General features: G+C 40.7%; 1 protein-coding gene across 1 annotated transcript; it reads left to right on the top strand.

The window, feature by feature from the left end:
- Nucleotides 1-15,177: 15,177 nt before the first annotated feature.
- On the top strand, nt 15,178-118,757 carry Usp13 (ubiquitin specific peptidase 13). Its single transcript, XM_026382922.2, has 21 exons — nt 15,178-15,438; nt 34,926-35,051; nt 42,950-43,010; nt 49,861-49,982; nt 56,187-56,329; nt 58,182-58,366; nt 65,107-65,201; nt 66,867-67,054; nt 73,380-73,451; nt 73,792-73,885; nt 83,317-83,442; nt 84,460-84,613; nt 87,377-87,551; nt 93,205-93,293; nt 96,114-96,236; nt 97,841-97,867; nt 98,426-98,569; nt 100,090-100,256; nt 101,721-101,874; nt 112,313-112,397; nt 113,932-118,757. Exons 1-21 carry the CDS (start codon nt 15,271-15,273, stop codon nt 114,023-114,025), a joined length of 2,592 nt encoding a protein of 863 aa, XP_026238707.1. The 5' UTR covers nt 15,178-15,270; the 3' UTR covers nt 114,026-118,757.
- Nucleotides 118,758-121,501: the final 2,744 nt, after the last annotated feature.

Below are 121,501 nucleotides of genomic sequence, written 5' to 3' on the forward strand. Positions count from 1 at the left end.
GTAGTTGGACACAATACCTTTATTATGTTTATTTATTTTTATATGGTGCTAAGGATCGAACCTAGTGCCTCACATGCTAGGCAAGCACTCTACCACTGAGCCACAACCCCAGCCCTAAACACTCAATATTTATAAAGGTAAATATTTGGCTATTTAGCTTCAAGATTTCATTATTTTAATTTTAAACCTGTAACAGCCTATCAGTATATCATTTACTTTTAGAACTATGTTTTTACATTCTGCAGGATAAGTAAAAATGAACTCAGCTTTTATAAGATTGAAGCCAGACCACTCATTCAGCATACTTTTAAGTGTCCACTATATGCAAATGACAATACATCAAGATCCTTTGGAATGGTTGCCTGTCTGCCTCCTTCCCTGTCTGCCCCGCTCCATCCCTCCTTTCCCTTTCCTGTGCTGGGGACTGAACCCAAGGTATTTTACATGCTAAAAACAGTTCTGGACCACAGAACTACACCCCTGGCCTTGGTTGCATTTTCTTATGTCCCCAGAAGAGGGCTGCCATACCCAGCTACTTTAGATTTTGTTCTGAGGATTCCCTATGCAGTCTACCACCTCATAACTCTGACCGCCCAAGGATTTGAGAAAAAGCATAGTATCCTAAGGTTCCTGCTTATGTGAACTATTTTTGTAGAAGGATAGTGGAAGCAGATAGGCTTTGTATGTGGTAATAGTAAATGATATTAGACTATAGAGCAGTGATAGCATTTTTTCTTTTAGACTTTCCAGGATTTTTTACAATAGTAGGTTTTGTCTTTTTGGTACAGGGGATGGAACTCAGGGGCACTCAACCACTAAGCCACATCCCCAGCTATTGTTTGTATTTTATTTAGAGACAGGATCTCACTGAATTGCTTATGCCTCTCTTTTGCTGAGGCTGTCTTTGAACTCACAATCCTCCTGCCTCAGCCTCCCGAGCCACTGAACCCTGCTAACAATAGTAGATTTAACTTTATTTTTTCCTTTCTGCTATTATAAATATAAGAAAAACGTAATATAGAAAAATAGCTGCCATATATTAATTGAATATGTAGCAAACATGAACTAATCACTTTGTATATTTTATCCCATTTATTCTCGGAACAATGCTTCAGTGTAGATATCATTTTCACTTAAATAAGAAAATGGAGGTTTCTAAAGGTTAAATTAAGTAGCCTAAAGTTATACATTTAATAAATTTATATCTGAATTTTAAAAGAAATTAATAAATAAAAGCCAAGCTGGAGATGTAGCTTAGTGGTAGAGAATGTGCTAGATTCTGGGTTCAGTCCCCTATATCAGGAAAAATTTTAAAAGTACACCAGTCTTACCTTTCCCTTGGATGTGCATCATTACTTTAATAATCCTCTTTTTAAAAATAATATTTATTCTGCTTCTGATTTCATAGCCAAATATTGGCATGCCTTCTTAGTGGATTCATTAGAATACATTCCTATAAGAGAACTATTTGGTCAGAGAGTTTGTTTTTTCAGCTTTCGATTTTTCAGAGTGGCCCTCGTGGAAAGTTGTACCAATTCATACTCCCACAGGCAGCACAAGAGGGCATCAATTTTCTCAAGCCCTAACGTCTTAAGGCCTTCAAGTCTTGTCAGCCCAATGGTAGGATTTTGTGATGGACAGGTTCTTTCAACACCCACCAAGATCTTATAAACAGAGTAATCGCAATACAGTATTTCACTCAGCACAGACTGCATACCTTTCCTCTGCATTCCAGCTCTCAGCAGTTGTTTATCACATTACTTGATGTACTCATTGAATTGCAATGAAAGATGATTAGTGCCAACAAAACAGATTTCTCCTGAAAGCAGCCTTCAGTTTGGTTTCTTTAACATGGGAATCATGGTTATTTGTATTTTATTTAAGAATTTAAGTGTCTGAACTCTTGCAAATCTCTTCTTGTGTTGGTTGTTCTGCTTCTTCACTTATGGTGCCTTATTTCTTGTATTCTTACTTTGTTTCATTATGAGCTCTCAGTTTTCCTTGCATTTGCTTTTGCTTTCGACCAATTCTAGAGCATTTTAGAAATGAAGTCAACCTCAATGGACAGGCCCCACTTCTACTTATTGATCATTGGGTGGAATACTGATGCAACATCGGGATTAGTAAATCCATGAACAGACAGAGGCAGCATTATGGATTCCCTAGAGCAAGCAAGAATGTCAAGCATTTTAGGGAAAGAAATACTGCTTTTGTCAAAAACACCTGTCAGGAGATCTGAAGGAAAGGATAGGGATATTCAACATGTTCAACGGTATGACTTTGCTGAATTATTCTCTCTCTCCAGTTTAAATAGTGGCATCCCCCTCATGTTCCAGAGATACCCCCAGAGACCCTGGAGCTGAAAGAAGGGTGTCTTCACCAGCATAGACCAGTGCTGTGGGCTGACTGTGTGACTTTGGAGCTATGGCATCTACACAGTCACTGGCATTTGTTCGACAAGCAGCACTTCTCTAATCTAAGTGAATCCTTGGAAAACCTTAAGTCCACTTTACTCTGACTATGAGGCCACATTTTCTGTAGAACCAATCTGTTGGTGGATTTCTATGATTCTGCAAATTGTATTCTTGCCTATTGGCACCAAAGTCATCCCTAAGGCCTGGAGGGAATGGTGGGTCTGCTGCATTTGCCTGTAAAACATTTTGGATAATCTTCTATAAACTGGATGACTTTCTTAATTTGTTCTCTTTAGATATATATGACAGTAGAATGTATTTTGACATATTATACATACATGGAGTATAACTTATTCTAACTAGGACCCCATTTTGGTAGTTGAACATCATGTGGAGTTACACTGGGCAATTATTCATATATGAACAAAGGAGAGTTATGTTTGATTCGTTCTACTGTCTTTCCTATTCCCATCTCTCGTTCCCTTTCCTTCATTACCCTTTGTCTAATCCAATGAATTTCTATTCTTCCTGCTCCCTTATTGAGAGCTGGTAACCAGAGGAAACCTGACTGCCTGTAGCAGCATTGCACATTGCAGTCTACATAGTCGGGTTTTGCTGCAGTAACAATCATTAATTCATTACTCATCTCCTTCCTATTTCTCCCTTCTCTTTCCCCTATTTTTTTTCTGCTCCTCCTCATTCTTTCATTCTTATCTCTCTAGTCAGTTTTACAAGACAAACTTTTCTTGTAAAACATTCAAGTATTTAACCTCCTTTTGCAGACCACTTACTTTAGCTGGGATGGTGGAAATGACCTTTGAAATGATATAACATAATTTATAATGAGCGACACCATATGTATCTGTTAGAAGTTTCATTAGCACATCTTGACTTCCTCAAATACTTTGATGTTTTCTACCAGCATGATCTTTGGTCATGTTGTCATCTCAGGAGAGTTTGGGAGATGTCTGAATTAAAAAACAAAAAACAGGAGGCAATGAGAATAATAAAAGAGAGGGAAAGTATAATTCTTAGGTGATAATTTTCATACACAGAAAATATTTTTCATCTACATTTTGTTGATAAAACAACTGTGTGGAGCAGTTATTTAGTCATCTCAGGTCATGTTACTAGGAAGTAGAACTGGATAACCATGGCTGGGTGAACAAAGTCCTGTTGATTTTTCTATTAAAGTTCCTTTGCAAACCATAATCTCCACTGGCTCCTTCCTGATTTGGTCATTTTTTGTTACCTTCACTGCTGCAATATCCTCCTTTGGGCTCTTTGTGCCAGCAGCCATCCCCTGCAGCCTATGCCGCACATTTCCATTAGCCTCATCTTCCTCAAAAGTCATGTATGTCACTTTACTGCTCAACAACATTCCAAGGCTCCAAAGAGCCTGAAGGAGAAAGCCCAATATCTTTGCTCTGTATTTTTCAGTATTATGCTTTCTAGCCTCTCCATTCTTATCAAACTAGCCTGTCCTTTAAATTTATTTTGTATCTTTCCCCACTGTGCTATTTTTTTTTTCTGTCATGCGGTTTTTAATCATGAACATATTGTTTATGAAAGAATGTTTCTTTGGTAGGCTCGGGAAATGTGAGGACTCACACTTACCCAATTGATTTTGAGCATCACTGATAGGTCAGTTTTGAGGTAGTGGGAGGTAGGAACTGGGAAAATAACAGGTGGTTTGTAGAAGAGAGCAGAATTCCTAATTGAAGAGAAGGAGAAAGGTAATTTCCCATTAGTTTTCTGTGGCTCCTGTAACAAGTATCCACAAATGTAGCCATGTAGAACAACAGAAATGTATTCTGTCAGTTGTGGAGGCCAAATCTGAAAACAGTATCAATAAGCCAAAATCAAGGTGTTGGCAAGGTCTGCTCCTTCTAAGGCCCCAGGGAGAATGTGTTCCTGTCTCCCTCAGTTATGTGATTGCTAGGATTCCTTGGCTTGTGATCACATCACACATCTCTGCCTCCGTGGTCACACTTGAGTTTCCTTGTCTGTGTCAACTCTCTCTGCTTCTCTTTATATTGGCACTTGTGATAACATTTAGGGATCCTCAGATAATCTGAGAAAATGTCCCTATCTCAAGATTGTTAGTCAAGCATGCTAAACCCAGACCTTTTTTGTCATGTAAAGTAGTGTTCACAGGTTCTAGGCATTAGGACTTAGATCACTTTTGGTGATTAATTAATTCTCTCTCTAGGGGACCAATTGCAGGTTATTTGGGGGGAACTGCTTTCTTGTGTTTACTTCTTACCAAATAGTTGTAGTTGATATTCATTGATCACCTTAGGAGTATTCTTGCTTCTGTACTTAGTTTCTTGATGAATCCAAGTTGAACACACCCCCCTCATTGGTTCAACTTTTCCAAATTCTATTTCCCACACATTTTTCATGAAGTCTACCTCACATACTTTTAGACACTAAAACATATTTTGAAAATATTTTATTTATGTTCCCTGTCCTTCAAACTAGATTGTAAGTTGCTTGAGGGCAGAGACTCTCTTACTACATCTTTATATCCCCAAACCTGAGCCATGCTTTTAAATATAGCAATTGCTTAAAAAACAAACAAACAAACAAACAAACAAAAAAAACCCTCAAAGTCTCAAAGTACTTAATGTGACCATGTTAAAAGAATTACTTCCTGCTTATAACAATAGAGTGAGACCCCTAGAAATCAAATCCTACTGCTAGAAATTTGTTTTTATGGGTTTTATTCAGAATATGCTGTTATTATTTCTAGCATAGTCCAAATAAGCTGCTAAGTGCTTTACAAACATTTTCTATCCTTGTCACAATTCTGTGAGGTGGGTGTAGTATTTACTTATTTATTGACTTATTATTTATGGTCTCATCAGCACTTCTTTGCAGAATGGCCTCTTCCCAGTCACAGGCATGGACATATTCTGAGGCTCAGACAAATAGATTGTTTTCCAGAAATTTGGATATTAAGTAAAGCTATATATGAATGGAAGGAAGTTATTTTTGCATCCACATATTTTTGCAGTGTGTGGAAGGGAATCTGTAGGTGGACACCACTGGGATCCTTTGTTTCTGATAGCACAATCTATTCTCAGCACTGGGAATCATCCATTACTCTTCCCATGACACCCCTTCCTATTGGTTATCTTAGAGCTACTTTCTATTTTTTACAATAGTAGAACTCTTATTTTTTCAGGTTCAGAGAATGAGTTACTGTGGGAAGCCGTTCTCACATGTGATTGGGTACCTCCCTGACTGGGTATGAGGCGTTCTGGGGAAGCTGTGTCAGAACTAATCCCCACCCTTTTTAGGTGCCAGAGCCCCTCCGTGTGGGGGTGTGACTGACCATTGACCCTGAGACCAATCACTGACCCTGACCTTGGAATGCTGCCCCCCTCGACCTTCATTGAATGGAATTTTCCCCTGAATTTCTTGTTCCCCAATAAAAGGCCACTCTCTGGTGTGCCCTCTCTCTCTCCTGCTAGTCTCTTGTGTAAACCTCGATATCCCACCAGGCGGCTGGAGGCAGGAGCCAGAGGGGGCTGTCTCTGACCTGGTCAAAGAAAAAGGTAAATTGAGTTTATTTGTGTTTATTTTGATCTCACTAGTTAACTTCCATGCTTAGAACCTCTAGTATGAAGCTAGTGTGCTGGTTGCGTGGCAGAAGTTACAAGTAGTCAATCCTCAGTGATATGAGAGTAATTGGAATTACTTACCTGTTCAAAATGGAATAGAAGGTTGTAAGACTTTCATTCAGATTTCAAGATAGAATGCAGCAGATATGAACTCGGTCAATCAAATTAGCACCTGTGTTGTCTGGGACCATATGCCCAGAGTCATTTCCCTCTGGAAAATTGTGTCCACCACTCTAGACCTTGGAGGTGAAAGGGTAAGGATGGGGAATATCAGGACTCTTTTTTTTTTTTTTAAAGGACATTAGGTAATTTGATGCAAGGGATGGACATGTTCAAATTTTTTAATTCTTCAAAGAATAGAATGAAACTCAAAGTCTTAAAGTACTTATGTGACCATGTTAAAAGAATTACTTCCTGCTTATAACAATAGAGTGAGACACCTGGAAATCAAATCCTACTGCTGGAAATTCTAGTTCACTTCAAAACTCCAGGAGCAAGTTAGCATTTTCTTCCATTGTCCAACCTTTCATGTTTTCTCCTGATAACCATTTTCTTTCGTAACTCGAATTGTGGTCTCCCAGAGTAAACTGCAGAATCAGAGTGAACAAAATCCACTGATACTCAAAGGAACCATGGAACTCAACAAACTCTACAAAATGGAGCCATGCTTTTGGGGCTATGCTGTGAGGTTATTTGACCAAGAAGTGAAAAACATGAATATGGATCAAGCCAACTTGGTTGATATGGCTCATGCCGCAGGGAGTATGCACAGACTGTTTTAGCATGCACTATGATCCTAATGCAAACCCTCGTGGCCTAATACACTCTTGGGTCAGTGATGGTTCATACTAGATGATGACAAAGGACTAGAAGTCTCTTGGCATAACAAGAGCCTATGAAAAAAGGACTTGAGGGGCTGGGGATATGGCTCAATTGGTAGCGCGCTTGCCTCAGTACCACATACAAACAAAAGATGTTGTGTCCGCCGAGAACTAAAAAAATAAATAAATTCTCTCTCTCTCTCTCTCTCTCTCTCTCTCTTCTCTCTTAAAAAATTATAAAAAAAAAAGAAAAAAGGACTTGAGAGAAATGCTGAATTTAATCTATCAAGTATGTTTCCAATTGAGTCCAGATCTTCCAAAGGCAATGTACTCATTGTTCCAACTGGCTCAAAATGCTGATGACAGGAGTAGCTGTGAAGAGGACTCTGATTCCTGTGGGGGTGAAAGGAGTCCTATGTGGACATCCTGGGTGGCAATGATTTACTGCCAGAAGCAAAGCCAGCATGATTATGATACTAGGCAGCAATCCAAATGATTAATAGATCCCAGGATGTCTAATTCACAGATAACTCTGGCTGTGGTTCATTATCGGGGTTTCCAGAAAGTCCACTTAGTTCCACTAAGATATCATGTTCCACTCCGAGCATCTTCTCGGTTAGCAAGCAGAGATCTATATCAAGCAGCCAGTCAGGAGCTGTGGAACACATCTGCAATCACAGCAGCTTGGGAGGTTGAGGCAGGAGGATAGAGTTCAAAACCAGCCTCAGGAACTTAGCGAAGCTCTAAGCAACTTAGTGAGACCCTGAATAAAATATAAAAAAGACTGGGATGTGTCTCAGTGGTTAAGTAACCCTGGGTTCAATTGCCAAAACAAACAAACAAACAAACAAACAAAAAAAAAACACAAGAAAAGAAACAAAATCTAAATCAAGCAACCACACTAGATAGTTGTAATCACAGACAGGAGCTGGTTGGCACACCCAGAGCTCCTTGTTTGAAAGATAATATCAACCAATATGGCCGTTGTGAACTTTCTTCCTAGTCTTCTCTGCTATCACTTTCCCATAACTGCTCTCCAGCTCTTCAGAGACTGTCAGAAACCGGGATTTGAACAAAACTGGAGTCTGGCAAGACTGACTCTTCTATCTGCAGAAAGAAGGCTCATTGAGGACTGGACAATATATGAGGTTCTGACCCTTGTTCATTTCATCTATTGGTAAGTCCAGTGGGACCCTAAGCTCATCTTGTGAATAGTACCCCAGTTCCCGAAAGTATGTTTGCAGTACATATCCTTGGAAACTCCAGAATCTTCACACTAGTTCCCTGAGCTGTGGGGTAACAATGACTACAGTGGGAAGGATCCATAGGATGAATGGGTATTCCCCTCCCTCATAAAGTAGAAATATGAAACAAGACGGCAATTCTAATGAAGCCACAGGAATCTATGCTGTTTTATCAAAGAACAAAGAGAAATAAACTTGAAGCTTCTTATCATACTCCCATTTTGTCTCCGGGCTTCAAGGAGAAGGGAAAGTAATGGTGCACCATGGTAAAGTTCACAGGCTGGTGATTTCAGTTTGGTTGATATTCCAGAAATGATCTTCTTATGGAAACAAATTAATATACCTTGTGACATTTCATTTGCAGCTACTGGTAGGGTGAAAGCCTTTTCTTCCATTAGTTTAAAAGGTTTGCCATCACTTGAGGATAAGGAACACATGACTCTCACTCAAAGTTATGCTAGGTCTCTTGTTCTGTGTCACCACATGGAGCATGTAGGGACTTTTTTTTTTTTTTAAGATATTGATGGACCTTTCTTTCTTTCTTTGCAGTGCTGAGAATTGAACCCAGTGCCTCACACATGTCAGACAAGTGCACTACCACTGAGCCACAACCCCAGCCCACATGTAGGGATCTTGATCAGGGTTTGGAGACTTTTTCTGTAAAAGGTCAAATAGTAAATGTTTTGTTCTTTGGTTTATATGATTTCTGTTGCAACTACTTAGCTTTGCTATTATAGCACAAAAGTATCCATAGATAATATGTAGATGGGGGACTGTGGCTTTGTTCTAACCAAACTTAATTTACAAAGGTAAGCTGCAGGCTGGGACTGGCCCACTGACTGCAATTTTCCCACTCCTAACTTGACTATCAACATTTATGGGACATGATCCTTGCTAATCCTACCAGTGGTGACAATGTGTAGATAGGACCACATGACAGGAGCCTTGTGATAAAGGGTGGGAGATATGGTCTGAGGAAATACAGGACTTGCCATACCAGTGAAATTTTAGGGGGAAGAGTTTAAGAACCTAGAAAAGTGAGCTCCCACTAGAATAAGACACAATCCTTGATAAGCTTCTTTGGATTTTGGAGGCATTATATTTCATATTTAAATAACCTGCTCTGATCCATTTGTTGGGAAATCTGAAAAGCAGCCTTTGGTCTCTGGTTAACATTTTACTAATGTGGTCACACTGAACGTCTCTATACCTGAGTGGAGGATGTGTTTTCTCCTATGTGCACATGGGTGGTGGTGGGCATGGGGAGGGAAGATGTTGGCAGATTGGCCTGAAACGCAATCTGCCTACCTCTGTATCTTAGGAGTCAGACTCCTGGAAGGACTGTGGGGAGTGTTATGCATCATGAAATCGGAAAAGGTGACCGGGCCTCTCAGATTTCTTCCTAAGCTGAATAACAGTTTACCTCATCCTGGTGTTAAAGCTGCTCATGGAGTTTGCTTATTCCATTGTGAACCTACCTTGTAGCTAGATAAATTATGGGTGAATCTAACAGCAGAATACAGCTTACTTTTAAATTGTGGTAAAGGGGGCAAGTAAGAAAGCAAGCAGGTGGAAGAGAAAATTAAGAACATCAGGAAATGTTAACATTTCCCTTTTATTCACACACACACACATACTACATACACACAGACATATACAAATGTTTAATATAAAAGATTAACACAGAAAATCACAAAGAAATTTTTTATCAAAGATAACAACTTTAACATATAGTTTATCCAAATGTAGTCTTTTTTCTATCCTATGAATACATATGTATATATGTATGTATAGACTCATTTATAGTCTGCTTTTTGAAGTTTGCATTATATTGATCATCCTTCCATCTCAATGAATACTCTTATACTATATGATTTTTATAGCTACAAAGAATTGTCTCAAAGGGAAAATGCTGTAATTTCTTAACCAGAGCCCTATTGTTCTACACTTAGTAATCAGTGCTTCTTGCAAAGGTTATTGGCCGTGACCAGAAAGTTGTATGGATATGTCTCCCCAACAAGTCTCATCATATATGGCTTTATAGGATCACTGCACTTTATTGGAAGACACCTGAGGCCAGGAGTTATTACACTAATTGAAATAATTAAGATATCTCTTTTCTCTGTAGATTTGTCCAATTCCCCTTTGGGGCATTAGTCACTGTAACTAATATTCACATCACATTTTAATGTAACCTCTGTCAGTTCTTAGAATAACATTTGTGCAGCAATGAATTTTACTAAAAAGACACAAAGTAGACTGCAAAACCTATTTATTACAATGTCATTAATGTGAGTCATTCACTTGGTAGGTACTTAGTGGGTGCCTAAAATAAAACCATTCCAGGAGAGTAATATCTTTCAGTGTTTCACAAACACTGAGATTCCACAATATGTAAGGCATTAAGAGATACAAATTCCTTCAGAGGCTTTACTCCCTATATAGAGGCATGACATTAAACCAAGACTAATTAAATAATAATACAAGAGATGTCACAAAGAAGTTTCTAGTGATGAGAATGATGATAAGGGCTGTAATTTTTAAAGATCAATCTTTGAAGCAATCACAAAGGATTTCATGGAAAAAATAGCAAGTCTTTTTTTTTTTTTCCCCCTGGTGCTGGGGATTGAACCCAGGACTTGGTGCATACTTGGCAAACATTCTACCACTGAGCTACCAAGCCCAGCCCCAACTGACAGGTCTGGAAAAAACTGAGAAGATAGAAATTAGAGAGGAGAGCTCTCACAAAGGGTCAGAGACAAGTAAGTGAAGATCTCCAGACGTACTGGAGTGAGAGGTGAAGTCTGAAGAGTGATGTCCTAGAACACCAGGCCACCGGAGTTGGCTTCGCCCTGAACATCATGAGAGGAAGCTACCTAGAGTAGAGTGATGTGGTCTTAAATCCTTGATTTGGAAAGTCAGTTCTTCATCTTAACATCTTCTGAAATCTCTTGTTACAGACTTTCAATTTACATTGGAAGCTCAAACTGTTTTGCCATCCTTACTTACGTCTTTCTTGCTCACTGAATGACATCCCTGTGCAGAAATTGGACTAGTAGTAATATAATTGTGTTATAAATTCAGATACAGAAATTGCAAAATTAAAGGTTCCAGTAATGGAGCCAGAATTTTTTCCTCAAATGTCTCGGTTGCTGTTTTGAAATGGTCTCACTATGTTGCCCAGGCAGGTCTCACACTCCTGGGCTCAAGTGATCCTCCTGTCTCAGCTCTCAAGCAGCTGGGGTGATGTGTTGGGCTCTAGAATGACTTGATTAAGACCATTCAGTGAAGTTTCTTTTGCTAATATTTTTGTCTCAATGACTTTTCATATTACAAAACAAACAAAATTGGAGACATTTTGAAAGTATAAATAAAATCCTATAACCAAATTATAAATATAACAATTTAAATTTTACCATGTCTTCCCAGTCATGTAAAATGCAGGTCTATTTTTACCCGGTTGCAATAATATTGTATAAGCATTCTATGTTAAGCAATATACTACAAAAAATTAAGATGATTATTTTCATAGTGACTATTTTAAAATTTGTATAAATACCTTGGAATAGATTTACCAAATTTAATCATACCTCTGTTAAGATGTTTTCTATTTTCCCCTGATTTGATTAGTGTTTTCCATCTGATACGTCAGTGGTATTCTGATAGGCAGCTGGATTTAGGTGTAACATCATGTCAGTCTTTTTGGGAGATAATGGGTGTGGGCAGGGGTAAGTTAAAACCCCCAGACTTGTAGCCTCTTCTTAGCTGATTACTTCAGTGGACTGTATGAATATCATTTTCTATAATTCGACCCATTTCATTTTATGAAAACAACTGGTATGCTGTTTTGAAATGGTCTCACATTGATGTACTAATTTGTCTTCAACTTGTATTACTATTACTTGCTATTGAACTTGGGGTATATTTACAATTGTGTTTTAATTAATTTTAACATAGTACTTGCACATAATTAAATTTGAATGGTATAGAAAGGAAAGGAGTAGTAGTAAATCCCTCTCGAACTTCAGGTTTTCTCTTCCTTTCTACAGAACCCAACAATCATTAGTTTCTTATGCATTCTTCTAGAGATATCTGAAGGAATGTGTACACACATATGCACGTATGTCTTGAAGAACAACATTAAAAATATTTACTACTGGCACAAACAACAAGAAGGAAAGTCATGGTATATGGGATGTGTCTGAGTGCACACTGCATGTTATCAGGCTTGCATGAGGTCCTTACTTTTATACATTAATATGTCCTTGGCTTGTTTCATCTAGCAATGTGATCTGGAGATGGTTCCACATCAGCACATATAAAGTGACTTCATTCTTTTCAGTGGGTGTGTATTTTAGCCACTTCCTATAGATGAACCTTTAGGTTGTTCCTAGGTTTTTGTTACTAAAATGGTTTTCCAACAAATATTTTTACACAGTATGAATTTATCTGTGGCTTCAATGTCTACACAAAGAATTACTGGGTAAATAGTATATGCATATAAAATTATGATCAACTTTGTTAAATTTCCTTCCAAAGGTTTACTGTTTTGTTTTCACCATCAATATATATGAAGGCCTATTTCCCAAACCCAGGCTAACTCAATATATCTGTATCAACCTAGAAGATGGAAAAATGGTGTCTTGCTGATTTTTTTTTTTTTTTTGAAATACTGAGGATTGAACTCAGGGGTACTTGATCACTGAGCTACATCCCTAGCCCTATTTTTGTATTTTATTTAAAGGGTCTTCTAAGTTGCTTAGCACCTTGCTTTTGCGGAGCCTGCCTTTGAACTATCAATCCTCCTGCTTCAACCTGTTGAGCCACTGGGAATACAGATGTGTGCCACGGCACCTGGCTGTTGTCTTGTTGATTTAATTTATATTTAAGATTAAATTGTAAGTTTTGAATCAAAATCTTCTCTGCAATTGGAACACATGTCATCAATGAACTTAAGGCAGAATGCCATGGTTTAAAAATTAGGTGTCCCCCAACCTCTCATGTGAAACAATGCAAGAAGGTTTAGCGGTGAAATAGTTGGGTTATGAGACCCTTAACCCAATCAGTGAATTAATCTCTGATTAATTGGGATTAACTGGGTGGTAGCAGTAGGCAGGTAGGGTATGGCTGGAGGAGGTAGGTCATTGGGGATGTGCCTTTGGGGTTTATATTTGTCCCTAGCCAGTGAAGTCTCTCTGCTTCTTAGTGCCATATTCTCAGCTGCTTTCCTCTGCCACACCCTTCCACCATGTTCTTCTGCCTATCCTCCAGCCCAGAGCAAGGAGCGGGCCATCTATGGACTGAGATTTCTGAAACCTTAAGCCTCAAAATAAATGTTTCCTCCTCTAAAATTGTTTTCAGGTCTTTTGGTCACAGCAGTGAAAAAGCTGACTAAAACACATAGATACTAGAGGTGAAACACTGGTGAGAATAAATCCCAAACAAAAGCTGGTTGAGAGTATTTGCTCAATGATGAGGATAGAGATAATGTTTAATTCCTTGCTCTATGCCAGTTCCCTTCCATCTCCACTGGGTAACATTTGGAATTTTGAGTTAGGAGAATGTATGGCAAGCTTGAGTCTTGTTCGAAGGGTACGGAAATCTAGTGACAGTTCGGTAGAATCAGAGAGACCTGGGAAAGTAACAGAGAAAAAAAAAATATAACAAGGCTTTAAGGACTATTTGATCTAGAAGAGGCTTAAAGAAATCCGTTGCTCCATTAACCATTTTTTGGTATTCTGCATTTCATTCCTTAGCAGGTTTTACTGAATGTCCATGCCTTAAAAGGGTATTGGATGGGCTGGGGTTGTGGCTTGGTGGTAGAAAGCTTGCCTAGCACATGTGAGGCACTGGGTTCCATCCTCAGTCCAGGACACAATGCCTTTATTTTATTTATTTATTTTAAGTGGTGCTGAGGATCCAACCCAGTGCCTCACACGTGCTAGGTAAGCTTCCTTCCACTAAGCCACAACCCCAGCCCACCCAACACACTTTTATGTGTGTATACATACTTGTATATGTAGAAAGGCAACCTCAATGGAATTGAACCAGTGTTGTAAGAGTTTTTTTTTTTTTTTTTTTTTTTTTTTTTTTTTTTTTAAAGAAAATGATAGTTCCTCAGAGGCGTGATCTGTTCACAAATAATTAGCTCCCCAACCCAACTCCACTCATCATTTATTTTTTGAAGAAATGGTTGAGCAAGCCAGGAATATGTATGTCTACTCATAAGATCCTCAAATCAGGCCACTGGATATTCGACTTGTAGACCTTGAATCACACAGAAGATATTCGAAAGGTAGAGAAAAATATAAAACCTGCTCCACCCTGAAATCCTGACCTCCCCTAGCAATAGTAAGAAAAACCTGTATTATTGCAAACCATTCCGCTCTATACTTACTGAGTTTCATTCTATTCTAATTTTTTTTTTTTTTTTGAGCTTTGGGTGTTAAAAAGTGAGGAGTAAGCCTTATTGAGGTAACACCCAAGAACCGGGCACAAACATGGATTTGATCCATTAGGTTCCAGGTTTGCACATCGAGTCCCACCAAGACCAAGTCACCTCTTTTCTCTCTCTCTCTCTCTCTCTCTCTCTCTCTCTCTCTCTCTCTCTCTCTCTCTCTCTCTCTCTCTCCTCTCTCTTTTGTAAGCTTCAGTCCTGCTCTTTGTGTTGGCCTCCTTGGAGCTGTCCCCTGGCAAGCTAGGGATTCAGGATCGAAAACACCGCGGTGGTGGCCGGCCGCAGCCGCTGGCGTGGGCGAGAAGCCCGCTGTATTCCCGCGGGGCGTTCTGGCTCCCCGCCGGCTCGGGGATCCCGCTCCGCCGTCCCGGGGAGCCCTCCGGCCCCCGCCGCTAAGCCGGGCCGGGCGCAGAGCCCCCTCCAGCGCCCCCTCCCCGGCGCGCTGCGGCTGGCGCTCCCCAGCGCCCCGCCTGACGCTGCAGCTGGGCCGGCGACTCGCCATTGGATTAAAAATAGCAGCGTCCCCCTAGCCCGGGGCCCCGGTGCCAGCTCCCGCCCCGCGGCCGGTTCAACCCGCTCTGCCCGCCCGCCCCGGCTCGCCTCGCGTCTCCCGCGCAGCCCGCCCGCCCGCTGGCGCCGCGGCGGCCGGCAGACCCCGCGCTCCGGCCCGGCTCTGCTCGGCTCTGCTCGGTGCGCGCCGCGGCCATGCAGCGCCGGGGCGCCCTGTTCAGCATGCCGGGCGGCAGCGGCAGCAGGAAGATGGCTGCAGGAGACATCGGCGAGCTTCTGGTGCCCCACATGCCCACCATCCGCGTGCCCAGGTCCGGGGACAGGGTCTACAAGAACGAGTGCGCCTTCTCCTACGACTCCCCTGTAAGTGAGGCGCCTCCGGGAGGGTCGCGGTGCCGGCGGCCTGGGGCGGCCGCGAGCCGCGGACCTCGGCGGCAAGTGAGGCAGGGGAGAAGATGCGCAGCGGCGGCTGGGGACCTCCTCCTCCTCCCGGAGCGGAGTTGGCTCGGGGGGCACTGCAGTTCGGCAGCCACTTAACGAGCGCCCCAAGGCTGCTGCCGCCGAAGACGGGGCCGCCAGAGTGGTCTGCTGCGCTGGGTTGCTAGGCTGCAAGGGCCCCGATCCCCAGCTGCCTTCCCACAGCCCCGCCACTGTTTGAAAGATAGATGGAATCAAAGAGTGAGTTCCCTGCTCTGAGCTGCACGTTGCAGATCGTTTGCGCCCTCCCTGGGGTGAGAGTCGGGGGCGAGTAGGTGGTAGGGATCGATCCCGTACCCCCTAAAACACAGCATTTCTCTTCCTGGGACCCTTTGCTTTGCCCCGGGATTCCCACTCCTGGACAATTCTTATGTCCTCTCTGAGCTTTTCTCCTTCCACTTTCCATTTCTCTCCACTGTTTCTTGGCATTAGAATGTCAGAGAAAATCTTCGGGTGTCTCCACTTGGGCAGCAGAAATGGGGGTCTACTGGATGGTTTTCTTAAGCCTTTCTTCTTTTCCCTTCTAAATGAGTCACTTGGCTGACGTGCGCTAGTATAAATTATTAAAAGTTCAATCCCGAGTCGTGACCTCAGAGACTGGAGGGGAAGTTAACGACGACGCATCACCGCCCTCCACCCAGGACGGCTGTTGGTAGTTTTCACCTGGTTGTAAGTGGATGTGTGAGAACTAGAAGGAGGGTGAATTGTCCCTTTTGGGAGTCAAGATGGGCTTCAAAGTGACTCAGCTGTCTGGCGTTTATCATGTCTTTTTGAGGACCGGGTTATTTTTATCCACCCACTTTAGATCTCATGTGTCACCCAGCAGATCTCAATGCATGAGGAGGTGCATGGATTGGAGGGAGAGGCAGTCTCACAACAATCCAACGCATTTTATTCATAGTATGTAGAGTATCCTTGAAGGAAAAAAATAACACACACACACAAAACAAATGAGTGCAAAATTTCCAAAGTTTCCTTTATTACTTTGTGGGTTGATATGGTTGGTTTCAAAGCATTATTGTTTGGTATGCATTGGACTCCCAGAATTATTATCCTTTCCTCTGACGTTTAGTTTTTCTTTTGTTATTCCAGGTCATTTGGGGATAAAATCTAACTTACTTTTTTTTTTCCTTTTAAAAAGATCCATGCAGAGAGGACTGGAGTGGTTGTGTTTAAAACAGGATATCATGATCCCAGTACTCAGAGTGACCATCAGCAGTACCAGTGCTTCCTGTTATCCACAAAATATTTGAGAATGTCTTGTGCAGACTGGCCAGTCCAGTGTTGGGCAGATACACTAATAGCCCCTGAGAGTGGAGAACGATGAGGGTCCATTGCTAACTAACTTAAGCAATTGACAAGCCTTGAACTCTAGGAAGAAGAAAGTCTTGTAGGATTGTAGACGACTTTCTCCATGTTTGATTTGGATTGCTCTTCAAGATCAGACTTTTTTATTGGAGAAACTTGTTATATAGAATATGGCAGGTGTGAGAAAGAGCTGATTGTTTTAATTAACTTCTACAAATGGTACTGGGAATTTACTGTGTGCCAAATGCTGTTCTAGAAACATCTTGTCCAGTATAAAATGATGATTTCATTTGTATCACAGTAGTTCCTTGGGGGAGAGTAGGATTACTTACAAGTCTGATGAATCATTATATTTCATTATCTGTGTTCCAGGGGAGGAAGAGAAGGAAGGTTTTATACTAGGTATCTTAAAGCACAGTGCCTGATAATGTGAGGTATTTCCTTGTGGCATTTTCTTAATATTTGGTTGTGAATCCATTACACATTTCTTGAGCACCTACTGTGTGCGAGCTCATACATGCATGGCTAAGAACCATTCAGAGTGAAGTTCATTGGTGCCATGCACATCAAAATATTTTTAATTTACAAGAACTGTGGGACTATGGTAGAGAAAGGCAAAAACAAGTGAAAAAAAAAAGTCATCCTTGTATTGGATACTGGTGAGATAGTTCATAGATAAAGATGGATAGAAAATCAAGGAGACCAGCATTCTAGGGAAGGAAAATTACATGTGCAAACATATCAAGTATGAGTATCTTCTTATTATTTGCCTATATTGTTTTTAAAAGAAAAAGAATGATTTGACAAGTAAGAAGAAGTAAGCTCAGAATCAAGAAGAGAGTAGATGGGGAAAGAGAGATGATGGGGAAATGTTTGATCTTGACTTTTTTGTATGTGTGTGCTGGAACATGCACTTGCTAAGTGCATTGAACCTAGAACAGTACCTGATATTGTTTTTATATAGTCAGTTACAGAAAGCCACTCTAACTAATGAGGTTTAGAGTGGTGTTGGAAGAAGACTGAAGCAACAAATTTTTATTATGTTTTGGGTACAGTGTGAAGACCTCTGCTATTCTTCACAAGGTGGGATGAATTGAATGGAACAGCATGTAACTATTTTCAGTATTCTTCTGCTTGCTTCCCACTCACCTTCTAGGGCTTGGTATATAGCAGGTGCTCCAAAACAGCTACTTTGGAATGAGGAAGAATTTGATTTTTCACCTACCTTTGTTCACCTCTCTGATTTGGTTTTCTCTTGAGCTCTGTAATCCACTTCCCATCTGAGCATCTTTTTACATTCAATTCAAGTGGTTCTTCCTCTCGGAGTCATTTCCATAATGCCCCCCACTAGACCCCATAAGCATCTCTATTGAACCACATGCTTATGTCTGCCTTTGAGTGTGACCATTCCCAAGGCTAGGTCTTTTTCTTATTCCCACGAGCATGCATCTATACCAGGATCTCAGATGTTTAGGAAACATACAAATTACGTGGGTGACATATTCTGTAAATGGTGAGGGTACAACACATGGGAAATGCTGGGAAAGGAATCATGTGAGATGATCACATAGAATGTGGCGACTTGACTGATTATTGGGGGGACAACTGTGAAAGAGACAGCCAAACTACCAGGGATCCAATTCTGATTCTGTCACCCAGATGGGTTACTTCTCTGGGTCCCAGTTTCTTCATGGATAAAACGGGGACCATACAGAACTTAACTCAAGGAGGTTGTTCTGTGGATTAAATAATTTAATATGTAAAGTGTGCCTGGCTGATAAGTAGTCACTATATATATTTGATTTAAAAAAGGAAAAAAGTGGAGGGGGGTGAGAGAGAAGGAGGAATGAAGGGAGGGAGGGTGGGAAGAAGAAAGGAAGGAAGAAAAGGAGTCAATTGTAAGTTGTGAGCCCAAGAATTTGATTGTCATATGTTATGTAGAAAGTTTCATGTGGTTCATTGAAAGTGGTTCACCCTTGTACTAACAGACCACCATGAAAATCTACTCTCATTTCTTGGCTGCACCACTTTCGTGTCGAGGTTGCCAGCTCTGGTGAGACCCATCTATGACTCTTCCACACTTGAGACTCCTTTCCTTTTCTAAGGCCCTTCCTCTCATCATTATTTTTCAAGGCTCTGTTTCCTCCTCCCCCCCCATCCCACCCCTTTAGACTTCATCCTTTCCTCTCAGTGCTTGTATTGCTTAGAGTCTGTGTCATGTAATACAGACAATTATAGTCTATCTTCCCTAGTTGGCTCTTATCTTATTTGCTTTCCCCCATTTAATTCTTATTTTTAAAGCATTTCCTAGGTGTGAGTCTCCGTAGCAAGCATCTCAGGCTGCTCAGGAGCCTGCCACTCTGGTGCTGGTCACACCCCCTTGCTGTCTGTGTTCTGTGGACTGCTAACTATCTCAGCTGGGTCAGCTGGAAACGTGGATGTTGAAATAGTGCTTTAGAGCAGGCAGTTTATTTTGGAAAGATGTCCTCAGAAATGGAATAGTGACCAAGGGAATAGTGACCAAGAGAAGGAAGGAAAGCCACTCCAAGAGTAAGCTACAGAGTTGGTTTCCGCAGTATGCAACTGGTGCTTAATCCCTCAGGGAACTGTGGAATGTTTCTCAGAGTCCTCCACTTGAGATATGGAAGAGGGAGATATTTATCTACTGGCTCCCATCCCCCACTGGGCAAGTGTTGCTCCAGGAGTGCAAAGGCCCTCACTCTTCCAGGTTTGAGGTTGTGCCCAGAAGGCTGAGTAGGATCTGCAGGCTTCGGATGACCACCAGCAGCTGAGCAGCAAGAGCTCCTGGGTGCAGCTGAGGCTAGGGATGTCGGGCCACACCTGTTGTGACAATCATCTGCACATAGTGGCTATACCAAAATGGTGGTCCAAAGAGATGTGAAACTCAGTGTACAGTACCCCCAATACCTCTTTCTCCCTTCCAGCATCTGGGCTATTTTCTAAGGGAAGCACCCGGAATCCCAGTTCTCTGAAGTTCTGAGATGGATTGCTGACGTTGAAATGTCACGGTTGGTTCTCATCTTTCTTGGGGTTCTTTGCAAAACTAGTGGTCAGAGTCCTGGTGGTCATGACTGGTTTAGGTACACACGAGGAAAGGCTTTGAGATCTCCATCTGCTTATGGGAAAACTTTATGTTAGGAGTTCAGTAAGTCCTTCTTTCTGTCTTTTCCTCCACAAATATGTATACTTTTTATATGCCTGGTATTATCTCAGGCATTGCTAGCAAAAATGGCAGCTCAATAGTTCCTCATTTCCCTTCTTCCTTGCTCCTTGTAAACACTTTCCATTTTCTCTCTATATGGCTTTACTTATTCTAGGTACCTCATCTAAGTGGAATCACACAGTGTTTTACCTTTAGCGTTTGGATTATTCCACCCAGCATGATGTTTTCCAGGTTCATCCATGTTATAACCTGTATCAGAACTTTATTCCTTTTTAAGGCTGAATAATATTCCTCTGTGTATGTGTCGCATTTTGCTTATCCATTCATCTGTTGTAGAATATTGAGATATTATCAACTTTTGGCTATTGTGAATAAAGCTGCTTTGATCATTGGTACAAAAATCTAGGTCACTGTAGATTTTGTGCTTTTTATCATTGTGCTATGCACATTGCCTAGAAGTGCCTAGAAGGTGCTTACTTATAGGGAGCACAAAAATGTTTTATGTGGAAGACTCTTCCTTTTTTAAAAAATATTTTATTTTAGTTGTAGTTGGACACAATACCTTTTTTCTTTTATTTTTTTTGTGGTGCTTAGGATCCAACCCAGGGCCCTGCTTGTGCTAGACGAGAGCTCTACTGCTGAGCCACAACTCAAGCCCCAAGACTCTTCTAATGGATAAACTAATAAGTGATGGTAAAGCAAAATTTAGGAACTTACAGACTCTATTCTTTTTTGAAGAAGCAAACTTAAACTGAATCTAATTTACTTAGTTTCACTTGTCAAAAGCAAGCTTTATGACCTCTTTATATTCCGAAATATTTTTAGGGTTCCCGCAGAATTTTTTGCAGGGTTTCCATCTACTGATTTAAACACCCACTGTATTACAAATTAAAACAGGAAAACTTTTTAAACAATTTAAATAATTGCATTTCATTAATTGCTGGGGTGGCAATGTCATGTAGCCTCTGAAAAATGCCACTGTAAACTGTTAACAACTTTTTTTTTTTTTTTTACTCCTTTGATGATATGGGTGGAACCCAGGGCCTCAAGCATGCCAGGACAGAGCTCTACATGAAGCCATGTCCCTAGCCCCATTGTATGCTATGAAAGAATGAGAGTGAAAAAGACATAATCTCATCTTATGAAAATGTTTTTGACCTTCCAAAGTGCTTGGAGTGTCTCTGAGGTGTTACAGGGTTCCCAGGCCATACCTAGAAAACCAAAGTACTAGAGTTTAGTTCAGAGAAGTACAGTTGCTTTCTCTGATCACATACTTTGCCTGAAACTTGTTTTTGGGGGTTAGTACTAGTGTATTAGTCTTAGTTCAACTATAGGTGTCATGTGTCACAGCAAGCACATTCTTTTTAAAGCCAATTAAAATTTATAGAATTTAATTGGCTCTTTTTGAAAAAAATTGGAACCACTTGGGTTGTGAATTTTTGGCTGCTTCAGGGGATACCAGGGATCGAACCCAGGGTTGTTTAACCACCGAATCACACATCCCCAGTCCTTTTTTGTATTGTATTTAGAGAGAAGGTCTCTCTCTAAGTTGCTTTAGGGCCTTGCTAAGTTGCTGAGGCCGGCTTTGAACTTGTGATCTTCCTGCCTCAGCCTCCTGAGCTGCTGGGAAAAGTAAGAATTCTTTATTCTGTTGATTGACTGTGAACTTCACTGTAGGGTGGTGTGGGTAACTTAAATGTTACAATCTTGATTTTTTTTTCCCTTTTGTACAGTGGTGAGGTGACTTTTCTTATCTCTTTCCTGGGAAGTGAAGCCCTGTCTGCTGGTTTCAGGGAGCAGAGTGGGAGAAGAGGACTGGAATGGTCTCAGTATCTGGATATTGGATCCAGGCTGGATGTTGACTGTCGGTTCTATCCCTGTCCCTGTTTTGCTGGACTTTCTTCTCTATCGTAGGACTTTGAACCTGGGCACTGTATTTCCAGAGTACTTTGACAGCAGGATTCTGGTTTTGATTCTGCTAGTAAGAGATTTGGAAGGTAAAAGAAAGTGAAAAGCTACTATTACTCTTGCAGCTATGATCCATGGCAAATGTGACATTTTTCTGGCAGCTTCTGGGTTGCCCCCATGGGACTTGGAGCCATCTCAATGATGGGGCACTTGAATCCCCTGTGCAGTTTCTTGTGATTTCTTAGACATTCTGATTTCCTGAACAACAGTGGTGGTTTTCCTGATCTTTCTTCTCATCACCCTTCCAAGGATTTTGTAAACTTCGAATTTCCTGAATTAAATCTCTTCCTGTCTGAAATATCTAGAATAGTGTTTATATTTCTCATTCCAAATCTGGTTCACACACATTTTCTTAGTCACTGTATTTTCAGATGGTACCTCTATTTTTAACAGAGCTCATTCTTGTACAGTCCTGAGACCTTTGCTGCTGTTGTTTCTGAGGTACTAGTGATTTAACCTACTAAGCTTCATTCCCAGCCCTTTTTAATTTTGAGGCAAGGTCTTGTTACATTCCCAGGTTGGCCTTGAATTTAGGATTCTCCTGTCTCAGCCTCCAGAGTAGCTGGGATTACAGGCATGTGCCACTGTGCCTGGCTGAAACCTGGCACAGGTGAGACTTTTGCTTTTACCTGCTTTAGAAGGGGGGGTGTGGTGTGGTGTGGGGGAGGGGCTGCTTGCAGTGGAGAGGGATCTGGGTCTCTGACCACTCTCTGGACAGATATTCAACCCTTCTTCCTTATTTTAGTCTCTGTTTCACCCCAACCAGGAGTTACCTGGAGTTGCCAGTGCCGGAGTCTTTTGGAAATTCTGGGATGTAATCAGGTTGGATCCCGGTCTTCCTTGCTATTAGTCTAGGACTCAGCTGTCAGTCCCTCTCAGACCTTATCTAGTCACAGTCCAGCTTTATGGCTATAGTTTGTGTGTTTTTATTGGGGCTTCAGAAAGGAGAGAAATTAATGTCTGGGTGCCATCTGTCCTGTGTACCATAAAGTCCTACTTTTCCAAAGTAATTATCAAGAAGTCACTTGTGTCTGTTTTTAGCAGGGGCTAATTACCTTTTAAGTAGAGTTCTGGGGTATAAGAGATGAAGCTGATCCTTCCAGGAAGGCTTTTTTTGGGGGGAAATTTGTTTCCTTTTCTGGTCTGAATCTAGACTTTTGTTCAGTCTGAATTCTCATTTCCCTCCCGTGCATTCCTGCTCCCAGCCTATGGCTCAGTTAAATATACTGTCATCCCTTATAGTGTTCCAGGTCAGGAGATGTATAAGATAATTCACTCTGCTTTCCTTTCCCTCTCTTTGTAATTTTTAAAATTGTAAAATACACATAACAAAAAAAATTTACTGTCTTAACTGTGTGTGTGTTTGTGTATGTGCGCACGCATGAGGGTATGCTTGCACATGCTGGAGATTGAGCCAGGGCCTTGTGCATGCAGAGCTTGAGCTCTACCACTAAGTTCTCCCTTTATTTTTTTAAAAATAATATTATGCTGTTTATTTAGTTTTTTTTTTTTTTTTTTTTTTTGTAAATGTGGTGCTGGGGATTGAACCCAGTGCCTTAGGTATGCCAGGTAAGCCTTAGACCAGGGAGCCACAACTCCAGCCCCATCTTAACCATTTTTAAGTGTACACTTCAGTGGTACCAAGCACCTCTGCATTGTCCTGAATTATCACCTCCATCACCTCCCAAAGCCTTTAGTCTTGCAAAACTGAAACTCCACCCATTAAACACTAACTCCTTCTTGGCCCCTTTCTTCATCCCTGATGGCCACCATCCTTTCTGCTTTTGGGTGGCTTGTGTAAATGCAGATGAAGAGAGGCATGGTCTCTGTGGATGAAGAGGCCAGGACTCCATGCTGCCACTCAACATTCAGTATTGTGGTGACCTGTGGAGGACACCCTTTGTCCCCATGCACCTCAGAGATGTGAACAAGGCTTCTATTTTTAGGGCTAGAACATCAGGACAATGCAACAATGACAAGAATTTAACGAATCCCAACGTGCCTCCAGCCTGAGAGGTTGCTTGAGGTGCAGAAGAACATGTGCTTTCCATGATAAGATTAAAAATGAGACATTTTGTTTGGGGTTAATTAGCAAGTATTACTGCTTATTTCGAGCCTATGTCATATGCTTATTATGAACCAAACACAGAACTAGGCACTTTTATGTACATCATCTCATTTAATTATGGTAGTTGTTGACTTGTAAGATACAGTTGTTACTGTTGCTGCTGTGTTAACAGCAGAGAGGTTAGGCAGTGTGTTAAAGGACTTGGTCAAGACTGGTGCCTGACAGAGACAGGAATGGAATCCTGATGTGTCTTGAAAGGGTAGACCCTGAAGCACTGACAGGATATTTACAGGGTGGCCCTTAAAATGTGTGCATGGAGGTTTCAGGTCTGTGAATAGTCAATAAATAAATTTGGAAGAGTTCCTGGATTGGACAATTGCATGGGATCTGAATAGGTGTCATTTTGGAGGAGGAAAGGACACAGGTATGGAGGTAGAGCCAAGCTTAGCGTGTGTGTGTGTGTGTGTGTGTGTGTGTGTGTGTGTGAGAGAGAGAGAGAGAGAGAGCGAGAGTGAGCTGTTTTATGGAAACTAGGGTCACTGGGGAGACAGAAGTGCAAGGCCGACTCCTCCATGAATCACAGAGGAGATCAGTCTTGATAAGATTATGGGCCAGCCAGTTAGGAGCCAGAACAACGTGAGAATGCTCGTCATTTAGTGCTGCTGTTCTGGAAGTGGAGTGGATAGATGGGGAGGCTGGGACCTTGAATAAGAGTGCAGATAGCAGGCTGCTGTAGACTGGCAGGGAGTACTTGCCCCAGGGTGATGATGATGGGGACGGAGATTTGGGGTGTTGGGGGGCGGTATACCCAATACAGAGTTTGATGAAAGATAAAGGCTCAACTTAGGGACAGAATATACAGTATTGAAGGAGTGGGAGGAACTAAGGCCGACTTCCTCCACTTCCTCGCTGTGGCTTGGGAGATGGAATGTGTCGAGGACCTAAAGAGGGAAGGTGAGCGAGTCAGTGCAAGCAGTGAAGGACTGAGTGGCCCCTGGGAAGTTGGCAACTGGAATGGAGCCCAGAGGTCAGGGTTTGGATTTCAGAGTCTGGAGATTCCTGGTTTAGAGACTGGATTTGTGAGTTCCAGGAGGCAATTGCATTGCAGGAGCCGTCGTACATGCGGTACATGGGGGCTTCCTGGTTCATGACAGACAGTCTGGAGTCAGCGTGCTGTGCATACACCACGCAGGCAGTTGGCCAAGAGGCAGAAGGTTCTTTAAGTGAATTGCAATTATGAAAACTTTCTCTTGCATGAACCAAGTGTTGCTAATTCTTTGGGTGTGGCTGTACATGTGGTGACCAGGACATAGATGTCTCTGTCCCCAGTAGTCCTTAGAAATAGTCTTGGTGGCTTGGCAGTGGGATTAGAGGATTGGTTGGCCAGGAGGAAAGAGAACATACGGAGCAGAATGGGGGGCGGGGGTGGATATAGGAAGCAAGGGTGAACAGGTTGCATTTTTGGGGTAAAACTTCTGAATTGATCCTTTGAATGTCACATTTGGTGGGTTCTGTCATTGACTGTTCTTCTTCTGGAAGAAGCCTTGGTTGTTGTGGGTTATCTCTCCAGGGCCCCAGTTTAATTGCTGGACAACGGTTGATGAGGTTAGGTGTCCTGCGGGGACTGTAACCCTTGGGTTATTTCACTAGCATCTCAGAGCCCTATCCTTTGGGTCTTGACACTGTTTTTATCAGGGAGCTGTCAGCCAGGAGTGGCCACCTCCCAGGGCCCCCACTGTCCACTGGAGTTGGAGGAGTGGAGACCTCTCTTCCTCCCAGGAAAGCCTGGCAGAGCACCTGGCACAGGCCACTCACTTGAGTGGGGTGGCTCTCCTTGGCCTGCCCCTCCTGCTTTCCTTGAACGAAACAGCCTTGGAAAAAAAGGAGAAACTGCTCTTTTCTTCAGGCCCTCGAAACGATGTCTGTGCTTGCTGACAGCCACCCACCTGTCTCCTGCCACCAAAATGACATCTGCTTCTCAGAGGCACGAGGCAGCCTGTGGGGGCCAGGCTGGCCTGGGTCCAGACTCTCTCACCTTACTATTTGGTAGCCACATGACTTCAGCAAGGGCTTGGCGTTTACTGAATTTTTCCAAGTCTGGGCTTTCCTCTCACTAGGACCTACCTGCAAGGTTGTTGTCACCGTGCTGCTTGTGAAATGCTGGTATTGCTGTCCCTCACTCTCTAGCCAGAGGGTCTGTGGTGGAAGGAGATCACCCTTTTCTGGAGGTAGGGTGGGGAAGAAGGTAGCATGGTGATCAAAGGGTCTTGAAGTTGCCAAAGAGAGAGATCCTGTGTGTGACAATTTTGCATGAAGGTTTGTTCTGTAGTGAAAACCACAGCCATGAGTAGTTGTTGGCCTCTTTGAGGAGAGTTTAGCTCAGGGCTATTATCCATACTTAAATCAGCTCAGAGTGATGGGCTTTATGAGTTAGCCTGGAAACCCAGTCTTCATGGCTAGCATAACAGGGGAAATTGCATCCTGAAGAAAGCCATTAGTTGTTTTTTTTTTTAATGTTTTTATTAGTGAGTGCATTATAATTATACATAGTAGTGGGATTCATTGTGACAATCATGCATGCACATAATGTAACGTGGTTCATTTCATTCCCAAGCACTTCTCCCTCAGTCCCCTTCCTCTACTGGTATCCCTTCTATTTATTTATTTTAATTGATGCATTATAATTATGCATAAGAGTGGGATTCATTGTGATATATTCGTACATGCACTTAGTATAATTTGGCCAGCTTAATTCCCTAATACCTAACCTTTCCCACCCTTCCTCTCTCTGCATTGATCTCTTCTTTTACTCTGCACTTCTCCCTTTTATTTTCATGAGATGCCTTTTTCATTCCTTTTCTTCTCTGGAGTTTCTGCATATGAAAGAAAACCTTTGATTTTTCTCAGTCTGGCTTATTTCACTTTGCAAGATGTTCTCCAGTTTCATCCATTTACCAGCAAATAACATAACCTCATTCTTCTTTATGGCTGAGTAGAACTCCATTGTGAATATAGACCACATTTTCTTGATCCTTTCATCTGTTGACAGGCACGTGGGCTGGCTCCACAACTTGGCTATTGTGAATTGCACTGCTGTAAACACAGGGATGCATGAATTACTATAATATGCTGATTTCCTTTTGGATAAATACTAAGGAGTGGAAGAGCTGGGTCATGTGCTGGAAAACCATCAGTCTTAAAAAATAAAAATAAAGGACTAGCAAAGGGTGTCCTGTTGACAAGGTAGTTTCACATTTTTATTTTTTTACATATAAGCTGGGAACTGCATTTATGGGTTATAGCTTCACTTTAGCACAGCTGAAGGTGCTGAGCTCAGAGTCTTCTGAGCTTCATCTACCAGTGGCTCTTATAGTGCCATTTGTCCTGTGAGCATTGTGATAGAGGCCCCTCATTTTCTCCTCAGCCCTTCCCCAGAGGTTGCCGGTGACAACATCCTCTTTGCTCAAGATATTTATAGCGAGGACTCAGTTTTCTACTTGAGAAAAAAGTGAATAAATGACACTTCAATAAAGCAGTACATTTATAGTGGCATCAAAACCTAGTTGTTTGGACTCTGCTGTTATTTAGTGCATCCAGGCTGAACAAGGTGTAGGAGTCTTCTGAAGAAAGAAATCTAACTTTCCAAGTGAGAGCACACTTCAAGAATCATTACTGCCTTCACACTTCTCTTTCTTCCCCCCGTTTTGTTTTTGGCTGGACATTTAACCCAGGCCCTTTACCACTGAGCCACATCCCTAGCCCTATATCTTTTCTTAACAATTCATGGTCACAATCATGATTTATCAATGTTTAGCAGAAAGACCTAGACTCTCTTGGGATTACATTCATTCTTTTTTCTTCTTAATTTAGATAAACAAATTTATTTCAGTGGCTTTTCTGTTGAAACCAAAGTTTTGGATTTTGTGAATACTGTGTTTTGGTAATTCTGTTTTACAGGTTCCTTGTTATCCAGCCTGTTTTCTGATAATGCTTTTTCTTTATTTCATTTCCTATTTCTATGTGTCTCAGGCTTGCTGCCCTTGATCTAGAACCTTGTTTTACTTTTTATTACACCTTTATGCCTCATCTGCATGTACTTAATGTTTGCATTTTTAAAATCATCTGGTTTACTCTAGAAGCCAGAATGACCTGGGATGTGTGCTCTGGATATTGTAATATCTGAATGCATGTCTGCCATTCATATATGGAAATACCCCAGTGGTACTTACAGATAGATGGTTGCTTGGTGAAAGCAGGAGTTGGGCAGAGAGCGGTGGGGTGTCAAACCAGTTAGCAGTTATCCTGGATTCCACCCTTTCCACTCCCCCCTACATCTAACCTGTGTTCCATGTCCATGGGTGCTGTTCTAAAATTATCTCCTAAATCTGCCTAAGTTGCCCCCTCTCTGCTGTGAGCCCCTTTCCCTCTCCCAGGCAAGCTACCATTTGGCCTTGATTAGACATAGGCTATCTACAAGAACTTTCTGGGCTGGGGATGTAGCTTGGTGGTAGAACACTTGCTTGTATCAGCACTGTACAGTAGAGTGGCCACTAACTGCACGAAGCACAGTGAACACTTAGTGTGTGGTGAGTGTGTGCAATTGAGGAACTGAACTTTTAATTTAACTTTGATTACCTGCCTGTGGCTACTGTATTGGACAGTGTGAAGCTAGACTGTACAGTAACCTCTTCACTGTATGCTTTCTTGACCTCTTCCCTATGATTCTTCCTCAGTAGCCAGAGTGATCTTTTAAGATGTAGATGAGACTGGAAAGCCCTTCAGAAGCTGTGCATCCTGATTAGAGTGAAGCCGAGCTCCTCTTCTACCCATTCTACTGTCTTTCCTATTCCTAACCTCCCTCCTTTCTCCTCATTTCCTTTTCTCTTATCCAGTGAACTTCTATTCCCTCCACCTTATTGTGTGTTAGCATCCACATGTCAGAGAGAACATTCGGCCTTTGGTTTTGTGCCCAGCCCTTTTAAATATTTTATTTAGAGACAGAGTCTTGCTAAGTTGCTGAGGCTGGCTTTGAACTCGTGATCCTCCTGCCTCAGCCTCCCAAACCGCTGGGATTGCAGGTGTGTGCCACGGGTCCTCTTATCCCTGCCAGAAGTTATCTTCTACATCTTTTTTGTTTATTTTTTTCTATCCCCTAAGGAGATGTAAACATAAGGGCAGGGCCTTGCTGTGTCTCTATTGTCATTTGTGGATTGTGGAGGGACTGAAGCCCTCAGCTGCCCCACATCCATCAACTTCTCTTGTCCCCTGGAGGTGACAAGACTGCATCCTTCTCTTTCACAGCTTGTTTTCCAGATTCCACACCTATCACCCCCTTCTGCAGTTGAGGATGGCTTCCAGCTGGGGTAGTGTTCTCCATCAGTTTAATTTTTTTCTCAGTTGTAATTGCATTCTTTTCTCCCTCTGAGATTATACTCCTTATTACCTCTATTTTACTTGTACATTCCCAGATTTCCTTAGCTACAAATCTCAAGATAATCTCTTAGTTATTTCAACCATCATTTTTTTTGAGGGGTATCAGGGATTGAACTCAGGGCCACACAACCACTGAGCCACATCTCCAGCCCTATTTTGTGTTTTATTTAGAGACAGGGTCTCACTGAGTTTCTTAGCGCCTCACTTTTGCTGAGGCTGGCTTTGAACTCCAGAGACTCTGCCTCAGTCTCTCGAGCTTCTGGGATTATAAGCACGAGCCACTGCTCCCATACTTTTTTTTTCTTTAAATATTTTATTAGTTGTTGGTGGCCCTTTATTTATTTTTATGTGGGGCTGAGAATCGAACCCAGTGCCTCACACATGCTAGGCAAGCGCTCTACCCTGAGCCACAACCCCAGCCCTCAACCCTACTTTTTGAGTAGTAAGAATATATAGCACCTCAAAGCTGTGCAATTGGGTTGCTGAAACCGGGGAAATCAAATAAAGGGAACATTCAAAGACTGTTCCATTCTGTGTACCTATATTTGGGTTCTAAATACATTCAGTTAAGAAAACTTTTATTTTTTTTAAATTAAAAAAAAAATCCATTCTTGAAGAACCTAAAAATGCCAAAAGACAACATGAAAAAATCCTACCTTATCCTTCCATGTTGAGATAACGTCATCATATGCCAGGCAGAGGGAACATCTTGTGTGTGTTATAACATCCCAATGCTGTTTATTTTACCTTCTTTCTTTATTCAAAAAAATACAACGCACATATTTTCTATCAGTAAATGTTCATGCAACGTCAATTTTAAGTGGCTGATGAGTATCGCCTTTCAGGGATATGCCATAAATTATTAATCATTCAAATCACTACCTTTCAAGACTCCAAAAAAAGCAAATTTAGTTAATCTTTTCTTCTTCTTCTTCTTCTTTTTTTTAAACAGCTGATGTCTCGAAAACACCATGCCCTTGTCCCTTGTCTCTTTTGCAAGGGAGTGTGAGTCACAGTGCTCCATGGTGTTAGTATGCAATTTGTGCTGGATGTGGATTTATTGTGACTCCATCTCCCCACCTCATGTTTCTCTTTATGGCAGTGACCTCTTGTTTTGCACAGGAGACTCCGTCCTGTGGTTATGAAAACAAGCACTGCTCAGGACTGTTTCCTGAGTGCGTTGCTCACATGTGCTCATTCTCTCTTCCTGTCTCCAAGAAACACCAGGGTAAACAGAGTTCTCTGAACACCTACTGATTGACAATGCGGTGTATTTTTATTTAAAATGACTGTTCACTTGCTACTTTGAAACGCGTAACCTTGACCTTTGTATTCCAGAATGTTTTAGCATTCTCTTAAATGGCAGGCAATTTGAAAGAAATGACCTTGTCCTTGAAGTTGCTTCTGAATAAGTGTAGGGTAATACAATGCAAGTAGTAATGTACCTTTGTATATTGAAACGCACTGGAGCACGGGATTTAGCAGTATGTGGGCTTCTGGTGCTGCTCCTGTCTCTTCTGGTCTGAACCTGCCAATGGGAGATGTTTCAAAGGGAATGTTATAGAGCTCCAAGAACTGTTTTTGGACTTTCTTATTATTTTAGGTGTCAAAATAAGTCTTGCATCTTGATCAAATTTTTGGTTGTTGCATTATGAAAATGATCATTAGAATCCTAGTTAGATTGAGCAGAGAAGTGCACCTTGGTCATTCTCGTCTGGGTGTCCCCTGAAAATAGGAGCCTGACAGCGTTCGGGATTTGAAGATGCCATCCACTGTCCTGAGGAACCACTCTAGGCCGACTTGGTCCCAGTAGATAGAAGGGCTACAGCAAGGTAAACAGAGTTCTCTGAACACCTACTGATTGACAATGTGGTATATTTTTGTCCAGACTTCTGAAAGTGACCATAGCCAGAGAGACCTGAAAAGCTATCTGGACCTCATCAGGCTGTTTTTCCACACTTGGCCATCCCTTGAATTTTGATGGTCCCTATTGTTTAGTTTAGCCAAGAGGTAGGTACCAATGCCCAGAGTAAGTGTTTAGAAATTTCTGCATCAATTTGACATTGCAGCCACATCCAGGTGTGTGATCAGTGGATTTGTTTGAACAGAGTAGAGATGCATTTGGATTTTGTGGCACTGGTGTGCGAGAAAGTCCATACCTGGTCCCATCTGTGACCGAGTCATGTGCAGTGGGACCACGCAGTAAATGAAAAACACAGCAAAGCAGGTTTGTCATGCAGCGCAATCGTTTGGGAAGCACTACTCCAGACCAACAAGAAATAGTTGGGGGTGCCAGGGAAATAGCTCAATTGTTTTGTTTGCCTCTCATGCACAAGGCCCTGGATTCAATCCCCAGCACCACCACACACACACACACAAAATCAGTTTCACTTCAGACCTTTTTCACTGTGTGGCCTCCCTCCCTTTGTCCCCTTTCCCACTTGTCAGCTTGATGTTGCTCCTTTCATTGACATTATTTTTCTGCATGCATTTTACATGACCCTATACACATTTTTATACGATTATGCACACTTAAGTTCATCACTTAAAATAACATTATCATATTCTATTGTGTTTTAACACCATAGTATCTTAGCCCCTCTATCTGGGACCCTTGTTACCTTTTCTTTTTAAGAAATAGTGCAGCTGTGAATATATTTGTACAAATTAGCATCCCCCCCTTTTTTTTGTTCCTGACATCTGTACCCAAAGAGATATCCTGCATCAGAGGGTCAGTTTTCTTGTTCTCTAGAAGAATCTGAACTGATTTATATTGTGGGAGTACATTTTTAGGTCTTCTCTGTGATTTTAGGCTGTGCAATTTTAATTTTTGCTGGTTTAATAGGCTTATATATGTGCCTACATATATATGTGCCCTGTGATGATTTGATTTTTATATTTTTATATTTTGGCACATTTTAAAATCAAATGTGTGAAAATCTCTTATCAAGGTGAACTTGAATGTTGATGTCTTGTAATTTTATCAGGTCTTACATGGTTTGGATATGAGCTTCTGGTCATGATAGATTACATCTTTCCCCTTTCTGTTATTGTTTTCTGTTTGTTCCATGACATTTTTAGTGTAAAACTCTTTTATTAGTGTTTACATTTTAATACTGAGTTATGTCATCTCTGATGATATCCTTTATTCTTGGCCAGAAATTATTTTCTACTTTAGAAGTAGAATAAAAAGAGTTTTCTGTTATTTTCTAGGCTGTTTTTAATTTTTTTTTTTTTTTTTTAACTTTAGAAGTGTTGGGGCTGGAGTCTAGGGCCTTGTGCACACTGAGCATGTGCTTACTACTGAGCCATACTGGCCCCCTTCTGTCAACTTTTATTAGTGATATTTCTCCCTTTTGTTTCTTACGGTTTGACATATATTAAGCAATTATCACAAAATGTATCTATTTCTGGACTTTATATTTTATGGTATCTTTTATTTTAAAAATCAACTTAATATGTATTTCATTTATAATGTTTTATGTTTATTTTATCGTTTTGTGGTACTGGTGATTGATCCCAGGGTCTTGTGCTTGCTGAACACTTGTTCTATCATTGTGCTATACCCTCAGCTATGATGCAGTGTATTTTTTTGGTAAGGTTCATGACTATGACAGAGAACATGTTTATTTTTAAAAAAACTTTTGAAAACACCTAATCAAATGTAATATGTTGTCTTTTGTTAAATGACTTTCTAATTTTATCTAAATGATCTCATTTTAAGAGGAAAATCTAGAAGCACATGCTATATAATAGTTTATGGGTTTTATTGCATACTATTTTGCAGACAAGTTTTAAAAATCCATTTGCAAGTGTTTGTTACTAGTATATAAAATAGCATTTACTGTTATCAGTTAACTCATATCCTATGATCTTGCTAAATTCACTTATTTCTTCATAATCTTTATATATTTTATCTCTGTCTTTACTCTTGTTTGCCTTTTTTCAATCTACATGCTACAGTAACAGGCACATAGTTGAGCTAATGCTGTTACAATGTTCTTGTTGTGACAGGACTCATCCATAGCCTGGTTTATAAACCACAGATACAGTGGTGGAGATTTTCATTATTAGAAACTTTAAAAAAAATAATCCTGAGTTATTGGAACTGTAAAGATTACTTTTTATATATTTGCAATGAGCATTAACATCTGTTTTGATATTATCATTTGTATTCTACTGAAATGCAGTATAAGGAATTTTGATAGGTTGTTTGACAGGTGTTTCAGAAGTCCATTTTTTGTTATCGGAGGGGTGAGATTAACAGAAGCTTAATGAAATCCACTTCCTTGGAGGAAAGGTGTCTGCTTTCATAGCTTGTGTTTATAGAGAAGAATGCTAAGCAAAGTGAAAAGAAAAAAAAAAAAAGAGAGAGAGAGATGAAATTGAGATTGAGAATTAAGTATCAAAATGTGAACAGTATCTTTGCTCGTTTTAGTATTGTGTCTTTAATTCAATAAAGTTATGTGCTTTGAAATGAGAGAAAAACATAAATAGATTCAAATCTAACCCTGACAATTCCAAGCTGTGTGAACTTGGGAAAGTGATTTATCCAGAGCGTGTTTTGTTTGTTTGTTTGTTTTTAAACTATAAAGATGAAAATACTTATAAGCAGCTTGCAGTGGTTAGTATTAGAAATAATATACCAAATGAAGCTGGCACATATTGTGCACCTAGTAAACCTAGCTAGGATTATTATAGGACTCTACCCTTTATTATTTACTTTTCAAGTTATTTATTTATTAAATTGTTGCAATTTTATTCATATTTATTTATTCATGTGTACACAAATGAAGGAAGCAATATCTTTGAAGAACCCTGTCCTTCTAAAAATATCTAACACTTTGTGTTCCTGGACACTTGCACTGATGAATGTGGAGGAAAGTGATTCAAATATGACAGTGACTGGGGCTGGGGATGTGGCTCAAGCGGTAGCGCGCTCGCCTGGCATGCGTGCAGCCCGGGTTCGATCCTCAGCACCACATACCAACAAAGATGTTGTGTCCGCCAAAAACTAAAAAATAAATATTAAAAAATTCTGTCTCTCTTAAAAAAAATACTTTAAAATATGACATTGACAATGATGTCAGACCCTTTGCCAAATTTCTTTCCCTTTCTCTCCTTACCCCCTTTTGAAGAGTCAGACAAGCCTGTTATTTTCCAGGGTCTCTGAGGCTCTCACCTGACTGTGAAGGTTGTCTGCATTTGCTAAATGGAGGGCTCAGCTGTCCAGGAACACCCGCCACTCAGGGCTGGACTATGAGTCATTGGGGGTCACTGCAGATCACTGCAAGAGCCAAGGGGACGTTCAGCAGGCTTTGTCTCCAAGATTTATCTCTCTTTCCCTTCCCTTTTTCTGACTTCTTGGCCAGGCATCCTTGGCTAATGTTATATCCTGTCTCTTTCTTCTAGAACTCTGAAGGTGGACTCTATGTATGCATGAATACATTCTTGGCCTTTGGAAGGGAACACGTTGAAAGACATTTTCGAAAAACTGGACAGAGTGTGTACATGCACCTGAAAAGACATGTGCGAGAGGTGAGATGAACATTTTTGGAGAACTTGATTTGATATCTTCCCTGCAGCGTTGTCTGAGCATGTTTTATCATACAGAGAGTTTACTATTCCTGCATAAATTCTGATTCTCCTGGATGATGGAATTAAAAACTGTACTGTTTGTAGAAATGCATGGATTGCCCCCAAACCTAATCTTAACCAGTTTTCTTTTCTTCCTCTAGACCTCTGATTGGAGTTGTCCTAACATGAGTTAAGACAAGGATTGACTGGGTAGAAAAATCAATTTAAGTTTAACTGGATATGGTGACACATTGCCTCTAATCCCAGTGACTTCGAGTTTGAGACCACTGGCCTTAGCAACTTAGCAACGAGGCTGTAAGCAACTTAGTGAGGCCCTGCCTCAAAATAAAAAATAAAAAGCGTTGGGGATGTGGCTCAGCGGTAATGTGCCCTTGGGTTAAATCCTCAGTGCTAAAAATATATAAATAAAAATAAATTTTAAAATGTAGAAAAATATAGAAAATAATGCCGGAGATACTCATCATAGACCCCAAAGTCAGAACTGAAAACATTAAGTGCTTTTGCTTCAGAATAGTTTTTTCCTCCTTTTTTTAAAAAAATTATTTTTTATTGATGGATTATAACTATTCCATAATAGTGGGATCATTATACTTTTTTTTTCCTTTTTTTAAAAAAATTGATAGGAATGTAGCTTTCCTTCCCTCCTAGGTGAAAGAATCACACCATTACTGTGAATCACTTTTTCTCATTCTCATACATGTCATTATATTTATTTAAATATGTGTATTCACGAACAATGCATGGTATAACTTCATGTATTTAAAGATGTAGATACATGCGATCACACTTCTACTTATATTTCTGTGTAGTTTTCCCTCTCAATGTTGTTTTGGAATCTATCCATGTTGAATTGCATCTGGATATACTTAGTTATTTTAGTAGTTATTTGGTATTCCATCTTATGAGTACCTTGTAATTTATACTAGTCTCATTGATAAAGTTAAATAGTTCTTTCTTTCTTTCATTTTTATTTCCTATTATAAACAATGCAACAATATGTACACTTCTCCTGGAAGTACACATGCAAGATTTCTTTAGGAAATATATCTTAGAAATGGTATTGCTGGCTTATGAGTGCATTTATCTTTATTTTTATTAGATGCAGATAAATGCCTCCCTAGAGTGATTACACCAACTTGTTCCCCTGTCTGCAGTGATTTTGAATTACTGTTTTCCCATACACTCACCAGCCCTTAGCCAGACTTTTTTTTATCATTATTTTAAAAATATTTATTTAGTTGTAGGTGACACAACACCTCTATTTCATTTCCATGTGATGCTGAGGATTGAACCCAGTTCTCCATGCGTGCTAGGCAAGCGCCCCACCCTTGAGCAACAACCCCAGCCCTTAGCCAGACTTTTGATTTTTGCCAGTCTATTGGTTATGAATTGACACCTAAATATTTATCATTTACTTTTTGGGGGGTTGAACACCTTTTTGTGTATTTATTGTCCATTTTATTATTTTCTTTTTTTCCTGATTTGCCTATTTATGTTTTTTTGCCTCTTTTTTTGTGGTTTATCTTTTTCTTTGTAAGTTTAATGAACTCTTTTTTCATTCTGGGTACCAAATCTTTGCCTGTTATATGCAAAATTGTCTTATGGTCTGTGGTTTATCTTTTGTCTTTTTACTTTTTTTTTTTTTCTTTAATGGTAAGTGGTAGATACCCATGTATTTTTTTTTCTACATTTTTTTATTGGCACATTGTAGCTGTATATAATGATGGGATTTGTTGTTACATATTCATACGTGCACACAATATAACAAAATAATTTGGCTGATAGTCTTTTCACATTTTTTATGAAAACAATTTGTGGAGTTTTAAATTAAATTGTAGTCAGGTTTACTAAACTTTTTTTTCTTATAAGTTATGCTGTTTGTATCTTTTCTAAAAAACTGTTTCAGAACTGAAGGTCATAAAGATATTTCTTCTAGGAGTTTGATTTTTAAGGCAAGTATATGCATATGTGTATGAGAGTGTTCTAAAATTTTAAGTTTTGAAATTTTGTATAATTTATTTTCATATTTGTATAATCTATTTTTTTCTATGTCGATAACTGGCTGTCCCACTACTAATAAAGCATTGCTTTTCAGAATGGTTGATTCATGGTGCCATCTTTTTTTTAAAAATTTGTTTTTTTACTGTAGATGACAAGATACCTTTATTTTTTGTGGTGCTGAGGATCGAACCCAGTGCCTCACACATGCTAGGCAAGCACTCTGCCACTGAGCTCTAGCCCCAGCCCCTATAGTGCCATCTTTTTTATATTGTAGCTTGACATTCATACTGTGGTCATATTGGGACTCTTGCTTGTGTTCTATCTTGTTTGTCTCAGCATATCTGGTAGCGCAAGCACTCTTTACATGTTTGTTTTCTCCCCAGAACTTTGTTGGGTATTTTTGGACATTTATTTTTCTAAAATGGATTTTGGAATCAGTTCATCTGGGTAAAAAAAGTCCTACTGTGATTTCGATCACAGTCACATTGACTTCATAGATCAACCTATAATCCACATTGCAAGGATTATTGCTGGGAGTTTCATGAGGGCCTGGACTTTGTCTGCTTTGCTCATTTCTGTGTGTTACCTTGAATAGTTCTTAGCATACAGTAGATGTTTCACAGATATTTATTGAATGGCCATTTGACCGGACTTTTCTCTGTTTATTCAGGTCTTTTATTTTGCTCAATAATATTTTGTAATTTTTGGTAAAGGGACTTATATTTTGTTAGTTTTTTAGGAAACTTATAATTTTTGTTACTAACGTGACCGCTATCTTTTATTTCTTACAAGTTTTGTTACTTATTCATGTTACAAATTTTGTTACTTATTGATGTTGTGTTATATAATTGGTTAATGATTGGGTATGTTATATAGTCCTAATAGTTTGTAGACTATTTTTCATCTTCTAGTCAGTTTTGATTTGAATTTTATTTAGTCTCTCACCTTTGCCTACCTAATTGATCTTGGTTTAACAGAAAGGCCAGGAGGTCAGATAAGTCACACATTCAAAGATTAGCTTTAAAATAATTTAATTTGGGCCTGACATATGAGATTTACATTCATTACTACTGTTAGGTCCTAAATGGCAATTCTTTTTTTTTTGTGTGTGTGTGTGTGTGGGGTGTTGCTGGTATGGGGTTTGAACTCAGGGGCACTCTACCACTGAGTCACATGCCCAGCCCTGGTTTCTATTTTATTTAAAGACAGGGTCTCATTGAGTTCCTTAGCACCTTGCTGTTGCTGAGGCTGGCTTTGAACTTGTGATCCTCCGGCCACGGCCTCCTGATCTGCTGGGATTACAGGTGTGCGCCACCATGCCTGGCTCACACAATTCTTATGAAGTCTACTTTGTCCCATATATCTTAGTGTAGGGTGATGAGCTTTTAAGACACTCACAGGGGTTGGGAGATGGAAAGAAAAGGAAAAAAAAAAAGAAAGAAAAACTGAGGCCCAGAGACTTAGTAAGTTGCTCAAGTTCACAAAACCTGCAGCAGCGTTTTGGGATGCTGATTATTTTTTATTATCAGTTCTGCCTCTGAAATTTTAAGTTAAGCATTTTACTCTTTGGCAACAACCTCTACTCATTTTGACTTTTACTTGTTCATTTCTTTTCTTTTTTTTTTTTTTTTTGATTGGACTGAGTTTTATTTTTTTTTTATTTTTTTATTTTTTATTGGTCGTTCATAACATTACATAGTTCTTAATACATCATATTACACGGTTGATTCACGTGGATAATGAACTCCCGCTTTTACCCCGTATACTTGTTCATTTCTATTTTGATCTGTTCTTCCTCCTTGAGTCCCCTGGGCCTGTGACTTGTTTAGCCTGCCTTTCATGTCTTATGACAATAAATATTCTGTCATCTACAGTCCCCTTAATTGATACGTATCCTCTTGTCTTGCCTCCATAATTATCCACCAGAACCCCAGTTAGCCCATTTAAGTCTCCCTCTGTTTCCATACACAGATTGCAGGAAACTCCACAGCACCATGGGGTTTGGGACTATATTGTCTGTTTTGCATTATTGTAACAAAATACCTGAGGAAAGATAGCTTTATATAAAGAAAGAATTTTATTTAGCTTATAGTTTTGGAGGCGGAAAGTCCAAAAAGCATTGCACAAGATCTGGAAAGGATCCCATGGCCAATGACTGATGGCAGAGTGCATGTGGGAGGTAGAAACCTGTTTTGGGAGACTAGATTCCTACAGTCCCTTCTATAGGAATGGAGACCTAAGGAGAGACTTTTCAAAAGGTTTCACCACTGCCCAGTACCACCCTGAAGACCAAATCTCCAAAGCATGAACCTCTGGGGGCTTTGGGCAAGTAACATCAAAGCATCCCAGGGACCAGGTCAAATTTCTGTTCCCGTTCTTCTGTTGAGCCCTCATACTCTCTTTGTCCTCTCCTACTGCCCTGAGTAGCCACTCTGAATGTTGGCTACCTTCCTCAAGCCTTTACTAGTACTTACTGTTCTCAGAAAATTATTTTGACTTATTCTTTGGAGAGAAAACAGGGACCCTGGACAGGCATCCACATAATTTCTTTTATGGAATTCATCTCCAAGTTTTCACCTTTGTTCCCTCCCATCTCAGCAGGAAGATTCCCATCTCTCCTCCTGGTCGGTCCTGGCTCCTCCTACCTCAGGAAACTTGTTCCTTCATTATTTCTGCTCTCTCTTATAGCCTCAGTGTCTTCCGGCTTATTTTCTCCTGCCTAAAACAGAACACTTCACCAAACCGTCCCTCCAGTTTGTGTCCTCTTGTAGGCATCGCGTCCTTCGACTGAAGTGTCTCTAGAGACAGTTCTTGTGGTCTCCTCTACATCTCCCTTTAGGCATGCCTTATAGTCTGATTGATTTTGTTAATCCACCCAGAGTGCCCAGGAGGTGGGTGAGCTCCGTGGCCACCATGGATGGATACATTTTAGCTCTGATGTTGCTTGGTTTTGGGGTGTGTGAATATTTGAGTTTGTTCTTCCCCTTTGGTACCATCTTAGCTTCCTGCCTCCTTTCTGACTGCCTTCTCCCCGTGTTTTAAACGAGCATCTGTTCCTTCTTTCACCCCTGTAGTTAGTGGCCTATCCTAGGATGCCATTTGATCATCCTGCCTTTTTTCTCTGAAAGATGCTCTTCCTCACATCGGTGTCACCCACATCCTTGTGCATTCACTCCCTGAGCTGATGGCTTCCAAATTAACACCTCTCCAGAGCTGAGGATCTGACCATCCAACTGTGACCTGGATTTTTCTTCTCCAATATAGCATAGGCTTCAGGTTCATATATCAAGTTCAGTGTGCCCAGACGTACAAATTATCCTCTTTCTCAAAATTGTTCTTCCTCTTGAATGCCAGGTCCTAGACATCCTTTGGGCTCACTTTCCTTCTTCTCTATTTGGTGATCAAGTCTGGTTATTATCTGGTTTTCCCAAATAGCTCTGAAGTCCATCCTATCCTCTTCATGTTTGCTCTTCTCATCTGAGTGTTCAATGTCCCTGGAAAGAACTTGCACAGTGGCTTTCTGACTGGTTTTCCTTCCTTTAAACTGGCTGCCGTTGGTCCCTCCTAGTCTGCACCCTCCCCTAGAGTGATCTTTCCCAGTGCATAAATCTGTGCATCTTGGCACCCTGAAGCTGCAGTCTCTGATGTCTCACCCTGGGAATGAGGCATTTGGCCTCAGTTCAGACTTTTGCATGATTACAAGGTGCTCATTATCTGGTCCCCACAGCCTTTATAACCCTCACTCTTACTCCAGCAACTTCATGCTCTGTACCTGGCAAACCACTCTCCTTTCTGGAACACCCTGAGATTTCATGCCTTTGTGTATGCTCTTTTCTCTGTTTGGGATGCCTTACTTCAACCCTTATTCCTTTTTTACCTATTGTACTCTCTGTGGTCAAAATACCCATCTGTCCGTCCATCCATCCATCCATCCATCCATCCATTCATCCAAATATTTATGAGTAGCTGCTCTTTGCAGGTACTGCTGTTCTTGTTACATGACCATCCCTGCCCCTACGCCTACTCCAGATGAACCAAGCATTTCCTCCTCCTTTTAATATGATTGTACCTTTTAAAAAAATTTGTCTTGATTTTTGCCACAATTTATTTATTTATTTATTGGTGGTTGTTTATGTATGTTTCCCTACACTGCTGGTGAGCTCAAGAGATGGAATGTGTCTTCATTCAGTTTGTACCCTGATCCTTAGCATAAAATCCGACACCCAGGCACAGCCATATTTGATGGTAGCGTAGTTCTCAAACCCTGCCGATTTCCACTGTGGAATGATGTAGGAGCAGAAGCATAGGTGATGGTCTTTAGGGGGAAGTCCAACCCCCTACTCCCAAGTCTTTGCATGTATCTCACCATCAGGGAGAGCCCCATGTCCTAGGAAGTCTTCATGCAGCCTCTTTTCTTTGTTCTACCTCCACCATCATGCAGAAATAGGGGTGGGGGTGGGGTGGTGAGATTGGAACCATGAAGAGGACACCATAAACTGCCATCGAGATTTCAGGTTATCTTCAGGATTGTTAAGTGAACCTTTGGTTCCATTTCATCTCTTTTTGAGGAAGGTGAGTGGTGGGGAGGGGGAGGATTCTAAGAGAGGAGACATGTATTTGGCCTCAGTATTTGGAGGAACAGGTTTTTGAAAGCTGAAGTATTCCATAATTTCGTTATTCCCAAGATGTGAATGGTAAGCCTTAGTAGAAGCTGTAAAATCTTAATCTGAGAAGCACAAAAATGAGTTGGCCTTCAATATCAAATATTGATTGAAAGATGATCTTCCTCACATCGGTGTCACCCACGTCCTTGTTCATTCACTCCCTGAGCTGATGGCTTCCAAATGAACACCTCTCCAGAGCTAAAATGAGTTGGCCTTCAATATCAAATAATGAAATGTGGGAAAGTAGACTTAGAACTCCTAAAACACTTAAAGCTGTAGAAAGTGCACAGCAAAACCCTGACACACTAGCCACTTGGAAGGATCCTGGGGTTGGTGTCACATGCTACAATCTGTTGGAAACATGCTATTTTCTAATAACTGAAAAAAAAATATACAGTGTGGACATGGTTTTCATCATTGGATGCAAAAGTTATGGTAGTTCTATCTGAGAATCAAGCTACTTGTGTGAGCATCAGATGAATGACCTCTTAGTCCCATTGCTTCTCAGGCATTTGTTCATTGCTGCTGCTGACTTTGACCATTGGCAAAAAATACCTAAAGCTTAGGATCACAGCCACCTGATGGTGCTGCAGAAAGCTTGAGGGAGGCTGGATTGAGGCTTCATATGACAAGGTATCAGTGATGCATATTGATATTTATCAGATCTTTTAATAATAGTTGTAGAGAATGCCTAGGACCAAGCTCTGGGGATCCCCTGAGTAAGCAAGGGAACAGGACTCTGACTTCTTGGGGTCACCATTGTCTTTTCCTTTTGTCAGGTATGACAAAGAGACAGCCTCTCTTTGGAGGCCTCTTTCCCAGTCCTTTTGGGAGTACTTGCTAATTGAAATCCACACTTGGAAATCTACTTCATCTTGATCCCTGGTTACCACTTCACTTTCCAGAAAAGTTTTCTTTATAACTTGGTGAAAATAATCAGGTGGGACCATTGCATTGCCCTCTACCTACCTGCATGGAACTGGGTCCAGTTCCTGTTTGTCCTGGAATTTCTAGATCGGGTTGACTATTTCCCCTAAAAACTGGGAACCTCTGAAACACACACACACACACACACACACACATGCATGCACGCACACTCATATATATATTTTTTTCTCAAACTTTATTCTGTAGGCTGCGTTTTAATGATCTCTTTCTCTTTTTTCCCCCCAGAAGGTAAGAGGGGCATCTGGTGGAGCTTTGCCAAAAAGGAGGAATTCCAAGATTTTTTTAGGTAATGTAAATCACTGTCAGCAGTTTCCTCAGATTTCCTCTGTGCGTATGTGTGTGCGTGTGCATGTCTGAATTACAGTAATTATAGGTTCTTTATTGTTCTACAATATAAGGATGAGAGGCTCAAATTAAATCAAGAGGCTCTGACTCCACTTTGCATTTACCTGGTGGTGACGGTTGCTTTGGCACCCTTAGTTGGCTCTAGTGCTTTGAAGTGATTATATTTATAGTGACTAGAGTCACTTGAGAACCTAGTTCTGGTCTCTCTTTTCATTGACTTGGAAGAAGAGCCAGTTTTTCTTTTTTAAAAAAAATTAGCCAAACTGCAAGTTTTTGGATTTTAGCAGTTTGTCCATTAATGTCCCTTTTTGATTACACAACCCAGTCCAGGATCCCACTTTGTATTTAATTTTCATGTGTCCATCATCTTTTCCAATCTTTGAGAGTTCCTCAGGCTTTCTTTGTCTTTAATAATTATGACACTTTTGAAGACTATTGGTGAGTTATTTTGTAGATTTTGCCTCCCTTTGGGTTTGTCTGATGTTTTATCACGAAGAGTCTGAAGTTATGTATTCCTGGGGAAATTTCCACAAAAAGAATGTGTCCCTTTCAGTGCATGCTATCGAGAGGTACATGACGTTGGTATGACTTCATGCTGGTGACGTTGAACTTGATCACTTGTTAAGGTTGTGTCTACAGGGTTTCTCACTGTGAAATTATAATGTAATCAATAAATACCTTGTGGATGCTTTGAGACTATGCTAATGTCATGTTTCTTAAGAGTTTTTTAAAAATTTTTTTTACCATCTATGATTGGATCTTGCCTGTAATAATTATTAGAGGGTATTTGTCTAATGGTGGTGTTTTAATTTTCTTCATTCAAGAACAGTCAGTTTTGCTTATGCTAAAGACTATTGATTTCTATATCATACAACTATGGTCATATTTCATATTAGGCTTCTGATATAGTTTCCTTAGGAGAAAAAAAATGATTCAATGTTTGACCAACCAGTTTACATCCCTTGTTTGAAAGAAATCTTAACATTGCTTGAATAGTATGATTTCATTTTGGTAAACAAAACAAAACAAATAAAAAAACAAACAAACAAATATATATAGTGTATATATGTATATGTGTACATATATGTATGTTTGTATGCATGCATGTATGCATATGATTGTCTTTGTATGTACATATGTGCATATATATACACACACCCATATATAAATATATAAATGGGAGACTGGAAGAATGTATTCTAAATTGTGAACAATAGCTCCTTCCTGGTGATAAAATGATTCTGATTTTTAAATTTGTATTTAAACTTTTCCATAACAAATACATGTTATCGTTGCAGTGAAGTCTCATGCATTACTTGATAAGTAGACTCACTGAAACAGTCATGAAGCTGAGTTTCCCTCCTGGTTTGATTCTCAGTTACTCTGTGCTAGGCCCAGTTTTGCTGTCTTCTCTCCTGCTTTCCAGCTCTGAGTTTTCTTTAGAAGGCTTATTTGCCGTTGCTTTTTCCACCCTGGTCAGTCTTTCCCATTTCTCAATGTGCCCCAATCAACCAACCAACCCAAACCATCCTTGCTGAAATGATTGAATGCATTGTGATGCTCTGGTTTTTATTTAGTCTTTTTTTTCCTTCCACTGATACATAGTTAATGTGAAATCTGAATTAAATGACATCAGTATGAACTTCTTGAAGGTAGAAATAATTTAACATTTTGACATACTGTTGTTATATATTTATTTATTTTTGGCTGAATGAAGAAGTTAGCAAAACTCTTAGCCTTTATTTAAACTTTGTGTCTTTTACTGAAGAGACTTTGAGGTTGCTTTTTTTTTTTAGTAATTATTTTGATATTAGAGGATATTGTCAAGTCACTATTTAAAAAAATTATTTAACCAATTGAATAGAGGAAAGGGACCAGGGGGAGGGAAGAAGGGAAGGAAACAGGAGGTTCCTGGGAATGAAATTGACCAAATTATATTTTATATTGTGTGCATGTATTTTATATGGTGATGTAAAAATGAATCCCACCATTATGTATAGTTGTGATGTACCAATAAAAATTAATTAAAACTTAAAGGTAAGCTCTGAGTTTTTGTACTTTACACTCCATGGGCCCCTTTGATTGTTACCCATCATTTCATTTCGTTGGGACTTTTCTTACTAGCCACTCTGTTCAATCAACATTCTGTGACTCAGAAGACTACAGGATATATCTGAAACTCAAAGCCCAGCCTGAGTGTTCTGTTTGGACTATGTTCATTTTTAAAAAATTTAAACTGGAATGGCATTAGCTCTCTGGGGCTTTCCCTAGACCCCATTTCTCCCTCTTGTTTTACCCTCAAGTGTATTTACGTTAGTGCCTCCATCTGTGTAAGATCTTAGTGTTGCAGGCTTTGAGTGACAGTTTTCTCCACCACTGCTTCTCATGTTCCAGGAGCAAGCATTTTTCTCTTTTCACACTAATCACAGCTCTTGAGTTCAAGTAGATATATCCTGTAGTGGTGGGTCCTATTAGGATTATTTCCAGTTTATGTAACAGAAAGCTTTAGATATTGACATCTTTAAATAAGATTCGTGCTTATTTCTCTCATGTGAAGGATATTGGGAAGCAGTTAAGTACAGGATAATGGGATGGCCACGTGTTCATTAAGGATCTTGATTTTCTGTGTATTTCTGCCTTATCCTCCCATCTTGGCCTGTGACTTCCAACCTCATGGTCATTTGGCCCAAAGTCGGTTTAGGGACTCCAACCATCTCCTTCCCATTTGGAAAGCAAAAAAGAGGAAGGGGGAAGGAAAAGGAAAAAAAAAAGTAATTTTCCAGTGTAATTACCTGCTTTTTGTCTGACTTTTCAAAGATCCCCACTTGGAGTACACCTCTCTGATCAGAACTTGGTCACACCCTGCTGCAGAAGAGACTAGAAAATAAAGTCTACTAACTGCTTCACTGAGTGAAGTTGGGGGTTCTTTCTAAACAGAAAAGGGAGCACAGGTAGTGGGAGGCAGCTAGTAGCTTCTGCCATACACATTTCCTTTTTTGAAAGGGACATTAGGGTCATCTCTTTATAGAGGGGAAAAGAACTCAGACCTGTTTGGCAATTTCTTTTCATTTCTTTGACTGGGAAGCACCATCTCACTAGTTCTGAAATGTAGTTGTTGGGATACCCTGCCTTCCCCTTCATAAAGCAGACGTAGATGGCCAATGCTTTATTTTGGATTGAAGCTTTTTTTTTTTTTTTCCTCCCCTTCCATTCCCCTGATGATTGTGTGAATAATTCCTTTTCCAGTGACTCAACAGTGACATTAGAAATCACTGTTTGATTACAGCCTTTAATAATGATTTTGTCAGGGAGGTTGAGGCCTTTAGCTGGTACTGAACAGCTGGCCCGAGCCTCCTGCGTGTCATCCGCCTCTCAGTGGACAAGTCATCCTTCCTCTGAAACACTTTGATATCCATTCAAGTGAAATGACCTCATCTCCAGACTTTGTTGATAATTTGTTCTTTAATCAACAACTGTGATTATGGGTAATGTCAAAATCATTTTGAATTCTATACTATTTTGCATTTGGCATTTAAAAAATATTTTCTGAACACTTAACCTATGGACAAAGCTTAAAATTTTACAAAAAAAAAAAAAAAGAATTGTAAAAGACTGTGTAGTGAAAAATTTATCTCCCTTCCCTGTCTCCCAGCCACTTGTTCCCAGAGACAAATGCTTCTTGTCATTGGCTGTTCCTGGACACACAGGAGCAGCCAATGAGAACAGCAGCACAACACCTCCTTGGATATCCTTGCTTTGCTGTCATCTGTCCTGAGCACACTAGTGATCTTGGCTTCCTGAAGTCTCCTTTTATGAATGTGTGCTGAGTGCATGGTGTGTGTGGGGGCACTGTGCAGAATTTGGGGATATGGGAGGTGAATACGACTTGTTCCCTCTCTGAGCTCATAATTGAGAAGCATTTGAAGATCTACCTTCTCCACACTTAGATCATCTGAAAGATCCCCACACAATGCCATGGTTTTCCTGAAACTTATTTCAGGATTACTTCTGAGCTGGTGCAGCTAAAGGGAGGGGAGGCATTTTGGATGGTGTTAACTGTTGGGAATGTGGAGAAGGTAATGAAGATGTGATGCTGGTGATTATCTGTGAGTCTCTCGGACTCATTAGATCCTATTAGGTGCCTTAAGACCTTATCTTGCTTAATCCTGTTAATCTTATGCAGTAGATAATATTATCTATAGCTTACTCATGAGGAAAATGAACTTGGAAAAAACTCACCGGGGATGACAGAGTTAGTAAATGTTAGAACAGGATTTCTTTTGGACTTTGTTTGCTTATTCAGACCATGTAAGATTTGAATTAGCATTAGTGAATATGTTTTCTTTGGAAAAGGGACAAATATTATCTTATATGAATCCAAACTGTACATGAACACAAGATTTGTACTTGAAAAATGTGGTATATATACACAATGGAATATTATTCAGCATTAAAGGAGAATAAATTTGTGGTGTTTGCAGGTAATTGGATGAAGTTGGAGAATATAAAGCTAAGTGAAGTTAGCCAATCCCCCAAAACTAAATGCTGAGTGTTTTCTCTGATTTAAGTATGGTGATTCGTAATGGGGTTGGGGGGGTGGGCATGGGAGGATTAGCTGAACTCTAGATAGGGCAAAGGTGAGGGAGGGGAAGGGAGGGGGTGTGGGGGTAGGAAAGATGGTGGAATGAGATGGACATCATTACCCTAAGTAAATGTATGAAGACATGAATGGTGTGACTCTACTTTGTGCACAACCAAAAATATGAAAAATTGGGCTCTATATATGTAATATAATTGTAATGTATTTTGCTGTCTCACACACACACACACAAACACACACACATATCACACACACACACATATATATGTGTGTGTGTATATATATATATATATATATATATATATACACACACACATATATATAAATTAAAATAAAAAAGAGATTTGTCCTTGGTTATTTAAAATGGTTACTTGTGCAATAACAAAGAATATTTTAAGAGCAAAGTTCACCCACTCAATATTTTCATTGGTGCAGGCTTCTTTCCAATTTTTATCTATGAACATAATATAAAGTTGTCTGGAGAGTGAAGATGAATTTTTAGTGTTAACATAGCAAAAACATTTCCATGTTTCTGCATAGTCTAAATAACTGTCATTTAAATAATATTCTGTTGAGTTGAATGTCATTTTTGTTGAATATTTAGGTTCCAGTTTTTTTATAGATATAGATACTGGGACATTCAAATTTTTATAGCACATACAATGCCTTTTTGTTTGAATTATTTGCTTAAATAAATGCCTTTCATTCCTTCTTAAGCTAATAGAATCTTTAAAATCATCTTTTATTAAATTAACCTTTCATGGCTATCTAGCCATGTTGTTTGGTTCTTCATTTTGTAGTTTCTGATTCTTACTATTTAGAATCTTTTATTGAAATGTTTGGATTGTGTTTTCTCTATATCTTATTTCTTACTTACACCTGCCTTACCTTTGAGAATTCCAGAGCAGAGGTAAGATTTGCTAGGTTTTTGGTTAAAGGTGTACAAGATCATAACAGGATCTGGATCCTTTGGTTCTCAGGCAACTTTCAGAGTCTAGTCAGGTGACTTTCTTCTATCTACAGTGCCTGTGTTTCTCCATGTGTTTGTGTACCTGTTCCTGTGTGAGTTTGTGCGTGTGAGTGGCATATAGTTCAATTTTCCTTTTTGTCACCATAGTTCCAAACTTAGAAATATACAAACATGATCTGGGATGCTGGCATCCCCATGAACGTGAGACTGAAGTGTCCCTGTAAATATTGTGACAGGACGTTTCCTTGAGACTTCATCTAACCTTTACCAGAGATTAACCAAGCAAAAAGGTGATGACTTAAGAGATAACAGGCTGGAGAAGCTCATCTTTTTTACTAGGAATTCTCTGCAGCTCAAGGGCAACAGGACTGCTCACATGACAGGGTTTCCCCAGCTGGTTTACTCTGCAAGATCTCATGACCATTAGAGGAAGGGAATGGGCACAGGGGAGAGACAGAGATAGGTGAGAGAGAGAGTGAAAGGGAGATTTTGTTTTTAAATAATAGCTGCCATTCATCGATGACCCATTGTGTGCCAGGTCTCTTTTCTACAATTTCTCATTTACCTCTTACCTAAATGGTGTGAGATAAATGTTATTATCTCCAGCTGCAAATGAGGAAACTAAACAGATACAGAGTTTGTGACTTGCCGCAAGTAACATGAAGTTTTGGGACTAGCACTGAATCTAGGTTTACCAGTTCTCAAACCCATGCACTTTCTTCTATATGATAGCCCATTCCTGTGAAATCAGCTATCAGGTACCCCCCAAATCATATTTAGAAATATATTCCTTTAAAAATCTTTTAAGAATTTTGTATCTAGGGCTGGGGATGTGGCTCAGGCGGTAGCGCGCTCACCTGGCATGCGTGCGGCCCGGGTTCGATCCTCAGCACCACATACCAACAAAGATGTTGTGTCCGCCGAAATCTAAAAGAATAAATATTAAAAAAAAAAAAGAATTCTGTATCTAGCTTGTATGTTTGTTCTGCTAGGCTTTGTGATGTGACTCAGTCTTCTTCGTACATCTGTCACTGGTAAATAAATATTCATGACTAAGGGAAGATGGCAGGACCTGTTATTCCTGGTTTGGGGCAGACAGAGGGTTGTGTCAGAGTTGGAAATTGTAAACGTCACATCCTTAGTACGGTGTCCCTGTGGTGTTCTGGCTTTCCCAGTGTGTGCTGCCTCACTTTTTATTCTTTGTTTTTGTTTTCTCCTCAGATCTAGATACTGATGACGATTTAAATAGCGACGATTATGAATATGAAGATGAAGCCAAACTTGTTATATTCCCAGACCACTATGAAATAGCACTACCAAATATTGAGGAGTTGCCAGCCCTGGTCAGTGAGTGTGCACGGCTGCTAGCTAGATGCGCGTGACTCTGTCAGGTGTGTGTGCGTGTGCCATGTGTGTGTGTATATGTGTGTGTGTGTGTATGTGTGTGGGACGGGGGCAGGGAAGGTGAGAGCATGAACAGGGGCCTATTGCTTTTCCTCTGTGACAGGGTCTTGTGGGGTTGTGGTTCGGTACTGCTGGGCCTCTTACTTTCAGTGCTGGTGGGCTTCGTTGCTCCCCAGGCCAGCCTCCTCCAGGGTGGTCTGGCCTCCTTGTCAATCTGTTGCTTGATTTGCAAAGTGTGCCCTTCTCATGTGCACAGACTGCTGGAGGGGGACCATCTTCTGATCAGAAGGATGACAGTATTTTTAATTGGGCTTCTCATGTTGTCTTTCCATGTAGGATTTTGCTTGGGTAAACTAAAAGTGTGCCACTGTAGAATGACAGCAACACGGTTATGAAAAAAACCTGACCCTCAAAAATCCCAGGTGTGCGGGAGCTCTGGGAAAGTTCAGCTCTGCTCCTGTGAAGACCATTTATATCTTTAGCAATGAGCTTTTCCCATCCCCTTCCCTTCTCTTTTCTTCCTTTTCCTTCTGTAAGAATCTGGTTTTGTGAAGGGATTCTGAACTACTTGAAGCTGGTGGCGGTGATGGGGGATGCCATGATGTTTTCCTTTGCTTCTGGAATCTTCCAAGAGGGCACAGAGTTCTTATGGGGACCCTACATGTTTTTCCTGCTCTTTCCTCATTTCCTGTGTTGCCTCCAACACTTCACCCTCCTTCCTTTTTCCATTTCCTCTTCCCCACCCCCCCACCCCTTTTTTTTTTTCCTGTTTTCAACTCTGAGCACACCTTGACCTCTCAGGGTCCTGCCACAGATGGCAGGGGGCTCTGTGTGAGTCAAGTTTAGACATGCCAGTTCATTCCCCGCCCCCCCTCTTCAAACTCTGCCAGAACCAAAGTCAGGTCTTATGGTCCCACCATCTTCTGGATGTTACGTGACTATAGCCATCTGCTCATTTGCTGCTGCCAAGAGGAGACCTTTGTGCTTAGGGTTTCCAAGTTACCAGGGACCAGGTTTCTACCACTTAACCTCTTTCCCTTGATCTAATTTATATCTAAATGTGTGACCATCCAAATGAGAAATTTGTGTATTTATCTATTGTAGCCCTTTTACTTATTAAATGGAACATACCCTTTTCCATTCCAAGTGTCCAGTACTTAGTGAAGCATGCAGAATTAAATTACCTTTGCTTTCTCAGGTTCCCCATGTTGACTCATGTGACTGTTAGCAAGGATAAGATATATTAGTGGACAAAATGGTCTTACTTTATCCCATTACCTGAAATGATACATTAAGGCTATGCCCTTCTTTGATAGAACTCTTGTTTCTGCTGTTGGAAATGAAGCAGCATATTGTGAATAAATATCATGAGAAATCATTTTTCTCTCAATCACTCATCATGAAGTATGTGAAAAAAGTAAATAAAAAACTTCTTAATCATCTCTGTATTCAGGGTATAATTTGAACTCTGAATATTCTTATTTAAAAAGCAAGTGCCACAAAAATCTGAATCCATAAGATATATCATAATTTTTAATAGAGTATCTTTTAAAATACTTTAACATGAAAAAATTTATTACTTAAATACTTTAAGAATGGGGGAAGGGGCTGGGGATGTGGCTCAAGCGGTAGCACGCTTGCCTGGCATGCATGCGGCCTGGGTTCGATCCTCAGCACCACATACAAACAAAGATGTTGTGTCTGCCAATAACTAAAAAATAAATATGAAAATTCTCTCTGTCTCTCTCTCTCTTCCTCTCTCACTCTTTCTTTAAAAAAAAAAGGATGGGGGAAAAAAGAATTATTTGGAAGTGGTTGAGTAGTAAGATTGAATAACAAATCAGGATTTATCTGATGGTAACCAAGAGGATTTAACTACACGAAAGACGCTAGTTACTATATTTTCTTATCATGCTTTTGCTGTATTTTTTGGTATTTGAAGATTCTCCCTTGAAAATTTATTTATTTATATATAGTACCAGGGTTTGAACCCAGGGGCACTTAACTACTGAGCCACATCCTCAGCCCTTTTTTCATTTTTAATTTTGAGACAGGGTCCTGCCAAGTTACTTAGGGCCTCACTAAGTTGCTGAGACCTGTCTAGAACTTGCAATCCTCCAGTGTCAGCCTCCCAAGTTGCTGCTGGGATTACAGGTGTGCACCCCTGTGCTTCACTCTTTTTAAAAAAGTCGTTGGTCTCAAAAATACCCAAGAAATGACTCTTCCTTTATCTCTTGAGTGTCTCAGCCCAGAACAATTTCATACAGAGAGTTATTCTGTATATTCTATCAGAAAGTGAGGCCACTTCTGGGTGTTGCAAGTTTTACAGAGGCAACATTGTGGGCTCAGCTGGGGCCTTGCAGTCTGGAATTCAGTGTCTTCATTTCCCACCTCAGGAACCTGAGCATCGAATGCTGTGCTGGTAGTTTAACAGCAGGCTCCTGTGGGAAACAGCCCTGCCTGTGGTGTGAGATGATTCCCTCAGTGTCCACTCCTTCCATGGCCGATTTCAGGCTAACATCATGACATCATAGAATGCAGTTTGCAGAGAGGTGCAGTAGCAGACTGTTTTTACAATTCCCACTATTCAGCTAAAGTAGATGTAAGTAACCTCAAGAACATGTAGATGGTAGATACAGTAAGATGTCTAGAAAGTGAGGAGTTTTTGAAGTGAGGAGTTACGTGCTACCTTTTAAAGATATTTTATGTATGTTTATATATAATTTAATTTTTAATAAGGGTTGTGTTTAGCAACCATCTTGCAAAGATTTCTTATTTTTTTTCTTTTTTGTTACATATAAATGTAAAAATTGTACATATTAATGGGATATCGTGTGAATTTTTCAATACATGTATATACTTAATGATGTTTAAATAAGATTAAACATTCTGTCTCTTGAAACATTTGTCATCTCTTTATGGTGAAAACATTTAGAATCCTTTTTTAAAATTATTTTTTAGTTGTAGGTAGACACACAATATTTTAATTTCATTTTTATGTGGTGCTGAGGATTGAACCCAGTGCTTCATGTGTGCTAGGTGAGCACTCTACCACTGAGCCACAACCTCAGCCCCTGAAATCCTTTTTTAAAGCTTTTGAAAATATATAGTATATAGCTGTTATCTGTTATCTCAGTACTGCTCTTATCTAACTGTAACAGTTCCCATTGGTCAATCTTTCCCCAACCCTTCCTCTCCTCTACCCTTCCCAGCCTCTCAACTTCTGTGTGATCAGCTTATTTTTATATTTCACATATGAGTGAGCTCCTGGGGCACTTGTCTTTCTGGGCCTGGTTTATTTCACTTAACAGAATGACCTCTAGTTCCATCCATGTTGCAAATGACAGGATATCTCTCTCTCTCTCTTTAAATGACTGAGTAGTATTCATTGTGTGTATATACCATATTTTCTCTGTCCATTCATGAATTGATGAACACTTAGGTTGTTTCCATTTCTTGGCTATTGTGAAGAGTCCTGCAATAAGCATGGGAGCGTGAAATTTCTTAAAATTGAACCATCAACTCCCATGAGCCAGCTCAAGTGAGTTCTAATGTACCACTGCACTTGAGGCTTACGAGACTTGGGATAGAGCCAAGGTCTCCTCACCTCACTCCAGATAACAAATCCAAGGAAAAAGTAATTCACAGGGTGATTATAGAATGATTGATCCTGACCTTCAGCTATTCATAAAAAGGGCCTGTAAATGATTCTTTTTTTTGATGACATTTTAAAAACACTAGATCAGTAGTTTATAAAAGTGGTTCAGAAGTCTAAGGGAATTTTGTTGGATGTCACCAGAAAGGATATTCAAAGAAAAGGGAAGATTTATATTTGAATCTTCTTTAATATCATTGTACATTGCAAACTAGAGCACTAAAGACGATCTAATGGGGAATGAAAATCCAGAGGAGGACAGAGCAATGATCCATGTAGCTGGTGAAACAAATAAGGGGCTTATATCAATCAGATCAGACTAAAAAGATGAGGTGCTGTGGCCAGAGTGCTGAGGGGGCCTAGAAGGGACTCAGCACTGGGAAAATCTGGAAGAGGCTTTTAGATACTCAGCCATGTGTTTCACAGGCATCTCTGGAAGGTGGTGGGAGGTGAATTTTGATAATTGAAAGGAAACACTAATTATGTATAGCCATTGTGGTGAGAGATAAATGAAAGCTTCTCTTTTTAAAAAAGAGAATGTCTGCTTGTTCTGTAATAGATTCCTAGACTTTTTTTTTTTTTTTTTTTTGGTACTGGGAATTGAATCTAGGGGTGCTTTACCACTGAGCTGCCTCCCCAGTCCTTTTAATTTTTTTTTTAATATATTTTGAGTCAGTGTCTTGCTAAATTCCTGAGGCTGGCCTTGAACATGCGATCCTCTTGCCTCAGTCTCCCGAATTGCTCAGCTAGATTCCCAGACTTCTGAGGGCTGGGACCTCTGTCTTGTTCCTGTCTATACCTGGCCCTGTGTCATCACTGGGTAGGGTTAAATGTCACCCTGGAGAATTCACTCTAGCGAAGGATAGAATCTCATTTTCAGAGCCGATCACTCTGACAGCTGGGTGGAAAAGAGGGAATAGAGCGTAAGAAAAGAGAAACCTAGGCTGCTGTGTAGCCATCTGTGTGAGCCATGCTGGTGTCTGAAACTGGGAGGGGATGGCCAAAATGGAGAAGAGGTAGATGTCAAATGTATTGCTCCTGGAGGATTTGTAGGAGTTGCTCAGGGCCTGGGTGGTGGTGGGGTGACAGCTGAGAAACTTCTTTTGTTTCTTACTTGGTCCTAGGTTTGGTTGTCAGTGCTACTCTGGAGGAAATGGTCAGCTAATTGTGCAGAAAGTTAGTAATGTAGAATGCAAATTTTATTTTCAACATTTTCAAAAAATAATTAATTCACTTTTATTCCTTATCCATTGCCATTATCTAATTTTAGAGTATTTTTATTGCTCCCCCAAAGACCCTACTTTCCTTAACCATCACCCTCTAAACTACCCTACTAGCCTATGGAGATCACTAATCTATTTTCTGTCTCTATAGATTTATCTATTCTAGATATATTAATGGAATAAAAAATATATTATTCCTTATGATTGTCTTTTTATCATTTGCATATATTTTCAAGATTTATGCATGTTATAGCCCATATCAGTAGTTTGTTTCCTTTTATTGCTAAATAATATTCCATTCTATGAACACATTACCTTTTATTTTATATTATCTTTATCACAGATACTTATTTGGGTTGTTTCCATTTTCTTATAAAAAAGGCTGCTATGAACATTTGCTTACAAGTGTTTGTGTGGTCACAGATTGACATATCTCTTGGGTATAACCCTAGTTGTAAAATGGTTGGGTTCTGTGGTAACTCTATTTAATCGTTTGGGGAACTTACTGTTTTCTAAGGTGCTTGTACCATTTTACCTTCTCATCAGAATATAAGTTTTTAAAGACATCTAGAAATAATTTGTTGTATTAAGCAAGTAGCAAATGTTATTGCAGGCAAGTGACCAGGATGAATTGGGTTTGGGGGAAGGCAGAGAATCTATCTTCCTCTTCTCTGGGTCAGTTGGTGCCAAGCAGGACATCACACATTTGCTCATGATGTGGACTGGTCTGGCACAAATATATCTAGGCATGTCCTGTCCAGGGTCACATTTGCACCAGATTAAGAAATGGAGCCACACTGCATACATTCCATTCAAGTGCTCTTGACTGCATGCCACTGTGTGATGAGTTGAGGATATTGGATATGATGGTGTATACTTGTTAGGAGGAAAATACCACTTGGGTAAATCCTGAGCATTCCTGTACCTAATTTCATCCTTGTAAATTCTTCCATCTCATACTTTTTACCCTGCTTGCTAAGTGGTTGGAAATGTTCAGTTTGACCTCTGAGCTTGAGCTTACAAACTGCATTTGGTTCCTTGCTACCTTGTGTCATTGCTAATACTCCCATTTGTAGGCCAGGGATGAAAACCTGGTTAGGTCCAGGGGAAAATGTAGGGAACCAGGGTCTCACCCTTGTGGTAAATGTGTTGTTTGAATTTTCTTCAGTTAAGCTGTATTTATTAATGGGCTTTTAGGTTTACTTTCCAGCAGTTGCTATTCTCACAAAATGTTTTTATATGTTACATCTGGGTTTGTCTTTTAGGTGACAATTGCCTGCGATGCAGTTCTTAGCTCAAAATCTCCATACAGAAAGCAGGACCCAGACACATGGGAAAATGAATTGCCAGTATCTAAATATGCCAATAACCTCACCCAGTTGGACAATGGTGTCAGGATTCCTCCAAGGTAAGAGCCAAATATAAGCAATTAGCAAATAGCCAATTAGCCCCTAACAGTGGCCAAAGGAACATTTGCTTTTCTACCTCTTTCCTTGATCAGCAGTTACATATTTTCTTACCAAATGCCTTTTATTAAAAGGAGCTCAAAACTTCTCTGTAAAATAGCTTATAGGTTTGCAGTAGCTATAGAATGTACCCAGGCCATCCCCTAAACCCTCACCTGCACTAAAACTGCCAGTTGCAAAAACCTGCAATTCTTGGCTTGAGGGTTGTCTCCTCCTGCTGAAGCCAGCTGGGCCCTCCATGGAGCAGTCATAAATGCCAGAGTCAAAGCTCCTTCCTCTTATCCTGGAACAGCCCTCAACCAGTGGTTGTGGAATGGGTGGATAAATACCTAGCCTCCTGCCATTCCAGGTGAGAAAACTGTCTCCTGTAGTTCTCCAGCTGGCCTGAGCCCCAGTTGCCCATGGTGGTCACCTGCTCATCAATACACCCTATATGGCTTCCTGCCCTTTCCTGTCTGCCTTCCCCATTCCCCTGGGATCACGTCCCACGTAAGCCACTTGCACTTAAGTTTTTGTCTCAGAGTTTGTTCTGCAGCAATCTTTGGTTGTCACATTTTGGTGGAACTACTCTTGGGGCTGCATTGGCATCTCCTTTACTGGGTGCTGGTGTGTTTACAGAGGCAGATCCTGGAGGAAAGGGCAAGTGGTCCTTGGTTGGACCCTGATTTTAATGTATTCCATTCTGTGTGGTCTTAGGAAAGGAGTGTCACTTCTGAGTCTCGGTTTCTTCTTTTATAGCAGTGGGGATAGTAAAACGGTGCTAAACAGCATTTACGAGAATTCAGTAAGTCTTTCCGTAAGTTACCTGGCACATAGCTGATATTTCCCATTCCATTTCTTTTCTCATTAATTTAGATTTGCAGTGTAGTAAGTAGGATGTGCTAGTCAACTTTCCATTGTTATAACAAATACCTGAGATACCTGAGATAAATCAACTGAGTAAGAGAAAAAGTTTATTTTGGCTCACAGTTTTGGAGGCTTCAACCTATGATCAGTTGGTTCTGTGGCTTTTGGACCAGTGGTGAGGCAGCACAATGTGGTGGGAGCTCCTGCTGGAGCAGGCTGCTCACTTCATGATAGGATGCAGAGAGAGAGGAAGAGGAGGAGCCAGGGTTCTGATAGCTTCTTTAAAGGCAGCCTCCAATGACCAGAAAACCTCCTCCTGGTAGTGCCAAGCTGGGGACCAAGCCTTTAATGCATGGGCCTTTGGTGGACACTCCAGATCCAGACTCTTCTATAAGGTTTTGTTTAAACCAGTTTTACTCTAGTTTTAAACTAGAATTGCTGTTCTAATAGTAGATTCAGTTATGCATGTTCCTGGTTCCTGCTTCAGTCCTCTTAGCCAAGAGATAAACAGAAGGATATAACAATAGCAATTAGTTTAAACTAGTTTAACTCTAGTGGTTAATGCTTTAGAAGTTAGCCATTTATATACACAGACCCTTAATGTTTGCAACTTGTTCAAGGTCCACTGTCCAGCACATGGGAATTTTGAGAAAATGACCTTCCCTTCTACCCCTCATGCTGTGTGTTGGTTTTCTAAAGTCAAAGAATCATCTCGGAGACGCTAGGAGGAGCTGGCCCACGTCTGGGAGGCAGGCAGGGTGCAGCGTGGTCCTGCTGCTCTGCGAGGGGTAAAGATAATGTTTGGAGGGGAGAAGGTGGGGAGGCATCAGTCTCTGTTACCACAGAGCATTTCTTCTGACCTGCCAGCTTGAGACGCTGTTTTTCTTAGATGTTAGTATTTTTGTTGTGCTCCGGCTATTCTGACTGCTCTATGTCACTACTTTCCAGTGGTTGGAAGTGTGCCAGGTGTGACCTGCGGGAGAACCTCTGGTTGAATCTGACCGACGGCTCTGTCCTATGTGGGAAGTGGTTCTTCGACAGCTCTGGGGGTAATGGGCATGCGCTGGAGCACTATAGAGACATGGGCTACCCTCTAGCTGTGAAGCTGGGAACCATCACTCCCGATGGGGCAGGTGAGTATGCCTTTTCCAAATCTGGGAACACGTAGTGGCTTTTTAGATTTAACCCATCCTTTTATCCCCATGGTGGGTGTAGGCTCCGAACTCTGAACTGCTGTGAAGTCTTGAACAAGTTTCTAATCCTTCTGATTCCCTGTCTGGTGAATAGCAATGGCATCTCTTTCATGTTTATGGATGAGAATAAGGCATTTAGCCCCGTGCACATACTAAAGCTTGAAAAAAAAAAAAAGTTAGCTGCTATTGTTATATCCTTCTGTTTATCTCTCAGCCAGGAGGACAGAAGCAGGAATGAGGATTTTGAAGTGAACATGCGTAATTAAACCCACTATTAGAACAGTAGGAGAAAGTCCTCGAATTCATTATGGGGATTAGTACCGTTTTAGGAACAAATGGGTTAATTATGGAGAAGATGAGTTTTAACAAATTCTCTTTGTTAAGAGTCCCAGAAATCGCCTGGCAGTGATGGTGTTCACGTTCTTTGAAGGATTAGGATGGCTTCCTACTTGGTGTCAGCTTTAGAATCAGTTGTTTCTTTTTGCTCTCATGCAGCCTGTCCTAAAGTGTTGGCTTTTGGCCATGATTCCATAGTTAATTCCTCCTACCATTTTGTGATGGAGATGGGAAATAATTTCAGGTCCAGATGAGAAACTTAGATATTGAGCAGAAGCTATGAGAAGGGAGGGTACTGGGAAGGGAGGGGGAATGAGACGGATCTTATGTGTACGTATGAAGTATGAATGTGACAGAGAATCCCACCGTTAGGTATAATTATAATGTCCGAATAAGAAAAAAGAACCCATCATCTAATCATTCTTCAAAATGCAGGTCTATACCCACCCCAACCTTCTCCATCTTCCCAGCTCTCTTGAGTCTCTCTGTTGCCTCTGTGTTTTATGGTAAGACCATGTTTTTAGAAGAAATATAAAAACATCTGTCTTCCCTCTTCTTGGTTATTGTTCTGTGATTGAATTAGCTTGCTTCAGAGTTAATTGATCAAGATCTTTCACTCAGTCTGGAACACTTCACACCAACCATTAAATGGGTTTAGTTTGTCATTTTGGAAATTTTTTCTTTTTTTTTTGCAGGGGAGTGGGTACTGGGGATTGAACTCAGGGCACTTGACCACTGAGCCACATCCCCAGCTCTATTTTGTATTTTATTTAGAGACAGGATCTCACTGAGTTGCTTAGTGCCTCACTTTTGCTGAGGCTGGCTTTGAGCTCTCAATCCTCCAGCCTCAGCCTTCTGAGCTACTGGGATTACAGGTGTGTGCCTTCAAGCCCAGCTGGAAATTTTTTCTTGCTTCCAAATTTCATAGAATTCTTTTAATTCATTATTGTTTTTGGACAGGTGTAGTTCTTTTTATATTAATGTATTAGACTGATTTTCTAGTATGTATATGTGTTGGTGTTTTTCTTAATTTTTTTAAAATGAACTCTTTAGTTATTAAGAATATCAACCTATTATGTGCCATAGTTGTTAAGTGGGTTTATTTTTGTTATTGTTGTTAAAAAGGGAGAACTTTGTTCATTCATGGAGTGTGTAAAACAGGGGCAACAGTGCAGACCCCATGTCCTGTGGTGATGGTTCTTGAATTCATGTAGCTGAAATAAATAACGTTAACTTTTGAAAAAAAGATAAGATTTTGAGTCCTGGGTATGTTGTATAGTTCTAGTTTTAATAAAATGACTGTTTTCTAATTATCATTTCTTATTGTTCATGGATAGCATTAATTCTATTTTGTTTCCTTTAAATATGTTTAAATCTGTTTGTTAGCTATAACTTACTGTTTATTTAAAAGCCAAATGAATCAGTAAGAGTGTATATGAAGTTTCTTGAAGTGTTTTGCAATGAGCCTGTGAACCCTGAGATGCAGGAGGGTGGGTGTCTTCCATCTGGCGATTGGGGACATGTCCTGGTAAAGGTACCTCTGCCAACGTAACCATCTTCTACACTCATTGGACCCTAAAGCACTAACTACTTCAACTCACCCGAGACAAAGTCTCAAAGTCAGGACATTCGTTTTTAGGTCATAATATGAACCACAACTGCCAGTATGTGGGATGTTTATGTCAGTTTGACCAGTACATTCCCTCCCTGTGGGAAGATAAATTATATTTAGAAGATTGCCTTGTGGACATGGAATTCAAGAAGGTTGTGGATTCAATTACTTAATGATACCTTGATCTGATCATCCTGATTTCCTTTCCCCCAATAAGGATGTGCCTGTTCAATGAGAAATTCCTTCTCATCCTTGAGGTGTCTGTGTAGATTGTAGTTCTCCCAAGAAGCCTGGATTCCCCCAGGCTAGGCCAGGATGGTTGGCACATGTCACGAAAATAGGCCCCATATCCAGTTCCACTCTGAGTCCCCATGGGGACAATAACAAACAAAACAAGAAACAGCACACAAACAAACAAAAGCTTTTCTATGGGGGAAGAGACATTGTTTTGGCCAAGCAAAGGGGAGGTTCTTGATGCGATGGGAGTAAGGTGAGAAGGAGGCTGGAGAGGTGTTTTTATTCCATCATGGAAACTAGTTATTAACCTAAGAAGGTGCTTATGGGCTACAGGTCACTGCAAGAGAGTGGTCCAGGAATGCACGAGGCAGCTGTGAGATTGCCTATTCCACTGGCTGCTCCAGGTCTGAAGCCTCTCAAGTTGGTCTTTCTTCTTTGGTCATAGTATTCACCTCTGACCTCTGACCCGGGCATAAGTTCCCTTGAGTTTCTCACAGCCTGGGCTGCCTCACTTTTTGATCTGGCTTGTGCCCCTCCTGTGTGCCTGTATCGCCTGGTGGTGCTCCACAGTGGCATTTTTCACAGGATTCTGAGATTGTTTGTTTAAGGGTGGCCAGCTGGAATTGTGGGGACTGAACGCCACGTTTGTTATGCATCTAGCATAGTTCCTGCACATAGTAGGTGCTCAGTAAACATGTGTGGAGTCAACAGTGGAAGACAACGCCAACAACATGTTCTTCTGCTTCACCTTTTTTCTTTTCTTTAAAAAAAATTTTTTTTGATGCCTTCTTACTCTTGTTAGCTTTTCTTTTCTTTTTTTTTCTTCCTGACTACAGTCTAGGTTTTGTCTGGCCTGGGAGTTAAAATCATTCTTTAAAATGCTTGTCCATACGTTTGACCTCATTCATTTTGCGTTTATTTTTCTAGGGTAATTGCGGGAGCATTCTCTCCTTTCTCTTCATTTCATTTCTTTTTAGTGTCCGATGGCTTGTCGGCTCACAGATACAAACTCATGGTGGAGAGAGGTGGTTCGGGTGGAGGGGTCAGCCCTTCCTCTGAAGAGAACCTTCTCTTGACCTCTCTGACTTTCTGTGCTGTGTTTGACCAAGAGATGGGGTTTTCTCTCCATTTTCTGAGCAAAGCAGCAAAGCCAGCTTCCCCTGGCTTCCTCTCTCTTTCTAAACTCAAGAGCTCATCAAGGTGCATCTTTAACTTTCTGCCATTTTCCGGGGCTTAGGAGGAGAGCCTTGAATCACACAAGTGAGCCTTAGTCAGGAAGACGTCTGAGGTGGTTCATGCCAGACCAGCCAGCTGAGACTATTTGAAATATTAAACTTTAACCTTACAAGGGCAGGGCCCCTGCTGATCTCATTAAACATTATGATCTTAGTATCTGTATTATCTTGTGTTCAGTAAATACTTATTGAACAGGATGAATACATGAAAGAATGACTGAGTTAATCAATGTGGCCGAACAAGGCTAACTATGGGGCATTAATCCTAAAAGCATACCATCCAAGAGAATCATCTTGATCTTTGGGAATTACTTATAAAACATTTTTTTTCCAGTTAAATTTGGGAAAAATAAAAAAGGGGAAAAAAAGTAAAAGAAATCTTTCCATTAAGTTATTACCATTTGATACTGTTTCTCACTGTCTCAGTCCTCGACTTCAATCTCTTTTTGTGATTCTGGGGATTGAACTCAGGGCGTGCTAGGCAAGTGCTCTACAACTGAGCTATATCCCCAGGCCTCCTTTTCTTATTTTATTTTGAGACAGGGTCTAAGTTGCCTAGTCTGGTCTGAAACTTGTAGTCCTCTTGTCTTTGCTTTGTAAGTAGCAGGGATTACAGGCGGCTCCACCATGGCCAGACCTAAATTACTTTTTAAATTTATTGCACATACTATTTTCTAACATGTTTCTCACATGAATGGGGTATTTCTGCGCTAAAATTTTTCTTTTCTTTTTTTATGCTTGCTACCTCATGTTCTCTGTGGTTTAGTTTGTCATTTAACTTGAAATGAAACAATGACTGGTTTACTTCTAAAATGATCCCAGTTACTCACCAAACACAGCTTGGGCCATTCCTGGGTGGGACCCGCCATGGACTTTACAGCTAGAGTTCTTGGTTTCAAGTGTTAGGTCAAGTCAGGGGGCATGGAGGATAATAGTTGTCAGGCAAGGCTTATTTGCTGTGACAGTTTTGAACTGAGACCTGACTGTTAAGCTGAAGTTGGAATAAAACAAACTTCCCAATGAAGAACACGTAAGGCAGTCGTTTTCAGCCACTGAGTCTACTTAAATTTTTTTTTTTCTATGACTCTATAATGTTTATAAATTTTTAAAGATGGCCAAGTTTAAGGATCAGAGTTCATTTTTAGACTTCTTATGTGGCACTCATTAAACTGTTTTTTCATTGAGGTAAGAAATAACAATAGTATCTGACCAAATCCTGTTTTATCTCTGGGTGTTTAGTGACGGGAGTTAGGAAATGTGATTTTCTTAGTTGCAAGAGCCTGATGGGCCAAGAACCACAAAGGGCTGTGTGATTTTCCTTTATTTCAAAATGCTAGGCCAAAGCTAATGATGTCATTTTAGCAATTTTATATTTTCGAATAGATCTTTGATAATTAGAGTCCCAGAGTCTTAATCTTCAAAACTGTCTCCGTAGTTAATAATAACCAGAGATCGAGAACAATGGAGCCTAGAGAGCACCAGTGTTTGAGTGGCATTTTTCTGCTCTTTGTCACAGTTTAAAAACAGTGTTGATGTGTGTGTTTCAAGTTGTGAGTTCCAAGATTTTTGTTTTTTTTTTTTAATTATTCAGACTTTTTTTTTTTTGGATTTTTTTTTCCCTCTCAACTGAACTGGGGATTTTGTCTTTTGTTTTTGGTTTTTGAGAACACTGACCTACATAAATATAAATGAGGGTTACTATCGGCAAGTTAAAACTGGGCCCCTAGGAGAAGAGGGGTAGAAAAGAAAGCTAGAAAATGTTTAATCTGTTAATAATAGAAAGATTGTCTGCTTTGGGGGGCAGGGAGTCTCCACATATGTCACATAGGTCAGAGGGTGACCTGTAGCATCCACACAGTACTCTCTGTCTCTCTCTCTCTCTACACACTCTCTCTCTCTCTCTCTCACACACACACACACACACACACACACACACACACACACACAAACAATTTTTTTCCTTGAGTTATTCTAAGGAATAGGAAACTTCTTGGGCAGTTTCTTTTTTCTTACTCTCTTCAAGGGTGATAATTTTACATCTGTTTTCCTTGTGGTAGATTTTGTTTTTCAAATTTGGGGATGGAGAAATTGTGATTTTCTGAGGTTTCCCTTTCTATGAATGGGCCTAGGATGGTGCCTCACCATGGGTATCCTGAGATATCAAGGAATATTCTAATGTGCAGGGAAGAGAATTGGCCACGAATCTGATAGCTGGTTTCTGGGCCACCTGTGGGGTTTGGGGGGAAAATCATTTCACCTTCAGGAACCTCTTCCTCTGTAGTATGCACCTGAAAGTGTCTGCCCCACTGCATTGCCGTGGGAGGACAGATAGGGCAGGGGATCCTATGGCTTTGAAAACTGTAAACATTGCTCCGAAAACTTTATGGTGCCCCTGGGAGTCTTGGTAAATGCAGAATCTGATAAGTGGGTCTGGGACGGGGCCCAAGACGCTGCATCTCTCCGGCGTTCCCAGGTGATGCTGCAGCTTGGTTCTTGCACCACAGTTCAGTCCAAAGCTTTATGTTGTCGGGTGGGATATTGTCATCATGAGGAGAGAAGCTGCCCACCCCAGTGCAATGTGCCACCACGCAGGGCCTGGGGTGTCCGGAGCTTCCTGAGTTACCCAGACATATCCCGGGTGCCTGTGCATGCTGTGAGCGAGGCGGGCAGGCTGGGGAAGCACCTCACAGTCTGCACAGATCTCTCATAGGTTCCATGTAGTGTGAACACTGAAGTAGGAAAGAAAGGGCTCAGGGGAACGACTGGTGGGATGATTGAGGATGTAGAAGATTCCACAGACAGAATTTTGTTTGGTCCAACCATTTACCTGCAGCTCAGCACCTGTGTGCTTTCTGTCCCCACCAATTCTCTCCTATGGCAGACATAGGTCACCTCCTCACCCTGGCCTCTTCTGACCTTAGTGTCATGCCACTGTATCTTTGGTTAGAAAAGTTCAATGTGGGGCATTTATTTGTCTAATTTTAAATAACTTTAATTTAAGGTACTGTTCTTTTTTCTTATTTTAGAAACTTTTTTTTTTTTTAGTTTTTGAAATGTCAAAAGAATTGATATGTGTGTATTTACAAGCCATATCTGCTTATTATGTTTATTGTTTATCATCTTTTTCCTGGTTGTTATGAGGTTTTTGTTTGGTTTATTGCTATACTCTAAGTATGGTGTGCATTAGAGGTTCAATAAGTATTTATTGAATATTGAATGACTTGATTACAGATATCTGCTTATTTTCTCTTCACCTCTAGATGTTTATTCTTTTCAAGAAGAGGAACCTGTTTTGGATCCTCATTTGGCCAAGCACCTAGCGCATTTTGGAATCGATATGCTTCACATGCATGGGGTGAGAAGGTCTACTTTGGTCTCTAATCCCACCTTGTGGGGTGATATAGGGATGTGGGGTGGGAGAGGGAGCCGCTTAGTTTACTTAATATACCATTCCTCTAACATGGGTCTTCGTTTTTATAAATTATATGTTTTAATTGTTACATTTACTTCTTTTTTAAAAAATTATTTATTTTTAAAATACACGACAACAGTAGAATGCATTACAATCCTTATTACACATATATAGCACAATTTTTCGTATCTCTGTATATTGACTTCTTGAATTTAAGTAATTTGCATATTTTTTTGGTTACCAGCTTAAATGTTTTATGTTGTAATAAAAATGGCATCTGATCAAGTACCATATTGTTTCCGTTAGAGTTTACTTGCACAATTTCTGTCTCCTTTTGATGGATAGTTTCATGAATCACGCTTTTGTTCACCGAAGGGAGAAAGTACAGGGAGATGACCTTTAAAATTATCTGTGACCAACATCATTTTTAATTAATTTCAGGAAGGGAAGCAGAACTCCTGGGGTGGTGGAAAGAATAAGCCAACCCATTATTGTTGATGGAAAGGCTTTGCTTCATTTATTAATGTGTGCTGGAGTTGACGTCACGACCGTAGTTTTTTTTTTTTTTCTTTTTCTTTTTGAGAAGCTATTTAAGGTGCACGTTTTGTTTTAGCCCTTTCCTCCCAGGCCACCTCCCTCTCTTCCTGTTCTTACTCTGTCTCCACTTTCTCAGGCATACCTGCCTTCTCGCTTGTTCTCCTCACACCTCCTTCCCCTAGCAAGGTGCTCCCAGGCCCCCAGGTTTTACTCCACACCCTCTCCTCTGCCTCACCTTTTCATTGCTGTTTTGTGTTGCTTCTTCTCTTAAGTCATCTTGCTTCTTTTTCTTTGATTTCTAACTTTTATCCTCGTCCTCTCTCCTGCCTTTTCAATCCTTCTCTTTAAAAAATCTTTTTCATGCTTTTTTATTGTGATGAAATATGTGTAACATAAAATCTGCCATTTTAGCCATTTTTTTATTTAATTGATTTTATTTTTTTAAATACACGACAGCAGAATGCATTACAATTCTTATTACACATACAGAGCACAATTTTCCATATCTTTGTACATAAAGTATATTCACGCCAATTCATGTCTTTATACATGTACTTTGTTTTTTTTAATTACAATTCTTATTTACACGTATATACCACATTTCTTCATATCTCTGTTTGTATATAAAGTAGGTTGACACCCAATTTGTGTCTTCATACTTGTACTTTGGATAATGATGTCCATCAGATTCCACCATCCTTGCTAATCCCCTGCCTCTTCCCTTTCCCTCCCACCCCTCTTCCCTATCTAGAATTCATCTATTCCTCCCATGCTCCCCATCCTTACCCCACTATGAGTCAGCCTCCTTTATCAGAGAAAATATTCACATTTTAGCCATTTTTATTATTATTTCTTACATACATTTTTAATTATACGGTTCTGTGGCATTAACTACTCCATCATCATGCGACGGCCACTGTCTCTCAGTGTCCTTTAACTAGATTTTTTATTTCTCCATGTAATTAGAAAAAACATCAGAAATATCCATTGACATTAGAAATAATTCATGGGACATGATATTTGAATGGGAATCATATTTAAAATTATCTTTCTTTAATGACTTGGTCCTAGACAGAGAATGGGCTTCGGGACAATGACATCAAGCCCAGGGTCAGCGAGTGGGAAGTGATCCAGGAGTCGGGGACGAAGCTGAAGCCCATGTATGGCCCCGGGTACACGGGTCTGAAGAACCTGGGGAACAGCTGCTACCTCAGTTCAGTCATGCAGGCCATCTTCAGCATCCCAGAATTCCAGAGAGCGTAAGTGCCTCCGGAGCAGAGGGGTCCATCACCTTGGACCTTCTGCCACCTCATCTGTGGCATGTCCTCTCATCCCGAGGCTGGGTGAGAACCCTTACCGAGTGTTACAGGATCAGGGGAGATAGGGGAACTTTGGAAACTCAAAAACACCCTACAAGGTTATATTAATTATGACTTCCACTTTTAGACCCCGACTCTATGTGCCAAGAATATACTAATCATTAGCCTCTGTGGGGAAGCTGCCCAGTCCCTCCTATGGATGTGCTAGGAGAGAGCCAGTGGTTGGTTTGTCCAGTCTCTCTCCTCTGGGGATGGAGAGTTCTTTAGTGACTTAGGATTTTCATTGGGTCACACACTGGTGCTGTTCTTGTGGATGGTTGGATATGGGTCTGTGATGAATTAAGTATGGGGACTGAGAGCACTTAGAAATTTTTGTAGCAGCTTTATATTGTCATGTCTTATAAGTAGCATTTCATTTTTCTGATTATTCATTTTTATGGTGTTCTTTAAGAGTATTATCCAAGTTGGAAAAAGCTGGCCCCTTACCATGGACACTGGGGAGGCACTGATTTTTGCTGCTTCCTAACTGAGCATGAACAAGACTGTCTTCCTCACCCCACACCTGGTGGCTCAGTTTTTCTTCCTTGGGTTGTACTTAGAACAGGAAGCCACAGAGCCCAGGAGCTACAGCTGGTGTGCTCAGTGGTGCACTTAGGGCCACTAACTAAGTTTAGAAAATTATATCTAGCATGTCCCATAGTGGGTAGGCTTCTTCCTTGGTTCAGTGTGGAAGAGGACACACGTGTGTCCAGGCAGACTAACAGGCAGACAGCAGGCTAGGAATAGCACAGGGCAATGTTTTACCCACCTGGAGTTGAAATCCTAATGGCTTTAATAGGGGTTAATCAAAAGTATGTCAGAAAACCTTTTCTTTCCTTGGTATTTGAAGACTTAACCTCTTGCCATTTTCTGGCTTTGAAAATATATGGTCAGTTTTCCATATTGATTTTCATGTTTTCATCCAGCCAATGGTATGAGTTCTGTTCTGCTCGGCAGTGTGCTGGGTGTGTGGTGGGTGAATGGTAAATGAAAAGACATGGTTCCTGGCCCCAGGGAAGGCACAAAAAACAGGCATTGCCTAAATAATCATAGGAACAACTACATGGTTATAAATGTGGTACATTCCATAAAGGAAAAGGGAAGGAGGTATCAGAGAGGACCCCTTGTAGAGGGAACATACCCTGACAGATGTGTGGGAGGAGTGGGGGGCAGGGGATTTTGGGCAAAGGGAAGAGCAAGTCTGAAGCCTTGAGATGGGAAACCCTTTTCAAAGGTGAACATCATATTTTTTTTTTTTTTTATAAATTTTTACCCACGTCTCACACGTCATTTGATCAGAGAAAAATGTCACTCCATCCTATGTGACTCATGCTCCAAGATCTTTTTTGGAAATGCTGAAGGAATGTCCTTGTGGGAGATAATAATAATAATTATTATTGCTTTTAAACTACAATGGAAGAAACTTTTTTTTTTCTTACAAAATCCAACAACATTTTTAGTGCTTTAAAATCTACTAACAACTACAACAACAACAACAAACTTCTGACAGGCCATTTGACAAAGAATTAACTTTCTGATTTTTTTTAAATGAAAAAAAATGTATCTCAAATTTGATTTAAGATTTAAATCTCCCTGTAGTCTTTGAAAAAAAAAAATTTTTTAGTTGTAGTTGGATGAAGACATGAATGGTGTGAATATACTTTGTATACAACCGGAGATATAAAAAATTGTGCTCTGTATGTATAATATGAATTGTAATGCATTCTGCTGTCATATATAACAAATTAGAATAAAAAAAGTTAAAAAAAGACTTGTGTTAATGAACATTGTATTTAAATTGAACAATAAATATTTTAAAAATATATTTATGAATTTAAAAAAAAGATTTGAATCTCCCTATAGTTTTTAAAAAACAATTTTTAAAAATTGTAGTTGGACACAATACTTTTATTTTTTATTTATTTATTTTCATGTGGTGGTGAAGATCGAACCCAGCACCTAACACATGCTAGGCAAGTACTCTACCACTCAGCCACAACCCCAGCCCTCCCTGTAGTCTTGTTTCAAGAATTTTGGAATTTTATTTCATGTTATCAAATATTTTATATGCTATTTTATAAGTTTTTACCATATATCTTAGAACATGAGCAACTCCTTCTTTTCCTTGTTTGGCCAAATGCCCCCCATATTGAAATATTTGCTTTGCAAGCCCCCCTTTTTTTTCCCAGTAGTCAGTTCAGTTTAGCTGGGTTTAAGGCGGTGTATCCATTTTGTAAGTGGAAAGAGTGACTCATAGAAAGATTAGATGACTTATGAACACCACAGTGTAATTCAGAAATGTCAGCCCGATTCCTTGATACCTTGTCTGCCACTGGTTTACATTTTAACATAATTCTCACTGAGGATCACATCTAGGTAAACTGGTGTGCGACTTGAATAAGTTGGCCACATTGTCAGTTAGCAAATCTACATCTTTTCTTGGATTATCACTAGATTTCGAACTGCAATTGTAATATGTATCTTAAAAATTACCTAACATTACTTCTGCATTTTAATTTAGTTTTGTTGTAATGGAGGGTAAGTCTTGTCAATTAGAAAAGGAACATAGTTGGCTGGCAAAATGGACATTTGGACGTCAAAGTTTTACCCCCTGTCACTCTGTGTTTCTCTACCAGTCTCACCTGAAGCATAAACCCATTCATCTTCCTGATGAGTTTTTTGTCTTGACAGATTTTGAGATGTGATAAAAACTGGATCATAGGTGAGCTAATGAGTTTGTCATGTTGTGTCTTATACAGAATTCATCAGCATGGCCTCTGTAGCTAAACAGTTAGCTCAGAAGTCTGATTTATCTGTTGTTCGGCTTTCCGTCCTTTAAAAACTTCTAGATGAAATTGTTGCCCCAGTGATACATTTGAGAGCAGGGACAAGGATGGGACTGTCTCTCCTTGTCTACAAGCTGCCTTTGGTATAGATACATAATCTGTGAAACAAAGTCTGAGTTTGTGAACAGGAGGTGCCTTGAAGTTTCTCCTAGTTGAGGGATCCAATTAGAGGTTGGTGCTAACTGCTAGTATGTCCTGGTTTTCTTGCTAGAGCTTTGTTGCAAGAATGCCTGTTAGTCTGCTTTCTGTCACTGTGTACAATACCTGAGATAACCAACTTAAAAAGAGGAAGGTTTATTTTGGTTCACAGTTTTGGAGGTTTAGTCCATGACCAATTGGCCCTATTTCTTTGAGCCTGGAGTGGCACAGTATATCATGGTGAAAGTGTGTGGTGGAGGAGGTCCCGTTAAAACTGGATCATAGGTGGCCAGATTATCAGTTAGCAAATCTACATCTCTATACCACTTGTGGGTGGTATAGAGAGAGAGAGAAAGGGGAGAGGGAAAGGAAGAGAAATGGTCGTACAATCCCCTTTGAGGGCACACCTGAGTGACCTAACTTCCTCCCATTAGGCCCCGCCTCTTAAGGGTTCCACCATCTCTCAACAATGCTATGTGCTATGGGTTGGGGACACATGGTCTATGGGGGTGACACATATCCAAACCATAGCAATACCTTTTCTCTTTGGTTCTTGGAAGCCAGTTATAGAAATTGGTTGTGTGATTACATGACATGGTTTAGTCCACCTTCATAGAGATTGCATTCTATTATATAATCTTTAGAGAGACGGATAACAAGAAAGAAAATAAATGGTGTAATTCAAATCATGAATATTTGTTCTTAGCTAAGAAGCTAAGAACAAATTCTGCTGGAGCATGCAATAGGGAGTTAGGAAGAGTGGGGGTAGCTACTCTCTTGGCTGAGTCTGGGGAGGTGACTTTCAGCAGACCTGAGAAGGGGCTGCCAAGCAAGCATCTGTGAAAAGAGCGTTCCAGAAAAGGGACAGCAGATGGCCTGGCCTTGAAGCAGGAGTCAATCTGGAATGCCCTGGGGCACTAGGGAGGCAAATGGTCAGGGCATTGTGGGCAGCGGTAGAGTGGTAGCAGATGGGGTCAGAGAAATGGGCAGAGTAGGGTGCATGAAGGGCCATCGGAAGGGATCTGTTTCTGGACTCCTCTTCCTAGATCTTTCAGGCTTCCACAGTCAGAGCCTGGAGGGGGAAAGAAGAACAGCACAAAGTTGGGAGGGTGTGAAGTAGGAAAGGGACTGAGGATGGGAGTGAAGACTGGAGAGGTACTGAGGTTAGCACTGCTCCGTCAGGACGCAGCAGTCGGGAAGGGCTGTGGGCTGCCCAAGGCAGGCACGGCCAGCCAGCAGAGGGCTGCAGAGCAGGACCTTGGGGCCAGGCTGCTGGGGCCCACTCTGGGTTCAGGCACTCACTCCCTGAGTGACTTCGGAAGACGCCTAATGAGTTTGTATCCCAATTTCTCATCTCTCAAATGGGATAATGGGGATAAAAACCCCTTCCTCATATGGTTGTAATGAAAACTCAACTAGCTAATATAGAAAGCCCTCTGGAAATGGTAGTTGTCACTGTATTTATTTACTCATTTTGAGATTGTTGGAACAACGCCTTATGTTAAAGATATCTGAACACTGTCTAAGATGGTAAGGCAGACTGAATTCAAGAGGGGTCCCTGGTGACAGACATAAGGACTGCTGCCTCTTGCAGTGAGTCAGCGGTTGGACTCAATGTTCACTTTAGGGAAGGCAAGGAGGGATTCACTACCAAGCAGGGGGAGGGTCAGTAGATGGAGCATTAGTGAGAGGGAACCTCAAGGATAAGGGCTTCTGGCTCAGCTGTCTTGATGGGATTATCACTGAAGACAGGTCAGGGTGGTCGGGCACTAATGTGGGGATTTTCACTAAATGGACTCAGGATTTCCACTCAAAATAGATTCTACAAGGACATTTAAGGAAGTTCCAGGTTGGTCTTCAAGCCAGCCAGAGGACTTGGAGGAGAGTGACTAAAGTTTTGGTCAAAGGAGAGAGTGTTCTCTAACCTAGGCTGGAGACGTGTTGGGATTATGTGGGGAACTTAATTTTTTTAATTAAAAATTTTTTTTTTTTTTTAGTTGTAGATGGACAAAGTGCTTTTATTTATTTATTTTTGTGGTGATGAGGATCAAACCCAGTGCCTCACAGGTGCTGGGTGAGCAGTCTACACTGAGCCACAACCCCAACCCTCATGGGGGGAATTTTTAAAGGAACTATAAATCCCAAGCTTCAATCTCAAGGGAGGAAATCAGAACATCTAGGGGTGGTTCTGGCTTTGGTAATGTTTTTTTTTTTTTTTTTTTGTACTAGGGATTGAATCCAGGGGTGCTATATCTCTGCCTCTTTTTATTATTTTTATTTTTTAGGGATCAGGGATTGAACCCAGGGGCACTTAACCTCTGAACCACATCCGTAGTCCTTTTTAATATTTTATTTAGAGATAGAGTCTTGCAGAGTTGCTTAAGGCCTCGTAAGTTGCTGAGGCTGGCTTTGAACTCATGATCCTCCTGCCTCAGCCTTCTGAGCCACTAGGATTACAGGCGTTTGTCACCATATTTTTGAGATAGGGTTTCACTAAGTTTCTTAGAGTCTTGCTGAGTTGCTGAGGCTGGCTGTGAACTTGCAATCCTCTTGTCTCAGCCTCCTAAGTCGCTGGGATTACAGGTGTGTAACACCATGCCCCACTGACTTTGATAATTAAAAAAAAAAAGAGAAAAGAGAAAAAGCTCCGTAGATAATGTTGATTTGTAACCAGGGTTGAGACTCAATAATGGAAGGAAGCATCAGGGTTTCAGGAAGGTTCTTGAGTTTGGTGGTTGAGACAGATCTCAGAAAAAACTGTTCCTCAGGTGGTTTGAATTTTTTTTTTAAATATTTTTTTTTTTAGTTGTAGCTGGACACAATATCCTTATTTTATTTATTGTTATGTGGTGCTGAGGATCGAACCCAGAGCCTCACACGTGCTAGGCGAGTACTCTGCTGCTGAGCCACAACCCCAGCCCCTGAATTTTTTTTTTAATCATTATGTTAGTCTTTATTGTTCTCTCCCTCTCTCTTTTTTTTTTTCTTGTGGTGCTGGGGATCAAACCCAGGGCCTTGTGCATGCCAGGCATTACTCTATCACTGAGCCACATCCCCAACCCAGATGATTTGAAAATAATCATTTGTTACAGATGATCTGAACAGAATCATCTGATACAGAATCAACTGATACAAGCCATCATTCTCTCAAAGACCTTCCTGATTTTGAGAGAATGATGGCTTGTTTCAGTTCTGTTCTTCTCTTGGTTCCTATGTTTTGACTATTGCTTCTCATTCCCTAGGTATGTAGGAAACCTTCCAAGAATATTTGACTACTCGCCTTTAGATCCAACACAAGATTTCAACACACAGATGTAAGTACCAGATTATGTTGGTCTAGAAAAAGTATCCAACGGAGTATTCATAGTGGTTATCACTGGGTTGCAGAATGAAAGGCAATCCTTTTTTGTTCTTGTATATATTAAGTGCTCTACAATGATCATGTGTCACCTTTATGGGAAGAAATGAATAAAGAACTGTGGAAAATTTAACAATGTAATCAGAAGCAAGTAAGGCAAATAAGTTATTTGTGAATAATCAAGAGAAAATGCTCCACCTCAAAGCAGCTATATTTATCAGAATTCAGAAATAATTTTAATATTTCTCTAGGAAGACAACAATGAACTCTTTGCTTTTGTGTCTCTTCCTGGTCAGGACTAAGTTAGGACATGGCCTTCTTTCGGGTCAGTACTCAAAGCCTCCAGTGAAATCGGAGCTCATTGAGCAGGTCATGAAAGAGGAGCACAAGGTACGTGTCCCAGGTGTGCCGCGTGGATGTGTGGGAAAGGGGGACTTCTACTGGCCAGAAGGTGGGTTTCCTTTTTTTTTTTTTGTTCTAATTAGTTATATATGATAGCAGAGTACATTTTGACATATCATTCATAAATGGAGTATAACTTCTCATTCTCTGATTGTCCATGATGTAGAGTTACACAACTTGTAATCATATATGCACATAGGGTAATAATCTTTCCTATGCCTACATTCCCTCCCCTCCCTTCACTTCCCTCTGTCTATCTCAAAATATCTGTAGTTTTCCCTAGCCCCCATCACTTATTGTGAATTAGCATCTGCATTTCAGAGAAAACATTTGGCCTTTGGTTTATTGGAATTGGCTTATTTCGCTTAGCATGATACTCTCCAGCTGCATCCATTTACCTGCAACTGCCATAATTTCATTCTTCTTTAAGGCTGGGTAATATTCTGTTGTGAAATATACCACATTTCAGAAGGTGGGTTTCTTATGCATAGTCAAATGGTGCCTGCAAATTTAGCAAGCTGTCAGAATAGGAGTCTCATTTCAGAGTGAGTGGTGCCTCTCTGTGTGCTCTTAAAAAATTGTGAGAACCAGATTATGTTATTTGCAGGAAAATGATGGAACTAGAGAACATCACATTAAGGAAAATAAGCCAGACTCAGAAAGTCAAGGGTCACATTTTCTCTCATATGTGGTAGCTAGAGAGAAAAAGAGGAAAGAAAGGGATCTCATGAAAGTGGGAAACCAGTAGGGTAGAGGAAGGGGATCACGGGAAGGAAGGAAGGTGGGGGGAAGGGAGGGACTGGGGAGTGAAATTGATCAAAGTATGCTATATGCATATATGAATATGCCGTAATGAAACTCATTATTCTGCATGATTATTATACACCAATAAAAAAAATTATAATAGCTAGGTGGTGCAGTCCTGTAGTCCAGCTCCTCTATCCAGCTCAACCTGGGCAACTTAGTAGACTTTGTCACAAAATAAAAAAAAATAAAAATGAAAAAAGGGATTGGGGATGTAGGTCAGTGGCAGAGTGTTTGCCTACCAGACTTCATTTTCCAGTAGTGAAAAAAAAATTGTGATAGGAATAACCCGTGTCAGGGTTTCCCCATATAGATCATATGTATGGGCCATCCTTAATGATCTTCATAAATACAGCGGAGACAGAAGGAATAAACCTTATAACAATATAACATCACCCCCTCAGTGGCCCAGTCTTGGCCCTTACCGTGTCCTCCTTCTCCTGATCCTCAGCTTTGTTTGCTAGTGTTTCTCAAAATGCTGGTTGTTCAACACCACCACACAAGTTCTTCAACCTCTCCCCAGAGCTGAGGATTCAGAATTTCTAGGGAGGGCTTGCAGGTCTCATTTCTGGCAAGTGGTCACGTGGTTTTTATGCACACTCAAGTAGGAGAAGCTCCATTGGCCAATCATTTTTGATTGACAGAATGATTGAAAAATGGGCTTGATCTCCCAGTACTAGACCTGAGCTCCATGTGCCTGCACAGTGGTCTTCTCTGATGCACAACTCCAGGAGGTGCTATTCAGAGCCTGATCTTTTTGAATAGTGTCCTTGGAATTGTGCAGCACATGGCTGACAGAGTTGTATTCAGCACCCTTAGCTCCTGTTGCTGCAAGTGTCCTGAGTGGAAGTGCATGCCCCTTCTCTACCACCTGCTGTCCTTTTGGAGTACCCTGTCTTGACTTAGTGGGCAAGGTCCTTCAAGTCTGTTGTCTGATCTCTGTGCTTCCATCTTAAGTCAGTAGGCCTTAACTAATGCCTGTAGACCAAAAGCAAGAGAGTGAACACTCTCTTGTTCATATGAACTTAGCTGCTTGTGGAAACGGAGCAAACAAGGGAAGGAAGGCTCTCAGGGGAACACAGAGAGAGGCAGTGTTTGGGGATGAAAAGAAGGAAGTAAAGAGGGAAACAGACATTCTGGATGGCGAGCCCAGGAGATCAGAGTGGCACAGGGTGGGAAGAACTTCGGTTCTCAAATTGCCTTGTTACCCAGCACTGCATGATTCTGATCCTTTCCCACCAGAAGGAGTGAGACCCTCATCTGGGATGCAGTGGAGGAGATGGTTCTCATTTGACATTCCAAAATGTGAAAATGCAAAATCAACTTAGTGGTGTTTGTAAAATTTGGTTTGGTTACTATTATAATGTTCTTTTATGCTGGTTAAAAAAAAAAAGTGGTTCTTATATGAGTAAGGCACATGATTTATTCGTGCTAGAAATAATGACTGCTTAGCCCTGGTCTTTCTTTCCTCCGCACAGGGGTCAGTGGCCATCGTGCTGTTGATCTGTAGATTCCAGCTTGCAGCTCAGTTTGCATCGAGGCATGTGACCTAGCAGCACTTGGGCCATATGTGGTCTGAAGTGTGTTTTGCTTGACTCACACAGATTACCTGAATTCCTAGCTTTTCTGAACCACCCAGAACCCCTGCCAGTCCCAGACCTATAGTGGCAGCTGGAGTCCCACTCTGCCCTCCCTTCACATGAGACACACAGTGTCCAGCTGGCTCCAGTCCCTTTGTGGCTTGTGACCTGGCTGGTACTGTGGGTATTTGGGTTTGTGACCTTTGGTCTAGATGACTTACAAAATGCTTCCGAGTGTTGAGGCAACCATAATCTAGTGCGTGGTCTTGATGAAAGAATCCAAGTGTGATCTGGGTGCATCCCGCATCCTGGCAGTGGAGGGGAAGGCCCATCTCACAAGAGAGGAAATGAGCAGGTCTTTGGTCCCAGCACCAGTGAGGCTCCTCTAACATTTGAAGTAGAGCGTGAATTGACCTTTGTGGTCCTGCGGGTGACTGTTTTAAGCTGTTCCTCGAAGAGACAAATAATCCATAGCAGAACTCTCTACTTCCCTTGACAGGGGATGGAATTACTTTCTGAGACATCAAGATTGTCACTGGTAATTGGTTTCAAAGGGACCAGTTGTGAGAATCTTCCTTTTCTCAGGTATCGGGAGCTCTCTGGTCAAATGGTCCTGTCCCAGGCCTGTGGCAACTTAGAGATGAACCCGAAGTGTCTCACAAGAGGAAAGAAGATGCACTGAAGCAAAGAAGGGATAGATTATTAGAGGAATGTGTGGCAGAGGAGAGAGAGAGCATGAGAGAGGGATCAGAGCCTTTGGCAGAAATGCCTTTACACAGGACCACCAGCAACCATGGGAGTAATAGCTGGCATCACATTGAGGTGGCAAAGGGCCAGGCTCTTTCACTGATGCTGGAAGTGATGCAGAGGACTCTGGCCTGAAGTTAGCTTTTGAGTGGCAGACCTAGGAATCTCACCAAGCAATGTGTCTCCTGGGACCACTATACTCTCCTGTTTCCCTAAGTGGTACTTCAGGATTTGTTTTAGGTTCACAGTGTCTCAATGTGTGGATGGTAGTGGGTAGATGACAAGATGGGGCATTTTAAGTTTGCAAATTACCAGCCTAATAGTGTGGGTTGCTCATCGTCATCTCATAACTTGGGTCAATTCTAGAACACATCCTTCCTGATATTAAATTGGTCTGCTTTGAAACAAGGTGAAAGTTAATGTTTAATATGTGCTTGCTTAATAAATATTTTTGTCTATAAAAAAGACTTGCAATATTTGTAGTGGGCACTGACCAATTTGTTGAATTGATTTTTTTTTTTCCTTTTGGTGCTGGGGATTGAATCCAGAGTCTTGTGCACACTAAGCAGGCACTCTACCACTGAGCTATGCCCCTAGCCCTACTGAATTGACTTTTAAGATAAGATTGCATTTGTCATAGATAATACTTTAACATTAGAGAAGAGGAGTCTTTTTTTTTAACCCCCTAAGGGCAGGAAGATTGCTTGAGCCCGGGAGTTCAAGGTCAGCTTGGGCAACATGGTAAGACCTGTGTTAAAAAAATTATATGTATATATATTCTTCATCCTTATGCATATTAAGACAGTGCTTTCAAACATTTTAAAGTCAAATACTTTGTAACTTCTTTCTTCTTTTGAAGATAACATATTTTACATAATTGTGTATTTGGAATAAATTATTTCTTAAAAATTAATTATGTGAGTGTTCATCTAAGTGATCCTTGACACATAATCGCTGATTTCAACTTCTTATCAGCATGAGGTGACCAGTGTTCTACTTTTCGGTGATATAACTTAAGCTCTAAACGTAAGAACTTTGTTTTCACTGAACTCTGTTTTCCTAGTTTGGGCAAATATAACATTTCTAATTTACCTTTTGAAATATGAATAGTAGCTTGGGAGATTTGGGGTTTGGATAGGGGGTAGGAGCTAATGGTCTAAGGTTTAAGGTTTAAGATAAAAAGTTTAAATACACAAGAGTTCATACACTTGTGCTTTGGGGACAGGCTGAGATGTGTTTATCTCCCTTTTGTTGCTTGGTCTTATAAATTCTGTGCAAGCATTGCTCTAATGTGCTAAAAATCTCAATCTCAATCTCTCTGCTTGCTGATTAATTAAAGCATTAGGCTCAGGGGAGCGTGAGTGGCTAGCATCTGGCTGTCTGCCTGGTGCACGGTGTTAAACAGAAAGTCCTGTGTAAGCTTCTGGGAGACATTCTGAACACTGTAGTCTTCTCTCTAATTTTAGCTGATCGTTTTTGCAATTGCTGATGGAGAAAGTAAGTACAGTATCCTATTAATATGACAGGTTCCCTAGGCGGTTGCTATTTTGGAGACTATTTGGGCCTCCCTGTTATAGTGACTCAGAACTAGCCTTTGCTTCAGGTATCCCAAGAGCCAGCTCACCAGAGAGAGTGCATCCTCTCAGAAGGCAGATATGACTCATGGTCAGTTTGGGCCTCATTTTGTGTGTTAAGTCCATGGAGACACTCAGGGGATGTCACTGACGTACAGTCAAGTAGGAAACATGCTTTCTCTAGCTCAATTTCTTTATTTTTTATTTTTTAATTTTAGCTTTTAACGAACTATCCTATACAGAGCCTCAGCTTTCTTTTTTTTAAAGAAAAAATATTTAAATTTGCATATGTACATAAAAGTGGAGAGCACAATGAATTTCAGCAGCTTCACTAGCTCAGTGATCGCTGGACTGCCCATTTTGCCAATCTGGTTCCATCAATCTTCCTAAACTCTTCCCTTTCCCTCTTTCCCCTTCTTCTTTCCCTTCTCTTTCTTTCCTTTCTCTTTCCTGCAGTAATTTAATACATAATTCATAATCCTACTCTTTACCTGTTAATATTTAGAATGCATTTGTAACTATAATGCCTTGGTTGTTTTCATTTACCATAAATATTATTTAAAATGTTAAAGACATGCCAACAAAATTAACAATTCAATCTTTTTTAGTCTCATCTAATATCCAGTCCATTAGATGATTACTATTGTTTAATATGCAGATTTTTTCCTGCAGTGCTGAAGATATCTTTCCAAAGTTATCTTCCTCTTCTTTTTGTAAGCTCTTGTTTGTTGAAGGAACTGGATCATTTGCCCTCAATACCATGAAGTATTGCTCAACCTGTGTTTCTTAGAAACTGGTAGATAGATCTGGAGGCTTGATTAGATTCAGGCTCAACATTTTTTAGAGACTAACTTCCTCTTACCTAGATGTGAATTGAACATAGCCATAGTTGAATCTTCCCTTTGAAATCCAGGATACAGTGGGAGTGGGGCATGGGTGTAGAAAGATGGGGCCAGCTGATATTCAAGGCATGAAGCATGGAGTAGCTGAATTTAAGCTCAAATGCTCAAACCTAGCTGCCAACCCCAGGAGCTGGTCTGTATGTAGAAAGAGGTACATCTCTCTAGGTAAGACGCTTTTCAGATAACTTCCAGGTGATCACCTACTCTCAAGCAATCACTGGACTGTTGATCATGGATTAAGAAAGGTTAGTTGAGGCAGGGCTTGGTGGTGCACGCCTGTAATCCCAGCGGCACGGGAGGCTGAGACTGGAGGATCGTGAGTTCAAAGCCAGCCCCAGCAAAAGCGAGGACTAAGCAACTCAGTGAGGCCTTGTCTCTAAATAAAATACAAAATAGGGCTGGGAATGTGGCCCAGTAGTTGAGTGCCCCTGAGTTCAATCCCTAGTTCCCTCTCCCACCAAAAAAAAAAAAAAAAAAAAAGAAAAGTAAAGAAAAAGATCAAGGGAAAACAAAGAAAGAAGATAAGCACAGAAGGGAAGAGGTGGGAGGGGAATGAATGAAGCTGGGCCACATTCCAACCACAGGGCTGTTTCTGGTGGTTGTCACCAGGGTCTCTAATGAAACTTCTCCTCTCAGTTGTATCACCACTTAGTGGCACAGAGGTATAGCCAACAGAGGTATAGCCAGCTCTTCAGAATTTACTGACTTGTTGAATTTTCCAAAGCAACTGTTCTCTGTGGTCTGTGTTGGGGACTGGCGGCCACAGCACACTCAAATCACAGCTGGTAAGAAGTAACACCCTCAGTGGCAGGCAGTGAATGCCTGCTTGTGTGAGTACCTAAACAGAGAGTGCACAAATGGGAATCCCACATGATGTCTCCATACTGTTAAGAGTGGAGAAAGAATTGCTGGACTGGCCTGCAATGCTGGGTTTGAAGAAGACCTTTCCAGAATCCAAGATGTACTATCTTCTCTTCTTGGCAACTTGTTGGTTGGACTTAGTGATGACAGGGTGAACCAGAAAGAGCATTAGGACACTAGAGAGAGGGAATGGAGAGACTGGTCTCGCAATGCAACCCTGGACCAGTTGCTTATCCTTCTGTGCCTCAGCTTCTCCTTCTATCAAGTGGAGATAATATTCATCATTGTCTCTTGGGGTTGGATAAATTAAGCAAAATATGCATATACAATGTGAAGAACTGTGCCTGGTACCCAGTAATTTTTTTTTTTTATCCAAGCACCTGGAATAATGTCTGAGACTTTCTAGTACTTAGTAAATATCTGTTGGATGAATGTATAAATATTAGCCATTATGCCAAGAGAAGGTACCATCATTGCATGCCTGTGTCAGCTGATGGCTATGTAGGCACACACTAGCATTATGAGTGAAGAAAGGCACAACTTTACATGCTTTTGAGGGGATGTGTAACAGGTAGTAAAATTAACTGGGTCAGGAATAAATTGGTCTTTGTCTAGCACTGGAAGCACATTTGAAGCCATGTAAGCATGTAAGCTGATCATTTATGTTCTGGTTCCTGTTCCTCAGATGTCCAAACACTACCATTTTGGGGAATTCTCAAAGGGCTACTAGCACTGTTTTGGGTCCTCTGTAGTGTTTCTTAACATTGACAACAGGTGTGTGTGTGTGTGTGTGTGTGTGTGTGTGTGTGTGTATGTGTGACGTACATATATAAACTCCTAGAAGGCAGAACACCCAGTAATAGAACTCCCAGTAATGCCATGCAGAGAGTACGTGGTCAGTAATACTGGTTCACTAGGCCAGTGAGCCCTCAGCAAGATGGGAAAATTCACTGGACTTAAATGAGAAATAATTGCTTAGAATGGGTGCATTGCAGTGATGATATATGTAGCGCTGCCTTTGGCTGCAGGGAGATAAAGGAGTTGTCTCTTCACCTGTTGAATCTGACAGTCATTCTGCAAATCCATCAGGGACTCCAGATCATAGGAATTGGCCTTGGACGTCCATGAGAACTCAGATAGGCGTGAGACAGGGCCTGCCCCTGCTAGCACCCAGTCAGGCCACGGAGATGAGCCAGAAGCGGGCTGAAAGTCTTAATTGTGCTAGGAGCCAGTGATGGCCCAGATGGCAGGTTCTCTGGGTGTCTGTCAGAGCAGGGGAATGTGGTTTGGAAGGTAAGCAAGTGGAGGTTTTATCAAACGTGGGGCAAGTAGTAGCCATCGCATTTGCAGAGAGGGCAGGAACCACCTTTGGCTCCACTGCCAAGGTGAGGTGTATTTCACTGAGCTCCGGTTCATGCTCAGTGCTTCCTGACATGTGTCTAGTGGGTCCGTTTTTTTGTTGCTTCAAATAGCCTGACGCTGGAGTCGGAGCTGAATCTGGAGTCCACTCTGTTTCTACTTTGCTAGCTGCATTAAGATCACTCATCTGGCCCTTCTTTGCCAGTCTCTTGTTTCCCTTGGTGGGGATAAGCAGAGTACCTGCTTTCTGGGGTTATTGTGGTATTAATGAGGTCAACAGGTGTCACCATTGTCAGGTGGGTGAACTTGGGGCAACACCTGGGTCTATCAGGGGCCTGCCTCTGGCACCAAAGGCCATGTAGAATCTTCCCACCTCCTGAAGTGTAGGCGAGTTTCCTAGATTTCTAATACTGAAAAGTCCAGGTCATATCAAAGCCACTTGAATTCTTCTCCCTTTTACAGAGTCAGGAGTCTTAGGAAACAGTAGTACAGGAGGGTAGGTGTCACTGATTTGTATAGATATTTTAATTTTATTTTTTCCTTTTGTCCTTGGTCCACTTCTTTGCCTCCTTTTACTTCCTCTGTCCCCTTCAGAGTTGAGGGTCAAGTAGGATGGGGAGATGAGGGAGCCACCTCATCTAGGGTCTTTTCACCTAGATAGTGCTCTTTGGCCCCCTCTTGGCTGTCACATGTTTTGTGACATAGCTGACCTTTTTTTGTGGGGACACATTAGTGGTTCTTTTGAGATGCCCCTTCCAACATCTCACCTCCCCATCTCAGAGACCTTGCAAGGACATTTCCTGAGGTCCTTTCTTTTGACCTCTGTAACCCTCCATCCCAGGTCTCATCCTGAGCCTCCTTTTGCTGGGAGACAGCCCACCAGCATGTGCTGGGTCTTTTTGGGGGGTGCCTGGAGGCCTTATGAGCTACCCGCTTAGCCCCTGGGGAAGTTCATTATCTTTGTCCTGACATGCTTGCCTCAGCCTCCTGCTCTCCTCATGCTGCCCTCCTGGCAGCTGCAGCTGGCCTCTTCCTGCTTCTCCAGGTGAGGGGCAAGCCCCTCTAGCTCCCAGGAGCTCCCTGAGTGCTGATCCACAAACAGTGCAGGGTGGATCAGGACTTTGGGATACAGGGCCATGCAATGCCATTTTCCTTCCTTGCAAACACCCTGACCTTTGCTCGAGGTTCTTTTCTGTACCCAGGGAGCAGGGAGAGACACTGTGGAGCACTCCCCCTTTTTACCTTCCCTAATGTGTCAGCTCTGAAATGGTCTGTGACAGAGTGGTTTGGCCACCATGTAGCAGGTCCTATAAAGATGGGCCTCGTGTCTGTCTTTACAGGTGGAGTGTTTATCACCCACTGTCCTTAGTCTTGAGTCCACAGAAAGAGTCCCAGACTATGCTCCCATAAGGCTGCAGTGCCTGGCCGATGCTAAACACCCAGTGCATGTTAGCCTTCATCCTTATCTACCCTTTTTGGGCTTCTGTGATCTCATGTGAGAAATGAAGTTCACGGTCAGCTCTACTCTGCCTGCTCTTAGGGTTGTCAATGTGTGAGAAGGTTTTGTAAGTCGATTTTATCTTTCTGCTTAGCCTCAACAGAATGGGATCTCTCCACGCATGTTTAAGGCCTTTGTCAGCAAGAGCCACCCAGAGTTCTCCTCCAACAGGCAGCAGGATGCCCAGGAATTTTTCTTGCACTTGGTGCATCTCGTAGAGGTGAGTCTTCAAAAATGCTCAGAGAGCTGTAGAAGTGCGTGTGGGAGTCCGCCGTGGCGTGACCAGAACACCCCAACTCTCCTTACCTTGCAGCTCTCTGGGCCCAGGGCACTTGATGTGACCATTCCTCAAGCCCTGGGTTCCAGAGACTGGTGGATCTGCCAGTGTTTCTTTTAATCTGTGCATGTTATAGGAGTGTTTATCAATTATTTCATTGGCCCTTGTTTTTGGTCCCTAAACAGAGCCCCTGGAGAACCCCACGTGGTACTTGGTGTCCTCCTGCACAGCTCAGAGGTCACACTGCTCTCAGCAGAGTTGAGTCATATTAAATACTGTGGTTTTTAAAAGCTACTGAAAATCCTAAGGCCTTTGTCTCCCCTTAAAAAACAACCATCCCCCCCCCTTCTGATTACAAAATCCATCTATATGGTCACGTCATACATGCTTTAATTTTTCCAGGACAATTATTTCCTCCCTTTCTTTTTCATTTGGGTCCTACCCTCTTTTTCTTCTAATTCCATTCATGTATGTTGGTCCTTCGGCCATGATTTTTTTTTTTTTTGTACTTGGGGATTGAGCCCAGGGTGCTCTACTGCTGAGTTACCTCCCTATCTCTCTTCCACACTGATTCTTTGAAAAAAAAAACTTTTTGAGGCAGGATCTCAATAAGTTGCTGAGACTTGGTCTCAAATTTGCCATCCTCTGGCTTCAGCCTTCCAGGTTGCAGGGATTTACAGATGTTTGCCACTGTGCCCCGCAGGTCCTCCATGATTTTTAATGGCTGCATAATATCATTCACAGATGAACTAGAACTTATTTAATCAATTTCCCAGTTTTGGATGTCAGATAAATTCCAGTGTTTTGTTGTAAAGTACTTTGATGGACTGTCATGACCAGGGGAAATATTTAGTAAAAGCCAGGTCTTCATAGTAGGTTGACAGTCGATATTATGTTAATTTTTATTCATGGCTGTTAAACATTGCTAAATTTACTAATGTGATATAATCCAACCTTCAGAGGAACCGCATCGGCTCAGAAAACCCGAGTGATGTTTTTCGGTTTTTGGTGGAAGAGCGTATTCAGTGCTGTCAGACCCGGAAAGTCCGTTATACGGAGAGGGTGGATTACCTGATGCAGTTGCCCGTGGCCATGGAAGCAGCAACCAACAAGGGTAACTGTTCCAGAGCCGGAAACCAGCCCCGTGTGGCTTTGTGTGGAAAACCCTGCACCAGAGGCAGAAGCGGGGGACTCAGGAGCAGCCAGGGCTGAGACCTGACGGCATCTGGCTTGCACATCACCTGTCACCTTTTCCTTAATCCCTGTGGGACTTTGGAATGCATTGCAGGTTTTATGGAGGCATTCTGGGTGGAACCTACTTTAATGCCTATGAATTTGGCCAATTGGTTGGAGTCAGTGTGACTTTGGGGGAAATTATTTATAATGGTGGACGTAGAAGGTTCTTTGACACATCCCTCATAGGTTGTGCTGTGAGGTCTGAGGGAAACGATCAGGTCAGGACTGCCTTTTTTGGTGTAAAGAGGTAAGTGGAGGTCAATCTCTTGAAATAAGTCGGCTTTCGAATCTGGCACTGTTTATGGCACCTCTAGTGGGATGTTAATTGGGGCAGGGCACTTTGTAGGAGAAGGCCCATTAGAAGGGTCTAGAGACTTGGGAAGGGAGAACAAGCTAGAGATACCTTAGTCTTGACAGTTCTTGGAAGTTTCTTCTCCTTCCATCAGTCTGATCCAGTCCTTCCCAGGCAAAATAGGGGAATGGTATTAGAATTAATATCTCAGAGGAGAGAGAGGCAAAATGGCTATTGGACTGCTTATCTTTTAGAAGCTGGTCATTTTTGTGAAGGTCAACATTTCCGTGGGTGACCTCTTTTCCAGTGTGTGTGTGTGTGTGTGTGTTTGTGTGTATGAGAGAGAGAGAGAGAGAGAGAGAGAGAGAGAGAGAGTGTCAGCTTATTGTAGTTGGAAAGTGATGATCATAATGATTTTCAGATGAAATGATTTCCATCTTCTATAAGCTCATATAGCTTTTGACCAATTTTTAAGCTGTTATCCATCATGCAAGGTAGAGAAATAAGGGATGTATGGTTTGTTTCTTTTTAAGAACTGGGATTAATTGGTCTCTCTTGCCCATCTCAGGGCTGCTGACTTACATGTCCTGCTCAGTTCCATCAGTCTAAATAACAGAGAGATTCCCCAAAGATGAGTGGGTTTATTTGGGAGCAGCATTGCAAAGGGAATGTGCATGCTTTAGGAAACTCTGTAAGTATTCCAAGAGGTTGAGGAAAGGGGGAAGTTTTGAAGGGCAAAATGAGGAGAATAATGTGAGTTGTTTCTGTACATTAATCCTTGGTTCAGTGATCAGTAATAAGTGTGGCTTCTGTCGAAGAATGAACAGTTCTGGGCAGGTGTCCTTACAGAAGTATTTTCGGTGCAAGGTTATGGTGGACTTTGTGTGAGGTTGTGGTTCCGACAGTCTTTTGTGACAGTTCTTGTTATCAGACATATAAGGATGACATCCCTTCTTTCAAAACCTCCCTGCTTAGTGTACTTTTGTTGTTAGGGTTTGACAAAAGTGACTCCATTTTGATTTTAGCCACTTCCACAGTCCCATGGTCTCTAACTCACCATTTATAATTTAAAGGTAGTAACTATCTTTTTTTTTTTTCTCAAAAGGATATTTACAATTTAGTCCCTGGAAATTGGTCCCTAGAAACCCTTCATGTTCTTCTCACATATAAGTGCATCATCAAGTAATTGTGGACTAGGGAAATGAAATAGGAAATGAAATTGGAAAATACATGTGTGTATAAATGGGCTTAAAAACTGACCTGTCAGGAATGAATTTTTGTTATAAAAGAATTGACCAGAAAGGCCATTCAAAATACCTGTGAAGTTTTGTCTGCAGTTAGTTTCCAGGGACAGATCTGCTGACTCCTGGGAGGTTCCTTGTGCACTCACTTCTTTTTCCCTCAGAATTTGATCACTTAAGGAGGGATCATACAGAGAGGCTTCCAGGTGGACAGGTGGGCTGCTTTGACATCTGAGGCGCTGCAATCCTTGACAGGCAGGCGTCTTGGCAAGGTTGATTGTCACAGGAGGTGTGATGGCAGAAAACTGCAGTCCTCATTTTCATCCTCCTCCTTGGCCCCGCCACACCTTGGAACCTGTGACCAACCATAGTTGCTGATGGAACCAAATCAGAAAATGTTGTACCGTGGGGTCTGGTGATGGTGAGGAGCTGTAGTTCTCTTTATTTATTTATTTTTTAAAAACTCCTCCATTGGTCATTTTATTTTAGTTTATAAAGTTTATAAAGTTCACAGGAATATGTTCATGTTTTTGTGTTTGATCCTTTGCAAGATTTGACCACTGGACACAATTTAATATCCCTTTCTGGCCTCCTTTGTGAGTAGCAGGGGCATGCTAATCAGGGTTTTAAGTCTGACTTTGTCAGTGATTAACTGGCTTTGAACTTGGGCCTCAGTTTCTTTACAAGGGAGTGAGGGGCTTGGGAAGAGGCGAGACCTTGGATCTCTTTCAGCTTCAGAGTTCTCTGGGGTGAAGGTCTGTGTTTTGGAGGATGGCATTTGGGTAATTCCAGGATTGACCTCTAGGCAAATGAAATACCAGGTTCATGCACCATTATATCACATGCATGATCTGAACCAAGCACAGTCTCAAACAGGAAGAGAAAAAGGTGAATGACTGGTTGCAACCTATCAGTGCTACTCCAAAGACATTCCAGAGAGCATCAGCCTTATCTGGATCTGAGAAGGGCAATTATCTCTCTCTCTCAGACCCTGACCTAGCCCAAGAAGCCTTCAGGGAAGTTTGTTCAAAGAGGAGGTTTTTCTTTTCAAGAAGACCAGAGGGATTGCAAGGTCATTCTTCTTCTTCTTTTTTTTTTTCTCATTCAGATGAACTGATTGCCTATGAACTAACGAGAAGGGAAGCAGAAGCCAACAGAAGACCCCTTCCTGAGCTGGTGCGAGCCAAGATACCCTTCAGTGCCTGCCTTCAGGCCTTTTCTGAACCAGAAAATGTTGATGATTTCTGGAGCAGCGCCCTCCAAGCAAAGTCTGCGGGTGTGAAGTGAGTGTGTGTGGTCGTGGGGCGAGGAGGGAGGGGCCTTGAGAGGTGGGGACGGGGTAAGGGAGAGGAGGCAGGGTGTTCCAGGAGTCTGCACATGCTTGTTCCTGTGTGGTGGGATTGGATTATGAGTCATACAATCTGATGGTCAAGGATTGCACCTACCTGAGACCTGTCCTTTAAGGCAGGCTTATATTTTATATTATGCACTAAGAGGGAAAGGGAGTGCTGTTTCTTTTTTCTTTTTTTTTTTTTTAAGTGCAACATTTTGGTTTGTTCTTTGTTAGGAATTTGCCTTTCTTTTTAATTTTTTTTCTTTTCTGAATTTTTGTTGGTGTGATGAGCTTACAGTCAAGAAACATCCCTATCCCCATGTGACAAGAATGATGATTAATGAAGAAATTATAAAACTCTTTATGTCAGGCTTCAGTATTTCAACTCCACTGGGGTATCTTTTAGTTCTGTAATCAAGATTTGGCTTTGAACTTGGTTGACTGTGTTCCCATTTGAAGACTCGGAGTCTCAGGGCAACTCAAAGTGGGGATAAGGGCTTCTGAAGATTGTTCAAAGGAGCTGATCAGGACTTGGTCAGGAGATGTCCTCTGTTCATATTGTGAAGCTGGTTGTCAGATTCATGCAATTTTTTTTTTTTTCTGTACTTGGCACCTTAATTGATTTGACACAGTCGGTCCTTGCTAACATACTATTTGTTGCTGCACTTAATTTCAGAAAGAGTTATAGTCGTATGAAATGAGGGAGGGTCTGCAAGTTTGGCTCTGGGAGTTTTGCTTCTTTTAGATATTCTTTGGCCTTCTCTGAGGCTAAGTCTGAACTCTCAGTTGATGCAAACAAAGCTGAGTGAAGGTTGGAGAGTTTTTGCTGACTGTTTTTACCATACCTCAACGAGCAGTCAAGTCTGGAATCAGTTATACTCTGCAAAACCCATCTCTCAGGATTCTGCTTTATTTCAGATTAGAGATTTCACATATTAAAAATGGGAAAGGAAGACAAGTGATTTCAAAACAGAAAAAAACCGAAGCCATATTTTCCTAAAATTAAAAAGATCCATACTCAAATGAGTTCTACTAATAGTTCATTTAGTTGTTAGCTATCCATCTTGGGGTAAGTTTTCATCCCAGGATTCCCGGTTATGGTTTTTTTTTTTTTTTGTGTGTGTGTGTGTGTGTAGATATTTATGTTGTGTTGTGTTTGTGCATGCGTGTGTATTTGTGTGTCCTTGCTGATGACAGTGGGTAGCTGGCATTTGAGAGACACTGTAACTTGGAGACACCTTTGGGCAGTGAGAAACCCTCACAGCCCATTAGCGATGGAGAAGTTTTTCTTTAATCATTCACTATGAATTGAAGATTCTTCAAACATTTGTTCTTTTCTCTTTATGCTTTTGTTGTGATTTTGTATGGGGGGTAGAAAGGGATCATGGATCTGGGAGCCTGGAAAGCCCCAGGCCAGGTGTAAGCTGCAGAATGGAAGTGTTCTTCCTTTCCCTGGACCCTGGCCACTCCTCTCTGCTCTTCAGAACAGTGACCTGGTGCCTTAGAGTGCTGGGTACGATACGCTGTCCAGGCCTGCCGTTCCCCGCATGTGTCCTGCCAGGAAGGAGCCTTCTCAACACTTGGAAAAGACCCATCTTTAAAATGGGGCTGGAAGGCATTCGCTTTCCACAGATGGACGGATCCTCTGAGCCCTATGCTGGTGTTCAGGAGATCCGGATTCTTCTGTGTGCACTTCTCGGCTTATCTTGGGTTTTGGGCAAAGTCACTGCCCAGTGTTCTTCTCCCATCTGTAGTGGAGAAATGTCTCCATCAAATGCTACCAAAATATTCAGTTGTGGGCTGTGCTAACATCTAGAATCCTTGAGGAGTTTCTATAGTGCTTCAAAGTAGCTATTTCTCTGCAGACACACAATGCCCTGTTGAGTTTTTTTTTAAAATATATATACGTGAAATAATTAGTAGTAGGTGTATGATAATGGAAAAAATGGTTCTTGTTGGAAAGAAAAAAAATGTTAAAAGTAATAAAACAATGATCATTTATTGAACATTTATTGTCAGAGCATGAGTCAGACAGTTCCCATTGGTTATCGCATTTAGTCCTCTTCATAGTGTACGTTACTCTCCCATTTTACAGATGAGGAAATAAAAGAAGTAATTGGCCAGCAAAGGGTAGACTTGAGATTCATTCAGGTCTGACTGAGTTTAGAGATTAAGTTCTTAAATGCTGTACTATGTAAGGACCTCCTATTCCTTAACATGCGTATATGGATTTCCTTGTTCTTTAATATGCTTGATCATGTTTTAAATACTGTCTTTGGGAAAATCAGTTAGTGGACTCTAAACATTATTAGTTTTGTTTCTTTATTTCCATCAGGGAAGGCCGTGACTCAGCCTATACATTGTTAATTTGGGAACTTGAACGTTTCTTTCATTAGACCTAGAGCCTGAAAGGCCAGAAAGAGGCAAAAGGTGTCCTGAAGATCTTGGTGGACTTCATGGGTCACTGTGGTCCAGACATGATGGCCCTTCCCTTATGTGGTCCCAAATGGACCATGTCTGGGAAGAACATTTAGGGTATGAAATGTTCATTCACCCAGCAATTGTTATTGCTCCCCTGATACATTCTAGACAGCAAGAGGAGCAAGACCTGTCTCCTGCCCTCAAACAGCTCTCAGTAAAGGTTTGAGAGGGAGAGATTTCCACTCCCCCTTTATCAGTCATGCAGAGAAGAGCGTGGTGTAGGCTCTAGAGCACACCCTCTAGGTCAGCTGTGTGGCCCTTGAATCTCCAGTCTAGACTTTGGCCACTTGACCTCACCTCCCCAGGCCCTGGGTTCCTCATTTGTGAACTGGGATAATACCGGAACTTTCTTCCCAGAGTTAGGGTGAAGATTAAGCCAGCTAAGCCACTAGAAATGCTGTGCACAGTGCCCGGCACAGAGGGACTGCAGGATTCCAATGTTATTAATCTTCATCTTTCCTTTTTTGGGGTGCTTGAATTATATGAGTGGTTGATTAATTATCGTATTTTCTTTTTTTTTTTTTAAAGAGAGAGTGAGAGAGGAGAGAGAGAGAGAGAGAGAGAATTTTTAATATTTATTTTTAGTTCTCGGCGGACACAACATCTTTGTTGGTATGTGGTGCTGAGGATCGAACCCGGGCCGCACGCATGCCAGGCGAGCACGCTACCGCTTGAGCCACATCCCCAGCCCAAATTATCGTATTTTTCAATGTACTTATTAAAAGGGGTAGAATTTTTTTTTTGTGTGTTTTATTTGCCAAATTTTTAATAAAATAGACAATCATTTTAGGGAGAGGGGTAGCTTGTATTTTTTTTTAATAAAAAGTCTTCATAGTATTTTTGCCTTAATTGTAATTAGCGAACAATTGGCATATTTTAAATAATGTTGTCAGGGCCTACTCGTAAGGGTTTTATGTGTTTTAACTCATTTAATTCCCATAATGACTATTTGAAGTAAATTATATGTTCATTTAGACCAGTGGAATGATTTGTATACTGATAGCTTTTCTTAAAAATGCACGGCTTTCAAGAAAAATTTTAATTCCAGGAATTGATTTTTTCGGAACAAAAGAGTATGTAAAAGAGCATAATTTATGACATTGTTATATTTAACAAATTTTATGACCCTGAATAGGGATTAATGGATGTAGAACACTGTTACTTTTGAGATGAAATGAACAGGTTCATATTGAGCAGTTGCTATGTGTAGGGTCAACTAGAACCCCTATTGAGGCTGTAGAGACAAATAAAGAATGTTTAGGGTGAATCCAGTGAGGAGACATGTGTCCTGTCCTCTCACCCTCTTAGGTGATGCGTCAAATGACCCCCGCCATGCCCTCCCCAACCACACATTGCCCACCATCCACATAGATTTGGCAGCTAAAACTTTACCTAGATGCTGACCCAGAGCCATGGCAAGAGCCTCAGGACTCCTGCATCATATTTAAAATCATTGATTTAGTGATGACTTTTGGTGAAATTCACTGTTAGGTATTTTCCAGATTTTAACTTACTGTAAGAAGAGAAGGTCAGAAAAGTAACATCTTTGCATTAGTTGAAAATATAATTCCAGTGGAGTTTGTTGGATTTTGTTGAAATTGAGGACTTTGCTACATTTGAATAAGAGTGATGTTTATTCCTGCTTCTCAGAAGATTGAAAAACCTAATTAGAGATAATATCAATTTCTGGAGAGAGCCAGGATTTTCTTAGCATGACAAAGCTCCTGTTTTCTGGACGGCTCCCTTATGTTATTGCCTATAGCCGCCTACCATCCTTGTGATGGAGAATTTGGGAGACAGAGAGGCTTACATAACTTGTCTGGGGTAAAATAAAAGTCAGCAATACATTGATTCAGTGTCTTAGACCTCAAGGATTAACAAAATTCATGGCAATTTCTTAGGCATATATCATATTTTCTGTTGTGCCAAGTGGTTTTATACTATTTCATGAACATTACACAGCCAAGGAAGGTAGATTTTATTAATAAATCAATTTTTAAGGTGTATAAACAGAGCCTCAGGAGTGTCAATGATTTGTTGAGATTTGGAGTACATTGAGGGACATAGCCAAGACCCGAATCCACATCTTTCCACTCTTTTTGTAGTGTTCTCTGCCCTATGCTATTGCTTATCTTTTACACTAGAGGGCAGCATTGCATTTGCTTTGTGAATTATGAGCTGATGCATTCTAAATAGAAGGCCCCCGGGGGGTTCAGATTTGAAAAGTGGGGTCTTTGCGAGGGAGTTCTAGAATCTTTACTTGTAATATTTGTCTAGTACTCATTTTCTTTTTTACACACTCCTACCACACCCACATTGACTACAAAAAAAAAAAAAGAGTTATAAATGTGGAGTGAATGAGCTAATCCTGGGCTGTGAATTTGGTATACAAATTGAATAATCTGCATAAAACTGTCAAACCCAAGCCCAGGTATTTTGAGCTTTCTGAAAGTTTGAGAGAACACAAGATATTGCACACATTTATTAGTTTTAAATTTTAAGTCTCAGATTTAGATAGATTATATAATTGTCCCATAACATAGCTACCTTTAGGATCAATGGATTTAGGTGCAGTACTATTTAATGAGGCCCTGGAATTTCCAATAGTCCACCTCAACCAAAGTTCCAGTAAGCTGTCCATATGCCAATTCTGTGTGGTTAGGTAGTGATTCTCAGTGGGAATGGAGGGATAGGTGTTTCAGGATCACTCAGGGAGCTTTATAGCCACTCAGTGCTATAAAGCACACACGCCTCTGAACACCTACAAACACAGAAGCTATATTTCAGTAAGGAGGTTAGAAAAACAAATGCTTGAAAGTATGTTTCAGAAATATAAAGTGTTACAGCAAAGTGAAAATAATAATTTTGAAATGGGCTCAATCATTCTCAAGGGACAAGATTCTTCCACATTAAACATTTTCTTCTTGGGGAGAGGCCAGATGGAGTGAGCAGGAATGAGTGTGTGCACACTTTTATGACTGTGTTTGAGTGTGTGTGTGCTCCAGCCAATCACAGGAATTGTTAGGTGTGCTTTAGACACAGCTTATTTTGCTTCATGAATTGTATTCACTTTTTTTTTTTTTTACCTCATTTAATTGTTGTATTCCCCTTGTGTTTCTCAGAACATCCCGCTTTGCCTCATTCCCAGACTACTTGGTCGTGCAGATAAAGAAGTTCACTTTTGGTCTTGACTGGGTTCCCAAAAAATTTGGTATGTATCTTTTTGCATGCTTTTGCTTAAAATGTCAACTTTGCCATTTAAAACACATGGCCTATGACGGAGCCCATGTAATTGACTCCACAAATAGTTCCATCACGTTCTTTTTTGCAATATTCCTGCCTTTCCCTTTTGAATACAGGATAGGCACTAATGATTAAAATGACCACATACCAGTCCACTCCCCTCCAGTAATGGGTGTAGAAATGACCAGATTCTGAGAGTGAAAGCTGGGCTCTCCTGTCCTACTCCCGTGCATACAAATTACCTGGGATCTCAGGAAAATGTGGATGCTGATTCTGCAGGTCTGGGGTGGACTGAGATTGTCCTTCCTTCTAACAAGCTCCCAGGTGCTGCTGGCCCAAAGACCACACTTTGAGTAGCTTTAGTTGGAGATATGCCTTCTTCCTAGCATCCCTCCTCTGCCTCTGAGGCAGTTGGCTGTAGCTAGTGACATTTCCTTAAATCACACAAATCTCCTTAATAATCTAATAGAAATGGTTGCATTAAACAGTCAAAAATGGGACGTGATTCTGACTTCATTGGGCTTTATTCTTGCTAATTTTAAAGGCCCTTGACCATTGTTAGAGTTTAATTTTCAAGACAATGCTTAAAACCTTTTTCTTACAATCGGGATTGAATATGAAGGCTGTTAGGCTGCCCTCCGTGCTGTGGAAAAGATGTATAGTTTTACCCTGTGTTGTGTAGTTTCCCAAGCAGGTATTTACGACTGCCTGTCTTACAGTTTCTATGCAACTGTACACTTATGGAAACAAAAGAAAACAAAACAGGGCAAGTCTTATGGCTAACCAAGCACTTGCCAGAGGAGATAGGTAAAAAGAATGTAAAATCCACTGGAGAGATTCCCAGGACCCCTGGGCACTGTCAGATACGAGGCCATTGTTTGCCAAGGGAAGTCGTGTTGGAGAGGGCCACTGAAAACCAGGGGCTCTTGCTTTGGCTGCTGGGGTAGTTTTCTGGGTGGAGTGGGGCTGAGAGCAGATGCGGATCACCCAGCTTCTCTGCTGGACCCTGAGAGAGCCTTTAGTTACCTGAGAGAAGAAACTGATTTGTTCTAAAGGCTTTGGCCTACTTAGGAAACAGTTTTCTTATTTTTCCTTATCCTTGGAATTTCTATAAGGAACAAAAATTTGAATCAAACTTTATTGATTTTCTGAATTTCATGGAGTCCTAAAGCTAAACAGGTTATTTTGTTTTTTTTGGCACCGGGGATTGAACCCAGAGGCTCTTTACCACTGAGCCATATCCCCAGCCTTTTTTATCTTTTTATTTTGAGACATGGTCTCCTTGAGTTGCTTAGGGCCTCGATAAGTTGCTGAGGCTGATCTCAAACTTTTTTAAAAAAAATATTTATTTTTTTAAGTGTAGTTGGACACAACACAGTGCCTTTATTTTTATGTGGTGCTGAGGATCGAACCCAGGTCCCGAAATCCTAGCCCTGACCTCAAACTTTTAATCTTCTACCTCATTCTCCTGAGTTGCTGGGATTATAGGTGTGCACCATTGTGCCTGGCTAAACTGAATTTTTAATGAACCTGAATTTTCCTCATGAGGAAAAATTGTATCAATTTTGCTGGTCAATTTTTGCTTCCCCCTGAAATTAAAAAATAAATTTAAATAAAAACTTGACTTTGTTCTTTGAGTTGTTCTAAAGTAGGATATATATTCCCAGTATCATAAATGGTTTGGGGGACAAAATTTTTTCAGGTTCTGTTTGCTTGCCATAAGACATCCTGCCCCAGCATTTGAATTTGTTTTTCGTTATTATTTTATCTGAATATATGCAATGCTAAGTCTCCACATGCTATTATAAATTTTGTATATGAGTAAGTCAACATAATAACAACTGAACCAAAAAAGGGCTTCAAGAAAAATGTGTCCCTAGGACTCATGCACTTGAGATTTAATTAATTTCTTTAGAACTTCATTATTTATTACCTTAGAATGATCACAGTACCTATCATGATTTGGAAAAGCTGTCAACTAGGATTATAAACTCAAATGCCTATTAAGGACAGGGTGTAGTAAACTAAATGAAAGAAGTAGGCTGGGATAAGAAATACACAGCCATGATCTTTGTAAAGACATAGATTAGAAAATCATCTCTCTACCATAAGAATCCGAATAGTGTGAATATGATGCTTGGGGTTGTAGGGGTAATAGGGAAGAGTGGGGTCTGTGTCAGAGCGCCAGTGTCCAAGTAGAAGCTGAAGGTCAACTCCAGATGGTTGTTACTACATGAGAATATGCTATTTCAAAATAAGTTGGAAACCTGAAACTTTAAAGGAACTTTAAAGATTTAAAAATTGGAATATGTTGCCATCATCTAAAAAACATCAAATAGAATGTGTCTAAATTATGACTGATCTGTGAGCTGGCAGTCTGTGACCTCTGGCTCAGTGGATTTATTCTCCTTTCAGTGGGAAATCCTGCTGCCCTCTATACTTACCCGAGTTCTCCATTAACCTCTCATTAGTCTCGATGGATCTGCTGGTCTGGTGATCTGTCTGCTGACCGCTCCTTCAGCTCTGCCTAGACACATGCAGATAGATTCTGAAGTCCTGGTTTTATAATTAGGTGATTATGGGCTGGGGATGTGGCTCAAGCGGTAGCGCGCTCGCCTGGCATGCGTGCGGCCCGGGTTCGATCCTCAGCACCACATACCAACAAAGATGTTGTGTCCGCCGAGAACTAAAAAATAAATATTAAAGAAAAAAAAAACAAAAAAAAAATAATTAGGTGATTATGGAGTTTTGGACAGTCCTGTGAATATTATGCCTCTCATTTTTGCAGACGTTTCTATTGACATGCCAGACCTACTTGACATCAGCCACCTCCGAGCCAGGGGGTTACAGCCAGGAGAGGAGGAACTTCCGGACATCAGTCCCCCCATAGTCATTCCTGATGACTCAAAAGGTACCCGGCCTCCAGGAGCATGTGCTGCACCCGCCACCCTCCTCCACAGGACCATCACTTTCTTAGGGTGTCCCGTGGCTGCCTTCCTGTGATGTGGCCCACCATAGATAACACAGAATTGAGGCGTGGCTGCAACTTTAAACTAGAAATTCACCCCACAAGGGCACAGACCCATCATGAGTAGTTGAGGGGGAGAGTTTTTAGGTTGTATTGTCTCTGACTGTGGCTTTCTCCCTTCAACTCCACCTCTGCTTCCCCCAAATGGGAAAAGGAGTTGTTTCCTGCCTGTGGGGAAGAGATGTCTTTAGTGGCTCTTAGTCTAGGGGACTGTGTTATTCTTGCCAATGCCTCCAGACAACCAAAAGGGGCCATTCAACAGGGTGTGTTGGTTTAAAAAGTCTGGATCAGATTTCACCTCTCCAACTTGGTCACTGCTTCTTAGCAAGGGCATGTTTTGAGTTTCCTCTTACTCTGATCACTAAATTGGTCATCTCTCAGGATCTAGAACTTTATTATATTTTTTTGCAGTGCTGAGATGGAACCCAGGGCCTGACACATGTTAGGCAGGCGCTCTACCAGTGAGCTGCACCCAGCCTTCAGAATACATCATTTTTTTTTGGTACCAGAAAGTGAACCAAGGGCACTTAACCACTGAGCCACAGTCCCAGTCCCTTTTACTTTTTTTATTTTGAGAAAGGGTCTTGCTAAGTTGCTTAATGCCTTACTAAGTTGCTGAGGCTGGCTTTGAATTTGTGATCCTCCTGTTTCAGCCTCTTGAGCCACTGGGATCACAGGTGTGTGCCTCGGCACCTGGCTAGGTGAAAGTACAAGCAAAAAAATAGGTGCTTTACCTTCATGGGTTCAAAAACAGTGTCATAAAATTCTTGGTTTAATTATTAGCTTAGTTCTTTTGATTAAATCAGTTTCATTCTGGCTTTGCTTGCTCACCTGTTTGCCGTTTGTCTTCCTAATGAGTTCATTAGGTAAATTAGCTAATAATGATAGGGCCCTCTGGGCTCCTCTGCCAGGTTTCCCATCAGTTGAGTAGTGAAGGTTATTGCTGATGTTCAGTCCTGCAGAAGGGTGAGAGGAATGCCCAAGCAGTGAGATAGGATTCAAGGCAGGACTCTGTTAAATTGTTCTCTAATGCAAAGTCACGTGCTAAATTGTAGAGACAGGTGAGAAGGGAACTGCACAGGAGGCCCTCTGGGTCATGTGGACAGGTGGTTCCTGAGAGGGGGTAGGAAGGAGATGTATGAGCATCACAGAAGCACAGGCTGGTTAATGAGCATAGCTCTCATGCTTTCCAATCTAACAGAGTCCTTGGTTTGTAATTATACAGAGTTCTTCTTAAAAATACTGGGAGAAAAATTGAGTTCACGAAGATGCTAATCAGAACATTATGTCTTATCAGTTCTAAATGCCCCAAACCTGTTATTTTCCCTCATTACTGTAATCACTTTATGTTATGAAGACTGCAGTGGTCTGTGTGGAGCCCTTAGGGGTGAAGGGTTTAGGGAATGCCCTGGATTGATGGTTTTTCTTTTTCTAAAACTCTTGGTCAGGGCTTAGTCTCATTTTCTGCTCTCTCCCTTAATTTCCAGATCGGCTGATGAACCAATTGATAGACCGTATGTACCTTTTAAAATATTTCAGTAGTTATTTTTCTGTGACAGTTTAGCAGAGTGTCATTTTTCTGTGTGTGTGTGTGTGTGTGCGTGTGCATGTGTGTGTGCGTGCGTGTATGTGCGTGCGTGTGTGTGTGTGTGTGTGTGTGTGTGTGTGTGTTTAGCCTTTCCTGGGTGGGAACCATTCTTTGTGAGTCGAGGAAGCAGTAAATGTAAACCAATGCCGTGATGATTAGGTAGCCCCTCGAGGCTCAGGAACGTGACAGCCACTCAGCCCTGAGTTGGAACCTTGGCTTTGCCATTTTTGCCTGTGTGACTGGAATGATTTACTTACCATCTCTGAGCCTCTGTTTCCTCAAATGTGAATGGAGGTTAAGGATGCCATTTCCTCCCTTAAATAGTTGATGATTTAGATGGCTTAGGACAAAATGAGCCATTATTTAACACCAACAGAAGAGTGCTTTATTTGGGTAGCCTGTGGATAAGGGGGGAAGAGCAACTAAGATGAGAAGAAATGGAGAGTGACCGTTTCACATGAGAGTGTCCCACCCTGTTCTGCAGCCTCCGACATCGATGAGTCATCAGTGATGCAGCTGGCCGAGATGGGCTTCCCTCTGGAAGCGTGTCGGAAGGCTGTGTACTTCACGGGAAACATGGGAGCCGAGGTGGCCTTCAACTGGATCATTGTTCACATGGAAGAGCCGGGTAAGTGGTGGGACTGTGGAATGGCTTTGGAGTCTGATGCTTGGTAATGCTAAGCCTTGGTTCTTCTCTGTCCCCTTTGGATTTGTCCCCAGGAAAATAACATTTCAGCTCATGATCTGCTATAATAGTAGACAAAGTCACAATCTTTGTCTTTATTTCTCTTCTTTTAAATAACAGCTTTATTGAGGCATACTTTGTCCCTTTATTCATTTATTTTAATTTGCAGTAGCAAAATGATTGTTAGATAGATGTAGGCTATCCATCTCTCTCTCTCTCTTTTTTTTTAACTGGGGTTTGAACTCTGGGGTGTGTCACCACTGAGCCATGCAACTCGGTGAAACAGGGTCTCACTGAGTTGCATAGGGCCTTGATAAGTTGCTGAGGCTGGCTTTGAACTCCCAATCCTTCTGCCTTAGCTTCCCGAGCTGCTGGGATTATAAGCGTGTGTCACTGCGCCCAGCTGTGGGATATACTTCTAATGAAGAGTCGATGAAATTTCAAATGGAAACATCTGCCTAAAGGAACAGAGACCCTTTAGTTAGCCTTTCTTTTATCTACTCTATTAAGATATAATTCTCATGTCTATCCATTTAAAGTCTCCATTCTGAGGGTTTTTAATACATTCAGTTATGCAACCATTTTCACTACCTAATTTTAGAACACTTTTGTCTACCCTGGAGAAATCCTGTCCACATTAGCAGTCCTTCTTCAGCTCTTCCCTGACCCTGGTGACCTGAGTCTACTTTTTGGAACTATGAATTTTCCTCTTTTGGACATTTCATCTAAATATAATCATATAAGAGCATCATGTTTTCAAGGTTCATGTGTTGTCAGCGTAAATCAGTTCTTCATTACTTTTTAAGCCAAATAATATTCTGTTATACAGACATACCTTATTTTATTTATCCTTTCATAAGTTGATGGACAATTGGGTTCTTCCCACTTTTTATCTTTTATTAAGAATGCTGCTGTAAACATTGTGTACATGTTTTCTTTTTGTGTGTGAATAGATGTTTTCATTCTCCTGAGAGGAATTGCAGTCATGTGGTCACCCCATGTTTAACTTTTTGAGGAACTGCAAAACAGTTTTACACAGTGGGCTGAACCATTTTACATTCCCTTTTCTTCTAAAAGCTCTATAGTTTTAGGCCCTACTTTTGGATCAGAGACGCATTTTGAGCTAATTTTGCTCATGGTATGAGGTAGGGGTCTGACGTCATCATTTTGTATGTGGTTAGCCAGTTGTTCCAGCATCCTTTGTTGAAGAGACTGGCCTTTCCCACTGAATAGTCTCATTGAAAATTAGTTTACCGTAGATAGATGGGATTATTTCTAGACTCTCAATTCTGTTCAGTTGATCTACATCTTTCCTTATACCAGTCCCAGACTGACTTGATGTTGTTAATGTTGTAGGTATTTTTCCTTCTTATCTCTAAAATGTTGTTTATTTCAAGACAAAAAAAAATAAAATAAAATAAATGAAAGAGTCTGGAGTGTGATCATTTTCTCATTTTCCTCAGATTTTGCTGAACCGCTGACCATCCCTGGTTATGGAGGAGCAGCATCTGCTGGAGCCTCTGTATTTGGTGCTACTGGATTGGACAATCAACCTCCAGAGGAGATCGTAGCTATCATCACCTCCATGGGATTCCAGCGAAATCAGGCTGTGCAGGCGCTACGAGCAACGGTGAGTGTCAGGGACTGGGTGTGTGGACACCCCTGTCCTATTGAAGGTGGTTTGTATTTCTTTCAGAGCAGATGAGACTTTGTAATGTTCTTTGGTCATTTTAAATCACATTTATCTGACTTGGCCCATAAAAACTGGCAAGCATATAGTGTATGTAAAGTTAATCTAAATGATTGAAGAAATCATGCACTGGATTTAAGAATAAAGAGATTATAAATCTAGGGCAAGATGACCACACTGCAAGAAACTCCATATTATCTGGATCACAGATTTGACCTGGAGCTTGCTGTAGCCTTAGAACCAAGAGGGATGCATGAGTCCATGTTCAGTAAGAAAGTTCTTTAGGTGAAAGCGATGCTTTTCTGATGTCGAGACATTGGAGAAATGTCTCTTGAAAGCCCCCATAGAAGATGGAATGGCACCTTAGAATTTTCTGCTGCTGTTTTTCTCTTTAAAGAGAAGGTTTTTCCAGTACTTAGGAATGTCCTGATATTATCAGGAAAGAAAGGACCGTGAAACTGGAACATGGTTAGAAATCTTCTTTTTGCAATATGATATCTATTTAATATTCAGGGAAAGTACTTTTTTTTTTTTTAACCCACCCTTCCTTGCCACATCTTGGTCCATTTTTGAGTGGATGTCTGTCACCTGTTCCTCCATGCCTATCCTGACTGGGTATACCTCGTAGGATCTGTTGCAGAAGTCACATTGGTTCTTGACTGGCTCATGGGATGGTGGCTGGAATGATGTGTCTTTGTAAAATGCTCAAAATATCTCAATTGGAGTTTCTCACTTAGGGTACTTTCTTGTGCTCACTAATTTTATTTGCTAGAGGGTTTCCTTGGAGTGTCTATGTCTAAACAAGTTCTTTAACCTGCTAGTGGGATCACAAATAGGGGAAGACAGAAATGCTTCCATGGTGAATTGATTTGAGCTGCATAGAGGTCAGTTTAAAACAATAACTCATTAACCAAAGCATTAGTTGTCTCTACTGCAGCTCAACCATTCTCCCAACATTTGGGGAGAGGAGATATAACAAAGTACAGAGGTGGGTCCCCTGCTATCTTGTAGAATTATCTGCAGAAAATGCAGTTGCTAGGGCAGGTAGTGTGTGCTGTCTCTGGGGCTGTAGAAGGGGCTGCACTTGACTGCCATCCCTTTGAATATCCTGCAGCATCATGATCAGTATCTCCTTGCAGAAATGCTGATCCAAGACTGACAGGGGCTTTGGAATGCTGATGGGCTGCTTAGAACTGGTTCCCAGTGAATCCAGTCACAAGCCTGGGTCAGGAGACTTGCAGAATGCCTGCATATCATATGCAGAGTCAGAGCTTCTTGCTCAGAGGCACTTAGGACTAATGAATTCAAGCTTCTTGCCCTATCTGCTAGTCATCTGGTTCAAACGGTCAAGATTTAATGAGGCCCAGGGACTGCATGCATCATAAAAATGTTTTATTTTATTAGAATAATAACCTGGAAAGAGCACTGGACTGGATCTTTAGCCACCCTGAGTTCGAAGAAGACAGTGACTTTGTGATTGAGATGGAGAATAATGCCAACGCAAACATTATTTCTGAAGCCAAACCTGAAGGACCTAGAGTCAAGGATGGATCTGGAAGTAAGTTCTTGTCCTAGACATTGTCTCAGCAGTCATGACTGAACATTCAACTCTTCTTCTTCCCCTCACCAATACATATCCCAACCTTTTGCATCATTTGAAGTTAGTGTGGATCCATCTCCTAAATGGTGCATTCTGCCACTTTGCCTAGAACCCAGGTCTGATAAAGTCTAGGTTAATTCAGAGTCATGTCACCTAGTAGTGTGTGTGTGTGTGTGTGTGTATGTGTGTGTGTGTGTGTGTGTGTGTTTCATGCCAATTTTGACTTTGTCTGTTCCTTTGAAGTTGATTGTTTTCATGGACCATGGGAGCTTTTGTCAAAAAAGCTGTGTTTTGAACAGTAGAAAAGCAGTCTCAAATCCTTGACTGTGTCATTGCCAGCTGCTGAGAATTTTCTGCAGGGCTATCTCCGTTGACATAGGCCTTTTATAAACAGATGCTACATATGTCACTGTGTGCCTAGATCTGTTCTACACACTGTGCATTTGAACACTCGTTTAATCATCACTACAACCCATTTTAACAGGCGAAAAAGTGGAAACTTGGAGAGATTAGGTACTTTGTCTAAGGTCACACAGCTCTTAAGAGGCAGAGGCAAGATTCAGATGCAGAATCCATGTTCTTAACTATTATGACATCCTGCCTCTTGGGCTGTTGTTGCCTACAGGGTGATGTTTAGCTCTGTAGTCTGGCTTCCCCAGCCCTCCTCGGATCCCAGCCTCCCTTGCTCTGTGTTTGTTAGTTCCTCTGCACCTCCTGTATCTGCAGCTTGGATGCCTGGTACTGTGTCATCACCACGAGTATACTTAGCTGTCACCCACTTTCTTTTCGCTTCCCTCCAAGCCTTGCTAGGTTAATCTCTATTTGTCAGATATCCTTCTTTTTCTCTGCCACACAGAAAAATCTTTATTGTTCTTTAGAACTTGGCTGCAGATTTCATTTCTCTGTTCTGCTTTCTCAGATCCTTATTATACTCATAATCGGCCCCTATGTATTACATATTCTAGTAATAGTTACACCAATATTGATAATGCTTTCATTTGTGCCACATTCTCCCAGTAGCCCTACTATTCCCATTATACAGGTGGAGTAACTGAGGTAGAGAAGGGTATGTAGTTTTTTGAGTCCACATAGACAGTGATAGGTAGAGCCAGAATAACAACCCAGGCAGTCTGCATCCACAGCCAGTGCCTATAATCACTACAGTGTATTTGTTCTTCTCTTTTTAGAGGTATCACATTAATCTTGCCTTAAGGTTATTTTTGTAGCTCTCTGTGCCTCCCTTTTCACTGGGAGCTTAGACAGGACATAGGCCATTTTATGAAATGGATGGTGTCTGATAGAAAGCACCGAGTAAAGAAAAGTCAGATTTAACTAAATCTATATTTCTAGCATTCGATCCCTGATCATGGAGTTGTGGGTCTACTCACTATTGCTCTCACCAGACTTAACCTGTATGTGTTGATCTAGAGCTGGAGAGAGAAGGTGGAAGGGAAATGTTCTTCTTTTAAAATAAAAAACAAAAATGTATTCACCGAAACCGTTATAATCCCAACCCGGTAAGGAAAGGGTAAGATGTAGTTCTCCCAACTCTCATGTTCATCTAAAGGGTCTGGCATCACTTTTCAGAAATCCCAAGTTTGCCTAAAATATTAGAAGCCATAATGGACAAGTTGCTCAATAATTCACAAGCAGGGTTCTTTGCATGTTCCCAGTGCATCTGTTCACTGCTTCTTCAACTTGCTGCTATAGACTTTTTTTTTTTTTTTTTTTTTTTTTTTTGAGATGATGAGTCCTTCCCAGAGAAGGAGTAAACTTCTGTAAGTAAAGATGGGGCATTTGGCTGCAGGGGGAGATCTGATCACTGGGTTTCCTTTCTTCTGATGGAGTTTGAGGCACTGATCACTTTCTCATATGGCTCTTTGCTAAAGGACAGCCGTGTCACCTCCTCAGAACATACTGAAACTCGGAGCCAGTCTGAGGTAGTCCTGGTCCTGCTGGGTTTCAAGATGCCTCCTCAAATAGGATGCTATGGTGATGCAAAAGCACCCGTTAAGGCACTATGGGTCAGACTAGTGGGTGGTGACTGAGGAAGGGAAAGGTGCACTGTGAGATGAGCTGTGAGAATCCATAGACAGGATATAAAGGCAGCAATAGGGGAACAATTTAATTATGGAAAAAGAAAAAAGGCAGACCCCCCTATCTTGTCAAATGCATCGCGAGTCTGATTTTGCAAAAGAACAAATGTTTTTCACTGTAGCTTCCTAGTCCTGGGCCTAGCCCACAGTAAGGGACCAGTAAATAACTGATTGAAGGAAGAGTTAAATGAATGCCCGGAAGTAGGGGGCTCGGTGTTTCTCTGCCTGCCTCAGTACTGCCGAGGAACTGTCAGCATACCATTGTGTTAAGTCACGTGAATCAAAGAAAAGAAGAAATCTGACTTCCTGTACTTTGTTACAGTAGCCCCTGAACTTGTATGTCACTCATTGCTTTCTTTTTCCTTTTTTAAAAAATTAGGCCAGGGGTGTAACTCAGTGACCCAGTTCTTGCCTAGCATGTGCCAGGGCCTAGGTTTGACCCTCAGTACTGAAAATAAATTTACATTGTTTATTTTTCTTATGATTAAAAAGATGTATATTTATTTTAGCAAGTTGAGAAAATATAGGTATATGAAAGAGGAAATTAAAAAATATAATCCTACAATCTGGCAACCATCACTAATAGAATTTTGTGTATGTTCTTTAGACCTTTCAGTGCGTTCAAATGTATAAAAATCAATGTACATATATATAAATTTTTAAAAATGTAATATTCTCTTTATACATTCTATTTTAGACCCCTAACGGTGGCTTTACATATACATTTATCTATATCATTGAACATGTGTTAACGGTGTTCTATTATATATATATGTCCCATAATTTATGTGCCTAATTTTAAGCCATTTAGATGTTTAAATGCAAGATTGTTACAGGAGGACTTTCAAATAATGGAAATGTTTTTATATTCAGATGATAGCAGTGAATTTTAAATAAAGATTTTTTTAAAATATTTTTTTAGTTATAGATGGACACAATACCTTTATTTGTTTATTCATTTTTTATGTGGTGCTGAGGATCGAACTCAGGGCCTCATATGTGCTAGGCAAGTGCTCTACCACTGAGCCACAACCCCAGCCCCAAATAATGAGTTTTTTAAAGGATGGATTCAGTTTATAGAACTCCAACAAATGCCTGACTTAATCCCTATCCAGGGAATAAATATTTGTTCAACATTTAACTTTCTTCCTTCCTTCTTTTGTTAAAAATAATGTTGTAATGAACAGTATTGTGCCCTCATTTCATTATTTCTTTAGGGAAGTTTCTTTCTTTTTTGGGGGGGGTACCGGGGATCGAACTCTACCCTTGAGCCACATCCCTAGCCCTATTTTGTATTTTGTTTAGAGACAAGGTCTCCCTGAGTTGCTTAGCACCTTGCTTTTGCTGAGGCTGGCTTTGAACTCTTGATCCTCCTGTCTCAGCCTCCTGAGCTTCTGGGCTTACAGGCATGCACTACTATGCCTAGCTCTTTTTATTTTTTAATTTTAAAACAGAGTTGTGTTAAGTTGCTTAGCGCATACTAAGTTGCTGAGGCTGCTTTGAACTTGTGATCCTTCTACTTCAGCCTCCTGAGTTGCTAGGATTACAGGCTTGTGCTACTGCGCCCAGCTCTTTAGGGGAAGTTTCTGAAGAGAAGTTTTTGAGTGAGAAATGCAGATTTTTAAGACAGTGCAGTTGACCCTCACGTGACCCTCTGGAAGCACAGTGCTGGCCAGTGCTGGCTGTGTTGGTGACTCTCCTCCCCAGCCTCTCCTGCGGTGCTGTCTGGTTGGGCATTTCATTTCTTTATTGCTTCGTTGGTTTCCTCCTGTGTTAATGGCTTCCTCACTTCCATTGGCTATTTCCCCATTTTTATTGAGGTTTTCAGGTATTTTTTTAAAAAATTGATTTGTAAGAGAGCGTCCTGAGTTGTAGATTAGCTTGGGAAAGCCTCAGAGCTTTACAACATTGATTTTTTTCCAGCCAGGAACACGTCATGTTTCCCCATCTCCTCCCACTCCACAAAGCTGTGTGTTTCTCTGTGCAATTTTTTCCTTTACCCGCTTATTTCACGTGAGTCATGGCATTTTATGTTTTGTATTGGGATGGAGGTGAAAGTCTGTTTGTCAAAAAACTGTTTATTGTGTTGTCCTACACATTTGAGGCCTAGCACCTAACTTTCTGTTGTTTAAAAAATTTTCAACAGTGAGAAACCAGTCCTTCACTCTGACCTATTTGGGCTTCTACTGTTTGCAAAATCATTTGTGTTTCCCATTGTACTTAATGAGTGTCTATTTTTTTTTTTTTTAACTCCCTGATTGCCTATGTAATTAACATGTGATTAGGCTGAGAGGCTCTGATTATTCAAAACCTGATCTGGCTCCTTCAGGCTCATCCCTATTATGGTTCACAAATCATCAGTGGCAGCTGAGATTTCCCAGCCAGGGTCAGAGTGACCATTTGCTTGGTGGTGGGCTCCAGCATGGAATGCCACCAGGAGGAGCCGAGACCCAATGGTCTACTTGAAGCCTCTGAAAACTTCTTCCTACCTGGGCTCTCATTCTCATTCCACTTCAGCACCTGTTTCAATTCCCACTTTTTATTTCTTATTGATAGTCAAGAGGAAGCCGCTCTGTGGAGTAACCTAATTTCTATGAAAGTATGAGAGCTCTATTAAATTTGGAGAGAAGTATTTGATATTTGGAAAGATTGGTAATTTTGAGCTGACTGGGGTTGGGGAGGCAATCTGTAGACTCTTTAATATCCTATCCTTGTTGACAGCCGCCTTTAAGTTGTTATGATTTATCCAGAAGCTTCTTTTCATTTATTTATTTATTTTTTGGAAATTCAGAAGTTTGTGTGAAAACTCCAAATTACCCTCCCTCCCTGTTTTTTTTTTTTTTTTTTTTTTTCCCTTAGAGCAGAGTGATAGAAATCAAGCTGTTGGGAGTAGAAATCGTTTGCAGATATATAAGTCAAGTGTTAGTAAATTAGGACTATTATCAACTGCTTGTTGTACAAAGGGAGTTATAGATAGATATAGATACATATTATGGGCTGTGGTTGTAGCTAAGTGGTAGAGTGCTCACCTCGAATGTAGAAGGCACTGGGTTCGATCCTTAGCACCACATTAAAAAGAAAAAATAAAGGTATTATGTCCATCTACAACTACAAAAATATTTTTAAAAGATACATATTATTCAAGTTAGGAGTTGGATGAGGAAACCCAGTTAATCTCCCCAGAAGGCAGCAGAGTTTCTGGGGTTGTAATGGGTGTATCAAGGAGTCTTTGGACATCTCTGTGTTTTGAGCACTGAAAAGTCAAGGCTCATCATTGGAGATTAAAATGCACACACAGAGATAGCAGTGACAAAGATGAAGCACTTTATTGTAAGCTGCTGCTAGCTTATATAGGAAATGAAAGTCAGTTATCCTAAAACAGGAACCCCCTGGGACCAATCATAGTAACGGTCAGGTCATTATCTGCGGTGCATGAGATTCATGGGGGTCACGAGCTGTTCACAAGCCCAGATGGGTGAACCAAAATTTGAAAACTACATGTTATTTGCCCGCTGCCATGTTACATTCATGGACCTATTATTAGAAAAACCTAGGGAATCCTCAGGGAAACTCCCAACAAGCACTCCCTGTGGATTGATGAGATATTACTGCTTGATATATGAATGCAGATGCTATAATGGTTTGTGAAAATGAATTCATATAAAGGCCCTCTGGAATCTAGAGTTGTTTTTCCTCCCTTTGTATTGTTAAAGCCATAATTTTCCAGAGGGCAAAATCATAACCTTCAAGTGAATATAACATGAACACGTATCACAGGTTTTCTTTTAACTGATGTTACACCTTATTTAACAACATCTGAGAAGCTAGGATATGTACAGACAACTTGACCAGGAAATTTTAGGATAAGATGGCTGAGTAAGTTAAAATATGAATTAATGTCTGTCAGGACCACAAACTCATGAGGTTATGAGTCTGCCTGGAGAGAAATTGTTTGTATCTTCAATAGACAAAAATCTACTAGTTAACAAGTGGCTTCCTAAGTCTGTGTGCATTCATCAGTACTAAGCAGTGGCTGAACCAAGCTCACCCCCCTAGCCAGGCAGCAGCGAACTTTCTCAAAAAGGCCAGATAATAAATCTGTTGAGTTTTGTGAGCCGTGTATGTATCTATCTCATATTTTCTCCTCCTCCTTCTCACCAGAACAAAAACAGTCTGTAGACTGGATTTGACCACTGTGTCATTGGCAAGTCCCTCTTGTGGATGATCTCTGGGTGATTTTCCTCCATATGACATTGAATGGACATGCTTCCTGCCTCTTTGACCTTGCAAGTTTCTTGAGATTTTTTTTGGCAGTTGCTTTCCCTAAAGAACAAACTCAGAATACAGTTGCTATTGTGTTGGGCGGGGAGGGTAGTGGTAAAATGTGATCTTTATTACTAGAAAGTTAGGAAGATTTTCTTTTCTTTTTTTTTTGCACCAGGCATTGAACCCAGGGGCGTTTAACCACTGAGCCACATCCCGAGCTCTTTTTATTTTTATTTTGAGACAGGGTCTTGCCAAGCTGCTGAGTTCAAGAGGCTGGTCTTGAACTTTGTGGTTCCCTTCCTTAACCTCCTGAGTCACCGGGATTATAGGTGTGTGCCACTATACCTGGCTGAGAAGGTTTTCTTAAAGTTTAAAAAGGACACATTTTATGGGAAGGAAGAGTGCTAGTTTCAGATCCAGTTTAATTCTGGTGGTTTAGAGGGTTAGTGTTCACGAGATGTGGGACATAGTGGTCAGGCGTGTCTACCTCTTCTACGCACTTTAAAAGTTTCTTGTTGGAAGTCAACATTTTTGAAGTATTTATATTGTCTCAAGATGCCTTTTTTTTTTTTTTTGTAAATCTACAAGAGAAGGAGTTGCTACAGTATTTTTTGGGAATGTGTGACATTCTTTTTATTTTTGCTCTGGAAACTTAGGGCTAAGAATCGACAGTAGATTCCCACATAACATAAAGTGGGCTCCATGGACTAGTACCAGTCTGTTCAGCAAATAGTTACAAACTATGAGATAGCATAGCAACAGAGTTAGCATTTATAAACTTATATAGTAATTTGTGAGCTGTATTCATATAAGAAGTAAAAAAGAATGGGCTTGCATATTCATTTTTCTAGTACTCAACTTTTATTATATTTTCCCCAAATTAAGAAGTATTGATTCTGGACAGACCCTTTGCTTACCCTTACTTCTATCATTCTTTCTCTCTCCAGGCTCATTCATTATTCAGTAGTCCATCCCTGGTCTCATCTTATTCATCCTTCATCATCATCATCATTTATTCACCTTGATTTTCTTCTTAGAAACAAATTATAAGTTGGCATTTTTTTTAAACCTGTTTAGGCTTTGCAAATGTGTTGAAAGAGATCTATTGGTCACTAGCAGGTGGTGTTGAATAGTGCACAAGGGTAGTTGCTGATGTTGATAAACATGGTTCATTTTAATTATGGGACCGAGATTTATACTAAACTTTCACATTTTAATTTTATGATTCTGAGCAAACACATGAATTGTTCCTAACCTCAGAGGGGAATGTGCCTTTGTGGGCTAAGGTGTAGATGTGTTGAGAGGCTCTGGATTTGTTCTTTTCTCTTGGTCTATTTTATCCATCATGACTGAGTCAGTGTCTGAGCAGCATTTCATTGGTGTGAGGCTGGTTTATGACAGAAGTGCTCATTAAACATTTTGCTGGATTGCTGAAGTCATCATTTTGGAAAACAGTTACTTGGGAAAGAAGGGCCTTGATTGGAGTATTGTGTCGTCTCTTCATTATTAATGAAAATTCTTTAGAGGGCTGCTACCTTTTGGGAAAGCTGCACTGTATCTGTCCAGGAGAGATATGGACCTCGGCTAGAGTTAGAACATGACGTGGAATTGTTCGAAAGGGATTCAGAACCACCTGAGGTCAAAAAAGGTCTCAGTCTACACCCTTTCCTGTGTATTGAGGCAGTGTGGTAGGCACAGAGTATGGACATGGGTAAGGTCCCTGGATCTCTTTTTTAAAAAATAAGAAGCAGGCATAAAGATTGTCATTCCCAAATGTTTGTACCTGTTGTCTGATTTCTAACCTGGGATTTTTTTTTTGTCAGTTGGATGTGATGATCAGCAAGAGAAACTTAGTTAACGATGGGAAAGGCAGGACTTTATACGTTGTTTGCTGCAAGAGTAATATATTACTGCAAGATACAGGAAGCCACTGAATGATTTGGAGGCAGACCAAAATTTGATTATCATTAAAAAATAACAACAACAGAAAACCTCTTGGAAGCTATACTGAGAGCAGTCAGTAGGGCTTAATGGAGTCCAGCTAAAGGACTCATAAAAATTCAGACTAGAGATGATGGTGACTTGAATTAGGGGTTACAAATGGAGATGATAAGAAATGATTGGGTTCTGGGTATATTTTGAAGGAAATACTGATAGGATTTGCTGCTGGGTTGGGTGGGTATAAAGAATATAAAAGAAAGTCAAGATTTTGTCCTGAGTTACAGGAAGCATGGAATTGTTATTGACTGAAATAGATAAGGCTGAGGGGAGACTGATCAATCATGGAAGGAGACTTCCTCAACTTGATTGAAGGTGCCTACCCCAAACCCCACTACTCATGTGATACCTAACCTAAAAGGCTGAATGCTTTCCCCCTAAGATCAGGAACAAGACAAAGATATCTCCTCTTGCTGTTTCTATTTAACATTGTAGAGGAAATTCTAACCAATTCAATTAGAAAGGAAAAAGAAGTAAAAGGTATTCAGATTATTAAGTAATACTATATTTGCAGATGACATGATCTTGTATATTGAAAATCCTAAGGAATCCATTAAAGAACTTGAATTAATAAGCGGGCTCAACAAGGTTGTAGGAAACAAGATAATATACAAAATTCACTTTTATTTCTATATATATGAACAATAACATTGCAGAAATGAAATTAAATATATAGTATCATTTACTGTTGTGGGACTGAATGAGATCACTCAGAAAGAGAGAAAGGAGTCTGGATAGAGCAGGGAGAAATGGTCTGGGGTCTAAGCTGAAGGTCACCAACATGCAAAGGTCAGGGAGGGCATAAGGCACAAGAAAGGGAGACAGCTGGACAGCCAGGAGAGTCATGTCCTGGGGGCAAGCACTTGAGGAAGGAGGAATTGATAGACAGGGTGTATGAGGCTGATGAAGAGCAAATAAGATGAGACCAAGGATCGACTACTGAATAATGAATGGGCCTGGAGAGAGAAAGAATGATAGAAGTAAGGGTAAGCAAAGGGTCTGTCCAGAATCAATACTTTCTAATTTTGGGAAAATGTAATAAAAGTCAAAATGAATATACGGGCTGGGATTGTGGCTCAGCAGTAGAGCGCTTACCTAGCACATGCCGGGCCCTGGGTTCGATCCTCATAAAAAAAATGAATGGAATAAAGGTATTGTGTTCAACTATAACTAAAAAAATATATATTAAAAAAGAAAATGAATATACAAGCCCATTTTAAAATTTCTTATATTCAGATATGAATATTGCTCACAAATTACTATAGAAGTTTATAAATGCTTATATACTATATAAGTTTAAAAATGATTAGCTGAAGGAATGTGAACTGAAATTGATTCACCAAGAATTACATGCAGAGTACTGTACTTGATGGCAAGAAGTACTGGTTAGGTAATCAACCTTAGTCTCATTCTCTAAGTTTCCTTGTTCAGAAAGCATGAATCCTGAAGTTTGCTCTCATAAAGGTTATAATCATGAGCAAGTCAGACATCTTGTATGGAGCATTATCTCTTCCTATAAATGGTAATAACTATTTTCCTTGTAATCCTGACATTTGTATGCTCTTTTATTCTGAATTGCTCATGTAAGTCTCATACAACCTTGCAAAGTGGGTGGGTGTTTTTTTTTTTTTTTTTAACCCCCTTGAAGAAACAAGATCAGAGATGAAACAACTTGTTCATTCTCATGCTGTTTGGAAGTACAGAGCCACAGCTACTAGTTTTAGACCCACAAGCTTGCTTCTGGATTTGGCTGTAAAATTTTAAATTCCCTTTCAGATTTGAATTTAACATCAGATATACTTTAACATTTTAGGTTTGGTATTTGTCAAATGAATGTGCATATAAAAATCTGCTGTCACTTTGGAGATGTGTGTGTGTGTGTGTGTGTGTGTGTGTGTGTGTGTGTATTGACAGTATGCCAAGGTAAATTGAGTTTGTCTTTCAGATCTATATAGTTGTTAGATTACATGATAGTTGGTAAGTGCTTTTGATTCTAGAAGTGCTATCTTATAACCAAATCATGTCTTTTTTTATAGTGTATGAATTATTTGCATTCATCAGTCACATGGGAACATCTACAATGAGTGGCCATTATGTTTGCCACATAAAGAAGGAAGGAAGGTGAGTCTTTTAGAGAACGTGGATGTTAGATGTGATTTATTGAGCCCCTACTATGTGCCAGGCACTCTACTTGATGCTTTATATGTTATCTCATTTTGTTTTCACAATGGTCTGCAAGGATGTAGTCTTTTAACACCATTTTATACATCCAAACACTGAGGCTCAAGGAGGCTGAATAACTTGGCCTTAGTTAGTAAGTAGTTGTGTCAGAGCTTATATTCAAAGGTATTTTTAACAAAAGTGCTTTCCCAAAGGTATTTTTGGGAAGGTGGGTTCCCAAAATAAAATGACATCCTGCAGCAGAATGCATGCCATATTTGGAACCCCCATAGGATCTCTGCATTTAGCCAACAAAATGAGAAAACCAAAATGCTGTCTCTAATTTAAATTTTAGATAAATAATGAATAATTTTTTAGTATAAATATGTTTCAAAGAATGGCATGTTTCTCATATTACCTGGGACATACTTATATTAACAAATGATTTGTTGCTTATCTGGTGGGAGTTAGTAGAATAACCTGTGTTTGACCTGGTGACCCTGAACTTCCAGTGAACTTCCATCAGCCCTGCATGGCTTCTCTACTTCTTTAGTAGGACTGTTAGGGGTGGAGAAGTGAGAGTGAGGCTGCTGCTCTCTTTAGAACTTCCTCCCCGAGTGCCTTTCCTACAGTCCCTGCTGTTCCCCTGAGTGCCCTTCCTATCTTCTCAACTTGATTAATAAAAATCAACATTGAGCACAGGGACAAGCATTTATAGTGAAATCTTTTTATTGCCAAGAATGACAATTTTTTAAAAAATAATTTTTAAAAAGGAAATATAATTTAAAAAGCAATAAAATTCATTGTCATTAATTTGTAAAATAAAAAAATATGTGAAGAATGTGCACTTGGGAAGCCTAAAGACAGTCAGTGTCTGTGTTTTAATATATTTTTATTGGTCTCATTGGAGGATATACACATACTACATATATGTAAATGTGTGTATTTACAACTTCTGTAATATCTTAAAGTGTGTACAGAGCACATATAATTTTTAGACCTGCTTTTCTTATTTTATTGTGACCCCTATTACATGTTCATATTATATGGGGATTATTTCCTCACTTCACCAAATTTTCTTAAAAGAAATTTTAATGTAGTCATAATGGTTCACTGCATAGATATTTATCTCTGCTTCTTAGCTAGTTTTATACCTAAGACTGAAATAAACATTGTCATACACAATTCTTTCCCTCAGTATCTAAGTCTACCTATGGATTTCTGTGAAGTGATTTGTGGCATGAAGGGCCTAAAATATTTAGAGGATCCTGATAGATTTAGTAACTGCAGTTTGATTGAGCTTAAGAATCAGAAAGCAATTGTGATTCCCCAGTAGGATTCTGTTCATTTTTACACAATAAATTGGACTTTGGTTATCTTATACATCTTGGTTATTTCAAGTACAATGCTCCATTTGATCATGTTATTTCTGCAAAATGCAAAGTGTTCTAAAACTGATATATATCCATCAACTATGTCTGTCTTTTGTTTTCAGATGGGTGATCTACAATGATCACAAAGTTTGTGCCTCAGAAAGGCCCCCAAAAGACCTGGGCTACCTGTACTTCTACCGCAGGATACCAAGCTAAACCTCACACATACGGATTGGCGAGAAGAAGCCATAACGCCTTTTTAATTTGCCAAAAAAAAAAAAAAAAAAGAAGAAAGAAAAAAATTTGAGACAAGCCAACATGAAGGAATACATGGGGGTATTTATAGTTTATTTAAAGAGCACGATCATTTGGCACCTTCTGAAATAGAATTGGGAAGAAATTTCTATTAGTGATGATACTCTATTGTAGATAGTTTTTATAAACATAGTTCAAGGAGAGGTTGGTATAAACAAAGGTATTCATATTGCTGGTGTGGCACCTACCATCAGCACATCAAAAATGGGGATGTGCCCCCAGCCCTCTGTTTCGCTTTGGAGGTCAAGAGATAGTGGCCTCCAGAGAAATCAATCAATGAGGCCCATGGTGTGGCCTCACCTACAGTAAATAAAAAGCCCACATTTTGTTTCATACAGAAAATCAGCAACTGGGCTGGGCTTTACTTGTGGCATAGTCTTTTTCATTACGCACAATAATTTCTGACCTATCCATGTATAATAGAACATCCACAGTGAAAGATATTTTTAATTTAAACCATATCAAAATTCATAATAACGACTGTATGAATGTGTGTGAGAGTGAGCGAGAGTGTGCGACCTTTCTAGTCCACTAGGAAATCTGTGATGGGTTGGCTTTTGAAGGCTAAATAGTTGGTATTAAGCATATCTGGAAAAGGCAAGTTAATATTTTGACAAAACTATAACTCAGGAACAGTTAAAAAAAATTAGTTCCCCACTTAGATTTTAAGGAGTAAAAAGGGCTGAGTTATTCCCTTTAAGTGTTGTCAAGAGAAATTCACTTGGGACTGTGACATTTGGTGGTATAATGCCACACGTCCACAGGAGCCTATGATCGTCCTTTGCCAAAGGTGGATGAATTCTCTTTTTCTTAGCAGCCCATTCCCCAAAAGGTGTAGTGTTTTATTTTTAGTTAGAATAGCTACTCTCTTCTTACACCACGTGGCAATTCCTTGGAATCTTGTTATACACCCCAACTTTGTGTGTCATTCTCTCGTCTCTGAGCTCTTTGCTTGCCTCCCTGTCCATGCTTTTCTGGGGCCAGTCTTGTTTCTGCCCTGTTTGGTTTGTCACCTCGTGACTTGCCCTCGATGCTTATTGGCTATGACTGACAATGTGATACAAAGACATTTAATATGTCACTGTAAAAGGCCACCCTTTCTATTTTGGTTATTTAAGTATTTTAGGTGCAACCTGGGATTATATCAGAGTTTCTAATACAAATAAAATGAGGAATAATTTTCCTACTGCTTTGTACCAAATCCCAGAGTCTCTGGAGTTTCTATTTCAGATTATTCAGTCAAATGAAGAAGGATTAATTGCTGTCTGCTTAACCCGTGTTTGTTCAAATTGATAGGATCTTTCTAGAAACTGTAGGAAAATAAAGCAGAACCAATTGGGGGAAATGAAGCACAGGCATGAGATTGGGATGTGTGATGAGTCTGGAGTAATCGGGATTGGTGGTGATCGGGCCCTGGCTCACAGGAGATCATTTATGCCCTGTGAGCGAGGGATGAGGGCTGGAGGCATATGGCCTTCAGACCTGGGTGCTGCCCCTGACAGTGTGGGCAAGGCCTTATCCTCCCTGTGCCTCACTCTCCTCATCCGCACAATGGTGTAGGACATCTGCCCTCTCTTTCTAGTCGTGCTGTGGGGCTCTGATGAGATTTGAGCCTTCACAGGTAGAAGGTGTGGCCCTCGGCGGGTCCAGTAGAGCATGCTCCCTGCCTGATGAGATTGGCAGAAGGGGGGAGCTCATGGTGCATTCTCTACTACACTGTGCCCAATGGTGTCACCTTCTGGTGTTGACTCAGAGGTCCTGAGCAGACCCATTCTCTTGCACAGGCCCCTGACTCTGGTGGAAATCCCCACACTAAGTAGCCTTACAAAATCCAGTGCCCTTGGGGCCAACTATTGTGAATAATGTCTCCAAATACTCATCAAAAATGACTTGTTTTCAATGATGTTGCAAAGCCAAAGGCCTTTTGGGGGCAGGAGGGGACAAATTTAGATTGCATTGTATACAAAGACAGCATGTGTATTTTGAACAGACTGAAAATTTTGTAATAAAATTTTCCAAAATTAATGGCATAAAATCTGTACTTAAGATTACAGGCTCTAAATTATTTGGTTTCCCTAGGTAGAAAACATCATTTAGCCCTTTTGATGCCTAAAACATACCGTAAAGAAAGTGTACTACGGCTGCCTTTTTTCTGTCTCACGAAACAAAGGGCTATTTCTACAAGGCAAGGTTTTGTATATGTGCTATTCTTTATTTCAGATCTAGACTTGGAGAAAACTGGAGGAAACAATGGATTTCTTTCCTGTTTAAGAAAATGTATTTATATGTGTCTCTTAATATATATATAAGCAGGTTCCCTGGAATAAAAGTCTGGAATGTGCTGCTTAGTATTACACATAGATGTAGACAAGATTATTTGTGATGGAAAACTGGAATAACGTGTGGGTTGTGTCAACTGATCAGCCTGTTAAGAGTCCTCTGTGTGAGGCTTGGTGGTATAATTGTGAAGTTCTCACTGTATGTAGGTGTCTATGCGAAAGACAACGCTTTCTTCCTGTAAATACCTTTTGATATCTTTGTGTAGAATCCCAATGAATGTGTCTTTGGAAAATATAATGTATCAAAATTTTTTATTTTGTCCATTGATCTAAACGCCCAAATAACTAATCAGAAATTCATTTTGGTTCAGAGTGGGATTTTTCTTTTAGAGTAAAAATATATACATATGCAGAGAAAACTATGGAAAGATTCATGCTTTAATGACATTTTACATCAATATTGCTTCAGTATTTTTGAAATGACCAGCCTGTTTTCTCAAACCTACAAGAGAATGTGCCTGCCATTTCCCCATTGCTTAAAAACTTTGGGCTCCCTGCATCATTTACCTGAGCCAGAGCCTCACCTGCAGTACACAGAGAAAACACCCAGGTTTGTATCCCAGCTCTGCTTCTACATCTGGTGGGACTGAGTCACTTGACCTCTCTGGGTTTTTGTCTTTTAAATGACCAGAAAAACTCAGAAGTCCCTTCCTGCCCTAACATTCTATTCTATTGTTATTTTCCTGTGGTCACTACCAGAATCAAACATGTGAAATGTAGGGATCACTTAGAGGTTTAGATGTTCAGTTTTTAGATTATTGCAATTTATACACCCCAATGTAAGACCTGTGTCATTTTTAGGGTTTCCACTTCATCTCTATTGCTGCTCTACTCTCCTTTCTCTGGTAACCATCTCATTTTTTCCCCCACTCTGGAAATTCAGAACGTTCTAGTCTGTGAGGTACTTTGCTATCATCCCTCTCAAACAACGAAAACAATCCATTCAGAACACCACCTTGGAAGAGCACCAGAATGACCTTTGGTTAAGTCCATAACATTTGCAGAATATTTTAAACTTCTGATTTGGTTATAGATCACTATGATCTCCATATGGATGCTGGAAAAGGTGTCTGTCCAAGAAGGAATGTCATTTGCCTCATACAGGTATCCCTGCTGCTAAATCTCAGAGTTCAGACTGTCTGTGGGGAGATGGCTGGGACCAGGGGCAGGACCAGGGGATGAGATTAGGTGAACATGTGATTTTTATCCTTTAGGTAAAAAAGCCCAGGCCACAGAAGGTTCTGAACTCCTCTGTTGGTGTGTACAATTGTCTACACAGTATCATAGAGATTTTCTACTCAACAAATTGTCCTGAAAGAGTTTGCATGAAATTGTCTAGATCTGTGCTTTTCATTCAGCACGGTATCCACATATGGCAAGTGACCCTTGGAATTTGGCCTGTCCAAATTGAGATCGTGCTGTGTGCATAAAATGCAGTGCCAGATCTTGAAGGCTTCATACCAGAAAAAGAATATAAACATTTCATATCACTAGTTTATATTGATTATATGAAACATGAAATATTAAAATTAATGTCAACAATTTTAATCTGTTTTTAATGTGTCTAGTGTAAAAATTTTAAATTAGATGTATGTTGCAATGTTGCTATTCTGTTAGTGCTGCTCTAAACTCCCATGGTGTGAGATAAGCAATGCCATACCATAGGTAGGAAGGTAATTCTGCAGAGCATCCAAATAGAAGTGACACAGATATTTTTGCTGGAGTCAGAAGCACTGTGGGGGCACAGATCATCTTCCAGAAAGCAGATTTTCCTCCCAAACACACACACACACACACACACACACACACACACACACACACACACACGAGCCCCAAACTGCCTTCTTTCAGCTTTGTCTAGGAGCTTCTACCTTTGCACTTACTTTTCTAGCATCTTCCAGGTGCCAAGGATGTTGGCCACACGAGGGTGTTGAGCATCGTGGTTTCACTTTAGGCAACATTCTCTTGTGGTGTCGTCGTCCATACCCCCCGCCCCTCCCCGTCCTTGTTGAGTCTGTTCAAAGCTGGGCGTGGTGAAATGCTGTGCTAACCTTGCCGCTCTGGATGTGCTGTTTCTCTTGGCCTGGGCAGAGGCTGAACCCGTGGCCTGTGCCCACTTGCCCAGCACGTTTTGATGTTGGTTGCTGAAAGAGTTTTTATTTATTTTATTTTGCACTGGGCACAGTTGTTGTTTAAACTATCTCGAATGTTTTGGGAGAGTATTTGCCTGTGATGAAAAGAGATGGATGATTTATTGCTTCGATTGTTTTAAATTAAAAGCTATTCTCACAATCTGAGGTCTCTTCATGGCTCTTGTTTTTTTTTTTTTTTTTCTTCTTTTGAAAAATGCCAAGTACACTGATTTTGCTACTGATGGTTCTCATCCATCAGGGGGAAATACTGGAGACAATGACTAACTTCATTTCTTTCTCAGATTTCTTGGTGTGGACAGGTAGCTTGAGTGGCTGCTTGGACCCCACCCAAGGTGGGACATTAGTGATGGCACACTGTGCAGGAGGGAGGGGCTGGGAGGGAGAGGTCTGAGGTCTTTAAGTCTTTCCCTGCTGGATGCTAAGTCACTTAGGGAAGTAATGGGACAGACCTTTCTTTGGGTTCTTGACTCTCAGTTGTATAATGGTCTCTGTAAGGCAGGTAAGAGCAGGTAAGAGACTTCAGCATTTCTATGACACCACATTTCTAGAGTATATGGGTTTCTTATTGCTGCTGTGACACAATACCACAAACTTACTGACTTACAACAATACATTTATTAAGTTAGAAGTCTGAAAATGGCTTATGGGAATAAAAATCAAGGTTATCAGCAAGAAAGCTGCAGAAAGAGTCTATTCCTCCATTCCTGCTTTTTCCAGCTTCGACAGGCTGTTTGGATTCCCTGGCCCATCGCCTCCTAGCAGATTGACATCTGTCCAGCCTCTGCTTCCATTGTCATGCCTCCTTCCAATGACTCTCTCACCTCCCTCTTATAATGACCATTACATTGGGCGTACTCAGATAATTCAGAATCCTCTTTCCATAGAAAGACCCTCAGTCACATCTGCAGATTTGCTTTTACCATGAAAGGTAACATATTCACAAGGCTTGGGGATTAGAATGTGGAATTGGGTGGGGGCATTATTTGGCCTAACTCATAGGGCATGCTGTTAAAAAGTACTTCTATTTACTGGGCATGGTGGTACATACCTGAAAGCACAGGGCCTACGGAAGCTGAGGCAGCAAGATTGCAAGTTTGAGGTCAGTTTGACTTTGGTAAGCACTTAATATCTAGAAATGCAGTCTTCTTACCTGTGCAATGAGCATAACAATACTGAGATGAGTTATGTAAGAAATCTAGCACTTTGGTAGACTCAGAGCATTTTTTACATCACCATCTTATCTATCTAGCATTTGTACTCTAAGGAGGTTTTGATCCCTTGTTTCAGTCTAAAATTTTTTTTTAAAAAATCAAAATATACCAACATTGATGACAAAAATACTTTTCTGGAGATTATTCCATTAAGTCAACAGATTCATTATATACCATGGTTCAAATTCAACAAATAGCAAACATCTATGTTGTAAACAAACCAGATAAGGTCCTTACCCTTGTCAAATTTATTTTCTAGCAGGGAGAGACAGATGTCAACATAAGAAGTAAGTATAGATCATATAACGTTATAGGATCTTGAGTGCCATGGAGAAGAGAAACCACAGATCGGGGTTAGAGGGTAGATTTCAGTATAAATAAGTTACTCAGGAAAGTCATCCTTTCTAGGTGACATCTGAAACAAGATTCCAATGAAGTTGTATCATTCTGGTAGATACTTGGGGGAAAGAATGTAGTTGGGAAAGGGACTAGCTGGTGCAGAGGCCCCACAGTGGCAGCACATTTGGTATGTCAGATGAGCATCAAAGGCACCAGCATGGCTGGAGGGAAGGGAGGGAAGGGGAGTCTGGACAGAAAGTCAAAAAGGAGCCCAAGAGGCAATTGAGGGCTTTACTGTAGAGTACAATGGGGAACATTGTAGAGTCTTGATCAGAGCAATGACCTGGTCTAACTGAAGTTTTAATAATGCTCTTTGTTTAGACCAGATGTTAGGAGGGCAAGGGTTGATGCAGGGGCTACTGTGGTAAGCCAGGTGAGAAAATGGTAGCTTAGATGGGGGTGTTAGCAGTGGAGGCGGTGAGAGTGGTGAGATTCTGGATGCATTTGAAGGTAAGACCAGCAGGACTTCCTAATGCATAGGACATAAGGATGAGGGAATAAGAATAGCTAAAGCTGACCCCAAAGTTTTTGTCAATCAAATAGGAGAAGGAAGGGTTGTCAAAGTTGGGATGCTAGTGGTGGAGAAAGATGATCGGGAGTCCTGTTTGGGCTGTATAGAGTGAAATGCCTGTGAGACCTCCGTGGTTGATGTTGAGCAGGAAGATGGATACACAACTCAGAATTTTGGAGAAGTGTTCTAGACTGAAGATAAAAATTTGGGAGTTGTTGACATTTAGATGGTAGCTGAAACAATGAGGCAGGTGCAGTCACTAGTGGAGGGAGACAGGAAGTAGAAGAGATGGAGACACTGAGCCCTGGGCTACTTCTGCATAAGAAGTCGGGGAGCAGACCAGCCTGCAGGGGAGACTGACAGGAGCAAGTGCCAAGGGAGAAGAAAACCAAGAGAATGGTGCCTGGAGTAGAAGCTAAGGGAAGCAAGGGTCTTGCAGAGGCGAGAGCAATCAACTGATAACAACTGTGATAGGTTAAGTAAGATGAAGACTGAGGATCCGCTGTGAGACTGATAAACCTGGAGGGCATCAAGATCTCTGTGGGAACAGTTTTGGTGAAGGGTGGAAGGAGAAGGTTGAAGAGAGAAGGAAGGAGGGGAATTTCAAGTGATAAATGCCTGTAGCTCCTGAGGGTTTCTGCTACACAGAAAAGCAAAGAAGCAGATAATGAACGACGGGGGGGGGGGGGGGGATAGCATGGGTTCAAGAAAAGATTTTTGTTTTTTAAATGTGAGAAAAAAAGATGGACAAATGGAAAACAAAC

This window comes from Urocitellus parryii, chromosome 2 (assembly GCF_045843805.1).
Source record: "Urocitellus parryii isolate mUroPar1 chromosome 2, mUroPar1.hap1, whole genome shotgun sequence".
NCBI classification, from domain to species: Eukaryota; Metazoa; Chordata; class Mammalia; order Rodentia; family Sciuridae; genus Urocitellus; species Urocitellus parryii.

Bases quoted from the DNA above. Each gene is read 5' to 3' on its own strand.
- Usp13 (XM_026382922.2), top strand. From the start codon at position 15,271: ATGCAGCGCCGGGGCGCCCTGTTCAGCATGCCGGGCGGCAGCGGCAGC. The intron at 83,443-84,459 runs GTGAGTCTTCAA...TCCAACCTTCAG, and splicing joins ACTTGGTGCATCTCGTAGAG to AGGAACCGCATCGGCTCAGA. The intron at 96,237-97,840 runs GTACCCGGCCTC...CTTAATTTCCAG, and splicing joins CATTCCTGATGACTCAAAAG to ATCGGCTGATGAACCAATTG.